The sequence below is a fragment of the Magallana gigas genome, chromosome 3 (assembly GCF_963853765.1).
Source record: "Magallana gigas chromosome 3, xbMagGiga1.1, whole genome shotgun sequence".
Lineage (NCBI taxonomy): Eukaryota > Metazoa > Mollusca > Bivalvia > Ostreida > Ostreidae > Magallana > Magallana gigas.
In genome coordinates, this window is record NC_088855.1 from 41,481,646 (window position 1) to 41,625,824 (window position 144,179).

General features: G+C 31.8%; 9 protein-coding genes across 16 annotated transcripts; 4 read left to right on the forward strand and 5 right to left on the reverse strand.

Annotated features, from left to right (window-relative positions):
• Positions 1 to 15,239: 15,239 nt before the first annotated feature.
• LOC117680778 (neuronal acetylcholine receptor subunit alpha-7) lies at positions 15,240 to 32,500 on the reverse strand. Its single transcript, XM_034443414.2, has 6 exons — positions 32,341 to 32,500; positions 30,735 to 30,925; positions 30,359 to 30,403; positions 27,905 to 28,026; positions 17,353 to 17,888; positions 15,240 to 16,758 (listed from the first exon to the last, which is right to left on the reverse strand). The coding sequence occupies exons 1-6, from the start codon at positions 32,378 to 32,380 to the stop codon at positions 16,382 to 16,384; spliced, it is 1,311 nt and encodes a 436-aa protein (XP_034299305.2). The 5' UTR covers positions 32,381 to 32,500; the 3' UTR covers positions 15,240 to 16,381.
• Positions 32,501 to 43,518: 11,018 nt separating this feature from the next.
• Positions 43,519 to 92,737, reverse strand: LOC105338123 (uncharacterized). Of its 5 annotated transcripts, XR_004595706.2 has the most exons (16): positions 92,582 to 92,737; positions 90,772 to 90,958; positions 90,502 to 90,659; positions 87,245 to 87,760; positions 86,933 to 87,130; positions 86,652 to 86,825; positions 84,060 to 84,201; positions 83,786 to 83,904; positions 83,561 to 83,695; positions 82,766 to 82,862; positions 81,037 to 81,092; positions 79,401 to 80,813; positions 77,838 to 78,080; positions 77,190 to 77,487; positions 47,747 to 47,865; positions 45,590 to 45,807 (listed from the first exon to the last, which is right to left on the reverse strand). XR_004595706.2 is itself a non-coding variant. In XM_066079817.1 (15 exons), the coding sequence occupies exons 1-14, from the start codon at positions 92,658 to 92,660 to the stop codon at positions 77,192 to 77,194; spliced, it is 3,813 nt and encodes a 1,270-aa protein (XP_065935889.1). In that variant the 5' UTR covers positions 92,661 to 92,737; the 3' UTR covers positions 43,519 to 43,543; positions 77,190 to 77,191. The 5 variants fall into 5 exon arrangements, 4 of the variants coding, with proteins under 4 accessions (XP_065935889.1, XP_065935888.1, XP_034299306.2 ...); XM_066079817.1 differs by lacking the exons at positions 45,590 to 45,807; positions 47,747 to 47,865 and adding an exon at positions 43,519 to 43,543; XM_066079816.1 differs by lacking the exons at positions 45,590 to 45,807; positions 47,747 to 47,865 and adding an exon at positions 75,528 to 77,071.
• Positions 92,738 to 96,151: 3,414 nt separating this feature from the next.
• LOC105348994 (uncharacterized) lies at positions 96,152 to 99,517 on the forward strand. Its single transcript, XM_011458630.4, has 6 exons — positions 96,152 to 96,830; positions 97,151 to 97,287; positions 97,522 to 97,871; positions 98,046 to 98,174; positions 98,558 to 98,750; positions 98,875 to 99,517. The coding sequence occupies exons 1-6, from the start codon at positions 96,417 to 96,419 to the stop codon at positions 99,398 to 99,400; spliced, it is 1,749 nt and encodes a 582-aa protein (XP_011456932.2). The 5' UTR covers positions 96,152 to 96,416; the 3' UTR covers positions 99,401 to 99,517.
• Positions 97,997 to 102,506, reverse strand: LOC105348993 (uncharacterized). The gene is made up of 6 exons (XM_066079814.1): positions 102,113 to 102,506; positions 101,670 to 101,862; positions 101,219 to 101,399; positions 100,483 to 101,108; positions 99,687 to 99,929; positions 97,997 to 98,137 (listed from the first exon to the last, which is right to left on the reverse strand). The coding sequence occupies exons 1-6, from the start codon at positions 102,419 to 102,421 to the stop codon at positions 98,115 to 98,117; spliced, it is 1,575 nt and encodes a 524-aa protein (XP_065935886.1). The 5' UTR covers positions 102,422 to 102,506; the 3' UTR covers positions 97,997 to 98,114.
• A 2,807-nt stretch (positions 102,507 to 105,313) lies between these two features.
• On the reverse strand, positions 105,314 to 120,420 carry LOC105347214 (myosin heavy chain, clone 203). 3 transcript variants are annotated; one of them, XM_066079818.1, is made up of 14 exons: positions 120,279 to 120,420; positions 118,133 to 118,188; positions 117,983 to 118,035; positions 116,037 to 116,621; positions 115,687 to 115,876; positions 115,357 to 115,523; positions 115,095 to 115,196; positions 114,540 to 114,711; positions 112,465 to 112,557; positions 111,216 to 111,304; positions 110,278 to 110,378; positions 108,721 to 109,522; positions 107,705 to 107,809; positions 105,314 to 107,588 (listed from the first exon to the last, which is right to left on the reverse strand). In XM_066079818.1, exons 2-14 carry the CDS (start codon positions 118,143 to 118,145, stop codon positions 107,523 to 107,525), a joined length of 2,538 nt encoding a protein of 845 aa, XP_065935890.1. In that variant the 5' UTR covers positions 118,146 to 118,188; positions 120,279 to 120,420; the 3' UTR covers positions 105,314 to 107,522. The 3 variants fall into 3 exon arrangements, with proteins under 3 accessions (XP_065935890.1, XP_065935891.1, XP_065935892.1); XM_066079819.1 differs by having other exon boundaries at positions 107,675 to 107,809; XM_066079820.1 differs by lacking the exon at positions 120,279 to 120,420 and adding an exon at positions 116,735 to 116,893.
• Positions 120,421 to 120,510: 90 nt separating this feature from the next.
• LOC105338124 (density-regulated protein homolog) lies at positions 120,511 to 127,835 on the forward strand. The gene is made up of 7 exons (XM_011443118.4): positions 120,511 to 120,637; positions 122,574 to 122,664; positions 122,953 to 122,972; positions 123,104 to 123,197; positions 123,474 to 123,635; positions 126,952 to 127,091; positions 127,294 to 127,835. The coding sequence occupies exons 2-7, from the start codon at positions 122,577 to 122,579 to the stop codon at positions 127,336 to 127,338; spliced, it is 549 nt and encodes a 182-aa protein (XP_011441420.1). The 5' UTR covers positions 120,511 to 120,637; positions 122,574 to 122,576; the 3' UTR covers positions 127,339 to 127,835.
• Positions 127,836 to 127,960: 125 nt separating this feature from the next.
• Positions 127,961 to 133,273, forward strand: LOC105338125 (hypothetical protein). The gene is made up of 3 exons (XM_011443119.4): positions 127,961 to 128,888; positions 129,710 to 129,903; positions 130,386 to 133,273. The coding sequence occupies exons 1-3, from the start codon at positions 128,624 to 128,626 to the stop codon at positions 132,213 to 132,215; spliced, it is 2,289 nt and encodes a 762-aa protein (XP_011441421.3). The 5' UTR covers positions 127,961 to 128,623; the 3' UTR covers positions 132,216 to 133,273.
• A 759-nt stretch (positions 133,274 to 134,032) lies between these two features.
• On the forward strand, positions 134,033 to 138,116 carry LOC105338126 (fructose-bisphosphate aldolase). Of its 2 annotated transcripts, none has more exons than XM_011443120.4 (8): positions 134,033 to 134,154; positions 134,540 to 134,658; positions 134,971 to 135,237; positions 135,558 to 135,718; positions 135,953 to 136,036; positions 136,217 to 136,391; positions 136,922 to 137,121; positions 137,489 to 138,116. In XM_011443120.4, the coding sequence occupies exons 2-8, from the start codon at positions 134,547 to 134,549 to the stop codon at positions 137,579 to 137,581; spliced, it is 1,092 nt and encodes a 363-aa protein (XP_011441422.2). In that variant the 5' UTR covers positions 134,033 to 134,154; positions 134,540 to 134,546; the 3' UTR covers positions 137,582 to 138,116. The 2 variants fall into 2 exon arrangements, with proteins under 2 accessions (XP_011441422.2, XP_065935893.1); XM_066079821.1 differs by lacking the exon at positions 134,033 to 134,154 and adding an exon at positions 134,259 to 134,396.
• A 2,833-nt stretch (positions 138,117 to 140,949) lies between these two features.
• On the reverse strand, positions 140,950 to 142,866 carry LOC105338127 (vitamin K epoxide reductase complex subunit 1-like protein 1). Its single transcript, XM_011443122.4, has 3 exons — positions 142,611 to 142,866; positions 142,347 to 142,456; positions 140,950 to 141,649 (listed from the first exon to the last, which is right to left on the reverse strand). The coding sequence occupies exons 1-3, from the start codon at positions 142,784 to 142,786 to the stop codon at positions 141,423 to 141,425; spliced, it is 513 nt and encodes a 170-aa protein (XP_011441424.3). The 5' UTR covers positions 142,787 to 142,866; the 3' UTR covers positions 140,950 to 141,422.
• Between the last annotated feature and the right edge of the window lie 1,313 nt (positions 142,867 to 144,179).

Genomic DNA, 144,179 nt, shown 5'->3' on the forward strand with positions numbered 1-144,179 from the left:
GTCACTGGAATACAATGACCATTAAGGATTATCGTTACAAATTGTCAATTTTAGATGATTTCCATTTTTAATTAAAAATTTCATGTAAATCATAATAAATGGACTCTAAAATAGAACAACGCCTGACCAGACTAACTTATTGCTGACATTAATGTTGAACTTTACATTTAACAGTTAAAACACTTCCAGATATATGCCCTTTTGTGAAAATGTTAAAAGCATTGTTAAGAACAAACTAAATCTTCGAATTAATAGCATAAATATGTTTTACAAAATCTGTTCTTCTACGATTTTCTTTTAATTAGAAGTCACTGCGATCTGATAAACAGTGATGTAGATTAGAATTTACTTGAATCAGTTTCTCGTTTTTCTTAATGCTGAATTAATCATAAAAGCAAAAGATTGTATCACGTCTACATGTATAGTATGACGCCGTTGGAAGTTAATTGAAGTATTTTCATTTCCATTAATTTTTTCACGTACAAATCTGCATATATTCTTTAAAACTCAGCCCTGTTTGCACGTTTGTGCACGCAATAAGCAAACTAAGATCCATAACTCTTTCGGAGACTCCCTTAGGACGTTTTGAATTTTTTTCTGAAACTCGTATAATCTGACATTGAGGGGAAGTGATTTATGTAGAGATTTCTCAAACAACTAAGCGTGCAAATTCGCTTTCGGTTATTGGAAAAGAATATTTCTTATCAAGATCAAAGATCAATTTAAAACAGGCATATTTGCAACTCAATTTATTCGATGAGAATCTATCAAAACACGAGACCCTTCGAAACATCGATGTCAACCACACAAGTAAATTGAAATAGTCAGTGGTACATTTTATATTTTGATTCAAAGTATTTTTTGTGATGATAATTGAACACTTATATTCATGAACTATTTGTGTAATGAGATCTAGAGTACACGTATGTAAGCACGCACACAAATCGGTTGCAGCTAGGTGTGCATGTAATGAAGTATCTTGATTGACCCGGGGGTAAGTTTTTATCCATGAATTTTGAGACCAAATATGTTAAATTAACACCTTAAAGAAGTCCGTTTAAAAGTGAGACGCATCGTGGAACTATGATCATGAAACTGCTTCCGAATCCAACAACTAATAAATATTATAGTCATGAATTGATATTTATATGCATAAATGTGGGTTTTCTTCTTCACATAAGCATTTACATCTTACTTATGTTTATATTTTTAGATAAACATGTTTACATGAGCATCCTGATTTTATATCTTTACTTTGGCAAATATGTTACCTTATATGAGCTTATAGAATAGCAAAAATGTTCAATTCTGTATGAATTTTTTCATGACGTCACACTATTCATAAATTCTCTGTAATTTTAACAATTCTGAACAATTTGCCTTTTTCAAATATAAATGATAAAATCTTCGAATTTCACAGAAATGTTCAAGTGACCAACCAAGTTCATATCCCGGTGAACTTTTTAACTTGCTGTTTATTCCTTAGATGAAGAAAACATAAAACATGTAAATGATTTCTCTCCAATTTTTCGTATAACCACTTTAAAATATGCATTTATCCATAAGAATCTTAAACATATGTGTGTGTTTTATTCATTGTGAACTTCCCGCGTTTAATCACAAGATTCTTTGCGTAATTTATGTTTCAAACAAATGTCTATAACAAGAATAAAGTAAACATGTTAACACGATATAGTATTTAGTTTAGAAACAAAATTTACTTTGCATCAGACGTATTTTTTTTAGTTATACATATGCAGTATATTCAAGAGTTACAGTATGGCATTTATACCCACTCAGTAAATTAAATTGTAAATTTAATATTTATACCCACCCAGTAAGTAAATTAGAATTGTCAATTTTAAATTTTGAATTTACTATGAATGGGTGTAAATACAAAATTAACAACATGTCATACATGTGTATTGTAAGTTTGGTATTTGCACCCATCCATGACCAGTAATTGAATTAAAAATTCACGATATGACAAGAGATAAACAATATTTTGTTTAAAAAAGTTAAGATGCTCCCAAAAGTATAGCTGAACAGTTATCATCATTTTCTCAAGAGAATAGATTAATTTTAACAGCTAACCATATATTAAAATGGATTTTCCTAAAATTTGAAGTTAAAGCTTCAGGAAAAGTTAAATGTTTAAAAGTTAAAGACCTTTCTTTCAAACATTGTCTTTCCTCAAAGGATGATAAAAGACTGCTTTCACTATATAGAACCATTTTAACAAGACCTTGGACTTTCGGTAGGATGAAACTATCTTCTTTTTGCATCAAAACAAGCTTAAAATGATGCTGGTTTCAAGTTAAATATGCACAGATTGCGTAGTCATAGCTCAAAAGCCAGACAAATCTTGTTAATTTCAAAGAGCAGGAACCAGCAACGAAATAGACAGGCTTACGTCACATTGATGCCCAAAGTCCAAGCTCCTGTTACAATTGGTTCTAAATCTGGACCACTGTGACTGACACAAAATTCATAAATGTCTAGTATTTTCTTAGTCTCGTTTCGCCATATCGGCCAGAATAAGCACTCATTTTTAAATGTTAAGTATCTCATTGCCGATGAGAATAAAATCTATTTGAAGTGTTGTAAATACGGACCACCTTGTGTATAATGCAAATTGATAAATGTTTTCAGTGTACGCATCTACTCTTGACTTGTAATTTTTTGTTCTCTAAAATCTTAATGTTTTCAAAGAAGGGGCTAAATCTAATATATTAATTGTTCATTGTTTCGTCATCATAATTACACCGAGAACCATTTTCACAAGAACTTGGACTTTGGGTAGTTTGTCAAACAGCAGTGTGACGTAGGCCTGTCTATTTCATTGATGGTCACTCAGCAATGGTCCTTGAAATCAACAAGATTTGACTGGCTTTATAGCTATGACTACGCAATCGGCTAATATTTCACTTGAAACCAGCGTCACTTTAAACTTGTTTTGATGCAAGAAAAAGATAGTTACATCCTACCGAAAGTCCAAGGTCTTGTTAAAATGGTTCGACAAGTATCAACATCATCAACTTTCTTCAGTCTACCCCGTCTGGATGATATGATACGGACTATAGCTGGTCTGCGACTACCGATTCATACGCCCTTTCGCTTGGCGCGTCACGATCAGATATATCCAGCCACATTGAACTCGCTCAATAATTATACCATACTTGCTAAACCACGGCGAACTGACACGGAATAGGGTTTAAAGCTCGTGGGTCAACGAGTGTAACGAATCGCGCCCTTCTACTGAGAATATACTTACACGGAAATAGTAGATGTGTTGCATCTTGAATTTTTTAACAGCAGAGCTCTATATAAAATAAAGAGATAAGATAAATTAACGAAGTTTTCATATGTTGAAGAAAAAAATTCTTACACATTAGCTGAAAAGCATCGAAATCAATGCTCATATCTTTTATGTTTAATAAACTAAGGAAAAACAACTACATATATAATCCTCTATTAATTTTTTCTATTTTCAAAATATTAGCAGGTCACATTTTGATGAATAAAAATAATCCACGATAGCGTAATTACATGTGCTTCGTTTCGGCGCCAGTGCTAGGGTTTAGGGACATCATAACCATGCATTAAGATTATCTTCCCCTGCTGTGGATCTAGAGAAGAAGATTAATTTTAAGATTTCATTCATTTTCGCTATATAGTGGCCCCGCTCTATGGCTTGAACCCCTGACCAAGGAGCCACGAATCTTACAATAATGTTGGAGGACTTCATAAGCACTATAATCATGGATTCAGGTTTTTTTTCCCAACTACTGTGGAAGTAGAAAAGAAAATTTTCTAAGATTTTTTACATTTACACTATATGACCATATTGGCCCCGCCCTAAGGCCTGAACCTCTGACCCAGGGGCCATAAATTTCATTATTTTGTTAGAATGCTTCATGGACATCATAACCATGCATTTAGTTTTTCTTTGATACATTGTATATATTGGATTAGAGAAGATTTCCTTAGATTTAATTTATTTTCACTTTATGGCCTTATTAGCCCAGTCCTAAAGCTTGATTCTACAAACCAAAGAGCCATGAATTTCACAATTTTTGGTAGAGGCATTGTTACAGCGCACTTTGAAAAAAAACGAACTTTAAAAATTCTTTTCAAAGTGCGTAAATTTTGGGACAAAGTCGACGCAATATCGCTGATATTAACGCACTTTGAAAAAGAAATTGTTCAGGATTTGTTCAAAACAATTGATACTTTTATATACAACAAATGATTGTTCTAACCTGGTTAAGCTCAGTGGGATTTATTTAAAAAAGAACCCAAATGCATTCTCAGCTAACTTGATAAACTGTTTCTCGATTAGAATTTTTTTTCTTTTTTCATAAGCTTCATATGTAGTTTGACAATTTATACATAAAGAAGGCCTCGGGAAATTTGATTTATCCAAATATGACATAAACTGAATCGCTTGGCAATTGATTTTTCCTTTTTTTAGTGTATGCAGCAAATTCACATCTTATCTGGTACAAAGGGCTATGCCAGAAACGTAACTGATTTATATATATTGATAATGGGGATCAATGTAAAACAAATTTCAATGGCTTCAATTGCTTGTGCTTATGATCAAACATGATGTGAAAAAGGATACGTTATGTTTATAAGAAAAATGATATTTTAGATCATCAGAATGAGAAAAAAAATCCTACACCCTAATGCTTATTTCAAAGTCTATAATGATTTCTACTGTCCGACAATGTAACCACTTTTATAATGAGTGATTTATTTGATTAGAATTTGAAAAGAGGGTTAATGTGAAAATACAGATTCTTTAACATACCGTTGGAGAAATTATTGCTGGCCAACTCGGTTTTTTAATATCACTGTACTTAATTTACAACAAAGCGTATTTCTTTTTCCGTTCTTACATGTTTACTCCAAGTTGCTTAATATCATATGTTTTGGAAGAAGAGATGAGGGGTAGGGAACCTTCTTCATGTAATCAATTAAATAAATGATGTAATGGTAATTGAACTGTATCTTTGGTTAATTCCCATCCCACCCTGCTCTCAAAGACGGTAAATTATATAAGATTCACTAAAGTTAACAAATCATCATACTAAAACAAAAATTCAGAGTGCGTAATTTTTTCAAAGTGCTTTGCCACAAGGCATTCCTGTTCACCATAACCTGAATTTTTTGTAATTTTAAGATTTGGACCAAATATCACTAAACATTAAATTCGAACAAGATCAAGGAAGAAGCTGAGACTGTTTTAAATGTTAAGCACGACGCACGAGAACGGACGAAAACGGATCGCTATAGGTCACCCGAGTGACGCAGTTGACCTAAAACACCATGTTAAACATGAGCTAAATTTACGACAACTTATGAACATAATTTTATTTTGATTTTTTTGAGGGGTGTACATGTTGCATGTCAACATATTCATCTCGCATTTCGACATGACTAAGTAGCATCTAGCCTGTTGGAAGTCACATGTGGGCGATATTCAATAATTATTTTTTTTACAGTTTTATCTGACTACAATATTCTTATTTGTTAACATAATTATATAGCATGTTGACATAACTATCTTGAATGTCAACATGTTTATCTTGCATGTCAAATTTTTTGATAGAAAAATAACTTGCACTCACGAGGCAGAATTATACCACCAAAAAAATTAAATAGGGTATCATGGTTTGAATTCAGAATCTACACAGGATCCCTATGTGATTTTGTTGTTGAGATTTTCCCTCTGTATTCTTTTGTTGAACTTTGAATCGTTCAATGACTTCAAATATTGGCCAGGTATTCACAGTTCAACAGCTAAGAACTTACACTATTGTCCTTTCTGATATATTTCATTTTATCAAATAAAATATACAACATGACTACTGTCATGTTGTATATTTTATTTGATAAAATGAAATATATCAGAAAGGACACTATAAAAACAGCTTTGTCATCTGTAACAGCGGTATTTTCTATTTTAAAAAATACCAACCATATTTTGAAGTGTTTTTGCCAAATTTAGTTGAAATTTGCCCATTATGAAATGGTTTTAGAGAAGAATTTAACAATCAAGTTTACAGACGGGCGGTCAGACGGCGAACAACACATGATAGGACAACCCTCACATGATCAAGATTCTGTTCAAACTGTTACCTCGGACCATTAGTAGGGTCCCATGAAAGGTTAATAGTTCAGTGAAAGGAAAATAGGGATTTTGATACCAACGATGCTGTATCAATCTGTTCCATCCATTTTTCTAACTTTATCTTAAACATCTTTTACTAAAAAATTAAATACATGTATATGGTCTTTTATATCTGTATACAGATATAGCACAATGAAAAATATTTCCCTTTTTGAAAATAATAACTAGTAGGTAAAAACCTATATAATAATTTATACTGAATCCACAGAAGTTTGAATCTTTTATACATTAAAGGACAATCTCTATAAATCCCCCCATTTCGTTTGAGATACATGTAATTCCATTTCTGTCACTGTTCGTAATCACCACTCGTTATCCGATTTGTTTTAGATTCAAGAGAGTTTATATCAAATGATCGTACATGTCTCTTCAACAATTATTAAATCTACATGTAGTTCAGATAACAACTTTATACAAAGGTGTTAATTAAACACCAAATTACTCTTTTCAGAACTTTTCCCCAACTTTGTATGATTTTTATATCCAAATCTTTTTTAATAACTTTAGTTTTTTATCAGTGTTTGCAAACTTTATCCAAAAACTTCTTAGACAATTTTGTCTATTTTGGTTGTAAAATATGATTGAGAAACATTCTAAACTGTACTAATTAATTTAAAAAAAAGCTTTTTGAACGAATCAACAAGATCTAAAATGCCATAATTCTTGATTTATTAAATGATATCTCCTGATAGTGGCTACAAGAGGAAACCAAATTCAGCGCTGTAGCAACCTCTGATGACACAGTTTTCACTTATAATGTAAAGTTGCATTAGTGGTCAGAATCCTGACCATTTATGATATAATTTTGACAAACTACCAAGCCGCCAAGTAATGATATAATTTCAACACTATATCATTAAGGGTAAAAATTAACATTCACTAATGATATAAAAGGAAAACGCAAAACAGGTACACCGTCGACCTTTAATGATATGATTTGTATTGCATTGGAGGATGAACTTCAACCATTAATAATACAATTATGTATGAAGTGATACCTCTTTAAATTTTGCATTTTTATTTGCATGTACATCTGTCTATTTCTCTGTGGGAAAATCAGATTTATTGATTTTCTAAGTTCTACTTAATTTTTCCATTTTTTTTTTAATATTTAAAACGGTTTAATCTTTTAGGCGCAGGCTTATAAGAACTTCTAACAAATCTGAATACTCATCTTCTACAAGGACTGAATAAAGTTAATTTGGCATTGTAAAATAAAAATATATGATAAAAATTAATAATGATTGCAAAATTTTCAATGAAGAGAAAAATAAAATTATTTAAAATCAGAGAAACAAACCTTTTTCAATATTGTTCTAGGATATTTTGATAAAGTTTATATAGTGTTTTTTTATATTGGACTTATTTTATTATCTTCCTTTTATTTGAAATTAGCATCTGACAATTTTACCTCAAATTGGGGGGGGGGGGGGGGGGGCGCATGCAAATAATGTAGAATGCTATCAAAACAGTGCTATTTATCATTGATATACCTATTTCATTATTAATTGTTGAAGTCGATGTAATAACCTTTGATGATACAACATCCTCTAAAGATATTAAGTTGCATTAGTGGACAGAATCCTACCGTTTATGATAGGATTTTATCAAAACGGACAACCTAGTCGTCAATTATTGATTCAGTTCAAAATTATATAACTAATGGTTCAGATTTATATCAACTAATGATATGAAGTAAAATTACATTAAGACAAGTGCATTGTTAACTATTAATTATATGATTTTTATTGCATTATTTCATGGACTTTAACCAATATTAATTAAGCAACTTTGCATAAGTAGTACTGTTTTGAACCGGGGAGAAATTTCTAGAGCCATAAATGGAATATACACTATCGATTTTTTTCCAATGGTGAATGTATTATTGTAATAAGTAAATTTGTTTTGTTTTAGATATAAGCAATGATCAGTTCATTTTTTGTATATCAATAATTTCTGTATAGATTTAAAGATAACAAGAATCAAGACTGTTTTTATTAACACATAAGATTTGTAAAGCAATATGCTCATATATCTCACCTCCTGCTAAATAGTAAGAAAATCATTGGCTAACAGCATTCACGTGGAGACAATGTATATTCCATACATAGTCAGTAGAATAATTATATTACCCCCTTCGATCATTATGACGTCATTTTAAAGCACTATGACACTTACTCAAATTGAAACTTGTAATATTATTATAAAAGTTTGATTTCCATTGTTTTATTTACTTGTTATCATTAAAAAAGACAGTGGGTAAGATATAATCGTTACATGGTTTGTAGTAGACCTAATATGGCTTATACATGGTCAGTAAATTCCAACCATATACTTACACTATCAACTTGTATTAGGACTGTAACTTCTAGAGACACCTAAATAAAGAATATAAGTATCTCTCATGAAGACATAGAGCAAAGAAAGCGCTCAATATAACACCGTATATACACGAAACTAATAACTACAAGGAATCTTTCTAAATGACTTTATACATTTCTATTTCCAGGAACCCATTATTACGGCTACTTTTATTACTTTTTTCTAAACACACTCGATTTATCGATATTCTTGATGTGCTTTTTATAATATTTTGTTCAAATGCCGCTTGTCTTTTTCATCAATTCAAAGGAGCAATTACTATAAATGGCTTTCAAAACAACCCTTTATCTCCTAAAGGTTTCACGAGACTGAATATTAAGAATGATAAAACACTGCTCACTCTGTTGGTGGGAATCTATCTAACCCAATTATTAAATGAGTCATCGCAAGGATTGCTGCGGCCTTATGAGTCATTATAATGTCTCCAAACTGCACTTAGTAGTCTTATCTATATATCTATATCATGCCAATCTGATCACTGCGGTAGGGCGCCATCCTTATGCTTCCAATGCTTAGGACCGTTTATCGTGTCGCCTTTCCTCCCCGTAGGGATCTTTTTAGAAGTCTGCTGTTCGTTCCCCCCAGTGTGTTCCGATTCGAATATTATAAAACATTTAGAAATATGTGGTTGGAGCAAATAAACGACCGTTAGATGATAGCATTTAAATGATATACAATGCTACTAATGATTCAAACGCTAAGGTATGCAATGCAAATGGCAAAGTAAACTGAAAGCTGTTAAAGGAACGGTCATCAAAAATCTGATCCAAATCACTGTGGCTACTTTTTTTTAAATATAAAATTAAAACATGTACATGTATTTAGATTTTAAATTGCATATACATGTATGTATTCTTTCTTCGAATTAAATACAGCGTTCAGGTTGACTGTAACAATGATTCTAATACATCTTCAACTCCTGATCCGAGGTTGTTGTTGCTCTGAACTATTATGCTTGTTTCTCAGCTAGACTCGATAACTCTCCTTTATATCAGTTAGAAAGTTTTCAAGGGGAACTATAAGAAAATGAGCTCAGAATTTTTAAAAATTTGATTTTTCACCTTTTCTTTTAAACGATAAATGTATTTATAATACTTGGCGAAATCACAAATGAAAGAATGATTATTAAGGTCAAGATCTAGTAAATGAAAGGTGTCTACAGGTTTATGAAATTTAAGATATAAATTCTTTCATTGATGCTTCAAAACAATAGCTTTGTTTGATAGGGTGTACCGGGACTAAAATTTTTGGAAAACAGAATGAAAAATCATGTTTTAAACTGTCATTTTCAATGAAATATGAAGGAATTTAAGAACAAACTTCGGAGTTTTGTTGATTTTTGACTAATAAAACATACCTAGAATGCATACAGTATCCCCCAAAAGGAATTAAACAAGCGCTTGACCCCCTCTTTAAAATGTTGTCATATTGAATATAGGTATCGGGATTACTTTTTCCATGATTTAACATAGAATGTCAAGAAATTGTTTAATTTTCTACATACCGTAATTCTTTTAAAGCCGTAAAGTACGGGAAAAAGATTTTTCAAACCAATTATGACGTCATAATGGTTCTAGCACAAAAAGATACTCTGGCCCCACCGTCACCAGCTCTCCTCAAGTCAAAACTTAACATCAAGTATGAGTATTGACCTCAGATTTATGCACTGTTCTTTAAAGGATTTGAGTTGAGGAATGAGTTGAGTGATTTGAACATTTTAGTGAAAAGCCTGGAATCATTTACCAGATCTTGACCTTAAGGATGACGTTTACTTAGACTGAAAAAAAATCCACTGATGATAATGAAAAACCAACTATTGTGTGTTATAGACCTTACATGGTAGTGTTATTCTTCACTTTCAAAAAAGTAGGTCAATGACCTACTTTTTGAGCTAATGACCATTGAATATTTTTTGAAAATTCAAGAAAAATCCATAAACATTTTACACTATGACTCAGATTTTTTTAATTGTGAAAATAATACAAATTGCTTAACTCTTTAACAAATGAAATAAAGTTTATGAATGGTAGTGACATTAAATAGATACAAAGCATTAAGTTTTCATTCACAATGTTTATAGATATTCTAGTCCGAATTTCCTCTATCAGTTTTCAGATTACGACCCATTTTTTGATTCAATATAACAAAATACTGAATGATGATAATGCTAAAACATTTATAGTATTAAACTGAGTATATTGACCTTTCTCTGCTGGTATAAAATTTATTTGAGGTCAATGATCAAAATTTCGAGATATGGTGTCTTTTATCATTTTTAAGCATTTTTCAATATTTTTGTAGTGTGTGCCATACGATTATCTAAACGAAAAAGCAAGATAAAACCAACAGAAAATATGCAAAATTATGTTGACCCACAAGTGAAATCTTAACTTTAAATATTATAGTACTACTAAAAATACTTCAGTGGAAATCAAAATCTGAAAAATTTAGTCCGAATTTCCTCTGTTTTTGTCCGAGCCTAATTCCATAATTTAGGAAAAATATCGATTGTTATATCAATAATAATTCATTTCATAAATACTTTTTGTATTTAAAACAAATTTTACTCATGAAATTGAACTTTTTAACAATCCGGATTTGAGAGCTCAAACCCAGAGTAAACAACGTCCTTAAGTTGTTGGCTGTTAAATCATAGATATTAGCAGACTCATCCCAACATGTTTATTTTTTCAATTTTACTGTGTCGAATGATAAATTTCCAATGCTTTGAGAAATCTTAACCAATTGGTGATACAATAAGCTGTTGACTTAGACAGGGTTTCCACTGTATTAGAGTGCGTGCAATAAATGATATATCATGATTATTTTTGAAACATCACTTCATGATAAAAAAAAATTGAAACCAGAATATGTGTATTTTTCACAGTTTTATTCTTACGTCTAACAAATACGAAAAACAGTACAACATATCAAAATCACTCTAACGTAGACGAAAGAATTTGTATAACTTCAATTAAGTAAGAGAATGAGTGGAGACTGACCATTTTCAGATTTAAAGCGTGAAATCTTACTCCTAAAGGATAATAGCAAGCGTTAACGAGCAATAATTAAAAAAAAAAACTTGAAGCCTATCATTTAAGGAGGCCGATTTGGGTTTTTTTGCGGAAAAACTACAATAGCATAACTCTTTATTTTTTAACCATATGTAATTTAAACCAACTCTAGTTTATTTGCGAAGGTTCATGAAAATCGACCGTCTGGTTCTTTTTAGGGACCATCTCAAAATAGAGGTACATTTACTATAGGATTATATAGGAAACTGTCATTTTCCGCACATCAAAGCAGTTTTAAAAAATACTATAATAGTTTTTTTTCTCAAATTGTTATATATGATTAGTAATACCATTTCCTACCTTATATGTAAAAAACACAAAATTCTACCGTTTGGTTTTTAGGGGGGGCCATCTCAAAATATTAAAATGCACCAAATTTTGCTATATATTTGGATCATCACGAATGATGATTGGTATAAATGATTCATTCCAAAAATGAGGAAAATGTCCTCGAGGATAGCATCATTCTGTATATAAAATTTTAAACAGCGTACATTTTTTACTTTTTCTTTTATGTTATTTCTTATAACGTACTCCTACAAAGCTTCATTTTATCATAACGTCATAAATGCGCAATGGCAATGCTCCCCTACCGCACAACGTAAAAATCGTGTTAAAAATAAAAATTTCCTTTAACAATCTAAATATTTTTATCTGTATTTTGTTTATTGTGTCCAATTTTATAAATGATATCGAAAAAAATTCATAAGAAGTATAAATCAACTGTATTATATTAGACTGCGCAAAAACATGCGCAATGCAAACTAAAGTCGGCCTCCTTAAGAACTGATACTAAATTGAGTTGAAACTTAAAAAAAAATCAAATTTTAGGAAACTACATAGAGAATATAGGTAGTTCATAACCTGTCAAAATCACTATCTTATTGCAGAAAAAAAGCTGCAAACGTTTCTAAAAGACGACAATTATTTCGTAGACGACCGTCTGGTGATCTTGAACTTTTGTCCGTCACCACATCGATCCCGTGGGACGGCGGTACGGATAGACCGAGTGATCAATGAGTCTTCTTTTATTTTGCATTAATGTTTTTTCCATTGATTTTCTGATTGCGTTTCTAGACAGCCAAGCTCATTAATGGTTTCTGGGCAGACAGATAAGCAAATAGAAGTGAATGAAAGGCACTCACTTGGTCATCGGCTGCTGATAAATGATGATCTACATCAAGAAGTCTGGCTCGGAGGAATTAGTTGCATTGAGGGCCCACAAAACAAAGAAAAAACAACTTTACATCATCTATGTGACTTCATTGTACATACCATTAAAAACGTTAACAGAAAATATTCTGTTTGAGCTACCTTTCTTATTACTGGGTATACATGGCATACAAAACAGTAACAACAAATATACAATCAGTAGCTCTGCATGAAACTAACATGGAATAAATAATCGATAAAATCATCAATATTGACAATGAATGAAAAAAAATGTACACTATTTACGATCGCTACGAATTATTGAAATAGACATACACGTGAAGCCCTTGCAGGATGAGCAATGATGTCCAAATAAAATAAATTAAATTCAGTGTCGCGCCGAGTCGAATGACATGTATAAAGTGCAACTTTTTTTCCTCCGTTATGTCAGGAAAACAGTTTTCTTTGGACATAATACAAAGCAAAGGGCATTTTAATATCTATTCTAAACAATTTATAGGCTGTTATCAATGTACCACAAATGTGAATGAGATTTAACTTGAACACTTTTTTAATTATTTTGTTGACGATCATATGAAATATCCAAAGTCCATGTGGCGGAAAATTGGTCCCAATTTCTACTCCATCTTAATCAAGAAAAAAAAAATGTTGATCTCAACGGTTCATTCAAAGTGCACAGACGCTTACTATTAGGTGTCTACGGAAAAAGATTGCGGCATTGATTAAAATCGGTTGTTTAGTCCTCCCATGGGACCAACCGTAATAATGTTTTCTATTCCATTTTCTCTCGGACTATTATTGATAGTCGAACCGTCATTAAATATGCATCCGCTGTTCAAGGCCAGTTCAAGGTCAAGTGCGGGTCCTGGAAAGGAGATCACGGTGTCTCAGAGAGAGAGAGAGAGAGAGAGAGAGAGAGAGAGAGAGAGAGAGAGAGAGAGATTCGTTTTGGATGGTTTAAGTGAGAGTTATTTTAGCTTATCAACGCATTGGTTACACATTGAAATACATAATAACAATTAGTCCTAACCCATGAAGATTTTTTTGACTAATGTAACTTAGGGTATGTATCATAGTTTGAAATACTGAATCTGTTTTCGGTTTGTTGTTTGGCGATGTGAAGATTATGAATTCTTTAAAGCGGGTTTAGTTCTTGGAGTTGGTTACATATTCAAATATTTACATTTTTTAAGTATTTTGTATGTGATAACACTATCGATTATGTACTATACAGTCCAATAAATTCAAATGACGTATTGTTGAGGCGCAAGTAGATATTCTAATATTCAATCATACAGCTATATAGATTTAAGTAATCAAGAAATGAGTTTAATAATTTTTCTATTGATCGACGTATCAAAGAAAAAATTGACCGAAAAACTTCATCAATACGGCATTGAGGAAGTTTTCCGGTCAATTTTTCCTTTGATACGTCGATCAATAGAAAAATTATTAAATTCATTTCTTAAATCATAAAGCACTTGGGGCTTTATTGGATTTGATCACGCCCAAACCAAAATTATAAATTCCTAATACTCAAAGAATGTTTCATAATTCCTTTAATAAATACTGGTTTTGAATAGCTAAGAGGTGTGATATTGGTACAGAAATTTTTATGCATTGTAGATCTAACATTATGCAATACATTACACAACACAATATTATGTTTTATTTTAAATCATAAAATTGAATTATACTTTAGTACGCGAAATAATGTAAAGTCGTATAATTTGTTACTCTATCTTTTCTTTGTTATGTTAACAAAGCTCGAGTGATGTTATTGTTTAAAAATTTAAGTTTGAACTTTCAATCAAATCTTACTTTCTTTTTGTTGATAGTATTGGTTTTTTACACAGTGAGTCAGTTCTTGTTTGTCATCAGTCTTTTTTTTTTCAAAGAAACTGCGATTCCTTTACATTATTTTTTGTAAACCAATATAAGACACGAGCTAAGCTTACATAACAATGGGTTCTTACCTTTGTATCTCGCTTGTAATTTGACTTTTAACATTCAAATGTTGGTCAATCATTCAAAATGCACGACTACACTATAATATTCATAAAAAGTAAAAAAATAAATTTTGATCTCAAATCGTGTTTAGGTCACTTTTAATTTTAAACTCTAGATGTGTGTTTGATAATATAATTCAAAAAACAGGAGGACAAATATTTACTTTATTTTTTTTTTTCAATTATTGATTTTGCACAAACTTTTACAATTCGGACTAAGGAATACTTTGATAACTACATGTATAAGCAAAAACCGAGACAATAAAATAAATGGACTACGAATGCTAACTTATCCTTAACAACAAAATTGGAAACATTTCGCTAAATGTTGAACATGGTATGCTTTTATATATGGCTACTTGACCTTTATGTAACATCATAGAATACATTTAACACACCGCATTAACCATTATGATTTTATTTTTCCTGTTCAAACAAGCCATCAACAATAAGTATTAAAACAATGATGTATTACTGAAAAATTGAAACGACATGAAAGCAAAATAAGTTAAGCGATTGCTGAAAATTAACAAAGATTACCACTGTTAAGTTTCAGCTTCATTACAGATTAAAGACAATAAGACATGTACAGTGTATATTAATGGTACCATTTGACTTCTATGGCACCATCGGTAAAATTTACAGTAACAATTTGAAGTAAAATGCATGTAATCAAAAGTCATAAGATTTTGAGTAAGGACATAACTTAAAAGAATCCTTATGAAAAATCTTCAGAGATTTTCCCCAAAAATACTTTTAAAAAAATATTTATTATATGCGATTTTTCAAAACACATTGTGTACATTTTACACACTTTCCTCAAAATGATTTCAAATGATGTTATATTGTGGTTCGAAAAGTTGAATTTAAGTCTTTTTCTTAAATATTTTACATCATAGATTTTTCACTGAAATAAGTTAGTTACGAGAGCGTATGTGTTTTGGCGTATATATTTCCGTTTATACTTGAACATTTATTTGCCTCTTTTAAAAAAGAAAACATTCTATTCAAATACTCACTTTTAGAATGGCGTGATGCTAACTGCAATTATGTTAAATACTTTTTAACAAAACAATGCATACAAAATGTGAATATATCTTATACATAGACTTGTGATGTAGAGGACATTTCAGAATAGTGTTCACAAAGTGTAAATATTTGATAAAAGTCAAGATTTGGCACACATACATCAACATTTTTAAAATGCTTTATGTTTTCCCATCTTGTAGAAAAGTTGACAAAATAGAAACTTCTGAAAACATTTATTTGGTGTCTGCTGATCGACTGCAGAAAAAGTGTCCGATATGAAATTTATTCACAATTTAGGTGAGAACCGTTTGTTGACTTTTCGTTTATTTATTTTCTTTTACAAAAATAAATGATACCGACCCAGAGTTTCATCACACAGTCAAAAGCTGATGGAGATCTCTGTTAATATATATTGCATAAGTTTGCGCTATTTCAATGTTCCTGTTAATAAATGTCACACACATTAAACATTTGTGGGTTTTTTCTATCAAAATTCTCACGGCAATCATCAAGCGTTATTCTTCTGTTACACGCTGGGTAAAAACAACAGCAATGAATATGCATGTTGAAAACGTAATAACAATTGTGAATAAGAGGAAGAACGCCCTGTCTAGGATTTTCGAGAGATCCTGCCAGGTTATATTTTCCTCCTTTGTCTCCTTCTTGCTATCAAATTCTTCAACCAATTCTACAGAAGAATCTGCGACTTTTCTCGCCCGCTGACAACAGTTTTTTCGTTTCCAGCATATCAGTTTCGCAACAAGGGAAACCAAGAAAATCCGTGTGGCATTTGGAATAGGTTCGTCGTCAGTTCCGAAGTTAAAATTCAGCACGAGTATGGTACACAGGACGGAAATGGATGACAATGCCAGAATGAATACGAGATATATAGCTAAAATATTGAAAAGAAACCCGATGATTAACTGAATATAATCATTTCATATTAATTGTTTGTTAATTCTTCATCACATCCCCAAACTGGTACCATCAACTCGATCATAAGGTTTTCGGACTATAAGAAATTATTATAATGGGTCTTTTTTTTTTTATAGAAAGTGTATTAGAATTCCAACCATTATTATGGAATTGATGTGAAGAGAGTGGGCGAATTACGTTAACAAAACTAGTAACTACTTTAAATTGTTGTGCAGACTATTACTTATTTGTACATAGCGGTAATTAATTTGTACTTGCATAACAATATTCAAAACAGGCTGCTTAGCTATTTTTTGACAACCACACAACAACGTCAGCACAAAATAACGAATCTTTATATATTTGACAGAACAATGTCCGCGAGCGGGCTTATGAACGCTTACCTTTGGAAAAAAAACATGCTTCAAATGACCTAGATTTAGAAGGTCTGCAAAGTTTCATACTTTGCGCAGTTTAATTATAGCACAATAAAAAAAAACCTCTACCTGAGTCCCATTATGATAAAATTGTTCACGTTTATTTGATCAAAATATACTTTAAAGATGCTTACATAAATAGCATGGGGTGAAGGAAGTACTTGGTATGCTGTCTGAAATCATGGTCAGGTACACTGCGTAAGCCAGCAGAACGGTGAGAGCAAAGCCAATCTTTTCCCCAGCGTCAGGGTGAAGCTTGAAGACCATTGGAATGAGGAACGCCATTAAGGCCACTGGGAACATCGTATTAAGTGTGTGAAAAAGTAACCGCCTCTGTACTCGGACAGTAAAGGTCAGGCTAGAGAAACTGAAGTCTCCTCGAGTCTTCGCAGCTGAGGCCTCTGACGAAGTGGACAACAGATCCCATTCACCATTAGGACTGTAGAATCCTAACAAGATGGTTGAAGATTTGCTTTGTAAGTCAATTTCGCCCGAGGTGTAGCCCCAGGAGCTGATTTTGATATAACAGGTTTGAGAGTCCACCGGGTAGTAAGTGATGTCTGACTCGCAGCTCACAACATATAACCCCATCGGACTCCACTCAATGACTCCATTGTTCCGGATTCTCATAGGTGTGTTCGAATCGCTCAAGATTTTAACATCGGCAACCCTGGCCAAAAGAATAATTTTATTTACTTTAACATTTCCCTAATGATTTCCACAGTTTCGTAAGTTCAAATATATATATATATATATATATATATATATATATATATATATATATATATATATATATATATATATATATATATATATATATATATATATAATAAAAGAAAAAAAGCAACACTAACTGCCATCTATCAATATATATTGATATATATATATTGATATATATATATATCAGTTATATATATATATCAATATATATATTGATATATATATATATATAGATAGAGATAGATATAGATATAGATCTATCTATCTATCTATCTTCCCACAATGTCTCATGTCTTGAATTATATCTAAACTTATTTGTAGAGTTTTTTATGAGAGAATAAGATAGATCGGATTTGAAAGAATAATTTGAGAAATTTTGACAACATGTTCCTGTATTGTGATGGATACGAAGTCTGTATTTTAAATACAATTACAATACCTTCAACTTTCATGTATAGAATGCATTTTATTCGTACAGTTGTCAATGTCTACCAGCTATTCAATTTTATTACAATGAATAATAAATGGAATATAATTATTCGTTAACCTTACTCATCTGCAAGTGCCCGATTCGTTGTTCTCATCTCATGAGATGAGAATAATGAATCAGACACTCGGCTGACGAATATGACCTTATTTGACTATGATTATCGTTATTATTGAAGAAACTCTCTTCAACATCTGCGTAAAACAATTTACGTAAGATATCAATGGTTGGTTCCGGTGTAACGAAGAACTTTGACCCGGGTTGAAAATTGACCCGGGGGTCATTTTTCCACGTTGAATATTGAGACCAAAGGTGTTGAATAAAGACCCTAATCCGTTGAAAATTGACCCGCATCGTGGAATTTTGATCATGAAACCGGTTCAAAATTCAACATCAAAGAAGCACAAATTAACGAATCAATATTATAACTTGAGTTTATTTAATTAAAAATTATCAGTTTTTATATATTTATTCTTTAGATTTACATGTTTCAACGGGGGAAGGGGGGGGGGGGTTAAAATGAGACTTAAATAATTTATTTTTTGAATTTACATAGTATCCCTTTAATTTTGTACATGTAATAACTATTTTATTCATAATAAACTTATCGCGTATAATTGATGTTTTGTGTGATATCTATATATTTTTAAAGAAATATATGTTTTTTAATAATATTAGTATACATGGTTACACGTTAAAATATTCAATTCAGTAAAACTCTTTTTTTTAATTTGCTTTAGAAGTGTACAATTATAAATAATTTAAAAAAATTACAATATGTCATATTATTTGATTTTGGTTTTACGTTCACCCAGTAAATTGAAACTAAGATATTGTTCATTGTAAATTTTCCGAGTGGGTGTAAATAAAAAAAAATTACAGTATGTCATATTGATATTTTTGTGTTTGCACCAACTCAGTTTGTTAAAACTGTGACTATCTGAATTTTGTATTCACACCCATCCAGCCAATAACAGTTTACAAAATGATGATATGCTAACATGATTGTACTCTTTCATGAACAATACTGTAGTAACTATATCTTGAAGCCGATTTTTGATGTTTTATTTGTTCCATTAGAATAACTTCTTATGTAACTAAATATCATCAAATCGCTAATTTTTCTAGGCATTAACAATTCTGCTTCATGGAATCTGTAGCAAGTTAGCAACCTAATTTTTGTACAGGATGACAATATAATTTTGCTTTAAAGTTTCTAAATTGCTTTGATCACAAAAATTTATCATAAATTTACTAACAGTAATTGTTTTCGTCAATAAATTGGTAAATTGCATTTTTTGAATAGAAATAAGTAGTAGAAGATCATACAGCAGCGTTGGAGTAGATGATTGACCTTCCTATCACAGCCACCTACATTATTAATTTAATTTAAACGTGTTAAATGTGTATATAGTGTGTATATAAGACATGAGGTACTTGAATATTAAATAATTATCTGAATATTTATCATATATGATTGTGTGACATATTGTTGGTAGACATGTTCACTCACAGCTATATTAACAAACATATCACCTTCATTTATACCTGCAGAGATACAAACATTAGAATGAGATTTTCATGATCCAGCCCATTTGAAACGAACAGTAAATAAAAGGGAACTGTATATTAAGTAAATATACAGGTATAATACTTAAATAGGTTTAAACAGTGTACCTTAAGAGAATCAAAAACGCTTTGGAGATCTAATATAAGTATAAACATGGGAAACAATTATATGAAAAATCAGAGCTACCATAAAGTATATAGTTCATATAAAATGGTACACTAATGTCAATAAGTTGTTTAAAAAGTTCGTCTCTTTGTTGAGTGTATCTTGGATATCCAGGGGAAAAATCACATTTCCTTCAGATTCAGACCCACAGTATAAACATCGACTCACATCAGATTAAAAAAATCCTTAAATAAGTTAGCTTTACTAGCTTTATTCCGTAATTGACGTAAAATAATATTTCCTATTGTCTTAACTTAAAGGTTAACTGAAAGCTCTAGGTATATTTTGTTTTTTAAGTTTTGACTTAAAAGAAAGATAAAGTTGATGAAATTTTCTTTTCTGCATGAAGATTATTCCATAATTTACATGTAGACGAAGCAAAGCTATTGTAATAAGTATATAGTGGTAGATAGTAAAAAAAACTAATTTGATCTATGATTATATGCATGTTCAGTAAGATAATATGATTGAATTCAATTTAACAAATTTTGTGGTGCTAAACCATTTATATTCTTGTTGAATATAATTAGTTTATGGTTATCCCTTCGAGATTGCAAGGTTTCCAAATTAAGCTCACTATATAAAATTATTTTAGAAGAATTAACTATTATCCCTGTCACTGTCCTGGTTGCCTCAATTTGTACATGTTTAAGCAATTCGGATTTTTCCTTGATACAGCTGCTCCAAACAATATATCTATCAGTTGTATACTTTTCGCATACCTTTTCATGTATATACCATTAATATAATTAGATCAACAATCCTCCGACTGTGTATTTGGATGCAAACCTACTTTTTTTTAAATTAATAACATTTTTGCTGTAGAGGGTATATGTTTTTAATTTTGAGAAAATATATTACGTCAGTTGCCTGTGTTTCTAATTTACAGGTAAATAATAGAATTGAAAACTCAAAATAATAGAAAAAAATTGCATTTTTAAGAAGAACTATGGCTGTATACGCAAAAAATTGGATGGTGCTTCAATAAAGTTAATCAGACAAGTTTATGAAAAATTATTTTTTAATTGTAGTAAAAAATTAAAAACATGTGTAAATATGTATATGCTGTATATATACGTATAAAAAAAACCCATTATAAATGAAAAAGGATAAAAATATGACAACCATTCATTTATTATTTTGTCAGTGAAATATTCTGACTTCTTCAAATTAAGCATAGGTATCTGACATTATATCCTTTTGTCTTGATATAAATATATATACCCTTTACCCAATAAAGCAGTAAAGAGGTTATATATTTTTAGTTATTAGAAAAATATACAACGTCAGGTGCCTGTCGAATAGCGCTCTGTTGAATTGCCTTAAAATTGACGATAACGGGCAATATGTTTGTTAGATATATTTATCAGAGATTGTGACAAGTTTAAACTTAAAATTCTGTCACATGAGGGAATGAAAAAAGTAGCCATACTCGCCTGCTCCATTCCGAAGCAAACGGTCATCTTCTTAGCTTTATTTACATAGTATTGTAATAATAAATGGATATCATATGTTCAATCTAAAAATTAAATGATTAATTGGACATATTAGCCTAAAAGAAATTAGCCACGTCCGCATATGTATCGGACAGTATGTACATTTTAAAACTGAAACTTTCAAATATGTGCATGATTGTACCTTTAAACCGTGTAGAGTAAGTTCCATTTCAGATCAAAACTCTGAGGTTTGGGTCAATTCTCAACAGGATCAATTTTCAACGGGTCGAGGTCATCAGAGTTTAGAAAAATCTTTCTCATACTGTTGAAAAATGACCCCGGGTATAAATTTCACGATTTTGGTCTCAATTTTCAACGTTGAAAAATGACCCCCCGGGTCAATATTCAACGTTGAAAAATGACCCCCGGGTCAATTTTCAACCCGGGTCAATATTCTTCGTTACACCGGACTTCTTTTACAGACAATGAAGTTGCATTTTCTTTAACAAGACTTTGATTAAGAAGTTATTGGGTGGAGATAACAGTACTACTGCGTATAATTCGAAGAACGAGTTCTTCATGAAATTTTATTTTTAACAGTTAGGTGATAGATCTTTTCTAGCAAGTAAATAGTAACATTTTCACAGTACTAATAATGAATACAATGGTACAAAATTCTACTTTTATTTAGAAATTAAAAAAAGGAAAAGTCAACACCTCTCCTACCCCCACCCCCACCCCCCCCCCCCCCCAAAAAAAAAGAAACACAAAATCAGTTAAAACTTAAAGAAATTGTAATTTAATGTTATAATTAATGCTATTCCTTAAACTCTCATTATACAGGCATTAAAAATCCTTTCTCAATCGTCTGGTTACATTTTTCAAGACAAAACACTGAGTGTATTTTTTAAATACATATACACATCTAGATAAAAAGGTGGAGCAAATTTATCCTTACATATTTTCATTTACCTATTTTTTTTTAATCAACCTGTACATGTATCTATGAAAACAGCTTGCCCGGTTTTTTCATAAAAGAGGGAATGAAAAATTGTCTACATAAATGATAGAATAACTAATGTTTCAGCACAGATCCTTCCGGCCCACCTAAAATAACATAAATTAATAATGTATAAAGTTTAAACCAATATCAGAAAGAAATTTTAACTATTTAAGCGACTTAATATGAATACATATGTATAAAAAGAGTGATAACTCTAAACCAAATTTCTGAGAATAAGCCCAATGGATATTAACCACGAATATGAAGCATTATCTTAGTCATACGTGCGGCAAGTTGTAGGCAACAAATCGTAAAATTTAACAATTCACCTTCAGAATTGAGTGATTGTTCTTTTACCACGTAAAAACCCCTCAATTTTACTTTAAAATTTGAATAGTTGTTAATATCTTTAAACAGATCTCTTCTGTTCATAGAATTGATATAGACAAAAAAAAAATAGGTCAAGCATACGAGAGAGTCTGTTTGAAAACAATATGATTTAATTTTAAATGACGTGGCATTAAAAATTAAATCATTAATTAGCAAATCGCAAAAGGTTTAAAATTTCCTTCTTATCAGCATCTTTAAAAGCAATGCGAAGACAAATTTTGCTGAAAAAACATGAATGACCTTCATGTACATTTAGATACATATTGACGATGACAGGCATAACTTTTACATTTTACACCTGTTTGACATAATATTGTGTCAAAAAAATTAAATCAATATGAATATTTACATTAAACATTGCAACAAATTGTTTCCGTATTCTTTCAAAGTTTTTGGTTGTACAATTTCTATGAAATTCACGATGCATCCTGATAATGCTTACAGTCAACCAATTTCTACAAATGCGCGATGATGCAAAACAAATAACTGGAAAGCAAGACACCAACACAGAAGGTTCTTCGATTATTAATTAAAGCGTTTTGGCATTTCATCGTTCCTTAATATGTCACTATCGCCTTTTTGTTTCGATGGATTAGAGTATCTTTCTTTAAATGTTACCAATATACATAATCTTGTTTCTCTTAACTCTACTCTCCATTTTTGCTATCGCATTAATTTCTAATTTATCATCAAAAAGTAATGTATTAGACAACTTATTTTTAAAAGATCTCCACTTCCGATAATTATTCAGGAAAACAAACTTAAATTCATTGAAGAATTTCAGTTCTACAAAATTTGACCGAGTGAAATTGTATTTTTTCTGTAATGAGAACAAATTTAATTAGACAGACTGCCATTTATAAATTTCATTAAAATTCGAAATGTCAAAAACATTTTCATACAGTATGTAACTCTGGATTTCATTTCAAGATTTTTAATAAGCCCTAGTGAAAGATTAAACTTTTAGTTGAAAAATGCTGGTTATTATCATTTCAAAACGACAAAAATCATAAACTTTATAACGTTTCTTGCATAAATGACTAGTAACATACAAAACCAGATGATGTAACAGCTGGTGTAACATCTTTTGGTCAAAGGTCAAGCGCGATGTGTGTCAAAGATCTAGAGAGAGGAAAATATAGAACAAAAACGGACATACTGATATTAAAATTCACAAGGACAAATCATTACTCAATGAAATGTATATTGATGTATAAAACTTACAAAAAACGAGCATTGTTTGTCATTAGAATAATCTACTTCAAACCTTTTCAGAACAATTACTTGAGGACAAAAGCATTTGTCTGAGAAAGAGGGATGCACCGAGTTCTAGTTAAGACTAAAATTTCAAAAGGGTTTATCAATTTAATTTTAAATTTCTTGTATGTAGGTAATATTTCTTTTAAAATCTTTTTTTTTTTATTTATCATACGTAACAAGTCTTTAGGAGAACTACAAAGTGTTCATACAAAATGTACTTTGGCAGCTGTAATAATAAGAAAATTTTAAACATAAGATATTACTTAGATTATTTGTTTGATATTGCTTAAAACTACATGTAGTAAGATTCTTAGATTATTAAAATGTAAGCATTTAAAATATCATTCTTAACGATCGGGCAAGTTCAACATAATTATTTTATTGAAAATCATTTAAACAAGTAAAATGATTTGTTTTGGTGTTGTATTATTTGATGAAACATGAGATTATGCTTCGTTTTTTTTTTAAATTTTGGAACTTAAACCTAATCCTAAACCCCGATTCACCTACGGATATTAAATATCAGGTATGAGCAACCTTGACTTAGTATTTTTCGACAAATCAAAATATGAAAATGTTGATGCAAACTAAGAGAACATGCAATTGAGTTGGCGTTAAAGTTTACATTTCACTAACACAAAATTTAGTTTAAGAAGATACTTTGCACAAATTAGCAATAAAAAGATGAAATTCATCCCGTTATTTTTTCTGCAATCGATTAAAAATATTTCTTGTTCACAGTGAATTTTGGTTTGTTTTGTTTTGTTTTGTTTTTTGGTTTTTTTTTTTTTTTTTGGGGGGGGGGGGCTGCGCTATCAAATGAATATAATCTACACACTCGTGTTTGGTTAAAGACTTAAAGGGGTTTTTAATATTTGTTTTAATAAAAAAAATTGCATTTCGTACTCCTCTCGCAATTTATATATACTTATTTATTATCCTTATTTGAATGACATTTATATAACATGCTACTTTAAAGATAGATAACTCCTGATGAATCATGCATAAGTAACAAAGTCCGTCTTACAGTGTTAATTTTTTCAAAAATGGTTTTAAAACATTCCAAAGACATTCTGGCTTTCGGTGGTAGAAAAACAGAAATGCCCCCTCCCCAAAAATCCTCTTGATGAAAAAAGGAACTGAAACACAATGGTCAAATAGTATTTGCACTGTAAGCATTAAAAACGAAAGAATTTAAAAACTTAAAAGGTGTAAATCGTACAAATTATTTTTGAAGAGTAAAAAGGGGAATGGTAAGTAGCAAATGCAACCGTACAAGAGACACAAAAGTGGAACGTGCCTCCTACTAATGAAAAAAATATCACATTGACTATTCGTTTTGCATTGAGTGTTTTATTTCATTAAAAGTTTCAAATGAAGAAAAACGTGATAGTTTAAGAAAATTGAAACTAGGTGTATCTCTATATTATCATAATGACATGTTTAAAATTAGTGTCTAATTAATGTTTAAGAACAATCATGTGAAATAATGAGAATTTTGTTCCAAATTAGAAAAACTGTCTTCCTTTATATAGCTTTGTAAATGCCTTTTAAAACCAGTACCCCCCCCCCCCCCCCCAAAAAAAAAATAATTATAATTTGGAGGCAATCCAGATATTTAACAAAGAACAAGATCACGCACCAATAGCTTGTCAATTCTTTTCTGTGTACTCAGTACTAAAAATCAATAGGATATTATGAATGAAATTACTATTTTAAGGATAACTGTTTGCATCAGTGTTGTAAGAAAGAGCAATACTATTATTGTAAAGAGTGTCTTCCTGATTCTTAATTATCTATAGCCGTGAGGTATGGAGTAGAATTTGTTTCATAGATTCACAAGATTTCCGGAAGACGACAGGATGTCTAGCACACTTTTATTTTCTAAACTGGGTTAACCAGTTAAAAATTCTTCGCAATTTTCCCATGCATCAAGTACTGCCTTAGTCTTTATTTATTTGCAGAAATGGGGTCGGTGTCGTGGGCCATGAAAAGGGTTCGAAATTGGAAATACCCCTCGGCTAGTCCTTATTCAACTGTGACAGACATCAGGTAAGGGTATTTGTTTCTAAAACAAAGGTTATATCAGCGATAATTATCGCATTGTATTCTCACATATTAACCTTTGTTTCTACATTAAGATTCACTTTGATGTGATTGATTATCCAAAACGTCATCGTATCTCCTCTGCTTTCTTCCTTATAGAAAATAAAATTCGCAGAAGAGCATAAAACCACGGAACGACATGGTTGGAGTTTGGAAAAGTACAGCGTGTAGCCAGACAATTCGAACTCGAAGTGATATTAAGTAGGCCGGCGGGGCATTGGTATACAGTTTGTGGTGTTAAGAATAAATCCCTTTTATTGCAATAATCTTTAACAAAAAAATAACAAATATTTGTACGGAAAAAGATAACGGAGTTCTTGGCACATTTCTTCAGTTCAAAACAAATTTATGGGCATGGTGAAAACATTTATATCAATCAAAAAAAAAAAAAAAAAAAAAAAAAAACAATAACAACAAATATAATTCGCTTTATAAATGTTTGATTAAAGGAAATGTCCGGCCATCTTCTACAATTGTGGACCAAAAATGTAAACATTTCTTTAAGAGACTTGTTGAAAAAATAGAAAAGCAATAGATAATAGATTTTACATGATGTTTTATATGCAAGTTGCTCACACGATTACAAAACAATGTCTTTTTATAAGTAAGAACCGCCGCTGTTCTACAGTGGTTCTTAGTAAATGAAAAGGCACTTTTCTCCAATTGTTTGCACATTTTGCATATAAAACAACACGTTAAACGTCATGTCTATTGCTCATTCATCTTTCAACAAAAGTTAAGGACCGTTTTGGGCTGATTTTTATTATATGTCTTTAAAAAATTAAAAAAATTATTTGAAAACATATTGACCTCATCAGGCAGGAACTTGCTTGTTAACCTATAAAAAATGTCTTTGTATAAATATAATTAATACTGAGAAACGTACAATTTTCACTGTCCTTAAGGGTAAATTTTTTCCAAAGTTTGAGACAAAAGAAAATTGAACTTAACTGCCAAGAAAAGCATTAAACAAGTTTCAAAGAAGAGACAAAAATAAATATGGCGGAAGAAGCCTGTTCTACCTAAACAGCTAATCTGTTTTACAAAAAACTGATCAAGGTGAGACGCTCGTACATAAATGTGCAAAATATTAAGTCATTTAAACATAAATAGATGTTATGTAAAGAATACTGTCCATTCAGTGAAAAAAAGGACTGATCTAAGCCTGAAGAACCGAGAATATTTCTTTTTCTCTCTTGGACAGGACAGACTGAAGTTAAAACATTACTTCTTTTGCTCTAAGAATGGGCAAGTAAAAAGATCTGTCTCTGTTCATTACTATAGACCTTTTAATGAATAAGTAACTTTTCAATTCATTAAAATTAGAAAAGGAGCATTTCATCTTTTAAAAAGCCAAAAAAGAAAAAAAATGATTGCATAAGAGAAATGTTTAAAAATATATAAAATTAAAAGTGATTTGTTGATTATCTAGAAAGAAAATTCCCTATTTGTTATACTTTTAGAATTGTGGTAAGACACCAACTGAAGTAGGATAGATATCGATGCATTACAATTTAACTTGTTACAGAAAAATGATCGGAATTCTTACGAGTTCTCTACAATTAGAGCTGGTCGCCAGACATAAGACTCCGTGCTGAAGAGGAACTTGACATTACTGTAGTCATTGCCACCCAGGGTAGAGTCCCATTTTAAACGGCTGTCTATCCATCTCTGTAAAAGACATTTACAGAGAATTTACAGAACTTTATTAAAATGAATTTTATATAAAATGGACAGTTCTAATTAACTGTACTAATAATGATGAAATTTTAATCAGGAAACCCATAAGAATAATAATAACTGGTACAGAATGACTAAATGACGATTTCGTAACTATTTGATGAATATTATACTCTGATATTAGAAAACAAGTTGTTAAACATGAGTTTCATTGGTAGTTTGTAGAGTCAACCAAATATTTGATTTCATTTTACTTATGGATACTTATGAAAATTATAAACTCGATGAGCAAGAATGACAAATTGTTCGTCAGCAGCCAATTCAGATATACTTGTCGGATATTTAAGACTTATAGAAGAGTATTCATAAAAGAAGTTCAATAATGTGTATGGTTATTTACAAGAAAATGTCAGTATGCAACTTCAATGCTTAAAGTATCAAGCTTATTTTTATAACTCTGTCTTATCCATAGACTATTCTGCGTCAGAATATAAAACTAGGAATTAACTTACGGTCATTCTGCTACCTTCCTTTTCTCTCATTATATATGTAATGCAAATCAATTTTGTTATTAGAAAAACTACAAGACAATTAATGTCCGTTTAAAACAATATTGTTTACTTCGTTATGTAAAAATGATATAACTTTTGAAAGTCAATGGATCGATCATTTTTATGTTATAAATGATTGAATATGAGAATTAAATCATATATTTTCGCTACATGATCCATAGATCCCAATCTTATACAAAAACAATTGACAAATAAGTTATGAACTTCTCAATTTATGTAGAAACACAATTACTCATCCTAACAATGTATTGAATATTTTTTATAGCTGCCAAGTAGTAGAGAATCAGATTTATAAAAGAATTAAGTGATTTTTACCATATAGTTATTAGAGCCAAACTCTAATACCAGAAACCCTGATCCATTCGAAAAAAATTCACAATTTTAGTAGATTCTTCCTTTGTTATTATTATTATTATTATTATCATGTATTAAATTTGCCTGTCAGGTACCTAAGAGAAAATAATATATATATTTTTTAAAATGCTGCAAATAAAAGAAGTTAATAAACATTAGAACATCATGACTCTCTTGCCTTTAATTTTAAAACGTTGATAGAAGTCTCTTGTTAACATGAACATGCATTTGTTTGTCTGTTGATGCTTGTTAACTACATTAATAAAAGTTTTATCTATAGAAGAACACCTGACCTAGGGGTCAAGAGTGTCATATTCTTGTTCAACGTAATTATACAACAATATTGCCTGCTATTCTGATTATTCAAATGATTACGACCGACAGGCGACACACTGGGGCCCCCCAAAAAACCAAAACAGGTAAAACGGGTACCAATAGGTCACTTATTGAATAAAGTGACTAATCAACTGCTACTCGTATAGTGTATGTTAAAAAAATTCAAAAACTTTTACCATGTATTTCTAATGATATTAAAATATCAAGCAGTATTAAAAAATAAGCATACTTTTAAAAAATTTAGGGGGAGTGTGGTGAATTTGGATAATAAATATTTGAGGTTATGATTATTAATTTCTGACTATTGTTCATCGATGGAATTATTTTGTTCCTAGTAATGTTGACCGTATCCGAGGACAACAACTTTTTCGTTTGACCTAAAAAAATTGTCTGTTGCACAAAGTCGTGTCAACTTAGCCTTAAGCTTCAATAATACGTCTGCACCCATACAATGAGGAAATTCAATGCAAATCATTTCAAATGAAAAAAACGAATATCTATAAATCATTTGTTGTTTTACTTATTAGTATAAGATTTTTTGACCTATTGCATTTCCTTCTGAATTTTATAATTGAAGATATAGCAGCTTTCTGGGAACTTCATAAACAGATTTCGTTGCATTCTGCATCATTAAAATGCCTTGGATGGAAATGACCTTTCAGAATCAGACCCACGCATCACTTGGAAATTCCTTATTTGCACTTTTAGTACAGAAAGGGTGGCAGTACCACATGGTATTAATAGAAATGGTAGCGTGCATTAATATATGTCATGCTCATTATTACAATTGTGCTAAGAATATTTAAAGAAAAATATAGTCCTTTCGTAAAACTGTCAAAAAAGACTATATTGTTCCGAAAGAAAGTGGGCGACTGTGATCATAAGAGAACTTTTGCAATTAAATACTTGATGATTGATGACATTATACCTACCACAATCAAATACATGTACTTGATGATTGATGACATTATACCTACCACAATCAAATACATGTACTTGATGATTGATGACATTATATCTACAACAATCAAATACTTGATGATTGATGACATTATACCCACCAATGTTAAGTATCCCGTTGTAGACATTGTTTGGTCCTTAATATTCTGAAATAAAATTGTCAACTTTTCAAATGTGTTCTGCTTATTGTAATTTTAATATTAAATCCTAGTTAGATCAAGACAGGTTTTAACATTTGTATTTTTTATCAATATAAGATTCCTTTTCATACGTTTTACTATGAAATTGAATAAATGACACACTTTCTCAACAAAGGCAAAAATGAGAACAAATGAAATTGAAGCACAAATTCTAAAACAAACCTTACTTTGAATCTTGAATCTCAAACATTGAATCAGTTACAGAAAAATTATATCTCAATGAAATATTGTTACCAAAGAACAAAGATAACATCTACATAAGTATACATTCGGTTACCAAGTCATTGATCGTCAGCAATGTGAAGGACACATGGACAACAACTTTCTCGGACGGCCGTTGCTGGGTCGAATAGTTTGTGAAAACTATGTTCCTTAGCGTCGTCTCCAGATCCATGCTGTAGGCTGGTGGACCCCCACCCCCGCCAGGTGGCCCGCCAGCGGAATATACCGGAACAATTCTGCTCAAAACTATAAATTACCAAATCAATAAGATACCAGAAAAGGCTCTCAGGGACTGTTATTATAACTATCTTAGTTTTTAACGGAGGCTGTAGGTGATTGGATTTATTAATTTGTTCATCGACTGAGTTTTTCTCCCATGGGAGAAACTTTTTTCATCAGGGTCTGCTGTCAACAAAAGGTTACAATCCAGTCAGATTTATGACTCTGCAGTGATGCTCTGCCTAAAAAGCTACAGCATTACTGAATGAAATAACAAGAATATGTTGAAATTTATTCCCACTTGTGTCCAAGGTAAGGAACACTAAGTGGGTTTGGATACCTTGACCATACTAATTTTAAAACAACCTTGTCCGCAAAACCTTCAAGATATTAAAGATGTAAGTAAGTAAATAGTTCAGACTCGGACTCTGAGAGTGATAATGATGACTGAATATTATGTAAATATGGTTTATTTGCTGTGATAAATAATTGCTATTGTTAATTAATTGTATTAATTTGAGAAATTTTACATAAAAAGTTAGCAATTGGTCTTTATCAATGAAAGTCAGTGATATACCAGCAGTGCTGAGCTGATGGCTCTGCAACTCAGCTGCTCTATATACAGCTGAATCTAATGCTAGGTGACAGATTCTGATAACAAACCAATTAAATTGAGTTTAAAACAAGCAGTGTGTGTCATACAGTGGCTGCATTAAATTCCCCCGAACTTGGGGCTTTAAATAAGATACAATTTTTTTTAAAAGGTTACAAACTAAACCTTTTTTCTCTTTATTACAAACTTTGTTACAGATTTAATAATGGTTGCGTCTACGAATTGGTATTTACTGAATTATATTTATGCACGGCAATCAAGCGTTAGAGAATGTTATGTTTTAAATTCTTTTCATTTAATCCAATTGTATATATTGTATACACCAATTAAAACAATATGTTGAAACCAAGCATAAGCAGGCAGATTTCATTTATTGATTTTTCTTCAATGAAAAACTATGGAATCATTTGAATCCATGATCATTGAATATTCAATGTTTTCGATATGACCCTTCATTATTCAAAATTAAATTCTAAAAAAAAAATCAGTATATCGTTATTCTACACATATTTTTTTCAAAAATTAAAGTTTATATCTGCAAAGTGTTAAATATTTGATTTAATATATAGATTACTGAATACCCTTAACACTGTTTTTTTCCGTATATAAATATATATATATATAATCCAAATGATTTGACAAATCAATCTTATCCTATCTGATTAACAATATTGCATATTGGTTTATTTCTTTATGTAAAAAATACTAATACACTAGACTAAAATCTATTTAAACAAACAAATGTCAATCAAACAATCACCAATTACAATGAATAATACAGTATATACTATGAATAAAGTTTATTTGTACGAGAGAAAGGGTGATTTACCTATGAACATGATCAACAATTCTCTGAATAGATATTCCATTTTGGTCTGGTTTGTATCCCACCAAAAAAGTAAATAATGTTCAATAGCTCACAATAACTATTGATAACGTAAAATAAGTCTAAAATTGAGCATAATTCTTTTTCAAATTTGTCTTTGTTTTATCATTATACGGGTCCTGCGATTCGCATCAGTAATATTCAAACCTTGTAGGAATAGTTTGACTTAATATTATCCAAATACAAAGAAATATCTCGGGCATCATGCCCCGTGTTGTAATTTAAATCTTCAGTATTTAACGGGACAAGATTGGAGCAGACATTTGAACTTGTCAAATCTTGAGGTATTGTTTAAGGTGGATTAATTACATTTTATCTGATCTGTTGTCAACAGACATGCTTTTTGAACAAAAAAGTTTATCTTTTTTCTACTATATATGTATACAACAATACCGGTACCGAGACTCAACAATAGTAAAACAGGGGGTAGGGGGAGGGGGTATCTTATTTGAACACCGTCCTCATTTTTAGCTGATCATAACTGCCCTTTATGAAATTTGAATCCAATCTTTTAGTTGAGAGAACTAATTTTTCGAAGACGTTCGATATACAACGTGTATTGTACGAGATTTCAAAAGCATTTGGTGCAAATAGTGAAATGAACATACATCTGTTCAAAGTTTTACACTGGTTTGAGATACATAATTTCATTAATCTCTGACTCTATTTCAGAAATGCACAGGGAGTATTGTGGCAAGACGGTAACATTATCCGACTTCAAAATTGCTTCACAAGCTGAGATGTTTGTGAAGGAGCAATCTGACGAAGTAGGCGAACGTGCCTTAATCCTGACACAGGGCGTCCTTGGTGATATTTCTTAGGCGCTTTGTAGTTTAAAATCTCGGATAAGATACCTTATCAGACTAATACACTTCCCCCAATCAGTAAAAATCTGTACTTCCGAATGAGCGAGTTTTTTGTGAGCCTTTATATAAGCTCTTATTTCTTCAATATTTTCAACTCATTCAAATACTGGTCCTGTTAAATGACTGTAAGTAAAACTATGTGGAGCTGAAGACTCGTGTTTATACCGTTCGAAAGGTATTGAATATGGCTATTCAAGAGTATTATCATTAACAAAATCGTTCAAAGCGTTATCGCACTGTGCAGTAATACACATTGCATATCGATCAGCACTCGTATTTATCACCTAATAGACATAAATAAAGTTATTTTGTTCGAAAAACAGGAACGATCCAACAATTAATTACTTTTTAAGAACTAGTAATACTACACATTCAACGGTGTGAAAAAATTCTCATATTGGTTTCCATTTTCTAGCTAGTTCAAATTTTGTAAGCAACATGGAGGGAAACGCAAAGCTTTATTGCTAAGTGTACTATGTGACATCTTTTTTTTTTTTTTTTATTTGGGGGGGGGGGGGGGGTTTAAACAATCCTCAGAAAAAAATCTGTAAGTGAGAGCAATCCAGTCATTTACATTTATAAAGATGGTTAAAAGAAGATACATCATACGCTTTCCCTATATCTCACTCTTATTTTTTTCCTGTACGTGAAAAAGGACACATACACATATACACTTGATAAGGCGTTATAAATTCCATATTGGTTCCTTTTATGGCCGATGGATTTTAGTTTGTTCTTTGATAATTGTCATGCTACTGTTGGTTGATAACATTGAGTAAATTCGGTTTGCCGGGGTGTACATCTCCAATTCTTCTACCATAAAGAAGTATGCAACCATAGCCCTTCCAGCTAAACATTAATTGATTTATATCAACTTCCTTAAACACAAAAATTATTCCACTTATTATTTGTAGTTCGACCTTTTAACATATTTTTGCTCTAGGTAGTGCAGGCATCTTTTATTTTTATGTGTTGTAAGCTATCAGCCACTATGTAATAAAAAAAGGATGGAATTTAATTCATTTTTACTAATTTTTAATATTTCAATGAAAAAACTTTGTTGTTCCAAGTCTCTTTAGCATCCATAATTAATAAAGCTCTATTTATTCCATAAATGATTGTTGTTATAAAAATAACATATCTTAATTCAAAGTGAAATAATGGCTCATAAAGGTACTTCCCTGTTTCAGGATGAAAAAAGAAATAAGTAGATATACCATTATAAAAAATTCAAAAGCTTATACAGTTCAAAATACTATTATTTAGCCCCTTACACCGAAAAAGTAATGGGCTTAACATAAATCACGCGACACTCAGAATTCTGCAATAATGCATCTTTTAACTTGATGTATAGATGTATGTTGATAAAGAAATCTAAGGGGTTTTTAGCATAGTGCTTGATTATCGAAGACGGCATGTTGCAGCATTTAAAAAAATATCTAAATATGAGTAATAAAATTATTTGAAATCGTATTATGTTAAGATTTGCTGTCTTATAAATTATTGGTTTGTGTGTTACTTTCTATTTTTATGTTTTGTTGTTTTGTTTTAGACAACGTACTCCTTTAGTAAAATTTTTGTTCTACTAAACTTGTTATTTCTCATAAGGTGTTTCTTATGAAGCAAAAAACACAGAGTAAATCTTTACAGATAACAACAGATTTTTAGGTATGTGTGCTAAATGTTCATATGTTTCTTCGATTCCGAACCAATTTCTTGTTTATGTACAAATGCATCTGATGTTAATTTGTGCCTTCTTCAAACCAACTTCTTGTTTATGTACAAATGCATCTGTTGTTAATTTGTGCCTTCTCTATATTGTTTATTGTTATAAATCGAAGCAAAAACGTCATCATTATTATCAACAGTCATTGAGAAGTCTAAGTCAAGGGTAGATGATGCAAATACCTCTCTGCTGTATACATAGGTTCCTGGAAGGATGTAATAACTCTGCTATAATTATCCATTAACGGGAATGTAGGACATGTCTTGTCCTCAGTTACCTTTGCATACCAATCTACATTGTCCTGAAAATAACACGGTTTGATCTATTTTTGATATAAATACAAGGCTGAACACCTGGTTTCCCTTTAGACAACTGCAGACGTCTATGCATTCCTCACTGAAGGTAAAATATCGCGTTCCCAAGTTCAAAATATTTAATAATGGATAAAACGAGGTAGGAAAAATCCTCCAAAAATGGTATTGTGTATTGTTTGTTCATATTATCCACCAACAAACACTTTTGACAATAAAACGTACATCATTAAGTCATATATTGTGCATGTATGTCGATAAATGAAATTCATATGCATATACATGTACAACGTTTTATTTGTGCATTGACTCATAATTGATTATTGTTAAAATTTCATTGAATTTATCAACGTTAATGCACTTGAAATTGATTATTGTTAAGGGTTGGATTTAGAAACGATGATGCACGTTTGACGTGCCCAGTACATGATCAGCCAGATTACGGTCGTCATTGTTTGTATTCATGTGGTAGCCCCTGCAAATGAATCAGCGTGGTGCAATGGGGAGCAAGTATTCCTTTTAAAGGAATATTGGGCGTGTGATGTTGTCTTAATGTAATGCGAAGCATTACCTGTAATAAACATGATAAATAGGATATAACACACCGTTTCGTTGATTTCCAAATTCGCAAGGAAAGAATAAACTCTCTTGGTAGGCGAAGTAAAACCTGCACTTCACGTCGATATACTTCTGAAGATCGTCAGCAACAAACCTTTTAGATGTCTATTTTGTCAAAGACATAATTTTTGTACATTGATAATTTGAAGAGTTAAATCTCACAAGAATAAAAGTAAACGATACGTCCGCCATTTTTTTCCATAATGTTGCGACAGTAATTTCGAAGCTAAACAAAGACATTTTTAAAGACCATTTATGCAACTTTTGTGGCATATTGCAGCACTGCTATGCACAGGAAAACATTTACTTGCATTCAACATTTTCAAAATCTGACTTGTTTTACAGTCATTATTAAGCCATAATAAATTTTGTTTGCTAAATACATCATTTCCTTGGTCACAAATAAACCTTAATATTGTTTAGCCCAAGCTATAGATTCTGCTTCGATACAATATGCAGTATTCCGTAATATACCGCACAAAACTCCATAAATAAAAGAAACAAGGTATATAAAAAAATGCCTTGTCCCTTATATATTTGATATATAATATTTCTGTGTAATATTGCACAGTTATTTACGAAATTGCCTTAGTCTCTTTTACGTTTGGGGTGAACAAATGTTCTTACTGTTCATATCACTGAGCTACAAGTCTGAAGAGATATCATTAAAAGAACAAAGAGGTATTCTGTAATGTCTTAATGCTAGTTATTCCGTTTCTGTCAATGGCCATTGTTCTTGCTAACGCCAAATGTGATGTCAGTCGTAATAATCACCATCAAAGTCTTTTAATTTCAAATGGCACAGGAAGAAAATGGCTTACTCTTTCCGTCGTTTTTGCCCAAGCCGGATAGTAATAACCTGTAAATGAACCTTCATTCTGATTAGATATGTTCTTGATGTAAGATACAGAGATAAATAACGATAACTGCATCAATGTAGGATGAAAATGCGCCATTCTACTCAATAAGCGTTATAAATACAGAAATATGAAAAACATATAGTAAAGACGATTGAAAATGGAAAAAAAAATTCATTTCAAAAGCACAATGGTGTATGTTCGTCGATAGTAAAGGTTAATCGTATGTTGCATTTTCAACATAGCAAACACTCTCAAAAGTCCGCTGTGCTAACCCAGCCCCTGAATACATAAGGGACATAGATGCCACTTTGCTCACTTAACCAGCAATACCCAAAACTCTAATCAGTTTAAAGAATCGGATACAAAATATATGGAAAATTTTTTTCTCGTTTCAAAAAAATGTTTTTAAATTTTTTTTTCGCCCAACATTTTTATGTTAAAAATTCAGCCCTCTTGTCAATTACTTTAAATTATATCTTCTAGAAAGAGGAAGAGACCCTTCATTTGGATCAACTTTAATCCCCTTTACACAAGAAAGCTTTGTGCCAAGTTTGGCTAAATTGGCCGAATGGTTCTAGAAAAAAAGATGAAAATGTAAAGTTTATGACAACGGCGACAAGAACGACAGACGACGAAAGAAATTTGAGGTGGGCTAATAAACTCTAAAACATCAACATATATCATGGTTATTCCATACAGTTTGTTAATTCATTTCAAATATTTTCATCTATCGTGAAGGTTTTAAAATAATCGATTTATTTCAAGAAATGAGATGAACAAGCAGTTTATGTATCTACAATTTGAAAAGATAAAAATAATAAAAATGAATATCAAAACATGGATCGACATAAATCTATTGCAACCAAAAATACGTCACAAATTTTCCAAGCGCCTGTGTAAAGTGCAACGTTTTTAAAATTGAACTTTGCTTATAACGTGTATTGCAGATAATATTTTTAAAAAAAAGAGAACATTTTATTGCCAATTGCATGTACTTTAAGAATTGTTTGACGTTTTCACAATCAATAAATAACTTCTGAATCTTTAGTATTAACACTCATTTAATAATTCAACACATTGGATGTCGCAATTGTGAAAGAAAAATCCATAATTCAAAAAGGCAACAAATATTCAATTTCAATTTTGAAATGCATAAGAAAAATTGAAAATCAAATTATTGTTTTATACCGCCAGAAGTGGTTAACCTAATAAAGTTAAAAACATAAAGAATCATGTATATGGAATAAGGTAATAAGGTAATCTAGTTCCTTCGAAAAGTTCAAGTTTACCATATTGCTAGGCAAGGTTCAGATGACGTTACACAAAATACACCGGACGTCAGAGTTCCTAGTTTCCTTTTTTCTGACAAAGTGCACGCGATGGAGGATTAATCGTACACTGAGCCGCAAAACTGGTTCTCTTTCTCTCTCTTTAACAAATCAGGTTAATATCCTGTCAATCCTAAAAAAAGAAGCAAGACTGTACAGGACATGAATAACGTTCGTAAATAAATGTAATATTTTTACAAACGTGACAACCCTTCCTCACACATTGATGAATTATTTGGTGAAATCTGCGTAAAAAGTCGCACTTAAAAGAGTATTAAAAACGATATACACACCAAGAGACCTTAAACGCAGCTTAATGCTGTAATGTATGCAAAAGGCGATGGATGTTTTTGTAATATATTTATTATAATGAGCTGTTGTAGAGGTTTCAATACACACCAAGACAAAGGCGTTAAATGGTTATTAGGTTCATGTAAAAAATGATGACTTGTAAGTTTGCTTCTTGTCATGTCATTTGGTTACAGTTTTACTCCAAGCAGCATTTGTAACAATTAAAACAATAGTCATTTGCAGAGGAATCCACTTAATTACTGTGTTAATCGATAGCACAACCTTCGATATATCTCGTAAAAAGTTTTATAGATTTGTTATCTTGTCTGATTTGGTGTGAAAAGGCCAAGGCAACAGCTCTTTTAAAGTAATTCAGTGACAAAAACATCTTTGAAAATTTCGTATTGAGATGCATTTTTTCTTATTAACAATTGACTGTTCTTGTGTTACTTTTTTCTATGAACACTGGAAGATTTTATTGAGAATAGCATCCAAGGTAATTATATTTTATTCATAGCTACTACTGCAAAATTAAACTAACTTACAATTCTATACTGTGGATGATAAGTTTATCACAAAAAGTCATAATAAAACTTATATTTAGGATATATTTGATTCTCCGTCGAAAATTGTCGGCGATTTCTTTTCAAGATATAGTTAATGTTATAGCAAATGGAATAATATATCATATGTTCTGCGCTGATGTGATATTTCCGGCAGTTATTTTGACTAAGATAAGAAGCTAAAAGTGAGAAGAAAGGTTACTTAGAACACGGCAAATTATCAATTTACAGTAATTTAACTTTAAAAAGATAACCCGAAATAACAATCTGAGTTTGAACACTGAGATTCGGTTCGGTTTGATGTTTGGACAGATGCCTTCACCGAATCTCAGAACAGTTGTTTATAATTCACATCTGGAATATTCTGTCTCTTGTCGCGGTGAAATTCGTAATTTTCGCGTAACTCTGTAGGGAACCTTTTTGTTTAAAGAGTTACAGTAAGATTTTAATTTATTAAACATACCAGATAAATAAATCTCTGTTATTGATACTTGCAATTAAATGTAATGATTAATAAGAACAATAGTCGAGTTGCAAAGGTGTGCGAGACATGCGACTGGTGACATACGAGATGGTTGTAAATGTTTTGAGATGGTTGGCGGTTGTTATTGTCGTTTTTCACGAAGAAGTTCGGGGATATCTTTCTAACTTGAATTATTATATAGACTGTACAGAAATTCAGTGAAGACATTATTCCAAATTTCTACCGATATTTTAGTTCATTCTTTTTGCAATGTTGCACGATTACTGTCTCTCTTTGCGTGATTTAAAAAAAAAGGCATAGTAAAAAATAGTTTTGTGCCGGATTTGCGTTTATATTTTAAAAACTCGTGTACCAAATGGTGAATTATATTTAGTAAAATCCAGTTCATTATTTTGCAACCTGCAAACTTATAATTCGTGCGTCACCATATCACTTTATTTAGGTTGTTTTCAATCTATTTGTAAAAAAATATTCGAAATAGTTTAAAGGCAAAACAAGCTGAACGAACAATTTTCACTTAATTTCAAAGCCAAATTTACAGAGTAGTACAAGCTAATAGGGAACTAAGCTTGAATTCTGAATTTGAAGCTTTTGCAACCTGCAGGTCATGAAGAACCTAATAAACAAGAACACATACTGTTGCTGTAATTTTAATGAATTTCTAAACATTGGTATCCATATCATTATATGTAGATTTACCGACACTAATAAGGAAAAATTCAAATCATTAAACAACAGCATTTATTGTTTTTAATCATAAAAGCTTTAGCAGCTAAAATTCCTGTTAACGATATATATTATTCTTATCTATTGATTAAGAATCAATTGAGGAAGGGGAAAATTCCAGTAAAGAAGTCCCAAAAACAAAAAAATTCCAGAATTATATGGCTTTTCGTTGAATTTTCCAAAATCTAATAGGAAAACAAAATTTGAGTACCAGTCGTCTAGTTATAAGCAAGATACAGAATTTATAACTCTCTGTTCTGTAAATAAAGCTCGGGAAATGTATTTGTTTACATTTTAAATATTCTGTTTAGGCCTAGAATGAATGTTAAAAACACTAGCAACTGTTTATTTATGTATCAAAACGAATCAGCAGATAGAAAAATCAGACTTAAGAGAACTTTTATCGGTATATTGAATCAATGTAAAACAAAAAAACAAGGCACGAACCTTGTTTACATTACGAAGAAGTGTGAGCTCCGTATCCTGCTAATAACTTTACGACCGACACTCAAATTTTAATTGATCGTGAGAAATGCATTATTCAAGAATTGGAAACAATTGAAATTGAAAAATAAAATTTGACAAAAATAGTGACCATGCTCCTTTAAGTGGAAGATATGCCTAGATAATTATACCTCGATTATTATTAATTCTTATTTTTTGCCTTTCTTAGTTTTATCAAGGGGGTTCCTTTTCCCGATTGAATTAAAATTCAGAGAGAATACTGAAAGAGTGACCTAATATTATCATATATATTTGTAATTTGTATAGAATTATTAATCAATAAAGATAATATCCAGTAAAATATGAACGGTTTTAGACTCTTCTCTTATTCTTAATCAGTTATATAGTGAACTACGTAGAAGTATTGTTAACAGACATGAAGATAGGGCGTTTTGAAACTTTTTTTTAAAATTATATACGCCATTTTTACAAATGGAAGGACATAACATCTTATTCCAAAGTTCAACTTCAGCAAATGAATAGAGTGTGAAATTCATGAAAATAATGAGAAGCAATCTTTGGATAAATGTTGCCGCCGACTTGTTTATGTTCTATAATTCACATATCCATTGTAGAAGTAATGTTTAATTTAATAGCAATTCTTTGTCGTCACCAAGTGTCTTTTGCAATTCGTGTTGTTTAAACGTGATATTACTATGTAATAAGTTTGCATTGAGATCCATGGCTCTGCATCACACTCTTTAAAGGGACTTGGACACGATTTAAGATCAAAAATTTTATTTTAATTTTTATGTATAAAATGGTTTACTAGTGCATTTTAAATGATGGACCAAAATATTGAATGTTTAAGTCAGGTTACAAGCGAGATACAGAGGTCAGAATTAGTTGTTAAGTAAACAAAGCTCGAGTCTTATAGTTGTTTACAAAAAAATGTAATGTAGAGAATTACCATTTCTTTGACAAAATGACATGTAAAAACAATTTAAACTAATTCAGTATCTTCATTAATACTATTATCAACAAAAGAAAGATACATTTGATTGAATCTTGCATCGATACAACACATATGTAAAAATGACAATATTCGAGCTTTGTTTAAAAAACAAAGAATTATGAACTCCGTATCTTGCTTATAACTTGATATTTGACTTTCAAATTTTGACATAGCATTATAAACTTCTATATTTATAAATATTAACATTGAAAATGGAAAAAGAAAATTTTAAGTCAAATCGTGTCCAAGTCCCTTTAAAATTCAAAAATGAATAATTTATATTTGTCAATAATGCAGTACCTGTAGTTGAAAATGATTAAACTATTTACTTTTATAAAATATATAATCCAGAAATAAAATATTGATGTTTTTTGTTTGATTTTTAAAGGGATAGATACTTTATTAAAGGCCAACATTGTGAATGCATGTCAAAACATTGATTTTTATAACCCCAATAAATGCATGTCAAGCAATCTCGAATAATATGTAGTTTCGATGTATTACTTCAACGCAAACAAATTATGATTATGAGTACATTACTATTTCATATGTAAATCTGTACTATTTGATAAAGTGAATGCCTATTTGTATTTTGAAGGATGCAAAGTCGCAATAAAGATATATTTTCACCTCAAGAAATGTGCATACATATTAAAAACATTCGATTGAAAAAATATCTATAAAAGAAAATTTTCACTTTGTATGGGAAAAGTTTTTATCCTTTGATCACATCTCTATTTCGGAAAGTTCCCGGTATGGATTATCTTTTATGTTCACATTTAAACGTACGTAGTAATCTTAGAATCAACTAAAACATGTCCTAAGTAGCATATTTCTTAAAATAATTTTTCATTTTTATATGACTATCGAATTAATTACATTTGTAGACAAAGTAACACTTGAGTTGACATTTTCGAAATCAATTCTTTTTAAAGAGGCATGATCACAATTTTGGTCAAAGTCTATGTTTTATTTAATGAAAATATGCATCTTATTTAAATATGTATTTTATTTATTAGATAATGTATCTGAAATATGTGTTGATTTGCAGGATAAACCAAGTTCTAAATTTTGTTTTAAATATATTAACTGCTTCCAAGTTGATTCATGGCATCCCACCCCACCCCTTGCACTAAAGTTAATTTACAAATTGAATGCAAGTAAATATGTTGAAATGCTACACAACTATGAAAAATTGCAAATAATTTCATCGACATGTATGATCGATGTTATCATAGAAAAATCTTTACTTTTTTTTTTTTACCGATGATAGCCCTTATGTTTCATCTAATATTTTGTATGTAACATATATGAAGACACGTTATGTTTGTTAACATGTTGACATTTTACCTATTAAAGTCTGTGTGCAACATTTTTTTGAAAGTTATGTCAACACACAAAATTTTTTCGCTGAAATGTAACTAATCTATGTTAAAGCAATATGATATATTTAAATGTTTTTAAAGAAAGAAATATTTGTGATATTTTATCAAGTTACATAAGTTAGAAACAATTTAATTCTAACACATTTAAAAACATCGAGATTCCAATTAATTTTTGCATTTCAGTCCGAGCTGTAAACAATCCGGTCTGAAATATTCATTATCACGTGATGTCGCAAACTTTTTCAGTGTGTGAATGTAAACAAGTTGGGCTCGGCGTGTTAGTACTGGGCTATAGCATTCAAAGACAATAGAAAGAATAACAAAAACATAGAAATTATTTGGAATCATGGGACTCATCAAATAGAGGATATCCACGCTCGTTTTCATTTGATTTTTGATCAGGTTGTAAAAATGGTAGTCTATATGTTTATTTATATTATTAACATTTATCACTTTGTTAGGAAAGAGCTGCCAGGCCTTTTTCCAAATGTTGTTTCTGCCTTCCATTTTATTGCGCACATGCGCAAATCTACAAAACATGAATTGAACATAATTATAAGTAAGAAGTATCCATCTTTTTTTACATGCCATGACTTTAAAAATTAATAAATACCGATGAATAATCTGTCGTATTTGTCAAAATCGTTTCTTAATAACTCATCACAAAGACAAACTTTGGATTTAGTTTTCAGTCAGCACAAATTACGTTGAAAATGGCATTTACTTTTTAGAAATTTCTAAACTTGATAGAAAAATGTGATTTTATAAGAGTCTGAATATCTTGCATGACAACATTGCATTTCCACACAAAAATAATTGCGTATCAACAAAATAAAGAAGTCTTTATAAACTGGTCACATTTTTCTAACACTTTATCATTTTTTTGGTTCATGTAAATATAATAGTGTTTTTTGTTGAACGTTAACTTAACAATGTAATGTTTCAGAAATGCATAAATAAATAAAAATAAAATATTCGGCAATTGTAATGTCTCTTTTAACATTTTTCATCTGACTTTGCACACTTTGGTTATTGTATATTTTGATTTGTTTTGCATCACATCGATTTTATTTATTGTACTGATGTCATTTTTGCGTCCAGGTTGTGAATTATTTATTTTATTTATATTCTCCTCCTCTTTCACAAGATACATACATTTTTAATTACTGGTGTAGTTTTTTTCACACAAGAAAATTAAAACTTTGCGGAAAACTTTACTTTAGAATTCCATACAATTTTTTTTAAAGTACCTTGACCCCTCAACACTTAAATATTCCTAGAAAAGTTAAGGAAACTATTAAATGTCATAATCAATAAGAAAAACAGAAATCGAAGGTACAATCCAAAATCAAAAGTTGCTAAAAAATTAAAGAATGACGTCACAAAGTAATGTTTTCTCGTAAAAATTTGTATGATATTTTCATAAATTCTTTCAACAAGACGTTTCAAGTTAGCCATTGTGTTAAGAAATACACCAAGATCAACCATTAAGATTATTTTTCATTTTAGATTCTTTGGCATCACATCTATAACTTCCGATGTTTGTGGACTGATTTCTGAAGTTGTGTCATACTGTGAAAGATTTTAGTTAGGTTTTTCTCTGTTGTTGAGATCTTTGCTGAACGACATGATTTTTGTACGATACGTCTTTTGTGAACCTTTCAGTTGTTATGAATTACGTATGTAAACTTTTCAGTTGTTACGAATGTGTCCGTAAAAACACAAGGATGTGGTTATCATAATCAGTAATCGTAATTAGGTGTTATCGGTTACAGGTTCCTAAGTAATCATGAGTAATCAGTAATCATCTATATTTCTGAGTAGGAAATTGTAATTTAATCGATTGCTCTTGAAAAAAGGGTCTATAATCAAGATTAATTTTTGATTACTTTTATGTTAACAATAGTAAAATTAAAATGCTTGTGATTTTTTTGCATACTTTAATGTAACAGTCTTGTGCAAAACCGATTGGGTTTTTGTGAAAAAGGCTTCAATTGTTCGGTTTATGAAGGCGTTAAGAAAATGTTTCAAAAGAATGCATAATTATTTTACATTTATTCAATTTTAGATTACTCTTGAAACGAAGTTAATATGTATTGTAAAATTTTATAGGAGTGCAGTATCTTTTTTATGATCAATGAAATAAGAACAAGTGCATGAAGTAATTATAAAAATTGTTTCATATATTAGGGTGCCTAAGCCTTACAACGTTATGACTGACAAAAGAAATAGTAAACAATAGGACCTTTTGTAGGAACAGCTCTAAAACAATAAGTGAATATGGTGGATAGAATGTTGTAATGTAATTTTTTAGTGAAAATGTAAATACATTTATTAGACTTTGAGTTTTGAATAGAGTTAAAAAAAATCAAAATGAGCAATTATATGTCTCAATAAATATAGAACATTCGTATGACGTTGACGGAGTTATTGCTCTTCGTTTGGCAACCGACTTTCTAAAACTCATTTGTAGGAGCTATTTTCCACAGCCAGTCAACTTAAAAATTGAAAAAAATATGACGTTAAAATCAAACCACCCTAAAATAGTTCAGGTTTTCAGCAGAACACAATTGCACCTTTTTCCACATGATTTTATTAAACCAAAGTATAAGAAATACAACATTTAAGTTTAACAAATAACAATGATGCTGTATATGCCAACAATGTCTGTCGTCAATTCGTCATTTCCTGTTTGATTCCGGTTCTTGACATCGATAATCCCAGACCAAATGATCATCAGAGGGAGAAGACATAGAGGCAGTGCTGCATTCTAAATTTGATGGACAATGGCAACTGAAATGCAAAAATAAACTTTCTTAAGTTTATCAGTTATTAGGCTTATTGCAATCATTCTCTTTGCTATTCATTCTTTTTACCAGTTTAATTAACGCTCTTGAATACAAACTAAGGGTTTAGTTATATGACAATTTAATTCATTAAAAACAGAATAAGGGATATTGTCTGATATATTTATAAACATTGTAAAGTATTATATGTATCTTAAGTGATTACATTCTTGAATATATCTACTCACGCCATTGTAAAATAATGACCAATTTATTGCATTTATGAAATGAAACTAAGTAATGTATCAATTTTCGAACTTTGTTTCATTAACAATGTAATATAGTTAATTATCGATCAAATCAATAGCTAAATATCTAAAATGTTTTCATAAAAACATTCCAAAGATTTCAAGAACTAATTTGAATACGCGACGTAGCTTAACCGATTCAGTATTGTATTGATCGATTTGAAAAAAAAAGATATACCTGCGATAATAGGTAATGGTACTATGTATGAAATGTCAAGACTCATCGTTACCTTTCTCAAACTAACCTTAGAACTGAATGAATTCGCTATCAAAAACTCGGGCTTATAGCAAATATCAAGGTCAATATCTAGTAAAAAGTAGAGTGTTTTTGTGCTAGAACCATTATATATGATGTCACGGTTGATTTGTTTCTTTACTCTATGACTTGAAAGAAATCATGTAGAAAACGAAACAACTTCATGGCATCCTATGCTTAATCATAGGAAAATCATATATGTACGATTATCAATATTAGAGTTGACATCATTAAAAGGAGTTCAATAGCTTGTATATGCCGTTTTTATGTGCATTTTAGGAATAATTTATTAGTAAAAAATAGATAAAACTCCGAGATTTGATACTTATTACCTTTATATTTGATAGAAAGATAATAAGTTTAAAATTATTTTTTTACCAAAACATTAAGCCTCGTTACTCTCTTTCGAGTAAACCTATTGTCATGAGTATCATTTATATAACTTCTATCTTGAATTTTTTAAACCTGTATAGACACCTTTCACGTACATTGTACTAGACCTTAACCTTAATCAAGGCGCTTTGACTCAAACATTCACTTAGAGAGTGGCATTTGTATTTTCAGTAAGGGCTATAGTAATGATATAATCTGGCAGTCGAAGAAAGAAATGAAAAAGGTAATGAAGTGTTATCAAAAACGCTTGTCAATGAGAGATAGCGCCAAAATAGTATTTCATTACAAAAACGATTCCAAAAGTCAACAATTTAAGTTTAAACATGTATTTCTTTCTTTTTCTATATTTGTTTTGGTAATCGGTATATTTTTCGTGATGATTGAAAACAATCAGATTTGAGATTACGAGTCCAACTTTTTAAAAGTGATTATATAGTCAAGGTAGAAAGTGTGAGGAAAGTATCAATATAAGCCTTAATATTGCCAATTTTCCCGGACTTGTATTTTATAAATAGTTTCTTTCCCAAAATAGTCACCTAACAGGGTAGCACATAGGGATAGATGGTTCATAACTAATCTGTTAGTCACGAGTTCGAACCCCGATGGGAATTTTAAAATGTTCAACTTTCAAAAAAATTTAAACATATTTTTTGGTATAATTTTAGACCGGTGAAATTATTTTAATTAGAATGTACTTTAATTCACAATAATATCGACAACTGTCCCATACCACCCTTAGTCCAAAGCACAAGCGTTATAAAACAAAACTGACAGTAAAATTATGATGTACAAAGAAACAAAAGAATGAATTCATTATTTTAAGTATAATTCACTCTTTTACAACTCATAACTTTAACTGGTGCTATGATAAAACAATTTGTACACCACAGTGAATTAGTTTTCTTTAGTAACATAAAATAAGCCCCAATGACCATGCTTACAGAATGTCCCTCTAGTCAAGTTATAGCAATAAATTAAATAATACTTACTGATTATGGAAAAACTGACAACCGTATTCTGCATTTGATTCTTGTGCCCACAGACAAACTAGCCATCCACATTCCATATTTCTACTACAGGACACCACATCATTGTTTAAGTTTACAGGCTGCAACAAAAAGTACAGTAATCAATTAAATAGATTATAATGACTGGAAGATATTAAGACACCTTTAAAAATTAAATATGGACGGGTTTCTATGGGCATACTTTATCATGCCAATGAAATGCCGCTATACTCTGTTTAGTATCAGGACTTTAATCAAAGACTTCTTTATACTTGATCTTATGTTCCTTTATTCCATAAAACTTTTCCTCCATTTGCAAGTACGTCGTACACAACATATGTTCTTTAACACACCCCTTCCCTTCCCTAACGTTTATTGATTTATTCTATAATTGATCATTTAAACTTATAATTCATTGCTCGCACCTATTATTCAGCATCTGAAATTAAATATTTGGTTAGAAAAGGAGTGGTATAGTGGGTAAAATCTCATTTTAAAACTAAATAAATGCATTAACTAATAAGAGAACAATCTCATTGGTGCAAGTTAACTTTAACATCATCAAAACCAAAAAGAACGACTAATTGCGAACATTGGCTTCCCTTTAATACACATCTCTGGTTATCGTTATAGCGGAATCTTTAATATTCATATATTTATTTTCATTGAAAAAAAAACCCAGCTAGATATAACGTTTTGATTTACGTTTAGTTTATTTCCCAAAAATAAGTACTTATCATGAGAAAAAAATTGGCGATTGATTAAACACTTACACAACCATATCATTTTTCTAACCCTTATGTTAAACTTGGTCATTTTAACCCTAAGGTAAAAGAAGAAGCGCATAAAAATATGGAATTTCAGGACAAACCAATTTGCTTGTGTGGGCAAAGAATTTGTTAATGATTACGAGACAAATCTTGACAAATAGATTCCGGAGGACGTACTTTTCATAATTGCTTTTATAAACTCCTTTGCATGGTGTGTTCCAGAGTTCATTCTTGACTATATGCTCAATTTTTATTAACCCGTCATCGTTACTGATTAATTTTAAAGCAACGAGAATCACAGCAAATTTTATTTGCCTTCATTTTTTTTATAGATATGTTACCAGTTTAAGTCGAGGGAATGAATTTGAAAATGTTGTCAGACTACTTGATAATTTATTTTGATTACTTCTAATAGTGTAAAACCCAATCATGAAAAAGAAACAAAATCTTTCATGTTACCAAATAACAAACTAGTTTCTACACCAACAAAATGTTAAAATCCATATATACTGAATAATCTTTCGCCCCACGGTTTTGTTATGAAAGTTTAAGACCCTTAAGACCATTTATTTGTTATTTTCTACATTTATGCCCGTAAAGTGTTTATCTAAAGTTTGTGTTTGATTTAGTATAATGGAATTACGATAAACTGATATGTTTATAAGAAGTATAAACTTGGTTTATACCTTTAAAACCAATAAACACGTTTATTTCCCTTATGAGGTTTATAGAAGAGTTTCGATATTTCAGCTGTGTAAATCCATACATTTTGTATCATTCTAGAAACTATATAATTTAATTTTTTTTTAAATGTTGTTACTAAATGAAAATTTAACAACGGTTGAAAATAATTATCTTTAAAATAGAATTCAAACAAAATTTAATTTTTTTTAACAAATACGATCTCGATAACCATAAATTGTAGTTGTTCTGCGTGGTTCTGATATAGATTGCATTTTCCTTTTTTCAACTCTTTATATTTCAACCGGAAGCGGAAATGCAAGCAAAAATCTCTCAAACAACACCATATACCATCTGCTGCAGTATCGAAACGTAAATTATATCAATATTTTTTCGTAATAATATGTAAAAATAACCTATCACAGTCTTACCTCACGAAAAACAGGACCAGTTAATACTTTCCCACAAAAAATGAAAACTACTATTAGCACTGTATATTTCCTCATTGAAGAGCACCAGATGGTTGAGAGGAAGTCTGTCATACTAGTTATAAGAATGGATTCATACAGCGAACTAAAGTATCCCTATTGGAAAAAAGACTTTTATATATGGCGCATTAGGCAGTAGGTGTTTCAATCACTGATCAGATAACGAATGTCATTAACTTCCAGCATCGTAATAACTATGCGAACAAAAAAGCCAATATGATCATCACAATTTAAATGAGTCCTTCATAATTATGTAGGAAAATAACTAGTGTGACTTTCATAGTACGTCAATCAATTCACATATTTCCCCAGATAATAAAAAAGGTGTGTAATCGTTCAGCTATTTATTTTCTCTAGTACTAAGAAGCCTAATTATCTTGTTATTCCCCGGAATAGTTACTGAGGATATGTACGTAAATTATCATTGAACTATACAAAATATTGTTATTAACTTAGTTCTCATATTTTTTGTCTGTGTTTTTTTTTATATGAGAAGTGAGAACTTCCTTTAATGTTCCCCTTTTCATGAATAAGCTAACATTTTGGGACACATGCACTATGACTTAATTATAGACATAAAACATATAAATAAAATGAAAGATTATAGAAATGATTTTGTTGAATTTCCGTCGATCGTGGATTCAATTAAAATGTGTATTTTAATAAGTTTTTCAATAACTTATAAGTTTACAATAGTAATTGCAATAGATGTTTTAATACCCCTGTTATATGAATACAAATGTATGAGATGATCTATTTAATACTTAAACTTATTAAAAAATTAATAATCAATAGTATATTTTCTCCTTGGCTTAAAAATACACACAATAAAGACACTTAGCTTGGGAAACGCAATTTAGACTTAAATATGCCACAGTTTCGGATGTCTTAATCCTAATATGTGAATATTGTCAACAAAAGTTTGAAAAGAGTGCTTTAAATAAACAACTTAAAAAAAATAATCCAGCTACCTTTTTAATGAATGTATCAAAATCTAATTTCAAAACAACACTTAAAAGTTGCATTCTAAAAATCTTTCCAAATTATTGCAGACGAGGTAAAGAACATGAACTAGACCAATTTGTTTTTTATTTTCATTTTAGAAAATATATTATGATAGCTGTTATTGATGAAATATGTTAGAGCATACCATCAAACTCTTGAAACTTTTATGAAGAGATTATAAATATTTGGGCTTTAATGTATTAAAAACATATTTAATTCTTAAAGAGGCATGGTCCCGATTTTGTTCAGATTTCAATTTTTCCTTTTTTTAGTGTTTATAATGCTTTAGAATGCATTTCTAATCATTAACCAAACTTTGAGTGTCAATTGTAGAGTTATAAGCAAGATACAGAGCTCACAATGTCTTGTCATGTAAACAAGGATCGTGCCCGGTTTTTGTTTACATTGGTTCAATATACCGGTAAAGGTTCTTTTTCTACTTTCAAAACATAAACAGAGCTTTGTTAAACAAAAATTGTTATAGAGAGATTTTAATAAACATTTACAAACCACATCATTTGAAAAAGAAGTTTGGCAATACTAAAAATATGTCTTAAATATACAACGGACAATTTAATATTCCTTTGATGTAATATTAAATATCGTCTTTACGATTTGACGTTGATCATTTCTTTTGAAGAAGACTTTCATGTTGTATTTAAATGCAGAAGACTTATATTTTTAAACTAGACCGTTAAAAGGTACCAAAATACATAGTAAACAGATTTTATAAAGATTATAGCAAAATATACCCACCCCCCCCCCCCCCCACCTAAAACACAATGTAATTAATGATTTAACGACTATATCTAATTGCGATTGTAATCACGATTTTTGTTTATACATGAACATCACATATACCCAAGCACAACCCAGACCAAGGTTTGCCTACTTTGACAACCTCACTTTCGCTCTTTAAATTAAAGATATGTCTGTAAAAAAGAACTTATCTTCTTTTTGAGAATCATATCAGTAAACTACCCTTTTCAGAAAAAAATGGCTGGGTTAGTGTATGCATTGTAGACGGCGATTTTTTAAAATAGTCAATTAATTACATTAACAACATTTACAAATTCAAAAAGATAATTTTCACGTAATAATTTTTTAACAGAATGCAATAACAAAATCTCAAGTTTTTAACTTTTTTTAACAAATAGATAAATTTATTAGGAAAAGATTATAAACAGTATAGAAAAAATTGATGAAATTATTAATGAACAACGCGTCAAAGTGGTGGGTAAATCAAAAATTGGTATCAATCGTACGTAAGAAACAATTATTCCTTGAGAAAGCAAGTCATTTTTAAAACTAAATTATGAGAGGACAACAAATTGTCAGACACCCTAGGTGTGTATGAATTTCGTTAATGCCACTGAGATATTTTCCGAGTTTATTGATTAACTTCAAAACAAAAGGTAACACCTTAAGGTTGAATGTATATCTCTTAGGTAGCGGTTGTACTTTGATCGCGTCTGGACAAATCGAAAAAAAGCATGGGGGTAAATCTGAATAAATGATTTATTATTGTCATTTAGGACCACAAATCAGAACGCTAATTGTGGCCATTTGCTTTCCTCCTTGCATTTGATAGTGGGAATCAAGTCTGTCTGAGGGCAATGGTGGGTGTCAGCGAATATTATCAAAAGAGGAAGTAAAGCCAACAAGGAAACCGCACTGTTTCTTCAGGTGTCCACAACACATTGTAAAAGTGAGTTAATGATTACAAATGTGTAAAATCAGAAAAGAAAATGCTGGGAAAAAATACGTTGATCAAGAGGTATAATCTGATTGGTCATATCAGGGTTAAATGACTCCCTCACAATGAACATGAATTCGGGCAGGTTTTTTGTCTTTGTCTTTCTAGTTTGTTTGTTCTTGTAAACTGGATGAAGAATGAAGCATCATAGTTCTATGTCCTTTTCAGTCAAAATATGGCCGACATAAAGGTAATTTTTTGCAGTTAGGCTACAAGTACTAAAATTACTGTGCAAATCGATCCTGTATGTAGGACTTATGTATTGCGATGGATTAGAAAAAAGTATACATAATAAAGCATCTGATATGATTGTGCTATGGTATTTAATACATTAATTTTTATTCAATAAAAATTGTAAACATATTCACAAACTAAAGCTAAATAGATGTTCATATTTATACATGGTTTTTTATTTTGCAGATGAGAGGTAAACCTTTTTACTCTAATGCAAATATCGAGAAATTTTTACATATTGTATTGGTTTAACTGGAAATGTCAAAAGACAAGCTAAAAAGTAAGTAATAATTCCATATAAGTATTTATTTCTAATTATCTTTTACTCAGAAGTGCAAAAATTTTACTATTAATAAATGAAATACTACTAATTGTACATTACTATAAAAGAGCTATTTTCACTTTAAAATAACTAGGTCAATGACTTACTTTTCTTGTTAGTGACCTCTGACTGTTTATTAAAAATTCCTTTAAAACGTCCACCCTAACCAAATTTTTCTTTGTTTTGAAAGGACTTTAAACTATAAAACAAATTTGAGTGTGAGAAACAATGTCATTTCTTCACTAATATTTAATTTTAAAAGAATTGAACATCAAAGTTTAAATTTACTCGATGCCAAATTTCTCCATCGATTTTTTTATAAACTTTACCTGTTTTTATTTTTGACAGAGTATCACTAAAATTTGACAAATAGGAGCACTCGAAACTATTCATTATATAAAATACTTATAGTATTTTGTTGGTATTGAAATCATACATGGTCAATGCTCAACATTTGAGATCTGCTATTTCTGGAAATTAGTGAATGTGTCATTTTTTGTATTTTTTTTTCATTGCGTGCTAGCCAGTTTACTGAGATTTTACAAGATATTATACAACCATATAGTATTAAACTGATGTGACAAAACAGATACAAACTTATTTTTTGCAATTATATCGTTTTAAATAAATTAAGTGATAAAAAGAAAATGAAAAATATTGTCTGAATTTTTCTTTATTCTCAATTTTAATCTACCTTGGTCATAGCATATCTTCCTGAAATACAGAATACAATTATATTGATATTTGTCTATAGCAGGCTATTTCGTGTTAATAAAAAAATTTTTTGACTTTATGCCCCGGGGCCATAAAAGTTAGATGAGCTTACTTCCGACCTCAGTTTTACTTTTACAAAAGGAAAAGATAGTGGAAAAGTGAAACTGAGATCAAAAGTGAACTTTTATGGCGCCAGGGCCAGAAATATGTTATGTAACAACAACATACGAATTGTTTAATATCATATGTTCTCTGTAACGATTTTATTTTACCTACAATGATTAAACTTAAAATGAACGTTCAGAAATACACTGTTCTCAAAATTAAAAAAAAACCTGTACTTTATATTGTTAAATCATTCATTTTATATCTATAATAACAATATATGATTGAGGCGCAAAATTTCATAAAGTTTCTGTCTTGTGATAAAGTGCATAAACGACCCATTTTATCAAAAACGTTTCCATTGATAAAATTATTACATTTTTCCTCAGTCTTTGTATGTAATAGCTCTTTTGATACACATGTCAATTGTAATACGCTAGCTAAAATGATTATGTTATCATGGTACCGCGCTTAATTCTCTATAAATCGACACTCGTTTCTTATTTTTAAGAATTGTTTCATTTTTTCTAATTCTATTGCACATTTAATGTAGCTCACAAAAATAAAATTCGACGAAAGAAATAATACTAAAGGGTTAAAAGTACAAAGGTTGTTGACGAAGGAAATATAGTTAATAATACTGTCTTTTATGGAACGATGCGTGTTTATGCATATTGATTTGCGAATGCAGGAAGTACAGTTCATGATATAGTTCTTTAATTTATTTGCCGACAACAGCCACTGTTCCTCCTTACGTAAATATTTAACTAGCCTCTTTATTTATGTAGCTTATGAAATAGCGAAATAATTGAGTTTTACACTAATGTTGGCTTTAAATCACCATTTCACAAGATATGATAAATGGCCGCCCACACGTGATGTCACTTCGCCACATCCTTCAAGAAACAAGTACAATATCATTTTCATGATAAAGTTATATGCACTTATGTTTGATATATATTAATAAATAACTGTTTTATGTGTATACTGTTTCACAACTTGAAATTCATTTTCTTAATCAATATACCTTATTGACATACTCTATGTCTGATTGAAACGTAATTTAGCAAATAAGAATATGTGCATGCTACAGTTTGACCTAATAAGGTCTTCTCTGTTGTGTAAATATATGGCCTTAACTTTTCAGCTTTAGACCTTCGTCAGACAAAAGCAATTGCAGTACAAATGTCTTTAATATTTAAATAAATAGTTCCATGTTTAACCCAATGCCTATTCGTTCACTGGTTCATGACTGAATTTCTTTAAAATGTCATATCTTCGCAATTGGAAAAGATAAATCCAACCCATATTAAAATCATTATGAGTCCTTGTGAAAAGTGAATGCATTTCCATTTAAAATTATTTCAGCTGTGTCACAAAAATTCTTGTTTAAGGTCAAGATCTAATAAACTAGTTGCATCACTTGATCTCATATGACCTCAATAATCTTTTCCACTGCAGCAATTTTCTTGACATTCAATTAAACTCATATTTGAAGTTGTACATCAAAATGTTTACAATCAAATACCATCTTAAAGAAGAGGTCAAGAACATATCAGAAACAGTATCATTCTGCTTGAGGATAAATCAAAGCAATTGTATAAGGTAAATATGAAGACAGACTAAACCTTATCGGGGTTAAAGTCTGAAACACTGTCCATGCAACTGAAAGTTTGTTGTGTTTCAAAACTTACAATTTTGTCTATAATAGTTCTTTTTCTTCCAATATTTTGGCAAGATTGGATTTATCTAGTAGAGTTTAACAACATTCATTTGGACCTCGCATGAAATCTCGGGAAATTTTATTAACTGAATATAATCTTTATTATAGAAAAAATGCTATAATGATAGTAATAACAGAAAACCAAAATATGTATTATCAATCGACCCATCAAGAGACTTTAACGACTTGATAAAAAGACACTATGTATCATTGTTTCAAAAACGTACCACTACGACCAAAATTGTTCAGTGCCTTTTTTAATCCTTCACGCTTAAATTTATCTGTTAACAGCTTTGAGAATTTATAGGCATTTTTCTCTAAAACTGAGTTTAATAATTGATTAGATTATAGAAAGAAGCATTTATTTACTTGGTCTTCAGACTAGACTTTTCAAAACGATGTATATCGACCGATGCAAATTAGAAATCGTATCAGTTCCTATATTTTTAATTAAAAGCCACATAAAGGTCAAAAGTTAAAGTTAATTTTTTTTGTTAAAATAGTCAAATATGGAAGAGGTAAATATGGAAAACATATTTCACATCTAAATTAGAAAAAATACCAAATATATTCAATGCGCTACAGTCATTATCGTTAAAAAAAAAATAAACAAATGCCGAAAGTTGGTCTAAACAAATTATTCTAAATACAAATATTAAGAAGTGTTTTCCCTTAATACTGATACGAATAATTCTGTCCATTTTGAGAAAATCATATACATGTAAACTCCCAGTACTTACTGCCAAAGAGAGAATTACTTGTTGTTCCTAGAATACACAGATTAATTCTGAATTTACAAAACATGTAGCTTTGTCATTGAAGCTTTTAAAGGCATTATGCCTTGCAATACTCAAAACAAATTGTAACAGAAACAAATATTTATGAATAAAAAGGTTGACAAACATTTTTTTCGGACAAACTAAAATGTATTTAGTTTGTTTATGGTTTTCCTAATAAGATCATTGTTGAGTTCGTTTCTGATATCTTTTTATTTGTTTCATTCATCTAAAAGTGAGCAGCTGTATTGTTATTCACATAATTCATAATAAAATGACGTAAAACTTATGATATTTTTATTTAATAACAAATGTTTGGGTCAGGTTATAATTAAGTTTAGTTTAATCAAGATACCACAATAGATATGCTCAAATTGTCATTAATTAACATCATTTTGCTGACGCAATATTTAAATGCGTATCATAAATACGTCAAAATTCTATTTTAGAATTAAATGTTGATCAATTAATATACATGCACGGTCCTACCTCCATAAAATTGTTTATTGTTTTTTTGTTGCAATTTCCAAGAAATTTTTTAAAAAACAGATCAAGCAAAATACGAGCACCTATGAAAACTTTGATTTTTCTATCCTTTCGTTTGTCGAATTGCAATGAATTTTATAAATATAATTCAAACTAACATTTTTTAATGTATTTTTATCTCATTTTTATGACAAACATTTCTGTAATGATATTTCAGATAAGGATAAACAATCCCGATAGTATACTCTCTTGTTCTCCATGATTGGTTTTTATATTATTTTTCTAATAATGATCTGTGATTACGGTTTGTAATTTTGTAATAGTAATGCTGTAATTAACAAAGCTATTCTTGATACTCTCTGGTGTATTCCTTTAGAAAATAACTGCAAAAATGACGTTAGACGACAGCACGGATCTGTGCACCATAATAAAATTAAGTATGGATAGTCCAATGCAATTCCCTTGCTTACTATTTTGAAGTAAAAATGTAAAAAAGATGAATGATAGATAATGCACTTAAATAATGTGGGCACATATTTACAAAGCTCTTGACGTTACGGAAATCATGATTGTTGTGTTGAGAAAACATGACATGATCAAAGTGATCAACAAGTCGGCAAGTAGTGAATAACACTATGAACTACTAACTGTTTCAATACACAGAAATACGTTTTAACAGACGATGATTTTCTAACGTTAAGTAAGAAACACGTTTTATTATTATCATCAGAAGATAGTTTATTAACGTTACGTAAAATAAGCTATGTAGCTGTTATTTTGAGTCGACTGTGCTGTAAAATTCAAAAAGCTAAATTGAAGGTTTCTTGTTTCCAAGACTGATTTTCGAAATAAATTGGAAATGGCACAGCCCTGTAGGTACTTCAAAAACACTATAAAAATGTATAACATGATTCCAATGAACATATGTTTATATAATTTAAATATTTTTTTCCCAAAATCACTGTAATAATATTGATCAATCTTGTAAATGTTCAAAGGGCTGAAGTGGCGTTTTAAAAATGAGTAATATGATGAAAAATATTTTTACTTATCGTTGTCATTGACATTGTCTCGTCTTTGACGTATATTTTTACATCAACGTCCTCATCTAATCTAAAACCACTAGGCCAATATCAATTAAACTTAACACAAACAAACCTAAGGTGAAGAGTTTCAAGTTTTTTGAATGAAAGATCATATTCCTTTTAAAAGGAAAATACTAATTTAAGAAAAAGAAAGACTATTGTTATGGTAAAATGTTTAGAAAAATGGCCTGAAGTAGCCTGAAATATTTAACTCATTAAAGAAAGCTTAATTTTATCGTAAAATTAAAGTTCTATAAATCACTGTCGGGGGGGGGGGGGGGGGGGGAGAGAGAATTAAGCTATCAATTTATTAATATTAATTAATATTATTTATTTTCATCTACATTGGGAAAGAGTTGACTCTCAAAAAGGAAGGAACAATTTGATTAAGAAAAACAGAAAAAATCCTTCTTATGAAAATAAGAATGCCATGATTTGTCAGAATAACAAGGAAAGTTGTGTGAAAGCAAAGAACATAACTGAAGTTTTACATTTAGTTGCTACATTTAATATCTTTCAATCTGTTACTTTTTTGGTAGGATGTTCAAACCCAACTTTACATAGGAATGTTTAAACAATCTTTAGAAGCAATTGATATACACTAGATGTTTTGTTTAAAATGTATTCAAAATTTTAATTTCATACCATACTCGCCGTTTAGTCATCGCAATTGAAAACACTGAGGGGCAAAATTACATTCTTAAAGAGTGCAACTGAGTATTCTAACGTCAAATAAAACTTTTTTTTAAAAAGTGGTTTAACTAAATACTGAATGGATGCTATGTTTGTTCAACGGATATGAAAGTAATCCGGTCTTAATAATATAACAATATTTAAATATATATTTAAATGTTATGATTACATGGTTCGGAATGTATTGAAAGGAATTAAGAGAGAATATGAATTCAAACTTTTTCATGTACATAGGTTTTTATGATTTGAAGGGGGTATGCTAGATTAAAGTGTTGAAAAATCTATTTTTTTAAATATTATTTTCTATTACATTTTCCAAAGAGAAGCATAAATTAACCATTATTTATCCGAATAGGATACAAATGTAATGTTTGCATGACACTACAGTTATTTATTGTGCATTTTAATCAATGGTAAATAATTGGCATTATCATTGGGTCAAAACACATTATTGCTCAGTCGGGCAATGTCACATACAATCATTTCATGCATATCTTTTACAATTTTATGCTACATGTATGCTATGTATACGATTTATTGATATCCTATGAGATTATAATGCAATGCTGCGAGATTTGTATGCTATGCTATGAAAAATTAAAACGAAAGGCCAAATGATATGGTATGCAATGCCTCGAGATTTGAACAAAATCGCCTCTATATACAGAAGAGTTTCGAGGTAAACTAATAAGAAAACAAAAAATTACCACTAATCTGCAATGTAAACATTTTTAAAAAAAATAATTAAAAACAAGTTGAAAGTACGTTGTATGCTATGCTATGGTATGCTATGACGAATGAAAATCTAATGATATGCTATGATATTCCAATGCTATGATATAAGATATCAATGATTTGTAATGAGTTTTAAATGCTATGCTATGGTATGGTGTATGTTGTAAAATATATGCTTAAACTGATTTTATGTGCTACTCATTTATCGTATTTATTTTATTTTACTTTTTTTTCTTAATGAATTGGTTTATGAATGTCTATTTTTAGTTTTGATGCATGAAATGTGGCGATAACGAACAGTGTTCTAAATCGAAAGAAAAGTTTCTCTTGGTAGAACTTCAGTTTTAAAATTTTCCATAAAGTGCACATTCTTTTGTTATGCGATGCATGATATCATAAGTGTTATAGATTAAATGACATGCATTTAAATTCGCAAATGCTCCGACACATTCTCACATAAACCTGATTATTTCGTTAGATACGCATTGAATGGGTCAAAATAGTTTGTTAAGATACATAATTAAACTTATATCATTTATTAAATGCGAAAAATAGATATTATTGACCTTCTTAAAGCATAATGTTATTTTGAATGCCAAAATTAAGCATGAAATGCTCAAAACTTTGATAATAAAAAAAATGCGTGCGACAGAAATTAACCTTCTGAAAGCAGATCAATTGTAAGTTCTGTTAATTATTTCTTTGTTCTTTTATCTAATTGCAATATATTTTATACTTAATAATGTGAATTTTTAAATTCATTTGAATCTTTACATGAATAAATCTTATCAAGAATATCCAAAGAACGAAAAATCGAGTAGTGGTTATAAAACAGCATATGTGCTTCGTTTTTTCTTAGAAACAAAATTGTATTTAAACCATACAATGGTATTTAAAATTATACAAATATGCTTGCATCTTAATGAACCCTCGCACTACTTGAAAAGGACTAGCTTCAGTTCCACACATTTTTTAAAACAACAGCACCCCCATTAAAATTTAAGAAGTTTAAAATTTAAAAATGCAAAATGAAATAAGTAATTTCCTGAAATTGCATTATAAGCATATTCATACTGATGCTCTAACATTCCTCATGATGCCTTTTCGTTTAATGCGTTGTTCATAAGATAACGGTTGGGTTTTCCCACGAATATAGTAATTCATTAACTTAAACCTATTGTACATATTTTCATATTAAAAAAACCTCAAGAATTCACAGAAATACCATAATTTCCATTAGAAATAGAAGTAATCATGATTAACTTGCTTCTGGTGTGAATGAGGATAAATATTTTTCTTAAACTTTAATTAAAATCCGGAATTTAGTTGTAAATTGAACTTTTAATGGTTGATACACATACCTTTCAGAAGTAACTCATTGAAAAGTAGAAATATTATTCTTTAATGTCTTCAAATTATATAATTAAATTATTATGTCTCATATTTATGTTGGTATGTAAATAAATATATTTCTTAGTTCACACTTCTAAGTTTAAAGATGTTTACCTGTACATTTCTATTATAACAAGTAAACAATGCACAAAGATCTCTTTTGCAATGGAGAAGTCAAGATTTTCACATCGTAAAACTTACTGTATATTTTTGAAAATGTCAACAAACTTAAAAACCGCAATCAGTTCAAAAATTGATAGATTTCATCCTTTTTTACCTATTGCCACTGAAAAAAAAACCTAAGGATTTTTATGAATAAACATTTTCAATCTTATACACATTTATATTTTCCCGTAGTTCCAGTTTTAAATTAAAAAACATAAATCATTTTTAAAATGTGTACTTGAACTGGGTGTCCTAGCATTTTAAAGAGAAATTCCTAACTGAAAAAACCAAATTACCAACATTATTTTAAATACATACTCTAAGTAAACTTCAGACAATTTTCGTGATATAAACAATGTAACGATCGAGAAAAGTTTAAAATCTTAAATTTTAAAATACCTTTTAAGTAAGAATAAAAATTACATTTCTAATATTTAAAAAAAATAAACACCAGAAGCAGAATACAAATCAAAAAAAATAAAAAAGTGTTAAAAGTACCTCTCTGTAAATGTTGCCCAATGACACGTCATGTGCAACAGGTATTCCTGCTGTGTTGATTATGTGCATCGAAAGCACAAGACTAATAAACTTCACTCCGTTCATTTTGATGTGTGGCTTGATAAATGGTTCGTTTAGGATCTTCCACTCGCTCAGTAACATGCCTTAATATCATGTATTAGTCAGTAATTGTCTCTGCCTCGGACGTCGAAATTAAACTTTGTAATTCATCAAGACTTGTGGCAGCTTTTTGGTGGCCGGCCCAGGATGTTTATCCAATCAGTGTTATAAAAAATATGATACTATACTCCACCAAACATATATTAACTGAATTTTAAGCTATCATATTATGTTTATACATTGTTTGAATTAAACTAATAAATTGTATTAATATTCAGGAAGACAATATGTTATTACTTAATATTCAATGAAAGTATTCGGTCAATTGTCAAAATTAGTAAATACAAACAAATAGGTCATATGTTTTTCACAGATGTTTTTCTTCTGAATAGGGGTCTCATTGAAGGCGAAAATAGACGATACGTATAAAAAAAGATAACACGTTTCAAATAATTAAATTACATGAAAATACATGTATGCATAAGTCATAAGATCGAAATATACACACTAATACTATTATCTTATATACAGAAAATATCAGAAGTGAAATTCTAATGAAAAAATATCTTGCTATTTCTATGAGTCCTTTAATAAAGAGCCACCTTCGGACAAAAACTCGTTAAAAAATAGCAAGATATGTTCAATGTTTTCTAATACTTTCGGTGAAATGTCCCTTGATTCAAAATTACATTTTTTAAATACAGTGGTATTTCTTTTACGAGCTCTACCAGAAATATCGAAATCATTTACAAAGTAGTCGCTACTTTAATTACAATACAATTATTTAAAGATATACTAAATACATGGTACTGAAGTTCACACAATAAATATTTAAGTGTTGTTTTGCAAATATGACATATATGTACTGTATTTTTCGCCAAGATGATTTAGCGAAACCCCGCTTCGTTTGTAAATTTAGCTACGCAATTTCTAGAGAAAATGTTTGGTATGTTTGATGAGGAAATAAAAAAGTGGCACAGGATAATCAAAGAAATTCTTAATAAGGAAAAAAGATATTTTGAGTGACAAGACTTTTAATTCACCAAATGCATTTCTTTTAGATATATTGAACAAAGTCAACAATCTAAAATAATTCATATAATATTTCTTTTAAAATTAATATTTAAAAAAATTAAAAAAGGTAAACATTTTGATTTTAGAAGAGGCTAGTATGCAGTTTCTTGATTTTTCAAACGAGTCTTAGTCTGATTTAACAGGTTGAATTCTGCTAAAATTCAATTAAATTTGCAGTAGTATACTATTGCGTTTAAGGGAAATAAAAGCAGGTTCATAAATTTACTATTTTATAACTTAAGTAATTATGATATCGTATGCAACACAGTACGATTGTTTTGGCAATTGAAATTGTTGTTTAAACAGATATTTCATAGATATTTAAATATATATTCTAAACTTTAACTGCATTGTATTCTATAAACACGTAAACAATTTATTCAATTCACACACTTCAATAATCTTCATCTAATTTGTAAAAATGTATGTTATTTAATAATTTGAAATAGCAATACAACAGCTAATAACTGGCTTCATAAATCCAATTCTTAAAACAAAAATTCTAAAGTGTATGATATCAATAAAGGCTAGGGAAAAATATATCCGTTGTGTATCCACTTAATTACAACTATTATAACTTATTCATTGCATTTGAAAAAAACTGGAAAAGGGGTCTGAAATTTATGTTTAAAAAAATAAAAATAATCATTATGTTTAAAGAGGGGAACTACATTTTTTTCTAGCCGATGAAAATATAGAGTAAATAAAAGGGAAATACAAACATTACATTTCATACTTTTTTGGAATGCAAATGAAACCTTCTTTTGTAGGTTTTATCATACTTTTTCTCTTGAAGTAAAATTAAAAGCCTCTTCTTTTACATAATAACTCATTCCGATATTGATCATTATTAAGGTAGCTCGAAGGTTTATTGGTTTAAAAAACAAAAACCTACCCCAATAAATTGTTATCGAGATCCGGTTAATTTCGGATTTGGGGGTTATAGGGTTTTCCGTGTTTTGTGGGTTTTTTATTTTTTTTTTTTTGGGGGGGGGGGGGTGTCTTGATGTTATCGTAATTCAGTACGGCAATGCTTATCAAATTAAGTAAAATAATTTCGATGAAATAAATGAAAAGTTGCATGGTTTAGATAGTTAACGCATTCAAAATCATGCTTCTTATTTTTAAACGAATCAGACAAGTTTAATTTTACCCAACACCACAACAAAAAAACAATTTTGAATCAATTCGTTAAAAAATAATAAATATGTGTTCCTGGTAAACGTGGTCAATTTTTGCAAAAGAACTTTTAAGTTTAAAAAGATTTCACAAAACCTAATATTTCATTGCCACGTTACCCTACTTTACTTATGAAAAAAAGAGGAAAGAGATGTACATGGAATAAATAGACATGTTATTTTTAAATTTAAAATTGATAGCAAACAGATGCAATTTATGTAAAGTTGTAAAGAAAATAAATATGATTGTTTTTCTTTTCAGGGAATGCAATCAACGTAGGAATAATTGCACCACAACTATCGATTTATTCAGTTCTTAACTGTATTTAGAATTAGCAAATGTATAATTATTCTGATTTTTTATTCTTCGTAAAGAATAAAGACCTATTATGTTACGTATTTATTTTTTATCACTTGATGATAAAATATTTGTTTAAACTGGTGCAGATGTTCCATTAACTATCATGTCGAATCCTCTTGGGATGTCAGCAAACCCTCGAGTTACACTAAAGGTCAATATTTAGTAAATAAGTGTCATTTAAATGCTGAACAATTATGACATATGATTGCTTGGCCAAATCTTTACCCCCGTACTTTATATGTTGAAGGAAATTATCAAGAAAATCTTCGCAAGCTATTTGAATATATGGAAGAAAAAAATATCACTGGTATCTTAACTAAATTTAATAATATTTGAAAGAAGAATTTAAAAACTTTTCAGTAAACTTTTTTCAAGAAAATGAAGGCATTATGAATATATTTCCTTGTTACAACTGACTTTAAATTTCATTGATGATGAAAGTTTAAATCACATTTTTAACGCGTTTACCAAAACTTTAAGATCGGATACACCTTATTTAAGTTTAAGTTATAAAGCATCAGTGAAAGAATTCATATCTCAATTTTAAAAAACCTGTAGGCTACTTTTTATTTACATTTACGCCTTACATTAAACATTCATCGACTTTAAAATTTCAAAATATAATAATATTTTTAATCTTAACCCCATCGCTTTCGATTCGCCATCACATTAATTGTAAAATCATCGAAATGGTTTTTGTCATTGATATATTATCATTTATATATTCGCACTGAAAAGGATAATAAATTTTCTTATTTTCTAAATTAATCTTAAGTGATTATTATAAATACATATTAACATCTGCATCTTGCTTTAAGGCATAATTAGTGTACTGAAAATGGCAATGTGGTGTACAATTGTTTACGTCGGAATATCTTATCTATAAAATTCTGGGACGGTTTTGTAAAGTAAATAAAGTAAATAATAAAAATCAAATGTCAATTTTTTTTTAAATATAAGCTACCGTCTTGTTATTTTTAAGATGAAAAAGGAGTAATCAATTACGCAAATATGATAAGGAAGTTATTACAATTTGCTTTCCCTTAATGAAATCTAATTATTAATAGTTAATATTACATGTATTTGAGTTGTAAAGTTCATCAGACATTATTTTGATCGACCTTACTTTTTTGTTAAACTTCTGTTATTCAAAATATGATTTTTTATAGTTAAGATAGTGTTATTAACAGCAGACTACCAACTGAGGAATTAATCAATACCTTTTCTCTTTTTAATTGAACTGAACATATTTTACTGACCAATTATGTCAAAAGGGTGAAACAACAGTTCTAATATCTTAGATTGTTCCCTCCTCTGTTAATTTCTTTGTTCGAAAATTTTTATTTTGGTAATCAATAAATGTCATGTATGCCATAAATAAAACACTTCATTAAACATCAAATTGCGATAATAATTAAAAACATTATTAGAAATATAAAATATATTAACTGAAAATTGATAAAATGGCTTGACTGAAAAAAAATATCCTAGTGTGTCCATGTTTGTGTTGGAACTAGTTGGTATATTTGCATATAATTTGTCAAACTACGAAAGACCAAACTAAAATTTAATGTCATGAAGTTTCAATATGTGCACACAATTAAAAAGCATAAAAATATTTAACTTCTAAAGAAGCAAAACCCATTTTTTTAAACCATCTTATCAGTTTTTTATAATTCGTTTTAGTATAAGTAGTTTCTGAACATTTTCATATTACTGACATATTGCTGAGGTTAGGCGCAATTTTATTTTTCAAAAGTACCATATGTGTGCAAGATGTCTGGATTCATAAGTATTTTCATTATCATTTTTGAAATGTATGTAAGAACTTTCATTCACGATAACAACAAATTATCGTAAACGTCCGTTAGAACGATTTTTAAACTGTATGAACCACCATCTCTTTATCAAATGTGATGAACCAAATATTAATTTTGACATCGACCAACCTCTGGACGGTTGTACTCGATCTTCGGCTATCTATCTAGTAGTAATATTGTTACTTTTAGAAAAAAATTCTTTGTCTTATTTTAAAATTTACATTTCGCTTATAACGTAATTAACCAAAAAAGATAGTTTCTTAATATTTATTGTTCATACCTTTACTGATATTCTCTACACAAAATTTAGAACCATTAATGGTTAAATTTACTTCTACTATATTTCATTTACGTTTCATTAAATTTTGTTGCAAAAAACTAACAAAAACTTGATTTGTTTTTTTTTAACACCGTGTAGACGATGGAAATAAATTCAATAGTTCTTACCTAATAAAGAGGATAAAGAGTAAGAATGTATTATGGTCATCTTATTCCATTATGCCATAATATTCACAGACATACTTATTTGTTAATACAGTTTCTGGTTACATTATAGCAGTTTTATGTCTCTCTTTTGAGTGAGACACACAATTATTAAACCAGCAGTACCTCTTCAGCGATTCAGTCTTGGTTAACCCCAAAAACTGCATGTGCGTTCACATTTTGACACGCAGTCCTCAGTTTATGTACTTTCACAAAGACTTTCAAAATGAATTTACTCAATCTGAAATATTATTTTTCCTGTGCTACGTCCTTTATTGCCAAGATTCATTTAAAGATCAATTAGTTTTATTTTGAAAATTGTTAACATACTTGCTAATTTACATTTCTGAATTCATGCTTCGTGCATAAATATACATGTAACTTCATATATTTTTGACTGTATTTTATACAGAACGAGATGTATTGTTTGAAACCATTAGGTATAGTAAAACAAATCAGCAGATATTGAAAAAAAGCCAAGTAAGTTTAATATACAAAATATACAAGTATTGTCTACAATGTTCCATGTATACCACCTTAATAAATCATCCAGTTTTGAATAAATTAATGTCAATTTTACGTAGCCTTGCAAAATTTAAAACAGAACATTAATTGCCCCGTCCTTCCTTCTCACAACTCTGATATTTTACAGCATCACAATAAAATCATACATTTAAACAAAAAAAAATGAACTCCATGAACATCATTTAGATATATACAGCTAGATATATGCGAAGGTCTGTAATTTCTCCTTTACCTCGAGTAACAGAGAAGAATTTGAAGTTTCAGATATATCAGAAAAGAGTACCAAATTGCCATATTATGTTTAAGCAAATATTTCGAAATGAATATCTAATTTCGTTTTCTTGAATGATCCGATGCCGGATTTCTTAAGATTAATTTTTCAATTATTCAGTCTTTGTTGCATCTATTTAATTTGATATAATAAGAAATGCTTTCAAAATAACAACATGTATAGAGGAAAAATGTTTTCGTACTTTCATAAAATGATGCATACTTAGATTATTTTATCATCAAGAAAAATTCTAACTAGACAGATTTAAGGTTAATCGCAGGTTTAAAATTTTGCGCTTTCTTTACAGCATAATTTTAATAAAATTGTTTCAGTGTCGTAAAACGCAAACGCATAGAAGAAACTTTAAGCCCACCATTTTTCAAAACAATTTTACTCTTTAAAAACGTTCATACCTATACACGTTCTTAAAAAGCAATATCAGTGAAATGCATATATAAAATGATGATCATTTCGCTGCACCTTCAAACTTAACCTTATACGCGTCAGGCTCAACAGTGCCGTCAATTTTAATTATTGACGCAACAATTGACGTAAATGACGTTGCGTATTTTTAAATAAATGTAAAATACATGGTAACTGTTTTGAAATATAAGCTATATTTGGGGGAAGGAAAGAAAATGTGACAGAGGGCGGGGTTCGTGTTCTTACCCTCGCCCAAATATAGCTTTTATTTCAAGACAGTAACCATGTATTTTATATTAATAAAGTCTGTATTAAAGGCCAAGATCAGTCAGCGATTTTAGAATTAAGAAGAAAGCTATTGCTATGAAGCACCAATAAAATAATTTTTTTCATGAATCCCATAAACCTGCAGGCACCTTTCATTAACAAGATCTTGACCTTAAAGTTGTTATCTTCATAAAATCATGTTTAAGATACATGCAACAATTTTACTGGTTTACCGATTATGTATATATCGAATATTTTTGTCTTTCAAAAAATACTTTTGCTTAAAAGCCTCATTGCCGTTTCAGTCGTATATTTTATTGTTTTTGCCCCCCCCCCCCCCCCCATAAAAAGGGAAAAAAAAGAAAGGCGATTGTTTTATTAAAAATGATTACATAATTACAACAAGGGTCTTACCTAGCCTACCATACATGTAAAAAAAAATGTCGCTCTTTATCTTTCAAAAAAAAACTTCATACATTTTTGTGTAAACAGATACACTATCGGGTCAATTTATTTTTTCTTTGGCACATAATTCACTCATATGTTAACCTTTTTTAGGAAAAAAAATAAAGAAAATCGTGAGTTGAAAACTAACTGTTTGTCTTTCTTGAATAAGAAAAATTGGGTCAGTTACTTCAACCGTCTAATTTGTTTTTAAAGATAAATTGAATGTGGAATGTGGAATATTACAGTATGTAAACAGTTTAATACAAATTAAGATTAAGAACTCTAGAGAAGACCATGTTCAGAATAACCTAAACATGAAAAGTTTCATACAATCACTTCTTTAACAACATATAATTTTCTAAATGCTTTTCAGAAACAGTGGATATTAAAGAAAATTCAAAACATATTATAAGAAAACTTATGTCTTTTTAAAAGATTCTAGGTTCTTTTTTCGGTGAAATCGTTTTTTCTGAAACTTGTGGCTCTAGCAATTGTCAGTTACTTTTCCTTAATAGAAAAGTACAAAATCATCATGATTAATTAAAAGTAAGTAGGTCTTGTCAATTAGAATGAATCGGCATGTGGCTAGTGTGGCACGATTAAGACCTTCCTCTTGTCTGTGGTTAATTAATTATTTACATTGTAAATATTTACTGACAGGTGTGTATACCTGAGCATACTGTGACCTAATTTTCGACCTGAAACTAGATCTTACCTGCTAAATTATCTCGAGAGTTGGAAAACTTCATCATAAGGCTTGTGTCTTTATTTCAAAATGGAAATAATTTATGTATATTTTGATACGGTAAACATTATACAAATATTGACTGGGGTTGAGGGCAACATTGATTATATTAGCCCCCGAGGGACGAAATATTGCCCGACGCGAAGCGGAGGGCAATATTTTCGTCCCAAGGGGGCTAATATAATCAATGTTGCCCGAAAACACAGTCAATATTTGTTTTGTTATATGAAGAAACAAACCAAAATTTAAGAAATTAATTGAAAACAGATCGCTGAATTTTCTCAGCTCAACAAAGAATTCACGAATTCATTTTGGTGCAAAGCTCATTTCAAAAATATCCTCAGAATCAAACGGTCACTTGTGATTTTCCGCCGACCGTAAGAATTAACATACAGATGTTCCACCTGATTTTACTTCACAGTAATTTGCAAATCCTAATATCCGTTATGATAGCAAACCGTTGCATTGCGCGTTCGTTATTTTCTTGCCTTGACTGACTGTCTATTATGACGTCACCTTGTTTTGGAGTCGCGAAGAATTATTTACGTCATCGTTTACGAATCAACAAATCAGAGGCGATTATTTGAAATAGAGGGAATGTTCTCTAGATATTATTCCTAGCCGGTCAATATCAAAAAAATATTGACCGGTCAATATTTTTCGGACGAGCTAATATTACAATTTATGACTATTCGTCTATAAAGAGTTATATAGTGAGAATATACTACTGAATATAACAACACATTATATAGATTATATCTACTCAATGACAAATGATTAGCTGCAATTCTATTAGGGCAAGAACCTAGTAAGTTGCTTGAACTTGTGTTCAAACACACTGTATATAATAAATACAATAAAATATGTTCAAACTGTCAAATGTAAAAACAAAAAAGACCCAGGCGTTTACCAAGTTAAAATGTATGTTTCACCATATATTTTTTTTCGCTTACTTAATCAAAAACGCTGAAAGCATGTCAATTATAGCTATAATTGTATTAATCCTTTTAATGAATATTTTGAGACAGTGGATAACTCGGTTTTCAATGTATCAGAAGTCAGTAGTGACATACATTGATATTGGATTCCAGGAAAAAAGAGTAAGAGAAAAATGTTATCTAGCTGCAAAAGAATTATGATAATTTCAAGGAAACTTTAATATAAGAATGTATTGCCGATCTAACGGAAATATTTAAGGTTGAATAATCATTGAGCCATAATGTCGTAGCATTATCAAGATTACTTCGTTACATATCCTCTCTTTTTAAAAGGTCAAAGACAAAAGGTTCCATATTTCCTCCTCATTAACAAAACTGAAACTACAAATTATGATATCATTCCGAATTCTAAAACACTTATTGAATTTCATTTTTATAGTAAATAAATTATTTCATCATATGAACAAATGATGATATTCCGATAATCTTACAGCTGACTGGATTATATCCTTTCTTATTTAAGTATAACTTGAAAATAACCCAATACAAATCAAATCAGTTTTACCTGTACTTTAGAATGTGCCAAATACATTTATCCTGCGATTAACGTCTTTAAGGGAAAAGAAATATTATTTAAATAGATGTATCAAACATCAAAATGCGTGTTAGCATAGATGAGTTATAAGGTATATATCACGTTTTATCTGTAAGATACACCCCCACTTCTCTATATAATGTATGTTTGTGCCTCACTAGGTAAAGCAAATCCCAGTAATATCTTAAAAGCGTGTTGCTGAAACATCCAGACTACTTTCAAGCATATGTCCAAGGCAGAATTCAACAGAAAAATAACATATTGATACTTATTATGCTTAAACATTAACAAAGCTTATTTAAATTGGTTAAGGTAGCTTATTACTGTTGTACTCATGTTTAAAGTTTAGTATTATGCAATGTTTTTATGGTCACTCTCTCCATCGTTCCCAACATGTATTCATTAATTCTCAACCGCACATTTGAAGAATTAACTCAAATGATATAATTGCATTCTACAGTATATCTAAAAAGACATCATTTGATTTGAATATTTTCATGATTTTATTTATTTAATTATTTTTAAATGCATGCAAATAGCTTTTCACAACCTTCGCCAAATGACCAGTATTTTTCTTATTACAAAAATGCAAATTTCAGGATTTTATAATAATTTCCACTCATTCTTATACTACTAATTTGTGTCGTCCGATTCAGGTAATTTTGAAATCGAAAACAAACTAATATAGCACATGCTCTGATTAGAGATAGCGGAAGTTGTCATTTTTGATTTACGATATCACAGTTTTCGTTTTCTATAAAAAATTAAAGACGAAACGCAAAAATAATCAATATATATCAATATTTGATAAAACCTCATTAAAAACTTAATTGAAAGATAGGATTGTAAATTTAAAGGGTACCTGCAGCCAAGCCTATGTGAAACATATGTCAAAGAGTTTAATTACCAAAATTTAATGCAAAAAACCGCATCGAAATCGATGCAAAAATAACGGAGTTACGCCGCTTCAAAGTGGCTATTTTTACCTGCTTTGGGAAATCTAATCAAGAAAAACAGAATTAGGCGATAACGAGGCTTTAGCGGAAGTGACGTCACGAGGTCAACAGGAGGGAAATTTCTTTACAAAGCTATACAAATTAAATTCGATTTTTTCAGCCAAAATGATTAATATAGGTCTGATGTTTTGACGTATCGTTATTTTAAGTATTGTAGATTTAGAAATTTGTATCCGTAATTATTTTATTACAGTCAGATTTATTTTTAAAGGATTTTTTAAATTTGCTATTCTCGTCGCCCTTTTACCGATGAATACGATATCTTAAGGTCAGACGACACGTTCCTCGAGAATCTTTTCTGTATCTCCTCTTAATAAAGAGTTCCAATAAAAAAATATTAATTTTATAATTACTTTAAAAATGATCAAAATTTACTTGGATTTGGTTTTATGGCTAGATAGTCGAGTGGTTAGAACCGTGGTCGCTCACTGCCAGAAGCTTATAGGCTCTAGAGGTCTCGAGTTCAAAGCCCCATCCCGGCGGAAATATAGTTCTAATATAGTGAATATCGATGTGCTGTAGATGAATTTATTTTTATATCAGCAATTCAAGTGTATTTTCAAGAAGATTATATAGGAAATTGCATACTCTTGTATTTTGCAGAAATGCCTGGTAAGGTACCCTAATTTTTTGCAAGAAAGCTTGTCAAAGTAGTAGTAAACCATTAACAAATTCCTGGAAAAAGTTATCTAAAATTGAGGAACGTGTCGTCTGACCTTAAAACCCTTGCATGGGCAGATTTATGTTCATTATTTATTCTTTGATTACATAATATCCTTTCACACACGAGTGATCCGAGACAATGACACAGGTAAACAGGTAAACTAACGAAGCCACTGCTCCAGACACACCTGTATCTAGGGTATGTATACACATGGTACACGAGTCTGGTGAACAAAGAGAGGGTTTCGCACCTCTGGACTGGTAAATTGAATTGTGTATAATTAGCTACTCAATTATTAAACAATAAAAAAGAAAATAATTAGACTGGATGAATCAAGCATTCGTAAGCTAATACATGTATATAGTCCGTCAATCAGTGATTAAAACACTATCAAATAGTAAAACTTATGTTCGAAGTAAATGCCTTTATTGTTACTTATCTAATCACTGAAATAATGACCAAATTTACAATTCAGCAATTTAACCCTTTTTATGAGATCAAGTAATTATTCCGGAAGTAATTACATTAACGTTGGTCTTAATTTCTTATTTAATCAAGTGCAACTTTCTTTCGAGCGCTATGGTCAGCAATTAATTAACGCTTTAACTCCACATTACTTAAATTGTTATACTGACAGCGAATCATTATGAAATCTGAATAAACTTGAACATTTTGACAAAGAATGTAAATAAATGTAAAATGTCGTATTTTTAAAAGAATACGAGACAGACTTAATCATGCAGCCATCTTGGACTTTCGCCTTGATCCGTTTATAATTATCCCGTGTTTGTTTGTTAAAGGGTACCTGCAGTGCCGGTCAATTTTTGATATAATGAAGATCTATGTGTAAAAACATCATCCTGAAAATTATACAGCGATCGCAAAAGTAGTTTTCGAGATATTTGGGGAAAACCCGATTTCACACCTGAACGAGTTTTGAATCAAGCCGATTTGGCGCGAGATGAACTGTGACGTCACGGGGTCAACGTGACTGTATGAGAAACAGGAATATCGTATGAAAACTGTTCGTTTTCTTGCATTGTTTTATCGATATATGAACATTTTTTTCTGTTGTTTTATTTCCTTATCAACCCTGGATGACTAAATGTATTATTATACTTTCATGTTAAATACTGAAATCTGATTGGTTTAGACGCAGTTGATAATCTGTTCTATTACCCTCAGCGTTAGCAACACACTTAGCAACGGGTACCACAACGAATTGATACATGCGCGTAAACTATGCGCATACGGTTCGCCAAAGAATTCACGTCATTTATATATAAAAGTAGAAAAGTTTTCTGTAAAATTAAAACATTCAGTATAATAAAATAAATATTGCCTATTTGGGAGGGTAAGAGTTGAAATTGACACCCCTCGAAAACCATTGTCAACCTCCGCTTCGCGTCGGTTGACAATAGTTTTCTCGGGGTGTCAATTTCAACCCTTACCCTCCTAAACAGGCACTATTTATATACTGTTGTTTGAGTTTAAACCCGTTTTTTATCGAACAAAAATGCCGAATTCGGAAAATTGTTTGCTTCTTGAATTTAGTCAAATGTGTAACACATTTTTCATATAAATGCACAGCATATGTAGCAAAATGGCAATTAATCAAACTTTTGTTTTAAGAAACATATTTTGTCAATATTTTCATTCTTTCGAATGATTTTTCATTGATTGTCATTGTGTGCCTACATCGTATTTGCAAAAATTTTAAAATGTATTATTTTGATCATGTAGATACCGTTAACGTTTTAAGTCGAGTATGGTTCAATTATATCTATAGTATGTCCCAAGATATTTATACAGCACATTTGGACGATTTTTAATAAAATACACATACCTGTGAAAGAAGTGCAATTGAAATAGTTGAAAGGGATATTTTCCAAGATAATTTCATTGACACATTATCATCTTTCACTCGGAAAAATTCACAGGAACGAAAACAGATTCCTTACAGAGATTTATAATGGGGAATGTTTACATCTTTTCTCCATTCGGAATACACTCGGAATGCATCGCGCAATTTTTCAACGTTATCATCCGGGCTTGCTGCAATACAAAATCTCCGTAGACATCACATTTTTTAGCATTGTATTGAAACCTGATAAGCTAACAGGGGCGTTTCGACTAAGAAATCTTGGAAATTTTTCATACTTTTGAATGAACGTTTGAACCCTGAGGTAATTATAAAAATCAAGCAATTAAGCCAAATGTAAATCCAAAATATCTTGGGACAGAGTATAATACTGATAACTGTGTTTTAATCAAAAACATAATATATACTTTCACTTATGAAAAATCAGTTTCGATTTTTTTTAATTTAGTTATCATACAAGGGTTACCCAATTTCTCAATAGGAGAGTATATCAATATGCAAAGGTAATCATGAATTGATATAATAAATTTGGATGAAGTCAAATAGCAAATTTATGTGAGTTTCTCTCGTCTTATCTATTATATAGTATTATTTAACATGTAAAGTTTTGGTTTTTTTGCATGTCTGCAGACATTTACCAGATTGTTAAAGTCTATAAAAAGTCGAGGCAAAGCAAAACTCATCTATGGACACAGACAGACGGTAACATGTTAATTGGATTTTTTAAAATTATATATTTACTTAATTGTGATGCTTTTTATTATCTTTTTTGTGGGGGAGGGGTAATGGATTTTTGTATTTTCTTTATCATCTTTTTTTCATGTTTTTTTTTTTTTAATCAAAATCTCTGTAATACTAATATAATTAAAGAAGGACATGCAATTAACCATAAGTTTTGTTAGCATTGTTTGCGTTTAGGTTTTTCCCTTAATAACTTCCCGCATAAAGTTATATTAGACAGCAATAACACATTGCAGTATATCAAATCAAAAAAAAACGTCATTCTATATCATACATATGCATAACCAAATGAATTTGTATCATTGCCTTTCATATGGAATAAACAACATTTCATTGTCTTTATCTTGTTTTAATTCAATGGCAAATTATATCTTCAGTCATTTGGGGTATTCTCTTTTTACAACTTGGTTCACAACTATGGGCTTCTACAGTCCTAATGCCCCTATCATTCTTAAAAATTGGGAAGTTTTTTTTCCGACCAATAATTTAGTACTCATTTAAAAAACTCAATCATGCCTTGCGCTGTTAAAGTAATTAAAGAAATATATCGTGGAAAAATAAGTACGCAGTTTTTAGACGAATGGAAAAACACAGAAGATCATCTCCAACATTGAAATAAATAAATGTTCCGTTGTGTAATATACCACAACACGGAAGTTTCTCTTATGCAAACTTCCTCTATCCGCTTTCCTGCTAGTCGTGACTTTCAAAGTACACACAACATTTCACTCTGTCACTTCTTTCATAATCAAACAAGATTGTGTTTGTCATGTCACTGTTACAATTGTTAGTTAGTCATTTATGTGAAAAGCTGTTTATATATTAATTTAATTCTGTTTCTTTTCATGTAAATAATTGTGTTTAAAATGTCTACTTAAATTCATGAATGTCTAGATGTAAAAAAACACTTTTGCAGCGTTAGTCAATAAACTTCTTGATCCAAAGGCATTTCAATAAAATGTTCTGTGAGCGGAATAAAACATATTATTAATATGCAAAAATGTGATTTGAAAGATAATGCCAAGGTTTCCTTCGCCCTGAATTAGCCTGTGGCCGTACTTTCAGGACATGTATGGGTCTCTTGATAAACACAAAACATTTTCTTTTTTGTGAAAGAAATATCAGTTAAATCAATGTTTCTCATTTTACAGAATAAATAAATTTCAATTTCACATTAGGAACCATCTCGTTGTCCACTGTCAATTATCAAGGTTTGTGGGAACTGTATATCTAAAAAATTAATACATTTACTATTTCCTGCTTTAAAAGGGCCATAGAAAAACATTCAGATGCCCTGATTTTCTCATAATCATGGCATAGTTGGCAGAGTCAAAATCTTTTCCTGTATAGAACAAGAAACCGCCTCAAAAAACAAATTAGCCCTTTTTAAAGAAATTTAGGCCACTTGTTCCATAACTAGGGATGCAGTAATTTATAACAATCATTCTATCAGTTTGTCGAGATGGTGGATACTTGATTATTGTACATGTAAGTATTATTCATAGAATATAAATTAAACTTATTTTTTATATATTGAATATATTTAGTTACAAAAACCAAGATATGTAAACGTAGGTATATCTGAGAATGCATGTTTATGTATTTTTTCAGAGAAAAAGTTTTATGTGAATATAGAAAGCTTTAAGAGCACATATCAGTCTGATTTTGCCAAGAAGAGTGACCACTTCGTTTATAATAAACTTGTGTATAATATTTTAACATAAATAATTTAATGCATGAATCTATATTAACATATAATTTCGAAGATAGGCGAGCACGCATACTGTGGAATCATTTAATTTCGTGGGGGCCAATTTTCGTGGATGACTTAAATTTTACAGGTTCGTGGGGACATAATTTCGTCTATTCTTATATATCTACAAAAGGGAATATGACTTTATTACCCTAATTTATCAATTCGTGGAAGATGTTATTTCGTGGATGAGAGGTACCCATGAATTCCACGAAAATTGAGCCACCACGAAATCTAATGATTCCACAGTATTATTTATATCATCAAATATAAAGATTTGTGTACATTTTTCCATAAAACTATCTTTGGAAATGTAACATCTCATTCTCATTCTTTCAGCATCTGTATGGATATTTATGTAGAATTTCTGTACTCACTGTACTAAAAAGCAATCAAGGGTTTATATGAAAGCATGAGGACTCACGGAGATAGCTGTTTAATAAAACCTGGATTTTGATTAATTTCAAACTTTGAATGATTGTCTATGTGTTCACCTTTACGTCTTTTCTTCGATTTTGCCTATGCTTTGCTCGGTTTCAGAAACAACTGTTTCATTGTCCGTGTCGCTCGATTCCAAACTTGAACTGTCATCCCCAGGCAATAATTCCTTAGGGGTCACTGGTGAGGCCACCTTACAGTAAGTATCTTCATTTGAGTATGCCAGAGAAAACTCCTTTTCAATCTCACAAGGAATAAAACCCTGAGGTGTGCTGTCAATCAGTGTTTCGTCTGTATTTTTCCCAGGTGACTTCCTTTGATATGAATATATTTCGTCCTTTGTTTCTCTATTTTCTGAAATAAAAATAGGCTTTTTACATCCAAATCAAAAGGATATCAGTTTCCAGAAATAAATTTTACAAATGCTCGTTAATTTTGTAGTTGTTATGGTTATTTACGTACAATATATAGTATCATATTTTGATATAATCATTAGCCAAGAACTAATTGATCTTGTAAATTTAACTTTCACGAAATTCAGAAAATTAAAGCCCATGTATAGTAATGATCATTGTAATAAATTTGATCAAAGAATTCAATTGAAAACAAAGCCAAAAGAATTAAAATACTTTTCTAAACATTCTTCGGAGGAGAAGGGGTAATAGAATAGAATATTTAATAAAAGTATATTTCCGAATATTTACCTGTTGATTTGTTTTCTTTCTTCACACCAGTAACAGTAGGTTCTGTGGAGTTTATCTCTCCATCTTTGTCTTTTCCCATGGCAAGTTTTCTAATAGATTTCTGTAAATACTTTCTGTGGTAAACGATGTCATTATCGCTATCATCATTGTCTGGTACAAATATTGAAGATCTTGCATCCTGCTTGTTGAAAGTCACCTCGTCATCAAAATCATCGTTGTTTGATATATTTCTCAGCTTGGAATCTAGTTAAAAACATACGGTGGTTTTATTTCAAATCAAAAATAAGTTTATGATCAACTGAAAAGACACTATGGAATATCAACTGAGATTTTTTTGCATCGGCTTTTAAATTTTCGAACGATGTGATAATGAATAAATATAGAATGGCTCTCGGAATGCAGTTATTCTAAAATGGAAACTTACCTGGTAATTATTTTCTATTATTAAACTTCCAATCATTTTTATATATTAATTTATGTTGAAATTTTTTTCGATCAAATTATTTCTTTTTGTTTCGTGCTACTTAGTAAAGCATGCACAGGTTAATACTACACAAATATTGACTGGGGTTGAGGGCAACTTTTTTTGATTATGTAAGCCCCCGACGCGAAGTGGAGGGCAATGTATCCGTACCAAGGGGGCTAATATAATCAATGTTGCCCGAAAACTAAGTGAACATCTGTTTTGTTATATGAAGAAACAAACAAAAAAATTAGAAAGGATTTGAAAACAGAACGCCCTAATTTTCTCAGCTAAATCGAATTCAATTTTGCGCACAGTTCATTTCCAAAATATAGACGGCATCAAACGGTCTCTGGTGATATTCCGCCGCCCGAAGGAATTCAGTGACAGATGTTATACCTGATTTTACATCACAGTAATTCGCAAATCCTTATATCCGTTATGATAGCAAACCGTCCCATTGCGCGTCGATTGTTTACTACGCGTCGGGCAATATTTCGTCCCTCGGGGGCTAATATAATCAATGTTGCCCTCAACCCCAGTCAATACTTGTATAATATTGACCGGTCAATATTTTTCGGAAGTGCTGATATTACAATTATTGATTATTCGTCTATATAGAGCTATATAGTGAGAATGTACTACTGAATATAACAAATATACTTATACACCGACTCCAACTCTTCCTCAGGAATTCTTAGTTTAGCTTTATCGAGATTTTTCAAGACTGTTGCTTGACTTGACGCATATAATGTTAAGTTAAGAAACATAATTTTGATATACTCTGTTACTTTTCTTTTTCTATTTTAAGTAGTGTCCTAAAGCTGCAAAGGCACTTAGATTGTTTACCTGAGCGAAACAACCGAATTCTCTTTTCTAGTGGAATTTTTTTTTAGATCTGTTGCTATGTGAATTTATCATAACTTATCAGATTTAAATAATTTTCTACAAAGCATAAAATATATCCGATATTGACTCCTGGCACAACATAAATTGAAGAGATTGTCAAAGGCAATTTTTGCTTAAAAAAAACTTCGTCCATAGCGACTACGAAGGGTACAAAGACATCTTGTAATAATGGAAGCTAAAGTGCTTATTACCATTTGGGCTGTCAACAGCATTGGAGGTACTTTGTCTAGAACTACCAAATCTTTCTGTGGAAGTGAGACCATCAGTTTCTTTCTCAGATTGCTTATCTGAACTGTCGCTTCTTGGTTGACATCTCTGGAAAACAATATCGTCATTATCTTCCAAAACATCTTTTTCTGTGAAACTCCTGCATTTTCTTCTATCCTTATAGACAAGATAGTCTTCAAAGTTTTCATTATGAATCGTTTTCATCATTTGCATGTCTGATAACGAAGCTTTAGTTTTCCAAAGGAGCTGTGGTGGCTGCATGCTTTGAAAGGGAGGTTGTGGTGGGACATTTCGATTCTGTCCAAAATGTTCTTGTTTGGGTAACTCTAAGTTGTTCTTGCCTTGCCTATTAGATGAAATAGAAAACTCTCGATTCTTCTTTGGTCTATCAATTGTGTTGTGAAAAGCATGATTTTTCTTTTCATGTGGAATACTACAAGCATTGTTTCTGGAATAGTCAAAATCTAATACACAATCAAACTGGTCTTCTTTGCTACTGGGTTTTGGTTTAAAACGATGGAAAAGTAACTCTGAATTTGTATGGGATATATCTGGGTCATAGAAATCTTCTTGACTGCTATTTGCAACATTTTTTACTTTTAATTTTAACGACTGGTTTCCGCAAATGTCTGCAGGGTGGCAGTATTTCTCGGTTTCTGCATTAATATTGCTCATATTTCTCTCTTCAAACACTTGCTCATCCGCTAAATCTGTGGGAAGCTCAGCAGTTGGATACCTACGAATAGTATTTTTTGAAGGAGTCAATGATTTGTGAATCAATTTAAACCCTCCCATATCCGAGGATCCCAAATTACTTCCACCAGTCAGAGGAGAACTCATGTTCTCATATTCTACATTATTAGTTTTTACTTCCACAATAGATTTTCCTTCGCCTTTCTTTTGGTTTTCTGTTTTGCGAGTACTCTCTGGGAAGTTGGCATACAGAGGCTTACCGTCTACAGGATAATTTTCATAAACGTTAACTTGCATGGGCGATGTATAGTAGTCAGCATTACTATTAGGACTGGTGTACCACTTTTTAATTTCCTCCGAGGTTGACGGATATAGTTGACCCCTTCGTTTGCTTGGCCCTGAATTAGCGATAGGTTGTCTAGTGTACGAGTATTTAGACTGTTCTGGATTTGCTGGTGACAAGATTTCATCATAATGTCTATCTTCTGGCTGTTTTACTGATTGTCTTTTGTATGAAACGTTCGTTTTTCTGGTCTTTACTGGGGACATCAGTTCTTTAATGTCCTTTGCGGCTATTTCCTGCAGTGAGTCGTCACCGCTCACAACACTCGTGTTTTGTTTGCTTTTCTTTTCAACTTTTGATTTTTTCTTCGATTTTGAATCGCTCTTTGATAGTATTTGGTCTGTAATTTAAAGAAAAAAATTGTAAAGAACAGTCCTGAATAAAGTTAAGATTACCATTTAATTTACATCAAAATTTTAAATAGCTGATTTTAAAAAGTTTAAATAAAACAATTTTTGGGTTATTTACAGGCCATATTCGCAAGTCAAAATCTACTTCGCGATCAAGTAAAAAGGTGATTCAACGGGCAATTTTGTTCTACGTTCAAAGAGATATTAACATACTTTTCTCGGTCCAATTTCGTGGTTTGTCTTCAATGGGTTTGAATTGTTTCTTCTTCCTTTAAAATAATATTCCAGTATTTGAATAAAAACTTATAGTATATTATTTGTCAAGATAAACAGATGGAGCAAACAAACAAATGCGGTTAGTTGAAATTCCTTTTAAAGTACATCTAAATGCATGACTTATTTACGATTGTAAACAATCGTCATTGCAGCATGTCCTCATTTGGCAATGTAATTATTCATCCACATGCTTCAACACATTCTTAAGATTTAAGTTTCATGCTTTTTTATTTGTTAAATGACTTTTTTGCAAAAATATTCTATTTCAAGTGGTGCATAATTATATGTTTAAAAAGGAAAGATAAGCATTAGTCACAACGTAAATTCAAATAATCAACAAAATTTTAAAAAAAAATCAAATTTCGTATGTACATTTAAGGAAGGAGTCTTCTCATTATCAAACACACTTCTTATGATAAGAAATTCATAAAATTTGGACACAGTCAAACGGGTCATATTACCAAATGATTCTATCAGTTTAATAAAATTTGACCTTTATGTTTTCGCATAAAGGTAAGGTCAAGGTCACTACCTTTTTCCTCATCGTAAAGGATGCTAATTTTAAATAAGTGTAGCTCTTTGTAGTTCTGTAGACATTTGTTTAAGATTTGAAGATTCTATTCTTCAATGAGATTATAGAATATCAGAATGTCTATCAGCTTACACTACTAGATTGGAATAAATATTAATACTAAAATTGATATTGCTTAGCCCGCATTTCCTCTAATTTTCTGAAATTTTGAAGAAATTTTGATTATTTTTATATGCTTCCAATAATAAAATTTCTGATTCTTATGTATTATGAAGAATTTTTATAAAAATATAAATTGACAGAAAAGCTAATATATTGACCATTTAATAAGAGAGAAAAACTGATTTTAGTGTTTTTTTTCCCATAAAAATCGATCTATAGAATGGGCGCTTTAAAAAGCTTATAAGTTATAAAGATGTAATTTTATTGGCAAATCATATTTTAAAAACATATTCTGAAACCCAAGTATCAAAACATTTGTTCACATTGGTAAAAAAAATCCAACATTAATGTTATTGATTTTAAAATCCTAAAACAGACACATTAATCTGCAGCAATTCTGAATTGCGAAACGTGATATATTCCTACGCCAATGTGACGCCAAAAATATAGTCCTTGTTAGATTCTTAACTTTTAATACTTTTTCTATGCCAAGTTGTATGATAATAAAAAAGAAAGAAAAATATATTATTTTAATTTTCTTTCATCTTAATTTAATAAATAATTAATCAAATTTACGTTTGACAAGTCGAAAATCAGAAAAGACTCCTTCCTTAATCAATCTTTTTTTTTTTTAAATCAGATTCAACTTTGCGCCCTGAGATAGATTCTGTTTTTGTTCTCCTTTAAAGCATATGTCAATCATTCTGCCATATAGCATGCGGCAAACATTAATTGTAAATTAATTGACAATATCGTGTAATACACCATTGGCATTGTAGTTTCCATCGTTCATGTAATATTTGCTGTTTCCCAAGGAAACCCTACTTAAATTTCTCTTCTGTTCAACAGTGATTAATGAAGGAAATCAAGGAATTAAATGGCTAGATTTTAATATATGTTTAATTTTTTAACATTTCCAAAACCCTTGTATATAAATCTTTTCTTTGATCAAAAATAAAAATAAGATCATACTTGAGGCTTATAGAAGCTATTATTATCATGCACGTCATCATTAGCACTCCAGCACAGATGGGTATCACAATCAGAAATCTTTTCAACTGTTTCAATTCTGCAAAACAAGACAACCAAAATTGGAATTATTTACTCAACATTTGATCAATAACTGTTAAATAACTAAGAAAAAATATTTTTGACGATTAAATTTTGTTCATCTTCATTTTTCAAACAATATTCAGACCATAAGGAATTGTTTATATTATCATGTGTTTGATTAAAGGGGCGTGGTCACGATTTTGGTCAAAAATTATTTTCCGATTTTAATATTTACAATGCTTCAGAGAGGCATTTTTAATAGACAACCAGAATTTGAGTGTCATTAGTTGAGTTATAAACGAGTTACAGAGCTTGACATTCTTCGCTATGTAAATTAAGCGTTTGTTTACATTTTGAACGTTGAAGTAAAAACTTTAGGTTTTAACCTAAAACGAATGTGTTAAACGTTAGGAATTGTTTATTTATGCCTAGAATAGATAAAAAGATAGTCAAATAAGCTGGAAAACATTTTTTACTTTTAAATTGAACCTATGTAAACAAAAACAGGGCACGAGCCTTGTTTACATGACAAGTATTGTGAGCCCTGTGTCTTGCTTGTAACTCTACGAACGACTCTCAAATTTTATTTGATCATTAGAAATGCATTTTTAAAGCATTGTAAATATTAAAAACCAGAAAAATAGAATTTGACCAAAATCGTGAACATGCCCCTTTAAAGACTGATTTTTGGTCAATGAATCAAAAGGGACACACCTTCCTCACAAAAACTTCCACGAAAACCGTAAGGACACGTACACACAAAGGAACTTGGCTTGGATATTATTTCATATTTCTGTTCAATGCACGTGCCGCCATTTTTGCACGGGTCATCTTCGCACGTCATTACCACTGGAAGAAATAAACATATTTATTGGTGGATTTTAAGGCACCGTTATTTAAACTATAAAAGCAAATATAATATAGCATAGAAAAGCATACTTATTTGGGCACTTCCTATGATGTTTCCATCGGAAATTGGAATTATACAATAATATGTCCCTTCGTCTTCCCGATGGGCGTGTTTGATATGTAGTTGGCCATCCTTGGTAACCGATATTCTAAAATAAACAAGACCTAAATTCAGCTTGGGAAAGGGTTAGTACTACTGTTATTCGTCGTTCTACGTGAATTTCGGTTTCAATTTTGTTTAATAACTTTATAAAGGGATTTAAGTGTCACTGATGCAGAATAATTGGACTACATGCTTGCTAACCTTCCAGCGTGCTTGCCCGGTCTGTATCGCTTGCCGTGAGGACTGACCCAGTACAACGACTTGTAGACTATATTGTCATCGGTCTTACATGACAAAGTGGTACTGCTTCCTTGAAACTGCTTGTACTCAGCTTTTTCTGATCCTACAAGAAATAGTTGGATTTACTCGAAAAATAAAGTTACATTTTAAAAAGGATAGTATAATTTCATTAACAAAAATTAATTTCCTTCATGAATCCACACAGCGTGATTCATAAAAGATATTATTCAAGTTTTATAAATACCTGGCTGTTTGTAATAAAATGGAATCGGACATAATCATTTAGTTGAAAATTAGCTAACCACTCATTGAAAGGAATATTAACTTAAGAAAGTATCAGAATACATGTATATACATTTCATGTATCTAACTTTTTAGTGTGTCAGCGAAAGTGCGCAGCATTTTGTTTAGCAATATCATTTCATATACATGTACCAAGTGCATTAGAGTTATTATCTCTAAATCAAGCATATTGCTTATCCTGTATTCTGAAAGATTAATCGGGAACTTTCGTTTAAGTACAGAAAAGGGAAAACCTTGAAAACCGAAGAGTGCAAAAATACACAGCTAAAGACAGTGCAATTAGAGTACGCCCGTAACATGCCATCGACCTCATGAGTATCAGAGAAAACTAACTGAATTCCCTCTCTCCCCAAGCAAAATCTCAGTTTTCTAAAATTGTTGTTAAACGTAAAGTGGCATCGAATTTTAGAAGAAAAAATGTGACCGAACTGTACTATAAATTGTTGATTTTTATTTTAAATTAATTTTATCGGTTGTTCTTTCTTTAAGTTTATTTAATCGAAATAAAGTGAGTACTACATGCATTAAAAACCATTATAGTTCAAATATAGAGTGACGGCGCCTCATTAGTTGAAGGGCCTACAATCAAGAGAGTCCAGTATTCATTCACTTCGTCTAACATATCCAGGCTGGAGGTTTGGTTTTTTGGAGGGTGTAGGGTGGGGTTGAGCTTTATTCAAATCAAAGTACTGAAGTACTGACGGGAGTTGATTTTATCGATTATCATTTATTTTAAAATCAACTTATCTGGCATGGCAATTAGTTTCTTTGAATTACGCACTTTTTTATTATATGAATTAGACTTTTCCGACAAGAATTTCGAGAAACCCCATATGAATCATGTTGTGTAATATTTAAAGATAGATTTCAAACTTTGTATCAGTAATCGAAACAATTCTAAAAATCTTATGGATCCAAGCACTATTGATATCGATCTCTAGTCTCGTTCAACCAGACGCTCGGCTGTCTCCGTTAATTTCAAGCAATCAAGAGAGCCTTTCTGCTTGTCGCAGATTTACGGAGACAGCCGAGCGTTCGGTTGAACGACGCTATATTTAACTCTGGCGTAGGAATACATGAGACTATAAAAATATCTTAGTTGTTCGTATTATATAAAATCTGACTATTTTCAAAGTGTTTATTGATATTATTGATAAGTTTCCTTGAAAAACAATGCTTCAGCATACATTACTTTGAATTTTTCTATTATTTTCAAGAGCTAAGTCTTGTCAGCGGTGATGATTTGTGCTTAGGTCCAAACACTGTTTCACTTTCGGTTTGTCGGAGAGTTGATTAAAATCAACTCCCAAAACTAAATTAAAGAATTCAAAATTTTAAGGCAGGTTGCAATCAGGATTTGATCCTGGCCTGTATTTAGCGATGACTTTTATGTTTTTATTTAGCCCCCCTCCCCCCTCTTTCATTTACTCAGTTCTAAGCTCGATAAGCGCTTCAGATCACCTGTTATCCATCTGCCTATCGGTCCGACCGTTTGTCCATCCGTATATTAACATTTTGATTTATTATCTAGAACCCCTGGTCATATTTCGACCAAACCTGACATTAAACATCCTCTAAGTGAACTATATTGTGTGGCCGCTTATCCAAAAATGGGGTATAATGAGGGGTTCAAAGTTGTTATGTTAATGATATGTTATTTTCCTACGAACGCCTTATGATAGATATTTCCCGGAAAAAGTGTTAATTTACTTAGAAATAAACATGTACAGTTCTGGGGAAGCTTAAAAACCATATCACTACAATATCAGTGATACATAAAATTGCTCTTGCAAGGATCCAAATGTATAGTGTATGTTTATCTTAGGTGCGCGATTAGGCCCGTGGCTGGTGATTTGAGGAATGTAAAAAGTATTACATTAAAAGTTAAAATTTTAAAGATTTATTGGTAGGTTTGCGAGCTTTCCCGACAATTAAAAAACGACATTTGGTACTTTTGTGAAACATTGTTAAACATTGTTAAATTGTTTAAAATTTGATTGAACCCCTTTTCAATAAAACCAACACCATTTATTAAAGGGATGACGTAGCTAAAAATATATTCTCTAATGAACAGAAACGATTTTGTGATCATGTAACGCTGAAATATAACAACGACAGACTGTATACAAATTAATTTTTGACGACATACTGGGATTTTTAATTTTCAGTCTAAAGGTTTGTAATTAGTGCTCATTAGAATTGCTTCCGGCAGAAGTGTCGCCTTCAATCATGACACGAAAGAATACAAACCACACGCAGCTGTGATACAGGAACGAGTAGACTTGCTGCTTCCCTCACATTTGACAATCGTATCGGCGTGGCGGAACTCGTGTTTCGTTGATTTGCATTTCCGGTAGCGTTGTTCTTTTCCAAGACCACACGTAACTGAACACAGGCTCCACTGGCCCCAGGATGCCCACACCCCTAAACAATGACGTAGTATCATTAAAAAATCAATGATTATTAATAACTAAATGTTTAACTATCAAACATAAACGATACATAATAATTTATGCTTGCACACTACCCACCCTTAACGACAGTGGGTCCAGTAGGCTTTGGGGGCTTTGGTTTCGGGGCACAGGGGCATTTCCTGACCTCTGAACTATGACCTTTACATGCTTTGTAAGTATCTTCATTTACAAAACACGTTCTGCTACGAGTGCTGTATTTCTTTCTCTTGCATTCCTTGGAACATGGACTCCAGTTTCCCCACGAAGACCAATAAGCTGGTGAAATAACAATTTTGTTTAAAAGAAAACAAATCGTAATTTAACAGTTGTACATATTCACTTCGAAGGAAATAAATGAAAATGGTTTTAAATGACACAAATCTTTGATACCCTGTGTGAACATCTTTGGGTGTATTCTGTGCCCCGTTGAATTCATATTCTTCAGAAGTGTCCAGATCTTTGAGGTCATGTTATGCAAATGGTAGTCGATCTGTTTTCTGTCGTATTGGGGATTAGCTTGTGCTTGAAGTAAAATGCTCTTGGCCATGGTTTGAACGACTCGGGTGAGTCTAGAGAGATACTCGGAAGTCACGTTTTCCTTCATCAGTAGTGTCTTCAAACTATTTCGAAATGCCTCTCTGTATTTTTCCGTTGACGACTGTGCAAGCATCGAAATTTTAGACACTCCGTTCGGAGTATTGGTCCTACCAATAGGAATCCACCGATTTGACGTTATTGGATTTTTATTCTTTTTGTTGGCAATATACTTATGGAGAAAGATTCGAACTTTTAGTTGAAGTTTTTTCTTTGTGCCTGCATCGTTCTGCGTTATTGAATTTGATGACGTTAAGTATCTCATCACTTTTATTGCGTCAGCGATCTGTATCTTCTGTCTATCAACAAGGTCTAAATGCAAAAAAAAAAACCAATTCAAATCAATAAAATTAATAAGTATTTTGGAAACTGCTCTACTACAAATATTTTCAAGTTTTCTATTTAAGAGAATTTATTACACAATATATTTTAAGCCGTGGTTAAGTTTACATTCAGAAAATGGTCAAGCAATTCGAATACATCTCAAATTCCTATCACAAAATGACATAATTTGTTTGATCAATAAGATTAATAGATTAACAGATTATATATACATTGTGAAACTTTCTAGCGTAGTAGTTTGGACTAAATTAAATTCTGCTCTACAATAATAGATATTTTTATGAAGAGATAACATAAAACCATTTAATCTTGAGATCAATTCTATGTAAGAAGCAATGATTTTTAAAAAGGTCTGGCCACGCATAGTAACTGATTTTCTTTATACTTCACACATAGACATACCTACGAGTAAAATGCTAAAAGACACTAATAGTTGGGTCCTTGAGGTAACCGTTGCCATGGTAACCGAGGCTTAAGGAGGCCGAATTTAGTTTGCATTGCGCATGTTTTTGCGCATTCTAATATAATACAGTTGTTTTATACTTCTTATGAATTTTTTTCGATATCATTTATAAAATTGAACACAATTAACAACAGATAAAAATATTTCGATTTTTAAAGGAAATATTTATTTTCAACACGATTTTTACGTTGTGCGGTAGGGGAGCATTGCCATTGCGCTTTTATGACGTTATGATAAAATGAAGCTTTGTAGGAGTACATTATAAGAAATAACATAAAAGAAAAAGTAAAAATTGTACGCTGTTGAAATTTTATATACAGAATGATGCTATCCTCGAGGATATTTTCCTCATTTTTGGAATGAATCCATTATACCAATCATCATTCGTGATGATCCAAATATATAGCAAAATTTGGTGCATTTTAATATTTTGAGATGGCCCCCACTAAAAACCAGACGGTAGAATTTTGTGCTTTTTACTTATAAGGTAGGAAATGATATTACTTATCATATATAACAATTTGAGAAAAAAAGCTATTGTAGTATTTTTTAAAACTGCTTTGATGTGCGGAAAATGACAGTTTCCCATGTATTCCTATAGTAAATGTACCTCTATTTTGAGATGGCCCCTAAAAAGAACCAGACGGTCGATTTTCATGAACCCTCGCATATAAACTAGAGTTGGTTTAAATTACATATGGTTAAAAAATAAAGAGTTATGCTATTGTAGTTTTTCCGCAAAAAAACCCCAAATCGGCCTCCTTAAGATGGAAAAATAGCAAAACTTACCTACTTTAAAGTCATATTAGAAGGTTTTGCCCACTAATTTAAACTATCAAAGACATTAAACACTCTGTTCAATTGTCAATTCTGATTTCATAGAAGAAAACTGATGGAAAAACCAATACTTTTAAAATGTTACCATGGAAACCATTAGAATATTTTGAAATTTGTCGTTTGTGTTTTTTTATAAGCTGAAATGATAAATTATTTATTTTTTATATCCTTATCAATGCCCATGCAATATACATTTTGTTTATGAAAATTGACAACCGTTGCTATAACAACAAGGCCAAGACACAGAAAAACTGAAAAATTGAAGATGATTTTGATATGCTGTAATTCCTTATTTCACAAATTTTTAACAACTTTTTTTTTGTTGGGACTTGTAGAAATATTCCTAAGCTTTTATTGTATACCACAAAAAACTTTGTAATTCAACACAGAAGTGTTGTTGCTAAGGAAACTAAAGTTGCGTAGAAAATCACACCAAAAATCTTACTTTTTGAAAAGTCCATAGCAACGGCAATATTTTTTAACAATTGCCAGATTTTTTCAAGTTGCTTTTCAAGTTCAGGACTTACTTGATATTTTCTAATCCATTCATACAAGTTATCTATACTTTTTATGCGAATAATACCCATTCAAATATGCCTCAAAATAATAGAATATACCTTATTTTTTAACTTGTTACCATAGCAATGGTTCTTAATTTTTATTTATTAATTCTTAATTGCACGACCATAATAGTGTATACCAAAAAGTTAAAGATTTGCATTTTTAAATCAAATTAAATGAAGAAATCATATTTTGAAATTTCTCTTTAGTTACCATGGAAACACCTTAAATATATGTGTTTTTCCATAAATGACATATTCTACCCTAGAGGCCCTAAGTTGTGCACATTACTTTCAATATGTTCTCAAATAAGCATTAAAATGTCGTTTTTACATCTTTGCTCTCTGTTACCAAGGCAACGGGGCCACATAGGAACAAATCAATAGTGTTAGCCTAAATTTTTTACTCATCAAAGTCTATCAAATTGTAAAGTATGAGGAAAATCTGTGACTATGCGTGGCCACCGAATTTTGATTCTTACATAGAATTGATCTTAAAAGACTGGTCACGCAATATAGATTTGAAATGCATGAGGACGTACATGTACGTTATTGGTGCGTTATGAGGCACTGAGGGTTAAGGAGCCTCCGACACCGTAATTTATGTCTTGTATTTTCATGTTATAAAAAACGAATACCGGTCCTATTACTGTAAATATTATTTTTTTTAAATATACATATAATTGTAAAAATGATTTGCAAATATATACTGCACTTACAAAAAAAATCGAAGAGTTAAATACTAGGATTTAGAACTAAGTAATGTGAAAATTCTACTATAAATTGATAATGATTCAACAGTACAGAGGAATCCTAGTATATAAAAAATGGCCTGAATGAGGGTGTGTTACCTATGATAGTGGACAGTGACTTTTTGCTAAAGATAATTGGCACAAAAATGGAACGCCTGGTAGGTTTCTGTTCAGAATTGAAAATAAAAATGCGAGCTTCCAATAAGAATCGCTTGCCGCGGAGATTGGAGTCTTTGACGGAACACTCTTCTTTGTTCCTACATTGGGAAGAAGAGAAACGTTTTAATAAGTTTTATTGATATACTTGTAACACCAAAGCTTTACTTTTCATGCAATTTGTTTATCAGACGAAGGGAAATAAAAAGTCACCGGCAATTCAGGAGAATCCGTCTTCCCCCGCTCCGAACGAACCAGTAGATGCGAAAGAATCTTCTTGCGATACATGTTCTGATGTTGAGGGTAGCTTTGTACTCCCTCTGTGGGTAAACATAGTTGTACTGACAACGAGGCTGGACCACTGTTATAGTAGTACACCCAGTGCTTCTCTTTACTGGACCTTTAAGAAAACTCTTTGGGATTGAAATTGTTAAGTGTTTTTCATGCAAGTATATGTATAGTGTGTTGAAAAATATTCAATTATTTTTTTAATAAAACGCCTTATCTGATTGGTTCAAATTGTCATATAAAAAGGCACATGCGTGTATATTTTTCTCACAGTGAAAAAAAACCAACCAACACCTAATTATATAGTAATATAAGGTAGGAATATATTTTTTTCTTGTGAGAAAAGTATGTAACATCAGGTACCCGTGGTCAATACTGGGCCCTACCATTACCGAAGTCTCGTGTTTTTGAGAACTCATTTGTAAATTTTGGAATTTTAAACACAGCATTGGTACATTTTTTGGAGCTCAACTCTATATCATTTGCAATATATGCAGGCCGGAAAATCTTACTTTGGATTTGTTTATACCATAAAATTTTTTGAAAAGAAGACTGATAGAAATAATATATATTGATATTGTGCACAAGCAACATATCAATCTACTTCCTTTCAAAATTTGTTAAAATGTGGCTTTAGATAATTAATAAAAATGTTAGTTTTCAATAAAATATCGAGTACATTAAAATGAAAAAAAAATCAACATACTTTTGGCACCTGCAAATAACAATATACATAAAGTGTACTGTGCGTGTGTTTGTTTCCAATATTTACATTTTCTAGTTTCTTTGTCTGTTATAACACTTCGAATCGATTTTGTACTATATGATCAAATAAATTCAAATGACGTATTTTTGGGGGCGCCAGTGGGGTTTGCATACATAATATTTTAATTTTTAATCGTACAATTGCTGAAAATTATATAAATATAAATAATAAGGAATCATTCTTTGAATATTATGAGGTAATAATTCGGTCAGGGCGTGATCAAATCTATCATAAAGAACTTTATTGGATTTGACCCCGCCCTTAACAAAATATCACACGACATCATAACACTCAAAGAATGATTTCATATTCCTTATATATCATTGTATGCGCGGATGATGGATCTGTAGATGGGGACCGGGGTTCAACCCCCCCCCCCCCCCCAAAAAAAATATAAACGTACTCCACATATCAAAGTTACCCTTACCAAAGAAATTGTCTTGTAACACCCACTCCCCTGGGAAAAAATTCTGGATCCGCACATGCCACATCAGATTTTGCAAACATTTATGAACATCCCAGGGCTTAAAAGTATATGCATTCATTAGAATGATAAAATCCCAAGATTTTTGTTTTGAAACGTTTAAACGCCACTCACTGTTAAAAAAAAACGTTGGGTGTTACGAGAACTTTCAAATAAAAAAGTGTTATTTTATACCAAAAATCCCTGCAAGAAAGTTTTCGGGTAAAAAGGTACATTCCAAACAGGAAATATTGGATTGGCTTCCCTGACGTTATGTACATGTGTCGAATTCAATTTCTTTTCACTGACATGGATTCTTTATTTTGCAGATCCTAATAAATATCCCAAATAATTTGAAACACATGAAACGAAGAATTACAAAATATATACTCTAGAGTCTAGTACACATTGTGTTGTGTTTATTTATGAACAAACATAAACTAAAATTAAAAAAATCTATAGAATTTGATTGAAAATGATTATCTAGCAATATTCAAACTACTTACATTGATTTGTTTTGCTAGAATAAACTTCTTCAAAGGTAAGGAATATCAGGAACACTTTAACTAATGAGAAAATTTTCATTTTCCAGTCGTATTCTATTCATTAAATCCATAAAAGCAAACAACGACAATATTTGCACAACAAAGGCACGTCATAAATCGGAGTATATGACGTCATAAAGAAGACCTCGGAACTTAGCGCACCGAAATTTTATTTAGGCTTAACGAGGCCGAGTGTAATTTTTTCTGCCCTAGATTTTGGAATGAAAATTTTTGCATGAATTTCTACTGATATTTTTAGATAAAAAAAAAATAATAATAAGACATTTACCACACCGTTTGTTTAAGGGGTCATCTTAAAGTTCGTTAATTTTCAACATAGGACTCATGGGATTTTGCTTGAAATGTATCAATTTTGCACATTTTTACATTTTTTTTAAAACTTCTGCCCTAGGGATTTCTTTTTCTGTTCTACATATTAAAGTTATTGCTTAAAGGCATCAAATGATCAAATAAAAAAAACGTTTACCTCCTGGTTTGTTCCAGGCGTCTTATCAAAGTTGGTTTTGTATGCCCAATTTCCCAGATTTGTCAGATGATGACTATTTTTTTTTTTTGACAAAGGCGAAAATGGTGATCTTTATAGTATTATTAAAACATTCAGACATATTTAAGTAATAATTAATATATAACATCACATATTAAGGGTCATAAATATAAAATATGTGGTTACTATCTTGAAATATATATGAATTAAGCTACATTTAGGCGGGTTAAGAAAACGTGACAGTGGGCTATACTCTGTCCCGAGTTTTTGCTTCCACCACTTTTTGCTTGATATTTCAATAATAGTAAATACCTTTGTGCTCAAACTACGTTCATCCACTATAGTTTGTCCCAAGTTATTGCTTCCATCAATTTTTGATGATTTTTAATGAAAATACACAAACCTGTGAAAGAAATACAATTGAAATCGATGAAAGCAAATATATTCAAGATATCTTCATTGAACCATTATCCCCTTTCACTCATAAAATTTCACAGGAACGAAAACAATTTTCTTACGGAGATTTATAATGGGGATTGTTTACATCTTTTCTCCATTCGGAATACACTCGGACTACATCGCGCAATTTTTTAACGTTATCATCCGGGCTTTTTAATGGCTGATGCAATGCAAAATCTCCGTAGACTTTTAATTTTTGGATGTGTATTGAAACCTGAAGCGGTAGAGGGGGCGTTTCAAAACATATAATCTGGACATTTTTCATATTAGTGGATGAACGTAGTTTGAGCACAAAGGTATTTACTATTATTGAAATATCAAGCAAAAACTGGTGGAAGCAAAAACTCGGGACAGAGTTATAGCAATTCAGTTCATGGCAAGAGGAATTTTTATAATTCCCAACCCGATTTCCAATCTTTTCCTCATTTCCTAACGTCTCCCTTTAGAAAAGAATCTGTTTCTTCATTTGATAAAAGCTCCGTGGTTTCACAGAAGATGAAAAAAAAAATCATTGACGCTGCAGACAAAGATTACAGAAGACAAAATTTGACCTGAAATACTTAATTGAGCCATTGATTCGCGTTAGCTGAATAAAAGAAACAAAACGAAAAGACCCCCCCCCCCTCCCCTAAAAAAAGATAAAAGGAATTTTTAAAAATGCATAAAAAATTAAAATTAGATAAATAAATAGAATGGTAGGTACTTTGCGGGTATACTGACTGTCAGAAAATTTACACTGAAATACAGCAAGATTTATACAGTGGCTTCTAAATGTCATAGAGTTAAGTTTTGTAATATATGTTTGTCAGCTTGGTCATTGTTGTTTCTCAAACGCAAGTTAATGTTGACTAACACCGGTGGCGCAATTTCAATGAAATAGATAGTAATTGCACATTTTTTTAAATATAAGTTTCACAACCATGCTCATTAGGCAAATAATTTTTTGTCAACAAATTGTGAATTATTTCATAAAAAAATTGTTAAACAGGACGAATACTAATTTCACACTTGACATATATATCTGAGGTGCCCTTTAAGCAACAAGCTATATACTTTCACTTTGATGTACACCAGCTTGTACAGATCAAGTTGGGGGTGGGAGGGCGTACCCGAACAATTTAGAATTAACTATTGATACAGATATTTTACAAAAATATAAACCTTTCACCCCATATCCCCTTTACTGGAAACAGTAGCCTCCTTCGAACCCCTACAATGCCTACATAGAAAGGCCTGTCGTCTGGTTTGCGTTTCCTTAAGGAATAAATTTAGATTTTTTTCCTTCAGCTTATAACAGTGAAATGTAGTAGGACGATGTTGATTAAAACAAGCGCCATTCTTCTGTTTTGTCTGGTTTTTGTTCAGTGTCTCATGATATGTGTCCTCAGGTAAAACCATCTGCTGAAGTTACTGAGTTCTGTGGAACTCCCTATCGGAATCTCGCGTATATACATATGGTGACACGTCTTTATAGTTTTTGATTAAAGAATTCCAGAATTACTGAACATGTATATAAATATTTACAGACTCTTGACCAGAGCAAAAGTGATTTTTATGACATAAACATCACTGGTATCTATTTAAAAAAATGTTTCGATTTTTCACAGAGTAACACAAACAAAAACGATCAATTCGTTTAAAATTTCAACAAGATTTGCCCTTTTCCTACTAGCCATATAGAGTCTCGAAGATTCAATTTAGACATCCATCATCCACCCGTCCGTCTGTCTGTCCGTCTGTATTAAACACATTCTCGACTTGTTCTCTAGAACCACTTGGTCAATTTTAACTAAGACTGGCACAAAGCATCCTTATAAGTGAAGGAAAATTCAAATTGTAAAAATACTATTTTTTGTAAACTATTCCAAACATGCATCTACAATGTGTGCATTATGAGGAAAACATCATGATAATGTTTAAGTTGTGCGTGTGTATATTTATGTAATTTAAGGAATGAATTCAGTATTTATTAGTTTTATACGATATAAAATGGGTTGGGAGTTGGGACAGTTTACGCTTAGTAAACCACGAGATTCGGTGCGTGCGTTTTGCTGTTGAAAGAATAATCATTTATCTGCTAAAAATCACAAACTTTGTTTGCTGAAGTACACCTTTGTCGTTGCATTAGACTCACCCATGTATAAAAGCATTCAGCTTTCCTTGCACCGAATATCCGATAACAACCGAACAGGCGATAACGCCGTGAGCAGTGTGATATCTGATGCCGTGGTTTTCTATTATACTTAATTAAGAGTTGCTAGAATTTACCATTATTATCTTTTGTGTCCGCTTCAACTGTTTTTCTAAGCATTTAATCTATATAGTGTCTTGCTATTTGTTACATCAATGAGTAAAAATAACTACTCTTGCCGGATTTCGGTTTCGACACAAAATATTTGCATTTCCAAGTGTCACGTACAACGAATCAAATTTGAAAACGTATAATATTGGATTTGATGACGCCCCGACCAAAATTATTTCTTCAAAATGCTCAAAGAATGATTCCTTATTTCTTAAATTTATATGAAATGCATGTAACAATGCTTCAATTTTTGAAAGTACAATAGACCCTTTTAATAATATATGCAGACATGCGCAGAAGAACTTCCGAGTGGATAAAGCACGAGTTGTTCTGTGAAGCGTCAAAGTTTTATATTTTTGCAAAATATGCTTTAAAAAAAAATCGAAAATATGAAAGTTTTACCCAACTTAACCAATAATAAAAATAAACTGAATAAAATCATTTTATGATACACTGGTTTTTTTTTAACTTCCTTTACGAGTGACAAGCATTTCCTGTTTACCGTAACCTTGTTTACATTAGCAACAAGTATGGCGACCCGCGAAAACTTGAAGAAAACAAACATAAGTGTATTACGTAACATAGCATCTGATCTGGGTATAAATTCAAAGAAAAAGAAGAAAGATGATTTAATATGCGACATATTATCCAGTCAAGCACCAGAAGTATCATTAACTCCTGTTGTTCAGTCGATATCTGCCGCTGATGGTGCTGGAGCCGGAGCTGTAGTGCAGTTCAAGGAAAACATGCCCCCTTTTAATGCTGTTCATTATGAACCGATATCACACAATACTCAACTTCCGAAGGTATCGTTCACTTCCGTCTATGAATTCATGATCACAAGAAGAAGACAGGGGGATCAAAGTATCCAAAATTTCAAGGGCCTCGATAAGTCCGTGAAACATTTTGACGCTGGCGATGTCCAGGATATATGTTTAGCCCAAGTAAGTTTATATTTTCATACATCAAAAACAATCTCCCAAGCCCCAAAACTTCCATAAACTATATATATACACGTATTCACCACACTGATTTGGCAAGCAACAAAAATATTTTTTTTAATATCAGACCAAGGTGGTAAAGAATTGCTAATATATATTTTACATATAAATATATATAGTGATTACAAGCAAGTTTTAAAATGCCATCAAAACATAATCCTGTCGTCCGTCATTTTCTCTCCCCCCCCCCCCCCCCCAAAAAAAAATAATTATTTTATTTTTTACACTGACAGTATTATCTAATTATTCTTAACAAATTTCAGATTGATGGTTCAACAGTGTACATAAGAGCATACTGTTTAGCCTCCATGAAAAAACAGCGTTATCAAATTTTTTTGTGCATTACTCATGCTGAAGGCAAAAACAGAGTGGACTTCGCCTATTGCCAATGCCCCATAGGGTAACTTTTTTTGTTTAGTTTATCTCTTAAAAATAGCTAGCATTGTGAAACTTGATACATACTTCATACATACTTGAGGATTTACTATTTTTGTGAAGTGAATTTTGTTCTCTGCATACTGTTTAAAAACATAGTTATTGTTGTTGAATAGCATTTTTTATTTTAATAGCTATATAGCTCATCAAAATTGCTTGTCTCTGGCACTTCACTTTAAGCCTGTTTTACTTTCTACAGATTAGCTCAAGCATGCAGTCATATTGGCGGTCTCCTTTTTTCTATATCCAATGTGCAATCCTCAGCAAAAGCTTTGGTGCAAACGGACCAGAGCTGCACATCGTCACTTTGCCAGTGGAATGTTCCACGAACAATGAACCAGAAGCCAATGCCTATTAGCACCCTGAACCTGTCAAGGCCGAAGGTAGTGGCAAGCAGTGAAACCGATGTCAATGTAGCTATGTTGTCATCACCATCACATGGTTCAGCAATGGCAAGGTTCGACCCAAGACATTCTGAGGACAGACACCACAGCCTCACATGGTCACTGGATCAACTAAGGAAGCTTAAAGCTAGTTTTCCCCTTACAGGTTTATTTGAAAACTTGCTTACATTTAAAAGCAATTTCTCTTTTAAAGAAAACAAATTCATTTGTAAGTGCAATGTCTCTCTGAAATGAAACAGATTCTTTAAATTTATTGTTAACTTGTGAATTCCAATCAATATATGCACAAATTTAATTGCTGCCTTTAATTGCTGTCTAGGAATGGCTCATCTCTGGAACATCCCAGACACTGGTGTCCCAAGTGTAGTGGAGAATGAAGTGGAGGTGACTACAGCTGTACACCCACTACATCTGAAAATGGAAATGATGGTGTTTTCAGATGGGAACTGTAAGTTGAAAGTGTGTTCAATCATATATAACAAAGACCTAAACATAGATTAATTGCATGACCAAATAAAAAAGATAAAGCACACAAGTGTACAAATGTGACATATATTTTGAGTTTATGAAAATCAATAATACATGTACAAGCATTGCACAGTATATTTTTCTCATTTAAACTACGGAATCTGTATAATACAACAAAAAATATTTCTTGTTGCTTGTATTAAAAAATACTTTTAATACAACCCTGTCTTTTCTCCCTTCCAACAATTGTAAGCTATAAACAATACAATAATATAAACAATCTATATTTCAAAAAATGCATTTAATGCAAACAAGCATGTATTCTTAAAAAGCTCGATAAGAACATTTTTTGTAATTTGTCAGTGCCACCACCTATGATAGACCAGGAGTTAGTGAGCTATATAGAGAAACACACAAGAGCACAGAGACTTAGTGACCTCTGGAAAAAGCTTCATCTCGGAAGGATTACTAGTTCCATATTTGGTGATGTTCTTCAATCAGGAGACAAACCAACATCCCTTATCCAACAGATTTTATATGGATCGAATCTAGACAAGTAATTAAATTTTCCTCACTGTCCAAGTAGCACAATACAACAGAATACTGACACTGTTTATTTTAAAAATAGAACAAAAAACTTAGTGAATGTTGATATTAGAAACTAATTTCTATGATTTTAGGTACTCGAAGCTACCTCTGGCAGTCCAGTGGGGAGTTGACCACGAGATGGATGCTAAGGAAGACTACCTACAGATCAGAAGAGCTATTCAAATGGAAACTGATGTACAAGAGTCTGGTCTTACTTTATGTTCAACCCATTCTTTTCTAGGGGCTTCCAGTGATGGAAGAGTGGTTGATAATGAAAGCACTGGGCTGCTAGAAATTAAATGTCCCTACTCCATCTCAGGACAAAATGTAACATTGTTGGGAATATCAGACATTATGTCAATGAACTCAAAACAGTTTTGTCTCGAAGTTGGTGAATTGGGTCCTACATTGAAAAAATCGCATAAGTACTATGCACAGGTTCAAGGTGAGATGGCCATCATCGGACTCCCCTGGGTGGACTTTGTAGTATGGACAGCGGCAAAGTCAGACAACATTTTCATTGAAAGGATTTACTTCAATGAACAATATGTTACAAATATGCTACCAAAATTAGTAGAATTTTACATGAGGCATATTTATCCACTACTAGTATTGTGAAAAAAACTGTTGCTCATATGTATGATGTGGCCCGTAAGCTTCTTGTTTATCCAATGTTTTAGGATCAGTGCCTGACTATTAACGACATTTTTGAAAATAAAAGTGTCTGAAAATTGTTATCTATTTATTTTTCTATAGAAAACTACTTCATTTATTTGTGGAATTAACCTTACTTTTTTTTAAACAGCAAAAGGATAGCTCTGATTCAGTTTTTGTGTAATCTGGAATAATTCTAGGAATAATCATGCAAAAGTAATTAATTTCCCATTTAAATAATTTATCTTACCCGAAGAATTATTTGATTCATCTGTCAAAAGTTTCTTTCCATCAACAAGTGGATAATCCAAGTTGGTCAGCCAACAACAGACTTGAAAAATCTTTGTGATGAAGTGGACCATAGTAAGAGGAATCGTTCCTTCCAAGATGTGATAATTCTTCACTCGCCCAATGCTCCTCTCAACATGAATACGAAGTTGGGCAATCTCTTGGGTCTTAAAAACTTCATCAGTGGAAAACTGGCCCGAAGTGCCTAAAGAATGTTAAATTAAAAAAACAGCTTAATTCAACAATTGTTATTTGCAATGTTAATTGTTTTGATCTGTAAACATTTTACTGTTGGACATTTATATAAACTAATCTCATATTTTGCTGTTTAAAGCCCCTCCAATCTAATGGATCTATTACACTTCTCAACCATTTAATCAACTAAGTAAAGCTTCTACTGCCCACTGATTAAGGTACCTTACTACACCTAGACATATACTTTTCAAGACACTACGTCACAAGATGGGAATTTAAATGTTTTGTTAAACTATTTGCATCAATCAGTTTGGTTGAATAGCATCATAGCTCAGTGGTTAAGTATTGGGCTTGTGAATCGCAGATCATGAGTTCGAATCCACCTGGGGCATTTGTTCACATTGACTGAATTAAATTTTTATCCAAAATTGCACATTTTTTCACCTATTTGACACATATATCTCTTATCCATCATGCTATCTATCATAATCAAGTAATTTTCTACGGATTTGAGAAACTATTAGGTTAAGTGAGCCACCTTAAAGTTTTTTATCTTAATATACCTCTAAATGGTGGAATGTTTAAGAAACATTGTCTTTTTTCAAGTAAGTCAGCTATTGTGAAACCTTTGTCGGCCATTACGCTGTCATTTGGCTCAAGTAATTCTAAAAGGCCACATTCCTCTGTTAACTGACGGTCTGAAGTTTTTCCAGGCCATGCATCTGACACAAAAGTAATGACCCCAGAAGGACTGATGCCAACCAGAAATTTAACAGTGGTGTGATGTTTGTAGCTAGAAAAGGTCAGGCTTTGGTTAATCAGGCTACTTGATGATTGTATGAAAAGTTCTGTACAGTCTATGATCACTCTGGTTGATGGATATTTGGCTTTAAAGGATTCTGGCATGGTTCTCATGATAATATCTTTGCTAGGAAATGGGTTTAAAAATTTAAGCTCTGCATGAATTAAACTTATCCAGGTAGAAAAATACATAGAGAATGAGGCACTGCTGATCTGAAATCTCTCTGATATGTCTTGCACGTACAGTCCAACTTTCAGACGCATGAGGACAGCAAAGAGTTGGTCGATCGGGCGTAAACATGATGGAGACATCCTAAGCCGGTCTGAACTCGATGTCTGCCCTTCCCCCCTCCAATATGTCATCCTAGAGCACTTGCTGGAAAGGTAGCTGTAATCAATGGAAATATTTTAGAAGTGAAATCAAATTGATTTAATTTTGCACAGTACTTTTAGATACTAAATCAAAGATAAAAAATTTGAAAAAAGGTAAACAATTACTTGTACAGCCACAGGAAGATGGCAAAAGAGGGTAGGCCTGTATAAAAGCGTGTCATGGCGTCATCATCTCTAATGCGTTCAGCACCCCATTTATGTTTCCGCAGCTCCTCCTGAAGTCTTCTAACTTCTTTTTTGAGATGTCTGTTTTCAATAAGAAGGGGGTCTTCTTCACACTGCACACCTATAAAAAAATTATTATCAGTAACAACCATTGTAAATCTATCATTTTTTTACTGTATATAAATTAAGATTTTTCTATCATGGTCATTTAAAATCTCTATCTATATTTGTAATTCATAAATCGTTTTGCAAATCAATTAATCTATAAATCTATTTAATATAATGATATCATTTGAAAATTTGCCAAGTGTGATGTAATAGTCAGCAAAAAGGAAATCCATTTTTTCAATAATTTTATTGTATTTTTCATGAAATCTTATTCATGATTTACCTGAATCACAAGTCATTATGGGGACATCAACATCATCTGTTATTTCATGATAAGCACAAGGTACTGCTGCAGCTATATCTTGATCATGGTCCCCCGAATCATCAATCTTGCAGTAGGAGCCATGGACAAGCACAGAAAATTCCAAATGGGCTTTCTCTCTCTCCATATTAACCTTCTCTGAGCAAAGTCTTTCCTGGTATAAAAAATTTATAGTGCAAAATATCAATATATTACACATAAAAGTCATCCAGATATGTTCATAATTTAATAACTTTATGTATTCTATTACATTTGCAGAATATTTACGATATCGTCATTATTACAGGCATATATTCTATCCTGATCAGTATTTAATACCGTTACATTGCAATGCTGCCACTACAGGCCTATTTATATAAATATGGGGGATTATATGTTCATAAACATCATTAATTCATTGATACCCTGATCGTTTCTCGGTCAAGTCGTCTCTGTTCTCTATCAAAATCATCTTCTGTCCGCTTCTTTTTGTAGGAAAATAAAGTCGGGGCATAGTTTTCGTCGCCCGGGTCGTCTCCGTGCCATCCCTCAACAAAATGATCAGAGCAGATCCAAGAGTGTTCATTTGGCGTCCACTTATCTCTGTTCACGGCATTAGTCCATGCTCTTCTTTTCCTTTTGTCTTTAGGGAAACGAAAGAAACTGACCCCCTTTGCCCGTGCTTCGCTGTTACACACGTTCCGACACTTGTAGACACAGCAACACTTAACCATTTCCGTATATGCGTAAAGCGTATATGAATCTCTAATGACGCTATCCACTCGGAAGCGTTTGTGCGCATGTGCGAGTAACTGTCCCGCAGTTACGTTAAAAGACCTTATTTAGGCATAAATGCAAAAGTCACTGTTACTCAGGTGAGCGGTGTCGCCCATGAGCCTTTTGTATAGTGCATTTTTTAATGCTATACAGGTCTTTTAAAAAGCTTAAATGTAGATATTGAGATCAACATATGAACTTGTACGTATAAAAATTCTAATTTTTATTGCACACTTTTGAATTAACGAGGCCGAGTACAGAACGAGTACGCACGCTTTCGCGCAGCGTTTCATTTGTATTGTGACGTCATCTTTTTGCTTGGTTGACGCCATGGCGGTTTCAACTATAGATATTCAGCGAAATTTGTTGAAAATTGCTCGTTTGATGCGTTAAATTGATATTATATAGTGGAATAAACATAAATGTCTCGAAGTATAAGCTATATTTGGGCTGAATCCGGGTGGTTTTGCTCCGATCACTTGTTCGCGCTGAGTGGTTTCGCTCCGAATACATGTTCGCCCCGAGTGGATTCGCCCGGATTGTATTAATAAACACCACAATACACACTGCTTGTTGCTTTTGTTTTTAAATACGTAATTTAAATTATTTTTATCTATACATAAGTGGTAAATTCAATGTTTTAGAAGGTAATAAATACAGGTAATCCTTGATCGTTAATAATATCTATATAATATATTGAAAAGGGGCGAAACCACTCGGCGCGAAACCACTCGGCGCGAACAAGTGAGCGGAGCGAAACCACCCGTTACCTTTGGGCTCGGGTCGAAAACGTGAAAATGGTTCCGGGTGCCTAAAGTCTGTCCCAAGTTATTTCTTCCATTGGATTTTGATGATTTTAAATAAAATTACACATACCTGTGAAAGAAATACAGTTGAAATCGTTAAAAGGGAATATATTCAAGATATCTTCATTGAACAATTATCCCTTTCCACTCAGAAAAATTCACAGGAACGAAAACAGATTCATTACGGAAAATTATAATGGGGAATGTTTACATCTTTTCTCCATTCGGAATACACTCAGAATACATCGCGCAATTTTTTAACGTTAACGGTTTACGACTTTGTACTTATATAATATAATGGTTGATAAAGTTCACTAAAACCAGAGAGAGAGAGAGAGAGAGAGAGAGAGAGAGAGAGAGAGAGAGAGAGAGAGAGAGAGAGAGAGAGAGAGAGAGAGAGAAAGAGATGCAATAATCATATTATGGAGAATTTAATACGTGAACGCTGGGTTGACAGAGTGCAACAAGTGGGAGAGCATCATTTAATTAGTTTAAAGTAGAAACATTCTGAAGAAATTCAGCTATTTATATAATTGTCAATGAAAGTAAAATTAATTTTCAGAAATTAGAAAAATGTCACACTATACAGTTAAATATTGTTGCTAGTTTAATGTAGTGGGTTCCTTTTGTAACACTCTTTGTTTATTTTCATTGCTTTATTTCATTTTTTTTTTTTTTTTCATCTCTTCTTCGTTTCTTTTTCCTTTTCCGTAAATTAAGGCGCATCGCGAACCCAACTACAAGAGCCTAAAGGCCATAGTGAAATTTTTGGTTTAACCGGTTTGGTTTAATACCGGAATATAAATCAACTTACCTCTATAACTTTCTTGATATAATTTTCCTACTTTTCAATTCGTAATTAATATATCAATGATCAGTAAACCTTGTTAATGACCCAAGCTAAATTGAAAAACACTAACACCGCCTCCCTTTCTGATATAATGTAAAAAATAGAGATTTAAAATTGTAATTCGTTTAGAAATGCTTGGGGGGGGGGGGGGATATGATGAGGAACTACTTTTGGTATTTTTATTTTCATCCCCAAAAATCAAAGTAAAATAAATAGAACGATAAGACATGTTGATGATTACAATAATATAAAACAAGGAAATTGTTAATATGGAGGCTAATATCGAACTTTGTCAATGATCGTCCTTTCAGAAAAAAATGACACAATGACAATATATATAACAATTTACTTTCAATACTTAACTAACTTGGCCCCTATATAATTTGCAGATAAAATCATAATCAGAAAGAAGAATATTTCCTTGAAAAAACACGTCATTTAAATTTTGTACTTTTTACAGTATGGTTCTGAAATCTACTGATATAGAATTAAATAAATTGATTTTTACAGCACTGAAATTAAAAAAAAAAAGAAAACATGTATCCATAAAAAAATTATAGTTTACTTTACAGAGTATATAAAGTTTCACCAAAGAGTTTCACCAATTACATCTTTAAAAAAATGAAAGGCAGACCCCCTGTAGAGCCCCATAATTAGAGAAAGAGGAAAAAGAATTAACAAGAAAAAGTAGGAGTTAATCTGCCACGATTTCAAAAAATGGACAGTTTAAATAGGTTTTCCCCAAAAGCAACATCATTTTTTTTCCTCCTAGACAAACCACATATTTTGTATTTGGACTAGCCCTGACCTGTATTGTACTTTATACTTGCATTAGACTACACAAATCTCTTACATTAAAAATGTTCCAACGAAGTCAAGGACCTCACAGACAAGACAAAGCTTGTAAAATAAACCTTGGGCAGTTATACACATTAAAAAAAAAAGCACCTTTTCCATATAATGGGAAACATTTACCTACAAATATCAGGAAAAAGATTGACCTAAATAAAAAATGACCATGAAATGTATATTAATGATGTCATCTTTGATACTGTATGGTTTTTATTATCTGATTAAGTATGTTGATTGGAAATTTCACAAGCAGCAGCTCAATAACTTTTTAGAGCTATTTTTTGTGGGTTGCGCCATAAATGCAACTGTCATAAACAAAGTACCGGTATTTAACGGTAAAAATCTGTTTCAATATTTATTCAAGATAGATACAGAGTATGCGATAACAAAATGTACAATTTTTATTCACTCTCTTAAAATAAACAAAACCATACCAAAACACTGACCTCTCATCCAATTCAACAAATATTTCTCTTTACAATATTACATTTCTTTAGAAAAGGTAAAGCAAAAGACATACAACTGTACAATCAGAACAATTTGTTTAATGGCAAGGATAAATTGTGCACTCATTTCTACATTGTGTAGGTACTCATTAAAAAGTGTCTGTCTGACTAATCTAACAGTTTCGTCTACTATCTAGTGTAATAGTAGCAATGTGGGTCATTTACATTAAGCGATTTGCTAATTGCTCAGCATGCATAACAATGAAATTCTATATGCTATAGGAGGACATACATTGACAAGTAAAAGTGTATTAATATACCTGGGCATGTAATCACAATTTGATTGTCATTTCAACATTATAAATTTTAATATCTTGATCAGTAAATTTTATTGCCGAATAAAAATTTAAAATGATTGAATAGATGTGTTTCCTAGATAGAGGATGTGGCTTAAATTTATGGTAAATAACTGATAGATTTATAGGGGTTTTATTATTTTCAAAAATCTATCAAAAGTTTACAAAATTCATTTTTTTTTTCTTCTTTTTTCGGTGAATTTATCTTCATTATAAGTTTTACACAGATATATAATTTTACTGCGTACTTATAATTCAGTGACCTGACAGACACCATTAGATCAAAGAAAATCCTTAAAACAAATGCGTGTTCCTGAAATAAGTATAATAAGGTGACAATAGAACACACATCGAGAATTATTTTTCAAAAATACTTTCAAATAGACAATCAAGATTGCATGCATCTTTATACCGTTAATAGTAAAAAAAAAAAAAAAAAAAAAAAACACCTGTAAAATAATACATTTTTGACAAATATTGTTTTTGAAAAATGCATAAATTTAATATTGTTGTTTCTTAAATCTACCCTAGCTATAATTTCATCAACAACAAAAACTACTTAAATGATATAGCATTTGGTGTCTTTTTTACTCTATCTGGTCAATTACATATGGAACCAGGTAACACAATAGTCTTCAATTACTTTAATCATAGGTCACTGTATGAAATGGCAAAATCAATGCTCTCATTTTTTTTATTTGCCTTTGAATTCCTGTCAAAAGTTGTATATATAAATGTTTGTTTTTTTATTTGACCCTTTGCTAGCCAAGAGTGTTTCGGCCTACCTGCTCCCAATTTATTGAAAACTTTTACATGTATTAAGCCTTTGGCTTCATTTTATAAGGACAGGAACAATATTTTGACTGTTTTTCGGTTAACTATGGTAAGATTTTGTAAATTTTGCAACAAATTGATTTCACAAAGCCATCATTGTCTGGATTTTATACCTGTTAAATGTTCCAAAGAGGTCTAGAGAAATAGACTGATGAGGAAAAGCAGGGGAATTCATGCTTCCCATAATTTCAAAAAAGCAACAATATTAACAAATGAATTCAGAAGATAACAAAAGGAACAATTCTGGTAAGTGTAACATACCGGTACAGGCTGTGCGCACTATATTACAGTGTCACCCAACCACAAGTTGTATAACACAAATAAAACCAAGAATTACTTAACAAATAATGCAGTATTTAGAGAAAGGTTTATGGAAATACATATTCAAAAGATTTGTGCTTTGGTAATATCTATTAAAATTCTAATGTAAATAAAATAATCATGTTCTTCAACAAAAAACTATATGCATCTATGTAATGAAAATACAGATTTTTACCGCTTCTTGTTCAAAAAAGGGTATCTGCATGTTTGAATATCTTTTCTGTCTTGATCTTGATGAACTATATCAATCAATAATGCAATGCTGACATAACTAATAAGTACAGGTATACGGCCTTTGGGGTAAACACTGTATTACTTATCTATGTGAAAGGTGCATCTATTGTGGGAGAAAAAAGACAAATGTTTCATTAAAATGATGTTTCCACTTTTAATGGCTCCAAAACCACAAGGTTTTTAAAAAATAATGATGTTAACATGTGCATGTACTCTTACGTTTAAAAAGTTGTATGTTATCTTGTTAAAGTAGGAAATTGTCTAATTTGTATTACTGTGAGCAAAATGAGATTAAATACACTGTCAACTTCTGCAGGTTGCAGTAGATGAAAGCTTTGTGCGTTGTTTTGGAACCAGGTCTAATCTTCTTTGGTGTTAACATTCCGGATCTGTAGATCAACCTTTCCTTCCCCATTATCTAAAACCTTAAAAAAGATTATGGGCTTACAAAATTACGACATTTTAATCCAATTTCAGAGATTTTTTTTTTTTTTAAATGCTTTCCACCCACCTGATGTACAAAGAAAGCACTGTATCATACCTGCATTAACTCATCTGGAGCACTTTTTTGATTACTTAAATTATCTGCCATTTTTCTGGATTCAACTAACAACATGTGTAACTTTGTTTCTGATGAAGTCTCAGTCTGAAAAAAAGAAATAAAGTGAGAGTTTAGATAGGCTTTGTAATTCTTAGACAAGACAACATCGTTGTCACAGATAAAAAAAAAGTTCACCTAAGATTTCTCTTGGTGCTTCAATGTTTTTTTAAATTCACTTTTATTATCATTGTATTTACAGGAAATTTTTTAAGCCATATATGTATATAAGTTTACCATGCGTATTTAGGGTTTTTTTTTTTCTTTTTCCTTTCTCCACCCGTTCATACATGTATACACACTCACAATGTTCAATGTTTTGATTTACATAATTCTGTTGGGTTTTAAATTTTTTTTTAATTTATTTTTTTTATTTTTTTTTTTAATGGGTGGGGGGGGGGGGTGTCTTTTATTAACAAAAATTGCTAAAAATCAATTGTACTGATGTTGAAGTGTTCAGAAGGGATAAATTCCTTGAAGCAGACTCATAAAAATGCCAAGACATGACAGCTTAATAAAGATCTGATGAAAAGACCCTCTGAATCCATATACATTTGAAACAAAAATTCATTCTTTCTAGTAATTTTAAGGGGTTTTTTCTATGTACTTTAATCATTGTTTCCTTGAAGAGATACATACAATTATAGTCTAGGTCAAAAGTGCATACACAGATCACTTGAGTACACACTTGAGTTGTCTCTGACAACTGGCATGATAAAGCAATGCTCCCTAATTTCAAAGTGCAAACATTTCTACTCTGCAACACTCTCAACCAGTTGACAGCATTTTAAAGTCCACATCACACAAAAAGGTCAATAAGACAAAAGTTGACACTACATCAACCGATAAAATAGGCATACGCTATAATATATATGTTTCATCTAGAGGAAAGTGAATATGTAGCAGCCATATCATAAACATAACAGTGATTCTTACTTAACATAAAAATTTTGGCTTACCTCCCTAGAAGCTCTGTCCCAGTTTGAGGGTTTATTTCTTCCATCTTCATCATCCAGAAATACAGACAGTTGGTCATCAAAGGTCACTCTATTGTCATCAACGGTCAATGATAAAGCACCACTTCTTTGTTGTAGGTCATAGTCATTAGCTTTCTCAAACTGATAGTCAACAGTCCGCCGGCTAGGAGAAGTGCTGCAAGTTTTTTGTGAACTTTCAATACTGTAGTGTTTAAAATTGCTTTCGCATGCACCCTGATGAGTTTGTCTGCTCATTGGTTTAGGGCTCAATGAACGTGAGCGCTGAGCATGAAGAACTGGCGATATTGAGCGATTAAGCTGGTCAGTGTCCAGTGAACTCACTACAGAGGATTTCTCCATTGTTCTCTTAGAAAAGACATTTTGCTGATCTGAAACTGTATTTTTCCACTTGACAGGAGACAGGGGCTTAGAATATCTATCCATCTCATCGGGTTTGATATCCCAGGAGAAGTCAATCAGATTTGGTCCTTCATCCTCTTCTGGCCAGTCTCCATAGCTGCAACCCTGAGACTTCTTAATGCTGTCAATCCATTCAGAACTTTTATTCACAAAACTGACCCCATCTCCTGTTGTTCTCTCCCTAATACTGTTTAAGTAATGATCTGTCTTATTCTCTGTTGTTTCACTTTTAACAGGCAAATGAAACAAATTCTTGGAATGAGACGCCCCCTTAGAACTCTCTACCACTTCAACATCTTTTTCTGGAGAATATTTGAAGTCTGAAGAAAGCTTACTACAATTACTGCAGTTTTTTGTTGAGTTGCTGTAAAGAAGAAAAAGTTTAAAAGGTTTAAATTAAACATAAAAATCATTATAAACTTTTCGAGTACTTTTACCAACAATGTCCACTTAAAACAATATTTTGTTTTACCTATTTCAACACCCTTGATTATGTAAACCTTTGCTTATTACTAGACATATAACTCTAATAACCTCTTTAAATTACAAATTGTAATAGTAATACTGTGTTCATCCAAGGTATAGTAAATAGATGATATCATTTTCTAATACTTTTTAAAATCTACCAGTATTTATTTTTTTTGTTTTAAACATGCTCTAAAAATTGAAATTTAGTGCATCTGTAGGTATATCTAAGGTTTTGTGATCATCTTATTATAATTTTATATACAACAAATAAACAATAGATCTTTTTTTAATAAACCAGACCAGTTAATTAGATATTCCAAAGGCAAAAACAGAGTATCTAAGTATGGAATAAATCATTTAAAAGAAACCCTACTTTAAAAACTTTTAAATCTCAATGCATTTCATTTTCAAACTTCAAACAAAGTTGCACTTTACATCAATAATTCTTATTGTTTTAAAAAAAAAATCACCCAGAAACAAAATTCTACCGGTAATAGAAGAAACTTGATGCAAGATTGATGTTTTTGCATGCAATTTGATGTAATGCATTCAAATCATCTTGAAATCAAGAAATTCAGAAACACAAAAATACAGAATCTTAATGCTTGTAATGACTGCACCGCTAGGTCCGATTTCCCTGCTGAACCCTACCTAATTTCCTCAAGGCTGCTCTGCTGTTTGTGGATGGTCTCCCTTGTACTGTCCAAGTTTAGTTGTAACAACCCAACCTGTCTTTGTTGTCTCTCATACAGCTGAAATCAAACTCACACAATGATAACTCAAGAACAATAACTTGCTCTGTTTGGTTGGACGTAGCTATCTATTTCTTGCGTCAAAACAAGTTAAATATGATGCAGTTTCAAGTTTAATATGCACCGATTGTATAGTCTTAGCCCAAAAGCCATACAAATCTTGTTGATTTCAAAGAGCCATGGCTGAGTGGCCAGCAATGAAATAGACAGGCCTATGTCCCATCGCTGTTTGACATAAAATGGTTCTAAAAGATTGTTTGATGGGCCGGCTGTACCCATTTGACTTCTGACAAGTTTATGCTATAACCCTGTTTAAGATTTGTAGAAGTTTTGTAGTTATGTATGGAATTCATTACTTCAGTAGAATATTTAGTTTTATAGTTTATTGCTAAATTAAAATGATTTATTTTCAGCAGTTCATAAATAAATTGTTTTGGAATTTTCTGTTTATAAGAATTATTCCTGATGAATAAATTCATTCTTCTATCTTTCTCTTCTTTTTATCATAACAGAAACTAACAACCATTATGACTGACATGTGGTTGGTAAAGGATGAAAGGTAGTGAATTATTTGCCTTCCTTTTTTTAGAAGTTATACAACAAAATTGGTTAACTAATGTACGTAAACATCTCTCAGATAAAAGCTTCAACTTTTATTTTGGGATCTGATTCAACAAAGACAACACAAAAAATATAAGGATACATCAGAAACATTAATGAAAAAAGAAATATGCTTAAAATTCACAAGAAAAATTAAATAACTGCATGAATAAGAATTAGACATATAAAAAGTTTATGTCACATAACATATAAAATATTCTTTAAACTCTGACTTACTTCCCTTAGTTGTCTAAGCTGATGATCTGTTCTGGATTGCTTTCCTCTCAGAGATTCAATCAAATTGTCCTTGCATTTCTCTCTTTGGCCTATTGAATAATTTAAAAAATTAATTACAGACCTCTCCATTATTCATTTTCAATGAAACAGATTTTACTCTCAGTTTCAAAGCAGGTTATAATAATTTCATGATTAGATGATCAAGAAATTATTCCCAGGGATAATTGTTTGCCAGGGGTGGTCCCAGGCATATTTTTTACTATGTAAATTGAATAAGTTTTAATTCTGAATATACATGATTATATAAATATGTATGATAATATGTACTCTCACCTTTGAACAAATTTCAGTTGAAAAAGTATACGTGTATTATACATGTGTAAAATTGTCCCTGATCTTTTGCTCCATTTTTACAAACAAGGCTTGAGTGTGAATCTTTAACTTCCAAGATTAAATTCCTTATGCTAATTCACAGCATTATGGATACAAACAAAACCATTCATTACAACCTTGGTATATGGTTTTTCGGGGGAGTTTTTGTTGGGGTTTTTTTTTTGCCAAATTCACAATCTAAAAATTCTGATCTGAACTTTTGGTGAAGAAAAATAAATTCAAGTTAAAAAAAATGGATTCTTTGAGATATAAATGTATTGACTTTCCTATATTTAAAGACAGAACAATATATATACTGGTATATTAAGATAGTCAATGGAATTAAATTACTTTTCTAATCTCCCCTTGAGACTGCATATTCCTGTATCCAGTGAACATGATTTATTTACTGTTCACAGAAATCAATTTTGAAATTTAAAAACATGACTTCTTTACACTTACTGAGATATATTTTTTCCATTTTTAAAGGGTTTGACAGAGTCATTTGCCCCTAGATGCAAAGCATTTAAATAGTGAATCTATATGTTACTCATTTCATTGAAGAGAAAAACATTAAAACATTTCTTTATACATGTAAAATGTTTCGCATACAATATATCACTTGTAAACTTGGATTCTTTCTTTTTATACTTAAAATATGATTAAAACAAGTTGGATGATTTTTTTCAAATCATTATTTAACTGAATGTGTACCAAAACAAATATTCTGATGAAAGGATGAAAGTATAAAATATCATCTGTCTCAAGGCTTTTTCAACAGTTACATTTTCCTTAGATTCTAAAATAAAGAAATATGGGTGTAAAAATCACGGTTCTTTAATTGGAGAATGCAAAATGATTGACAGTTTGGACTTACTGAACTCTTCCTGCACTAGGCTTAGCTGTTGGCGAATGTTTGTTGCAGACGCCACATGCTCCTGAAGGTCAAGTTCTTTCTTCTCCAACAAACCTGCAAAGAGATTAAAAAGCAGTTTTAATCATTTTAGTACTAGCTGTTTTAATGACAGCTAGGGTGTTTCTAACATACACACCTTTAAAATAACTAAATTTATGTTTATACACAACAAGATTCAGGAAACTTGATGACTTAAACTGTCTGTTTCTTGCAAGAAAAAAAGGCTTAAAAGCAATATTAACTGCCAAAGGTTCAGGAAATATTATTTGTCTAGTCCTCTTGTAATTATAGTTTTCGAATCAGACATCATTTAATTGTTGTACCGGCTAGTACAATCCCACATTCATATTTTGTCTTTTTTTTATTTTAATTACCCTAGCTCTAACATTAAATCAATATCAAGTTATCAGTGCACTTACATGTACAGTGTTTCATTTCTCAAAATTTTAAGTTTTATACATGCATATTCTAGTACTAAAATATCAGAATACTGGATACAAGGAAATATTTGCTTCTGTTTTATTTTAACCCCTTTTGCCCTTGTTGTAATTCAGATTACCGATCTTTCTTTAAAGGGGCATGGTCACGATTTTGGTCAAATTTTATTATTCTGTATTTATTATTTACAATGATTTACTTAGGAATGCATTTTGATGATCAAATGAAATTTGAGAGTCAGTTGTAGAGATATAAGCAAGATACAGGACTCACAATTCTCGGTCATGTAAACAAGTGGGTTTTTTTTTACATAGGTTCAATATACCAGTTAAAAATCTTTTTCAAGCAGATTTGTCTTTCTTCTTATTCATTTTAAGCATAAATAAACAGTTCCTAACATTTAACACATTCACTTTAGTTCTTAAACCGGAATTTTACCTTCAACATTCAAAATGTAAACAAAAGCAATGTTTACTACATAGCAAAGAATTGCAAGCTCTGTAACTCGCTTATAACTCAACGAATGGCACTCTCATTTCGCTTGACCATTATAAATGCCTTACTGAAACATTGTAAAAATTAAAATAAAAAAAAATTCTTGGCCAATTGAAAGAAAGAAGAAAATTTTTAAAGACATTTCTCCATATATTTCTATGTGAAAATTATACCTCCCTTTGTGGCCCCACTCTACCCCCAAGGATCATGATTTGAACAAATATGAATTGAAACTACTTAATGCTTCCACACACGTTACAGCTTTTCTGGGCATTTCTTATTTGAGAAGAAGATTTTTTTAAAAATACCAACAAATTTTCAATAATTTTAAATTATCTCCCTATTTAAATGGGACCAGACACTTCATTAAACAAACTTGAAAGCCCTTCTCCCAAGTATGCTTTGTGCCAAATTTTAATTGGCTTAGGTAAGCTAAACACCAAAGCAATTTATACACATACTATGTAAATATCTTTCAGCACCATTAGGAATTAACAACAGCTGGAAACTATATACTGTAGCAAAGGAGAATAATGTGGAATCTTTTAAATTCATGCATATGGGAGCCAATTTTAGTGGAGTGCCAGATTTTCACAAGTTAGCTGGGACATTATTTCATGGATTCACTCCCAGGAATAATAAATAAGGGGAACATTTCACACTGCTTATTTGTTAAGGATGTAAATTTGTGGGTTGGGGTACTAGGTAAAATTGAGCTACCAGAAACATTAATGAATCCACAGTATAGTAATATTTTTCAATGTAAAATGTTTGCTTGTATTTTCTACGGATATCTGGAAATGACAGATACAAATGAAGAGTTTATAGAAACTTTAGGAGTTTATAGAAACTTAAGGAGAGGTAACTCTTTTTTGGTCAACAAACCAAACCCCAAATTAAATCGTATCACAATTACCTAACAGTATGTATTTCTACAGTTATCTATTCAAATATAAATACAAATACATGTACCTAGTATTTAATATATTCCTTATTATGTTTATAAAATTTTTGTGATGAAAAGATTGTAGAATTGCCAAGATTTGTGACATTTTGACTACACTCAGAAGATTTGATAGAGTTCACAGTCCCGTAATGCTTACCTTTAGTTTTTTCAAGTTCTTCTTTGACCTGGTGATGTCTCTCTTTCCAGAGTGTGGACTGTTTTGTTGCGTCTGTTTCTCTATCTATACACTGCTTGTTTCGTAGATCTAACTGTTTCAGACGCTCTCCTAGCTCTCTCATCTGGGTTGTAGCAGAAACCATATCTTTTTCCTAAAAGATTTATATAAAAGTCTTATACAACATTGTTAACTCATTAAAAAATACAGATTAACAATATCTGGATAACAAGTCATTAAAAAAAAATCACAGATTAAAAGTAGCTTTTATCTCATAGAAATTACTTCATTATTTTCTAAGAGCTTCATGATCATAAATTTTTACTAATGAAACTCCTTTACAATCTGTATTCTCAACCAAAAGGTACATGTACTAGCGAAAGTAAAAAAACCATCAACATTGAAGTTGACTTGCAATATCATTTTAAATGTGTGAACATTAAAAACTGTTGTCTTTGGAAATAATTTTCAAATGAACATATTCTTACAAAAATTTTAATTAGCATCATAAACATGCATTGTTTTAAAGAAGAGTACCTTCAGCCTGAGTGCAGTGCACAGTTCTTGCTCACGTCCCTCTAATTTTCCAATGGTAGAAGACATTTCTTGAATTTTCTCCGCTTGACTCTTGTATTTTTCCTGGTGTAAGTATGTGATATGCATAAGTAAATCAGCCCCTCAGAGTTTTTTGGATTTATCAAAACTATAGCAATACATGTAGATCTTTTGGCTTTTTTTAACATAATACCAGTTTTTATCTATAAATCTGGTTAATTTATTTTTGCCCTAGCTCTTTCACCTCTAATTCCTTAATATGGATGCTCCTGTAGTCATTTTCCTGACACAGCTTTGTTAGTTGTTCCTGTGTTGTTTCTAATGTCGTGTTTTGACATGTACTCTCATTGCGTAGGGTTTTCAGTTTTGTTATTGCCATTCGCAGCTGTTTTGTACGGTGATGTGTTTCATCTCAAATTTGAAATTTAAAAAAAAAATCATTTTAAATTTCAGAAATTATATTATTTTTCTGTTCTAACAACACATGCCAGAACACACAAAAACTGATGTTTGACAATATTTACACAAAAAAAGCCTTTCATTGCTGCAACAATTTTTTAAAAACTTTTCTCACCTTCTGCCTTTGCCAGCTTCTGCTCCAGTACAAGGATCCTGTGTCTATCTTGTTCCCAGGCCACGAGCTGCTGCTGATGTGCCAGCATCATTTCATTCAGTTCCCTGTCCCTGTCCTGTAACTCACTAACTAACAGCTGTATTTCATTTCTCTGCTTGTAGACTGTGCTATTGTGATTCTCTCCAGATCTCTAATGATGAAAACAAGTTTATAATGGTTGTATTTGTCACTTTTTGAATTAGAATTTTTTTTCCCCTTAGTATCAATTCTTAATGATTTTCCTGGTTTTAGAAGTAAATTTTGAAAACCCAATATGAATATCAACTACAGTGTTCAAGCCAAAAACTCACTGTAAAGGATTTGCTATGTGAACTGTCTTTCCTTTGATTGGAGGTTGAAAGTAGGTGCTGTTTTGTTTCCAATGTGCTAGAGGTTTCCTTTGTTATTGAGGAATATGGGTATCCATCAGAATTTGCTACACCCTTCAGTGAATATCTTGCTCTTGCTTCTACTTCACTAGTTCCACTGCTTCTAGGTACAGAGGAGTTGTGTCCCTTTTGTCCACCTCTCTCCTCATGTCGTAGCTGATCCACTCTTCTAGGGGATCCTGTTGGGGAAGTGTCTCGATACAAATTTTTACCATAAGATGAACCAGCATTTTCTCCCATGGTGCCGAGTGCTGGTTGTGGAACTGTCTGAGAAACTCTTTCAGAATATGGTACACTGTTTATATCCCTGACTGTTGAGGGCATTGCTTGGGCTTTCTTAAGAGCTCTGGACTCACTTGACAGTTCAGCTCTATGACCCAAATAATGTGGTTCTAGACCCTGAGGGAAGTTGTTCTTAGGAGCACAGGGGCCTCTCCCATTCTCAGCCTCTACGGCTAGTCTGCTGCTTTGTGCTCTCTTGCGTGTGGAAAATGGTGGAATGGATGACTACATAAAGTAAACAGATAATGAGAGTTGACATTAAAAAGATGCTTGAGTTTCTCATAGACAACTTCTATGTAGTTTTCATATAATGAGAGTGATATGATAATAAAACATACCAGTACATGTTAATTGATATATTCTCATGGAATAGTACAAGTTTCCTTGGACAAATCTTAGAACCATTTTAACAAGAGCTTGGACTTTGGGTAGTTGTGTCAAACAGCAATGTGACGTAGGGCTGTCTATTTCATTGCTGGCCACTGAGCCATGGCTCTCTGAAATCAACAAGATTTGTCTGGCTTTTGAGCGAAGACTACGCAATCGTTGTATATTTCACTTGACACCAGCGACATTTTTAACTTGTTTTGATGCAAGAAACAGACAGTTACATCCTACTGAAAGTCCAAGGCCTTGTTAAAATGGTTCTAACACATCTTACAGATTGACATGTTCTTACTACTTCAATCAATATGTAAAAAGTTTGATGTACAAGTAGTTTCAGTTTATTCCTAAATCCCACTATCAACAAATTCATTACAATAAAATCATACAAACATATTTATAAGGAAATTTCAAATTTCTTTATTCTAAGTTACATTAAACGAAATGAGAATTATAAGTTATCTACAGAATGTCCGTTGCCTATCTTTTCAATTAGTAAAATTTTTCAAAGAAAATTGAAATGTAGACATACGTGGAAGCTACATGTAACATAAATTACCAGATAACTTTACAGTTCTAAGATGAAATTATCAACATTGAATTCCAGAGAGAGTTTTCTCTCTTGTCAAAGGGCCATTGTACCTTCAGGTATTCAATGTATAATGAAGGGATATTTAACAATCTTGAACCATTTTAAACATGTTAAATATGTATTGCTAAAAAACAATGAAAGTGAAATGAACCAAGTTAATATGACTGACAACATATAAGGAGCCGGTCATTTTGCACCTTAAATTTTTTTTAAAGAGTTATCTCCCCTTGATGAAAAAAAGAAAAATTTGATTTCGTCAAAATATCTGCGGTAAATGATTCATTTTATTTCATATTTTAATAAAGAGAAAGTTTATGCATGTGTAAACCAAGAGCATTTCACAAAATTTAAGTTACTTTATAAATAGCTTAATAAAACACATGTTGCCCATACACTTCAATGCAAAATTCAAGGTATCAAGTATTTAGTTGGACCATAATCAAAATTTTGAAAATTCCTTTGGTGGAGTATTTTTATTTGATATCACCTTTACAATGATATCATGATTAAGAATATCGGACCATTCATTTATTAGGTACAAAATGTGGTCGTTATACATCGAATTCCTTAAGAAACAATTTTCCATTATATTCATTCAAAACTGATTTACCTTGATAGGAGTGCTATGTACTGGGATGTCCTCATTTGGTATGGATAAAAATTCTGCTTGAACAAAAAGACATGGTTTATTTTTTTAAATAAAGAATTAGAGAGAGAGAGACAGACAGACAGACAGAGAATAAATTGACTATAATTATACCTGAATCATTCATCCTCTCATGTCACCTTTTACATTATCCGTTGTTCATGTTAGCTCTGAAAGTAGAATATACATGTATTAAGAAACAAATTATATTTCCGATGACATATTGTTGAAATGTAACTTCCTAGAACTAAATTAAAATCTAAATAATATAAGAAGATTAAGATGGAACAAATCAGCAAATCAAATTTTTGGTGAAAATCATCTTTTAAGCCATGTGTTAATATGTTTTACGGTGCTACCGTTCTGGCGAGCGCAGCAAGAATTACACATACCGTCAACCTAGTGTTATTTAGGTATCAACGAACGTCAAAAATTTTTTGAGCCGGGGCAAATGTACTAATTTTAATGGTCATGATAAATACAGCGCAACCCCCTACCCCTCTCCCGAGAGAGAGAGAGAGAGAGAGAGAGAGAGAGAGAGAGAGAGAGAGAGAGAGAGAGTCCGGTTCCTGCGTGTTTGTAGGTGTGTAATTTCCCACTTTTAAATTTAATGGTTTGACTATATGCAATATCTACATAAATTTTTTAACTGTTTATTTTTTCTCTTTATTCCTTTTTATTTTGTTCAAAATATCCTATTGTTTATTTCCTCCCTTCTGATATACTCATATACTTACCTGCCTACTTTACATGCATACACAATTAGCTTAAAAATGAATTGATATGACAGTAAAGTATGGTTTTGCTAGTATATACTTAAATAATCTCTATATTTAAAAAAAAAAACAAAAACAAAAATCGTATGTCAATAAGACAGGTATCGCAGTCTATACTGAAATAGCTAGTACACGCATAACAGATGTTTGATCCACCTCTAAATTTATCGCGGGAAATATAGCGCGAGTGCACTGTGACGTCATCCATAACTTTGTTCGTCTTTGTTTACGTATCTCGACTCAATACGAAGGTATGGAAGCAACTAACAAATCTCTTGAGTCTCGCCAAAGCATATGCGGTACTCAAAACGTGTCTTCAAACCTTAAGACACCGTAAATTACGAGTTAAAAGTCAGCCATTTTTGGCACAGCACCACGGGTGAAAACATTAGAGAGCATTATGGGACGTAGACAAAAAATTTTGTTTGATGAACTGTAGGTTTAGCTCGTTCTTTTTCCCGCGCACACTGGTTCTTAGAGCTCGCTTCGCTCGCCGGCGCTGCGCGCCGGCGAGCTGCGCTCGCTATTAGTCCACTCCCTAAATTTCAGGGATTACTGGTATATCATATATAACCAAGAAGAAATTGCTTGCAAGGATAAAGAGAAATTAATTGCAAGAAAATATTAACTGATTTTATTATCTTGTTTGTATCTTTTCTGGGGGGGGGGTTCTGAATACGACAAAGAGCACACGGTGGGTGTGACCAGTCAGCAGAGGATGCTCACTCCTCCTAGGCACCTGAGGTCCGTGTTGCTCTGCTTTGAATTTGTATTTCGTTTCATGGATTTTTGAGATGGTTCACAGTTTGTTATTGTCATTTTTTCATGTACATGTATAATGTTTGTAATATGTTTTATCATTTTCATGTGATCTGAAAATTAAAACATTTAAAAGTTCTTAAGGTGGTATGGGGCACTTCCATGTTGTGATGCATTGTTTATCGAAATAGACAATAAAACCAATTATAATTATATAAGTAGTTTCTTTCCCAATATTGTCACCTAACAGCTTAGCGCAGTGGGTTAGTGGGCTTACTACGAATCTGTAAGTCATGTGTTCGAATCCCACTGGGGGTTTTACAATTTTAACCTCTCCAAATATTTTTGAAAGCTATTTTTTGGTTGAATATTGTAAAATTTGAAAATTCTAAACCGGTGAATGTATTTCAATTATAATGTACTTTAATTCACCTAATCCCATATACCACCTTAATATTTTGGCTCATATTTAAAATGATTTTAAAAAAAGCGCTGTGGTGTGATTTCTGATCAAACGGCAAATGTACAATTCGACAATTGTGATAAAATTGTATATGCTAGTTTTGGGTTTATTTTAATTAAGACTCAATTTTCAAACAATCCTGTAGTTCATTGTAAAAATAAGATGCGCGGACATGTGTATACAAGTTTAAATATTCATCAGGCCTAGACATAAAATTAAAAATTTAAATGGTATATCAAATGATATATGCATTTGTCCTTACATTACTTCAGAGAATCTGCAACTGTGCATCCCTTGGGGTATCTTTTTAAGATAAAAATGCAAAATCGTAGCATCGGCTTCTGTAACAACGGTTTCACGCTTTGTTTACAAATCCCCACTTCCGGTAATGGTTAAGTAATACCAATAAAGTTCCGTTTTATAAACTCACATACTACTTGAATAAAAGACAACTCTTACTATATCTATCAATGTTAAGTACCAACAATAGAAAATATTAACTCATATGTAAATAAAATAATGTGTAATTAAGAAAAATTGCGTGTCATCCATGTAAGACTTAGCCATCAAAATTGTTCGGAACTTTTCGGCAAATATCCATTGGGAATATAAAAATCCAACGTGAGTTAAAAAAAACATATGTTATTAATTTATTTATTATATAATACAAATTGTTTAGTATGCAATAAGAAAAGGAAAGATTTTCTTATTGGTACCGCAAAGCCAGTTACATGTGATGTGAATTGCAATTATTCCTTGTTGGTTCGAATTTCCTCGCAGATATAACCAGAAATTAGATAATAGTGTGACTTAACCCCTTTCCATGTAACCAGTAACCTTTTTTTACAATGTTCAATAAGTGTTATACAAACTAATTTGTATTTGGGATAGGTTGTAGGGGTTATCGGTAACATTGGTTACACAATAGGGATATAGTAAGAGTTAAATTTAACTGTTGAAAGGTTTGGGTTTTAGGGTTATATGGTTTAAGAGTTATGGTTAGGTTTAGGGAAACCATTATTACCATAGGGTAAGATCCACTCTCAGTAAGGAACATGACTGTCACCACTGTTACCCCATGTCACTAATATAGCATTGAATCATGATTTTTTTAAGTATACACTCTCATAACTACAGCGGTGTGTGCATACAAATTGAGTAACGTGCGTTAGCGTGTTATGAAAATTTGTATGCACACACCGCTGCAGTTATGAGAGTGTATACTTAAAAAAATCATGATTTAATGCTTATATTTACATTTTTTAACTTCTTGCTTTGGCTGCAAATGTGATTCATACCTTAAAATTCCTATCTTATCCTAAGGGTAAGGTAATATTAATGGAAGAGCCACAGTAACAGCCACAAGCGTGAACTTTGATTTTCGCTTGTGACGTTGCAGTTTACAGCGTTCAACGTTTGTGACATCATAATAAAACTCGTCAATTTGACCTTTGACTACTTGTTGCATTTAGAGGCATTTGAAGATCACAGAATTTAATGGAAAAACACAGTAGAATGTAAATATAAGAATATACAGTCAAACTTCATTAATATCTCCAACTAGATTGGACTGTTTAAAAACTTCGAGGTATCAGAGTATTCGAGATATTAAGGGTAAAATACATAAAAGATAAGTTGTTGAGAGTTACAAATCATTTCGACATATGATTATCCATTGTATTCGAATTATCAGTGTTCCAGATATCGAAGTTTAACTGTACTTGTAACCATTGTAGCCAAATAAAAAATAAGACTCCCTGCCACACCTGAAAAATTTTGTCTCATCTCTGTTACCCATTGTCACCAAGAGAATTTAGCAATAACCATTGTAACTATTGTTACCAAATATTAACAGACTCATTGCGTAAAAGGTATATGTCAATGTCATAACTGTTATTCTTTTTCATCAAGAGAATATAGCCGTAAACATTGTAACCAAATGAAATGAGACCCCTGCTAAACAGAGAAAGGGCTGTCCTTTATCACCAAGAAAATATAACTGTAATTGATGTAACTGGATGAAGTAAAACCATCCAGTTGGATAGAAAAAAGTTAATTATTTGATGAATTCTACTTTATATATTCTATCATCTGATATTGTCTTGATGTGCAAATGTGTATTAGGTAATTTTAATGTGATATAATCACATAACATATTTTTTTAATCAATTTGATAGACAATTAGGCATGCAATTAAGTATCATTTTATGTGATTTTTCTACATTGATAAGTGTATACATATTTTGGTAAAAAGGTTTTACCAGTATATAGGAATCCCATAGGGCGTAAGTTATTATTACTGGTCCAAATCATAAGGCCTTGCGATGATGTTCCTAAGTTGTGTTTGGACTAGGTCACGTAGGTGTATGGTGTCTGACACTTCTTTACAGTTAGAAAAAATAGAAACTTACTGGTACATTGGTTCAGTGTTCAGTTTGGCCAATACAGTAGGATGTGAGTAGTTTTAGTCTAACATTTATTAAATCAATGGGTTGCCTGCAACAAATTGAGGAATTCTGGGTTAAAGTGAAATATATTTTTGCTTTTTATATTACAGAGAATGGCAGAAGTTCAAGAAAGAAACTTTTTTGAAATAGAAGGACCAAAACCAGATGTAAATTATCCGATAAAAGTCAGATATTGTGGAGGTACAAATTTTACAATACAATGAATTTTACCTATCAAATTAACTATCGAAGGGATGCATTTCTTTTATTTTGTCACTGTGCATAGTGCATACTTGTGTTATATTTACATGTGGCTTGATTTATGATATACATGTATAAATATAAAACAGCAAAGATCTATATACTTAGTCTAGTAGATTTGATAGTGTGGTAAGCATGTTAATTAAGCCTTGATTTGTGAATCTTTGTAATATATTTTAAAATATACCTTTGTTGTAAATGAATTTAATCAATGATTTTTTTTTTCAGAATGTACTATGCCTTTGGAGGTATGTTGATTATTCAAGAGAATTTTTCCTCTTCTCTTTTGTTAAAGAAAAAAAACCAAAATATTTATTTTAGTAAATTGTGTTGCATTTTAATCCTGGAATTATATGATAGTCTTTGTGTTTTCTTTTAGTATTGTGAATACTACCCAAATTATGAAAAGTGCAAGCAGTGGTTAGAGAAAAATTTACCTGATGAATTCAGCAAATTGATGTGTGACAAACCAGGTAGAAATGATTTGTAATGCTAACATAGAACTTTGTTAGGACTAAGGACAGAGTTCAGTCTTCATAAATAGGGGCCAAAGTAAAAATTTTCATTGTACAGTGCAATGTTAATTCCTTCATTTTAAGAGCCTGTAAAGAAAAAAATGAATATGAATTTTTAGATGTATGTGGCAATGGTACATCTCTTTACTATTTTGTTTTTGGAATGGTGTGTTGTCGTTAGCCAATTTATGTTTGCAAAGAAAGATAACTTGCCTTTATTTTTGGTTACTGCAGAGGATGAGGGAGATGGGGACACTGATAAGAAAAGACAGAAAAGAGGAGGAAAAGGACAGATAAAAACAAAGAAGAAGTCAGAGCCTAAAGGCATTAGACTGGGAACGGCAAAGAGGGGCAAAAAGAAGCATATAACAGTGGTCATAGGGCTAGGAACGTATGGTTAGTAGCTTGGTATCAGCTGTAGAATCCTGTCTGTATGGAAAGCTGCAGTTTTTACAGGATCTTTTCGTGGCACTTGATAAAAAGTATATTTTATTGTATGACACCTAATATATATGAAAATCCTTTTTTTAAACATCATATGGTTCATACAGTTATCTCTTGGTTTAAGGTGTAAATGATGTTTTTTTAAATACTGATGGTGCAAAAATGTTCTTCAATGTAGATAGAATTTTGGTTTTTTTGTAATCAAAGATTGTTTCATTTAAGATTTAGTGTCCTTCTTTCCAAATTCATTAAGATTTAGTGTCTTTCTTTCCAAAATAACTTCAACTTAATTTAAAACCATATAAAATGCTGTTGTGATTAAAATAGATTGATGAATTTTATAAAAAAAATTAATTGAAAACAAATTACCAACTTATTTTACTGTATTCCGTGTATATTTAGATTTACATCATATTTTCTAGTTTGACATGCATATTAAAACTGTCTTTTATGACATTTTTAGCTCACCTGAACCGAAGGTTCAAGTGAGCTTTTCTGATCACCCGTTGTCCGTCGTCCGTCCGTCCGTCCGTCCGTCCGTCTGTCTGTCTGTCCGTCCGTCTGTAAACTTTTCACATTTTCAACTTCTTCTCAAAAACCACTGGGCCAAATTTAACCAAATTTGGTACAAAGCATCCTTATGGAAAGGGGATTATAAATTGTTAAAATAAAGGGCACAGCCCTTTTCAAAAGGGAGATAATTGCGAAACAGTGAGTATAGGGTGCATGTCTTTAAAAATCTTCTTCTCAAGAACCACTGCACCAGAAATGCCAATATTTACACAAAAGCTTGTATATATAGTGAAGATTCTAAATTGTAAAAATCGTGACCCTCGGACCAAAACTGGGGCCCCAGGCGGGGTTCAAAGTTTAACATAGAAATACATAGGAAAATGTTTAAAAAATCTTCTTCTCAAGAACCACTGCACCAGAAATGCCAATATTTACACAAAAGCTTGTATATATAGTGAAGATTCTAAATTGTAAAAATCGTGACACTCGGACCAAAACTGGGGCCCCAGGCGGGGTTCAAAGTCTAACATATATAGAAATACATAGGAAAATGTTTAAAAAATCTTCTTCTCAAGAACCACTGCACCAGAAATGCCAATATTTACACAAAAGCTTGTATACATAGTGAAGATTCTAAATTGTAAAAATCGTGACCCTCGGACCAAAACTGGGGCCCCAGGCGGGGTTCAAAGTTTAACATAGAAATACATAGGAAAATGTTTAAAAATTTTCTTTTCAAGAACCACTGCACCAGGAATGCCAATATTTACACAAAAGCTTGCATACAAAGTGAAGATTCTAAATTGTAAAAATCGTGACACTCGGACCAAAACTGGGGCCCCAGGCGGGGTTCAAAGTTTAACATAGAAATACATAGGAAAATGTTTAAAAAATCTTCTTCTCAAGAACCACTGCACCAGAAATGCCAATATTTACACAAAAGCTTGTATATATAGTGAAGATTCTAAATTGTAAAAATTGTGACCCTTGGACCAAAACTGGGGCCCCAGGCGGGGTTCAAAGTTTAACATAGAAATACATAGGAAAATGTTTAAAAAATTTTCTTCTCAAGAACCACTGCACCAGAAATGCCAATACATACAAAAAAGCTTGTATATATAGTGAAGATTCTAAATTGTAAAAATCGTGACCCTCGGACCAAAACTGGGGCCCCAGGCGGGGTTCAAAGTTTAACATAGAAATACATAGGAAAATGTTTAAAAAATCTTCTTCTCAAGAACCACTGCACCAGAAATGCCAATATTTACACAAAAGCTTGTATGTATAATGAAGATTCTAAATTGTAAAAATCGTGACCCTCGGACCAAAACTGGGGCCCCAGGCGGGGATCAAAATTTAACATAGAACTACATATGAAAAATGTTTAAAAATTTTCTTCTCAAGAACCACTTCACCAAAAATGCCAATACATACACAAAAGGTTGTATATATAGTGAAGATTGTAAAAATCGTGACCCCCGAACAAAAGTGGGGCCCCAGGAGGGGTTTAGATTTTAACATATATAGGAAAATGTTTTAAAATCTTCTCAAGAACCATCGTGCAACTGTTTGGGATATTACTATGCATACATGTACATCCTTAAATAATGTAGATTCAAAAAATTGTAACTCCCGGACAATTGATGGGCACCAAGAGGGGTTCAAAATTTAAACATTTTAAAAAACAAAGGAAAAGTTTAAAAATTTTCTTCTCAAGAACTACAATGTTTTAGTTAGTGGAATATCTATGCATGCATCCTTCGCTTATGTAGATTCCTAATTCGTAAAATCGTGACCCCCGGACCAATAATGGGGCCCCAAGATGGGGTCAAAGTTTATTATAGAAATATAAAGGTAACAGGTTAAAAAATCTTCTTCTCGAGAACTACAATGCTTCAATTTGTGAGATTACTATCATGCATACAACCTTGGATAATGAAGGTTCGACAGTTTTAAAATAGTGACCCCTGGACTAATACTAGGGACCCAAGATGGGTTTAAAGTTAAATGTAGAAGTACCGGTATATATGGAAAATGTTTAAAAATCTTCTTTTCGAGAACTACAATGCATCAATTTGTCAGATAACTACGTAAGCACCCTCAAATAGTGTAGATTCGAAATTATAAAAGCCGTGACCTCAATCTAATACTTGGGCCCCAAGAGGTGTTCAAAGTTTAGCATAGAAATATAGAGGGAAAATGTTGAAAAATCTTTTTCTAGGGAACTATAATGCTTCAGCGTGTGAGATAACTATGCAAGCATCCTTAAATAATGTAGATTCCAAATAATTAAAACTTTAGCACTGGACTAATGCTGTGGCCCCAAAAGGGGTTCAAAGTTTAACATAGAAAGATATATTGAAAATGTTTTTAAAAAGTTCTTCTCGAGAACTATAATGCTACAGTTTGTGAGATTACTATGCAAGGATCCTCAAATTGTGTAAACTCTAATGTAGTGGAACCAAGAGTTATCTTTCTTAATGTTCTGTACAGTCTGAGAGTTATTCCTCTTGAAGTGGAACTCTTCTACGTTCAGTTTTTCAGGTTGTGTATGTGCGGTCCCACCGCAGTGCTACACATTTTCATTCCTATGTTACTATTTATGTTGTTCAAGCCAACCATAAACCTCGGACCATTACTGGGTCCCCAGAAAGGGGTTCAATGTTTAAAATAGAAAAAGCATATGCTACGAAATGTAATGTTACAAGGAACTGCTGTTCAGGTGAGCGATGTGGCCCATGGGCCTCTTGTTTAGATATTGATCTGAAGGAAGCCAGCAAAGTGTTCTCCTCCAAATTCTCCTGTGGATCGTCAGTGACTGGAGATGATGAGATCGTGATTCAGGGGGATGTGTCAGACGATTTGTTCGATTTCTTACCAGAAAAGTGGCCTCAGGTAATTAAAAACAGCACAAAAATTGATATCATCAGGATTAAAAAATTTTTAAAAAGATTTCAAGATATGAAGTTTCTGAATCATATATAATTATACAATTTTTGATTTGATGGGTTTTAAATCAATTTCTCCAAAATCTGGATTTTCGTGTGTTTTTTTTTAAATGTAAAATGAAAAATTTATGGTTTTTGCTTCTTTTTAGATTGATGAGGATGATATAGATGATGTGGGAGAGATGAAGAAATAGGAATCCTTAAACAGATATATTGTTAATGCTCTGTCTGGTATTTGTAATTTATTAAAGAAGGATATAATCCTGCATGTTGTGAAAGTGCATAATCCTGAACATTTGATGGGAAGCAAACAATCCTCAAAAAGTGAATTGCAGCAGCAAAATCTTGTGTCATCCCATTTGACATTACCTAAGAATTTTGTTTGGGGTGGGGGGGGGGGGTGGATTTCGTTTAAAGTTTCTGTTTATGTGTGTGGATGGGAAAGACATTCCTTTCATATTCCTCTTTTAAAATTTCATGTCTATATGGGAAAGTAGGTCAGTGTATCAACCATTTTTGTAATGTATGTAACTAAATGGCTTGATTTCTATTGTACAGGATACACTCAGATATTTATGGATACTTTTTTTTAGGTTTTTTGTCAGAGATCTATTGTTATGTTTGTGATAGAAATGAAAATACCATGAAATAAAGGGACGCACGGTAACCAGATACTGGTGTATAAACTTTTGTTAAAAACTTTTGTTTGATGTGTCATCTTACGTTTAGATGGATTGAGTATCGTTGAGGAATGCTACACTATATAGAAATAAAAATTGCTAACGTGCAGTATACGTTGCACTTAGTACTATTGTAGTGGTAAAATTTTAATTCTTGTCCTGCGATGTCATTGGCCGAGATTTGCGTTCTGACTCTTAACGTGCTAAATGATCAATCGTCTTTCCACTTGTATTGCAGTCAATTTTACTAAGGCCGGTGTTTATTTTAAGCATTTAACCCTAGCCGAATTTAAAAAAGAAAAAAAAACCTACAGTAAAATATTGTATGCTTTAACAAGTTACAATCGATGTTTGAAGACTGAGTGGTAAAAGGCTTGGTTTCTTCGAAGAATTGGTCTTACACCTTACCAAGAATATTCCGGGTGTTATTTAATACCCTGTAATTTTCTTGGAAGAATGGGACCAGTGTTTTCTATCATATTATGATAAAGAGAAATGCGATCGTTTTACCCCACTATTTAATCAGGGTTTGGATCAATTAACCCGATACCCGCCGAGTTGTTCGAGCGAGACTATTGTTGTGGAAGGGGCCAAAGAGAAAAGGTTATTATGATGTCCTGATATTGTGTTTAATGAGTGAAAAGAAACGTGTTAGAAGTTGGACCACAAAAACCTCTTCTTAAACGTTACGTACTCGACGCTACTGTGAACATTGAATTTACTCGAGTAAGGAATCTACAAATACTGAAAGCGATTGCACATATTTGGATATAAATCAACAGCGCAAAAAAGGCCAACCATGAAGAATAGGAAACAGATGGTTTATAAATTAGCAGAAGTACAGAAAGGAAAGGGTGGTACCGGACCGGTTGACAGCGGCGGGGGGTCAGGAGCCGCCCGTACCCTCGGGGTGTCGACGTGCGACTGCGGCTTGGATAAATTTTTGCCGAGATGGACACACTGGGCGGTGCTCTTGTTAACAGCGTGTATTAGGATCTATTACATTGGTCAGCCACAGAGCATGTGGATCCTGCACCCTGATGAAATATTTCAGACCGTAGAAGGTAAGGGTAGGGGTGCTGGAGTAGAAGACAATTTTACAATCAATGCACCTTTATGAAATATGCCAGGCGGTGGAAAGAAACGATAGGGGTGTAGGTAATTCCTTGTGCACTTTTTCGTGGACACGAATTTATAGAATACATGAACGTCCCTAGCTGTGGTATTCATACAACAAGGGGTCCTATCTTTCCAGTTCGCCAAGCACAAAGAAAACAAAAGTAATGTTTGTGTTGGTCAAAGTTATGGTATTTAATTCTCATTTACTTGGTTAATTCAACCGAAACATTGTACACACATTGTACGGCTGTAATTGGTCATATCGAACATTTTGGTATTAGATCGATATCCTAGTTCGTTCCTAGGCATAGAATTCAAAATCTTTACAAATGAATTGATTTTTCCAGCACTGCTATTAAAGATTTATTAAGTCGATATTTTTTTCATTGTTCTGTTGTGTTTTGCAAAACTCTTCATGATGAAATACCAAAGATAGTTTTTTCTGCAGAGTTATTTGATGTTTATAGATGAAAACTGTATATTGTTTTACCATGGGAGGTGTCATGCAGGCTTTTTAATCGATAACCGTCTTCTATGAATAAATATACATAGTATATATGTTTAATTCTTTGAACATTTTCCTTTGTCTTGTATAGGTTTTAAGAAAAAAATCAAGTAAAAGCTACATGTAGCTGACCTGAAGGGAAAAATCAAATAGTAAATTTCGATCGTAATTTCCATCGTAGTTCGTAGACTGTTTTTATGACAAAATCTCAGAAACTGTATATTAACAAGCGTCATTGTATGTGTCACTTTGATATTATAGTTGCATTTTCGGAGTATCATGGCTATGGCTTCCGTTTCTATGACTACCTGCCCCCGCCGACCAACGCGACCCCCGTTGAAGAGCAGGAACTGTTGTCGGGGATGTTCAGCCTGCGCTCCTTCCTGCTGCCCAGGTTTTATATGCTCATGTTTTCAGCAGCCGACTTCCTGTCTCTCCAGTTACTGCCACTGACGGTATGATGAACATCACTTACAAAACAGACTATAAAGACCTGGCTCCACCGTCACCAAAATTTTCAAATCCCTCAACTCGTTCCTCAACTCAAATCCTTTAAAGAAAAGTACATGAATTTGAGGTCAAACCTCAGATTTGAGGCTGAGTATTGACTTGAGGAAAGTTGGTGACGGCGGGGCCTGCTGTTTTATTACTGATAAACTTTGTGACGTCCATCGATATAACTATTTTATAACCAAGACGAGAAACATCTTGTTTTTGAAAACACTTAAGTAATTTTCATACTGATCAATGAACTTTGAGGAATTGCACGTATCACTCAGGTATAGAACTTAATTTTTCAAAAATTGTATTGGGGTTTGTCTTTACTTTTTTTTATTTACATATATGATGATGATATTATATTAATTAATCTGATACACTAGTAGTATAAACAAAGGCAAAATAGCAATTAAAGGGGTTTTTTTAAAACCTTTTTCAGATTGCAAGAGCAGGTCATGTGATTGTGACGTCATTTCTACCCATATCTGTGTATTTCTTAACAAGGAGACTGTATCCATGTGAGTTGACAAGTCAATTGGCTGCCATATTCACTGCATGTTCACTTCCTTTATCAGTGCTTGGAACGCATGCGCTGGACATTAGTCTTTTGAGCCCATTCGTAGTCGCCTCTGTGACACCTTTAGTCGGATTCTTTCTGGACACCCGGTACAACCCAACAGCTGCTATGTTGAAATCTTACGTTCAAAACGGAAAAGATAGTGGTACCAAGAGTGATCAATCTAGTAACCCTACCGATGAAAAGGTCACAGACACCGAGGTCCCTAAAGAGGCTCCAGTGTCTAAAATATCAGTACTATTCAAGACTCTGTCGTATTTTATGAGTGGGTTCGTACTCGGCATTGCTTGTTATATTCGTGTGGATACGGTGCTTTTCGTTGGTACCCTTTTGGTAACCTTTCCATTAATTTTTACCCACTTCAATCAATTACTGAATACAATTTTGATGACGGTTGTGGCTAGTTGTGGATTTGTCGCAGCCGTTTTGGTGGGTGGGTACGAAGATCAGTACTGGTACGGCAGCATTTTCATATCTCCTCGCCAGTGGTTAAATTTCAATATGAAGAACAACTTACCAACTGTTTTATTCGACAACCAAAAACCGTTAAAATTCCTTTTAGAAATTTTCTTTTCAGACATTTTCACCTCCCTATTCACCGTTTTAACTTTAATTGGATTGTGTGTTGGATTTTTCAGACAATCGCAGAAAAGAACCGCGACTCTTGAGAATATCATTACAGTAGTCCTTGTATTTCTAACCGTTATCCAGTTTGCTTCTCAGTTTCTCATGAGGCAACTTGAGACCAGACATCTACACAACGTCATTGTTCTAGTCCTTATCATATCCGCCTGTTCTTTTCATCATATTCTAGCTGTGTTAAGACGCAGCATTCTCAAGGAGGAGCAGCTGAAAGTGTTGTTAGTGCTAATCCTCGGTCTGTATGCGCTGAACTCCTACAGCATTTTCCCTTCGCCGTCCTCTTCGCCCAGTAACCCTTGGGCCTATCCCAGAATGAAAGAGTCCAGAGACGTGAACCTGTGTCTGGATTTCGTCAGCCGTCAGTGCGGCGTGAGTGGTGTGTTTGTGGACAGTAGTCTGTACCTCACCCACGGGTACACCATTCTGAACCACAACGTCCCGCTACTGATCCTTATACACAACGAGTACCACGAGTATAAAACTAGGATCACGCTCCTCATTCAACATCACGAGAAGCACATCACGGAACACATCCGTATGATGAACCGCTTCACAGACTTCATCTACAAAGATAATGAATTCTATTTAAAGAAAGTTTTACTTGGAAGGACAGAATACAACTATGTCATATGTGATAAAATTAGGGCCCCGACATTCATAGAATTGGGATTTCATCATGTATACTCAACTCAAGGATTTGTGGTTTTAAGTCGTAATTTGGACGAAAAAGAAGCAAAAAAGAGTGTTTCTTTGTCCCGGTCCTTGGTATCGGGGGAGAATGCGACACTTCTGGAGTACGAAGGCAGCTGGCTGTACACCGCCGGGGTGTTTAACGTTGCCGCTGAGAGGTTGGAAAAATGCATAGAGACAAACGACGCTCGCTGGCGGCCATATCAACTGCTTGGAATGTCGTATGTCAAGATGAGGAAGTGGGAATTGGCACGTGACGTGGAGAAAAGATGTCTACAGAGACACGGGGAAAAGACCTGCAAACAAAAACAAGCTAGACTAGTCCTGGACGAAGATCGAGGCCATATTGGAGGTGTTTGATATGTTGTTATCGGCGGCCATGAAAAACATGACTACTAGTATATAGCAGGGACCACATTCATGGGGGTGTAATATTTAACAATTCAGTGCCAGTCAAAATCAAGAACAATTTTTTATACAAAAATACAGAAATGTTGTTTATGTATTTCAGTAATACTGGAACAATCTATGAAATTTTTATGCAATAAATCTTGTTTAGAAAAGTTTGAATTATTTATAACCAACCCCTTGTGGGTACCAGAATTGGACCGCAATATGGGATCCACAGATTTTATGTTTATATATTTAAAAAAGAAAACATTCTAATGTAAAACGTCAATACAACAGTTTTTGAAATCGATACTGCAATCTAATTAAAATTAGACATCTAAGATACGCTATACATTAGACTTGTACCTAACCTGTCTACAATACGCTGTACAAGATTTTGTGTAGTGTATCATAGAGGAGCGGTTTTAGAAGTCATAATTAGATTGATCGATATTGGATTAATCTATTGCAGTAAAAGTCGCCTATATAGGGAATCTGGATACCGATGTAAGAAAATTTTGGCATAAAGGAACTTTATCATGTTTATTTCTTTTCCTCATTAGTTATATTTTAACGAAGTCTATGAATATAAATGATTTTGCTTCCTCCTGACTAAGGACTTCCTAATAAGCAAAGTTTACTTTATTATGTATTTTTGGAGTTTTTTAACATTACCTGTGATGTAATGTTTATAAATCTAGTATTAATTTCATAGGAAATATATCTGTATAATAAGATACTTGTACGACCATTGCTGGTAAATAATCAGTATGAAAGGGTTACAGAAATACACTTGTACATTTATGAGTTCTTTTATACTTTTTTGATTTTGCAAATTGAAACAGTTTGTATTTTAGCCATAATGATTGTTGTCCATGGGTGATGTGGCCCTGATCCTGTTGTTGTTTCTTTTTTTTATAAATAAATTAATTTGAATTATTTAGGTGTCTATGTTGTTTAATCATGCTTAACAAATTTTCTGTATGTTTGTTGCATGTGCATATCATGTTCTAAATTTGTATATTAAAAGTTTACAACAAGACATATTAGATGTACAAAAATGAAAAATGAATTGGATTTTTTTAATATTAGTATTTGGGTGATCTTCTGGGAGAGAATAAAACATTAAAATACTAGTAGCTTATCATGTGTAGTTCAACGTTTACATAGTCCACGATCTCTAGGTCTTGTCTCACCCTTTAAGTTTTACATGAAAATTTGAATGTAATTATGTAATGATTAGAAGCATAAGTTTAAAAAGTTAGATTAATCAATATCCTTAACTTTTAATCTGCCAGTGGTTTCTTTGTACACGCAAGAATCGTGCAGAAGGAAAACGGAAAATAAATTCTTTATGGCTTGTATACGTCCCTTTCTTAATTATGAGTATTCTTTCAATTTCCAACATTGGCAATTCCTTATGCACATTAATTATTCTTTGATATATTTTCAAGTCCTTTCTATATTATATCTAATAAACAACGTTCGGAGATTCTCCTTTACTTGTCCTGATCAGTTGAGATTCAAGATCGACATAGATCTAAAAGACGCAGGCACGTAACATCGCAACATTGCACAATCATGCTGAGACAGTCACTCGAAGTTGTCTGTAAAGGTCTTTACTCGCATTGATAATAAAGCTTGAAGAATAAACATTAAAAAGTTTTAATTATTTTGATGTAAGTAAAGCAAAAATATCCTACACAAAAATTCTAGTGTGGTAAAAGAAACATCCGGATATTGTGTTCGTTCTTGTTTTGAATATTACTTATTAAACAGAGGACTTCCGAAAAATTAAGATAGGGAAACATCAAAGAAGTAACGAATGTGTATTCGATTGTGACGTCACTCGGTCAGCTTGCAGCACATCATACGATCCAAATTTGTGAGCATAAAACAGCAATAAAAGGTATGTTTTTTACAGCATTATCGCAGCAATTTACCTTCCGATAGGATTTTATGAAGGCTGAAATTTTAAAGTTTGCAGATAAAGGGGGAATACGAGGATTCCGATAGGAGTACACCGGTTGTCCTTGACATTTTCACGACTCCACTTGATGAATTCTTTCGGTAGTACGTGCCAAGGTTGTTTCAAGGAACTCTTGTTTGATAATTTGCATACTTCTGAACGTAAAAACTTAGAATTGCGAGGTATATGTCAAAGATAGGCAGTTTTTCGTTTATTGTGCAATCATGCTGATTTGATCTGACAATCAAGGAAGATGATGACTGTGTCTTAATCATTTTTCATTGATTTCCTGTTTATGTTCATGCATCTTCTTCTTCTTTTCCAGAGTAAACATGCCTGTTTTCCCACAGTATTTAACTCCTAAACAGGAGGAAGAGTTGAGAAACATTGCCAATGCCATTGTTGCACCAGGCAAAGGAATTCTTGCTGCTGATGAATCCACAGGTTTTTATTATACTGTACTGGTATAAGACCAATTCTTGCCAAGGACCATTTCTCACAAGTGCATTATTACAACATTTTATCAATACCTTGAATTATATACGAAAAATGATGTAACAATTCATTGGTGATAAATGGTCCTTGGTGAGAATTTGTCATACGCCAGTAAAGGTCTAAAGTTACAAATTGAAATAATAGAGGGTGATTTTTTAATCACTAGAAGCTATGCGTTAGCACTTGAACAATATTTACAAGTTTTCATTGTATAAACATAACTTTACTGTAAATTTGAATGATTATTATATATTTGTACAGGTTCCATTGGGAAAAGATTTGCCCCCATAAATGTAGAAAATTCTGAAGAGAATAGAAGGCGCTACAGAGATTTGCTGTTTTCAACTGACAAAAGCCTTTCAGAGAACATCAGTGGGGTCATCATGTTCCATGAAACATTTTATCAAAAAACCAAGGATGGAACACCATTCACAAAAGTTCTACAAGATAAGGGCATCATTCCAGGAATAAAGGTGGATAAAGGAGTGGTTCCTCTGGCTGGTACAGAAGATGAGTGCACTACTCAAGGTATGTGAGTGCAGACTGCAGAGAATAAGTAAAATCATGATTCATGCATACACTTAAATTCTTGTTTTAAAACATCTGTTGGCAGCTCACAACTTCACAGGAGTGTTCCATGAATGGGAATTTTGAGTCTATTAACCACTGCATTCTTTTACCTTTTAGTAATGTTAATTGAATGGGTATCTTAGGTCTTACATCCAATCAAAATTGCTACAGATTAATACATTTGTATAGAATGGTATTAGGGTTTTTCTTGCAAAAGTTAGTTGGATGTTTGCCATTAATTGTCAAACTTACTGTACTAATTGTGTGGTTCTTCAAAGGTTTGGATGGATTGTCAGAAAGATGTGCACAATACAAAAAAGATGGTGCTCAGTTTGCTAAGTGGAGATGTGTTCTGAAAATCCAGCAATACACACCTTCCTACCAAGCTATGTTAGAGAATGCCAATGTCCTAGCCAGATATGCCAGTATCTGTCAACAGGTGAGATTTTAATGTGTTGCATGTATATAGGTAATTGTATCCTCTGAATGAATGCCAAGAGCTGAGAGTTGAATTTCAGATTTGGGTAATATTTAGGCCATTGAACTCAAACTATTAACTTTATACCCTGGTACATACAAGTTGTTTGTTCAATGTTAAATGCATGTATTCATTCATTGGATGAAATATTTTTAATTTGGTTTCGTTTAAGAATGCCTTTGATTTCTATTTCAGAATGGTCTTGTACCAATTGTGGAACCAGAGGTCTTGCCTGATGGAGAACATGATTTAGAAACTGCACAGAAAGTCACAGAACAGGTATGAATAGAAAATTGGATAGAATTGTCAAGTTCATGGCAGCAAAGATTGGAGCAAGAACTGCAAAAAACAGTCTCTGACATATAATGCAAAATTTGTCATATTGCATCATTGTTGGCATGTAATCAAAACTGATTCATCTGTGATATGTAAGCTAATTTCCTCATCTGTTAATAACAGGTACTTGCATTCACATATAAAGCCCTGGCGGATCACCATGTTTACCTGGAGGGAACTTTACTCAAGCCCAACATGGTTACAGCTGGTATGAGCTGCACCAAAAAATTCTCCAAGGAGGACAATGCAAGGGCCACCATCCTTGCCCTGAGTAGAACAGTCCCTCCCGCTGTCCCAGGTAACCTTCATTTGTAAATTTTGTTTAATCTGCTTTGTATGACTCTTTTTAAAAAATATTGTCTATATTTGAATAGTGTTACAGTGAAAGAATTTTGTTGAGAGAGAGGATTATCGGTAATGATTTACATGTAATTTAAAATAAAATCTTTATCACAATAAATGTATTACCGGTATAAATTCAGTAGTCATATGTCTCATGTGGAAGTCATTTTGCGATCAAGTCCAAATCATTTGCTTAAATTTAAGGTCAAAAAGAACAAATTTGTTTAATTTTATAGGTCTAGGTCTAGGTCTGTTTTCACTCAAGGCTGATGAACATTTCTGTTGCACATTTTTATGATTTATGTACTGAATTCAGTAAATTCAGTTAAAATACTGTATCAGATACCGGTATCATATTTTCAAGAGGAAAAAAACAATAATTTTTTCTTCTTTCTTACAACAAGACTTTACTTGTACTAATATATGTATTAAAGTATTTCAATTTAACTCTGAAAAGTGTATTTTACATGATCTGTTTTTTATTAGGTGTCACCTTCTTGTCTGGGGGTCAGTCTGAGGAGGATGCCACACAGAACCTGAACCTGATTAATGCCATCAAGGGCCCCAAGCCTTGGGCTCTCACTTTCTCATTCGGGCGAGCCCTGCAGGCCTCAGTCCTGAAGGTGTGGGAAGGCAAGGATGAAAATGTGGCTAAAGCCCAGACAGAGCTTATTACAAGGGCAAAGGTTGGCTTGTTAAAAAATTCTAGTCATAATAAAAAATTGATTTCAATTTATGTTGATATTTTTATGGAGTAAATTTTTATTTAATTCATGTAGGGACTATTTTTGTAGAAGTATTAAAGAATATTCACAAATTATGCCTTATTTGTAGTAAATTACCATTAGGCTTTCTCATTTTTGAAATATTCAGAAGGAGATCAATTTTACAAAACAAAATATGCAAATATTTTTAATGTTTCATGGTATTGACAGTAAAAAAAACCCTGTTAAAAATCAGGAAATCTTAATTGCTAAAGATATTGATGCTACAACATGTAATTCAGTTGTTTCAAAGATACTCTTGCTTTATATGATTATTGTCCATCTGTAGGCTAATGGACTGGCTGCTGTTGGAAAGTACCAGGGTGGTTTGGATAGTGCTGCAGGAGGACAGTCTTTGTTCGTGGCCCAACACGCCTACTAAATACTCGTGTGTTTTATGACTCTTGTTGTAAAAGACACAGTCAATGCTTAGGAAATTGTTAGATCTGATACTGTTTTTCCTTTTTACATGTTGTGGATTTACAGAGTTTTATTTATTGTTAAGTGATTTTTACTGACACAAATGCTACATGTATATGTAAATCTGTTTTCTTTTCAACAAGCTTTTATATCTTTAATCGCGTAACATTTACGTAGCGTAAATTAGTTTCAAAGCAAAGCTTCTATTTAACATGTGAAAGGTTAGTCATTTTTTTTTAATATAAAGAATTGTCATCATTTTAGCAAGATTGCAATCATTTTCTTTTCTGCTTTATTTTTGAAAAGCAAATGTAAACTCTATTTTAAATTGTATCTGCTGAATATACCTCATTTTATGGATCAAAGCAGTTGAATTATCAATAATTTAATCAAAGTAATAAAGAACGGTACATACAGTGTACATTCATTTTGGAATGTTCAATATGTTGTTTTTTTTATTGATATCTGCATAATACAATAAAAAAATAACAATTTTTTTTCTTTTTCCTTCATTGATTGTTTATTTCATAAATTAAAACATTTTCTTTCTTCACAATTACCACATACGAGAATTTAAATCGTACATGGAACCTTAAAGCAAGATCACAACAAATGTTACAGTTTGCAGATCCTCCCTGTCTGCAGATATGTAGATCCCAGGAGGTCGTCCATTCAAATTTCTTTCTAGACCTGGAGCTATAAATCCTCCAACTCTTTTGAAAGTACATGTGTTTAACAGGTGATTACATCTGTAATTTTCTGGAAATTGTTTGATGGTTAATACAAGCCAAGAAAAACCTCCAGAAAAATTATTAGGGCATCATAGCAAGAAACAGGTTTTCTGTACATTTTTTCTACACAAACCCATCTGACAATTTTATTTGGGTGAGATCAAAGTCTTTTATCTGATGAAAACTAAGTTTCCATCCAAGATATGGTAAGCCAATTCATTGGAAATGAACTTGCAGTACAGGATTTAATTTTTAACCGGGTTTTCCAACGGAAAAATGCGGGTTATTGAAATGGTGAAAATGGTGGGCGGGCGGCTGCCAAAAAGGTACCCTTATTGTACGGATAACTCCTCCTCCTGTTTTCAAGATAGGAAGTTGTTGTTTTGCAGATCAATTGAACATATAAAAGAGATGTGCATATTGCTAGGATTTTGATTTCTGATTATTTATATAAAAAATACCAGCTTTTGAACTTGGTCATTTTTTGGCAAAATATTGCATATGCGGTACTCCATTTCTCTGGATACAGTAGGTAGTGTTTATCATTTCAAGGTTGACATGGATTATGGATACAGTTCACATAAAAGAAAACCTGGTTTGCTGTCACATTGACAGCTTTCCACTAGTTGTTATACTATTGTAAATACCACTTTGAAATTGACATCAATTTTTGAAGGTAGAGGGGAGGGGGTCTTGACAAAAATAATTGACTTTATTATACCCTCCGGCTTATGAATATTCTATATAATTCTTACTAACAGAAAATCCAAAAAAAAATGAATATTGATTCAACCAGTCTAACAAAGAGGTATAGTGCACCTGGTATACGTTTTGCCTAAAATACACCCTTTTTCAAACATCAGTCATTTTTTAAAATATGTATTTCACAACATTCAGTTCAACTATATTTTAAGAAACGCACATTAAACAATTACCATGTTACAAGTGTCTTAAATGTCTTCCACAACATCATTAAAATCTTCAAGTTTTGTAAGGGATAAATAGGAAAACAGTTAGTTTGTAATAAATAGTTGGATATTTGACTGTTTGAACCACTTTAAACCAAAGAAATCCGTCTAAAATTATGCTCTGCAGGTATTGTAGTCATGTTTACGTTGAATTAATTTTGGTTTAACTTGGTCTTCGTTCTAAAAAATAGACAAATATTTGAATGAGTGACCCTTTGAATACTATCTTGTATATGCATGGGCACATACATGTATATTAATTAAAAAGACATCTTATGAAATTGTGTGGCCAAGTGGTAACACGTAGGTCTTTTTTGGTTTTACTGTCGCTGGATCGATTCCACCAAGTACCACCCTGCAAGTAAATTTTTTTTTCTTTTCACTTAAAGCATGATAAGAATAGAGAGTTTTAAAAATTACATGAATTTAATCCTCTGATAGCTTTTTTTTTAATCAAAAACTCTTGTTTATTTTGAGTAAAAGCACGCCCAATATAAATAGACCTTTTCACCAACACTATACATGTACTCTATTTACACTAACATTCATTGTTATCACGGTTCAGAATATCAGTTGTTTTTATACACAGAGTTCTACATGAAAATATTCATTTCTTGATGCAGGTTTCCTAAATTTTGACTAATCAGTAGTTACAGAGTGATCGAGATATCAATTTAAGATCAGTACCTGGGTTTCGAAAATGATATTGTGACAGGTATCTGTATTTACTTTTAGCTAGTGCAGGTACTTTCCGCTCAAACACGGATGTACATGTATGTGAAATAATGGGAAAAGGCGCCATACGTTTTTGATGTTGACCAGTCTGCTGGTGGATGGTTGCTATTTGAATCATACTTGCATCTGCACTGAAGAGTATAACAAATCAGTTGTTGACTTGGCAACATCTTATTTGTTGGACCTTCAAGCAGAAATGTTGTCCTCAGCCTTATCCATTGGGCAACATTTGTGTTTTCAAGCATATCAAATTGAATCATTTTAACAAGGCCTTGGACTTTCAGTAGAATGTCACTATCTAATTCTTGCATCAAATCAAATTAAAAATGACAATGGTTTCAAGCAAAATATATACCGATTGCGTAGTTTTAGCTCAAAGCCAGAAATAAAATATTGTTAATTTCAAAGAGGCATGCCTTTGTGACCAGCAATGAAATTGACTGGTCTATGTCACAATGCTGTTTGACACAACTACTTAAAGTCCAAGCTCTTGTTAAAATGGTTCTAAGATGTTGCCTTCATACCTATTAAATAACATTAAACTTTTGATCTAACCAATAATAGACCCACAAAGTAAAATTTAAAAAGAGAAACAAAAAACTGCTTTCATATGAATTTTATTTGAATACTGAGATGAGGACAATTTTGAGAAGTGAGAAATATGTGGACAAGCAATATGGTTGACAGCTTCTGAGCAAATATTAATATTATAATACCACAGTATGGATATACATGTACAATTTAACACACTAACATTTGTGTTTTAAGTAGCTGACATCATATAGAATACTGAACATCAAATCATTGAAATATAATTTATGTACATGTAATCATATCAATATACCAGTTCTATGTCTCTGACAACAGAAACCAAATTCAATGATCGTTTATACAATACATGTATGTAAATGTTAGAACATCTACTACAACTAGGACATTGCAAATTCTTTCAATTTGTCATACATTGGTATCTGTTAGTCTTAGACTAAAATATGTATAACAGTATCTGTTTAAAACAAATAAATCTACAATAACATAAATGATGTCAGTACTATGGAATTACAAAATTCAGTTAATTCACATATTATGCTATTTTTTCCATGATTTTTGCATCCACTACTTTGAGAATACAATGCAAAATTAAAATTAAACACTCTTGTCTACCTTATAATGAAAAACATGAAGCATTAGCTTGCCTTTATACCACTCATTCAACCATTGATTCATTTTTAATGGGACTTGAAATTTCTTGACTCACATGCATGAACAACAGCATCGAACAACATACATCTGTAATTGCTTCTTTGTCATACCCATGCATGTATTTGTGACTTTTGTCATGCAATGATTACAGAAACTATCACTTTCATCACTTCTGCTTTTTCCTTTCTTTTTTCTGTTTAATCTCTTGCACTGATTTGTTCTTGTAATACACTGCTACCAAAAGGACAGCATTTGTAATATACGTTGACAGGCAAACAATACAGATGTCTTTCAGAATAAAATATAATATATATCCTAAATATACAGATGCCACATTGGAGAAGGCACTGAGGTAAAGCTGTGTGGAAGCTAGTCCTGGCGAGGAGGAGAAGGCTGAAAATACAAAGACCAAAAGCTTGTATTCAGATGAAATCAAAGTTACCATTTGTGTGTATTTTAATTTTTAAAAGATATGAGTTTATGACAGACATATGATACACTGGGCTATTATAAAATGACAGGTAATATTGTTTTCAACTTCTGGGGAGCTCAGTGGAAAAGCAATTAACAATTAAGTGATGCACTAATATATGTATAGCATTGGATTGGGCACCTTGAACAAACAAATGAATTTCAAGATTCACAGGATTATCATAAGCACTAATACTGCATCTACCGGTAAATTAAATTTCTGTGTCTAAACCTAAAACTAGGTATACAGCGTCTGGGTTTCCAGTTCTGGACCAAACAAATATTGCTTTGAACATTCTTCCTTAATTTGTGATTAAGGAGGATTAGAAAATTTGATACTAAACCCCTTCACAATAACTGTGGTACTGCTCTCTTGCAGAGCAAATTGGAGTTTTATTATAGGTAGGAACGTGACATTAGTCTGTTTAAATAAAACCTTGAGGTTACGTCATATTTTACAATTTTGCCCTGTAAAAGAGCGGTACCACAGATACCATAAAAGGGTCTATGGAGAAACATTTTACTACTTTAAACAAATAAATATAATCACCGCCAAGACATGTGCTAACATTTAACTCCTTTCTGAATAATACAGGTATGTCCAGACACACATACTTACTTAAGGCGATTTGAAGAGCATAAAACACAATTCCAAATATACTGTTGGGCAAGTTCAGTGGGTGGTCATCTCCAATTACAAGTCCAATTAATCCAAATCCCTTACCCCATCTAAATTAAATAAAAAAGAGTGCAGACTTTCGTTCAGTATACGTCTGTGTTTTATTTGTTTTTCAATTCAGAAATCTGCACAGGAATTCAATTATTTACGTTTGCTTTTCTTTTTGATTCGTGTAATCTCATGCTCCGTACATAGTGCTCTTACCTTGATTTAAAGACCTTTGAACAACTGATCGTTGCACTTATGTCACAGCTGGCTCTGTAGTTTTTGTCGTTTTCCGCATGTATCTCGACATGCAGTGCATAAACAGACAACAATGTTCCTATAGCACAACACAAGAGAATGACAGTTTTCGATATCTTACCAGAACCACCGCGCATATTTTACAATTGTAGCCTCACAGTTCACGACGATAATTTCGCGTCTTTGCCGACGTATCATTCAAAGTGAAAACGGAAGTTGGTAAAAAGCCCGATGCGTTCCAAAAGACTTTAAACGGGAAATTAAGTAATACCACAAATTATTCGTTTAGGGGGGGGGGCTATTTGCCTTTTGCGTACGTGAGATTTAAAATTTATGAGAAAAAATGTAAATAAATCTATGAACACTCAGGTGCTAAAGGTGTGTCAGTTGTATTCAGAGACATAAATAACAATAACATGCTATTTATGTCTCTGGTTGTATTACATTTTGACAATCAACATTTTTTCACAGAATTGTTAAGAAGGCACCCGGCTTAATTATTGCTCGAATTTAAAAAGATCTAAACAATTGGCAAAATAATTTTCAAACCTTCTTTTACTGAAATTTCATTTCTGCTAACAAAAAATTACATCATGCATTAAGTCTTGTTCTCAATGAAATGTAGGGACGATACTTGGTAAAATAATTGATTGACATACTCTCTCTCTCTCTCTCTCTCTCTCTCTCTCTCTCTCTCTCTCTCTCTCTCTCTCTCTCTCTCTCTCTCTCTCTCTCTCTCTCTCTCTCTCTCTCTCTCTCTCGGATCAGACTCGCCCTTTTTCGTAACCGATAAAAATTATTTGCGGTGAGGGAATGCCGAGTAGTTACGATTGCGATTACGGAAATGGCCGAGTAGTTATACGATTCTCTCTCTCTCTTTCTCTCTCTCTCTCTCTCTCTCTGAGCTTTTTTTTTTCACTCATTGTCCAACGTCCGTGCATCCGTCTGTCCGTCCGTACCGTATACTGATCCCAGAGGGTAGGGTGTGGTTACAATGATAGGTCGAATTTTCACATAGGAATACTAGAGAAATATCTTTATAAAAATCTTCTCAAAAATCAATTGTTTAGACTGTGGCATCTGGACAATTCTTTGCATCATAAGAGGTTCAAGTTTAATTTAGGTTGATATTTTTAAAAGATCTTCTTGAGAACTACATTACTCAATACGTGATATGACTATGAATTCACCTTGTTATGAAAGGGGCTCAATGTTTAACAAAGCAATACCTGAAGAGAAAATGAAAAAAAAAGAAAATATTTTTAAAAAGGAGTTGTCCATATATTTTTATGAAAATCCATAGAGCTGATTTTATCGTGGTTATTGTTGCTGAGGTGAGCGATGTGGCCCATGGGCCTCTTTGTATCAATACATGTAATTGCAATTACTAGTACACTTACATTTTAGTCACGACGTCAAAAAAATGTTGATATCTTGTCTTGTGCAGATGTACATGTATATATAATAAGTCGTGTAAACGATAAAATTTGTCCTGCAAACGAGGAATATGTTAAGCGAACGAGACTGATA

Coding starts and splice junctions, on each gene's coding strand:
- LOC117680778 (XM_034443414.2), bottom strand. CDS start 32,380: ATGGAATATCTATTCAGAGAATTGTTGATCATGTTCATAG. Junction 30,926..32,340: donor ATTGTTGATCATGTTCATAG/GTAAATCACCCT, acceptor GGTAATTTATAG/TTTTGAGCAGAATTGTTCCG. Junction 17,889..27,904: donor GCTCTAATTGTAGAGAACTC/GTAAGAATTCCG, acceptor TCTTTTGGCCAG/GGTTGCCGATGTTAAAATCT.
- LOC105338123 (XM_066079817.1), bottom strand. CDS start 92,660: ATGAAAATTTTCTCATTAGTTAAAGTGTTCCTGATATTCCTTACCTTT. Junction 87,131..87,244: donor CCCAAAGATGTTCACACAGG/GTATCAAAGATT, acceptor TTATTTCACCAG/CTTATTGGTCTTCGTGGGGA. Junction 82,863..83,560: donor TGGAAGTTTTTGTGAGGAAG/GTGTGTCCCTTT, acceptor CTTGTTTTGCAG/AATTGAAACAGTTGAAAAGA.
- LOC105348994 (XM_011458630.4), top strand. CDS start 96,417: ATGGCGACCCGCGAAAACTTGAAGAAAACAAACATAAGTGTATTACGT. Junction 96,831..97,150: donor AGGATATATGTTTAGCCCAA/GTAAGTTTATAT, acceptor AACAAATTTCAG/ATTGATGGTTCAACAGTGTA. Junction 97,288..97,521: donor TATTGCCAATGCCCCATAGG/GTAACTTTTTTT, acceptor TACTTTCTACAG/ATTAGCTCAAGCATGCAGTC.
- LOC105348993 (XM_066079814.1), bottom strand. CDS start 102,421: ATGGTTAAGTGTTGCTGTGTCTACAAGTGTCGGAACGTGTGTAACAGC. Junction 101,863..102,112: donor TTGACCGAGAAACGATCAGG/GTATCAATGAAT, acceptor TTTTTATACCAG/GAAAGACTTTGCTCAGAGAA. Junction 99,930..100,482: donor AAACATTCCACCATTTAGAG/GTATATTAAGAT, acceptor AACATTCTTTAG/GCACTTCGGGCCAGTTTTCC.
- LOC105347214 (XM_066079818.1), bottom strand. Junction 115,197..115,356: donor TCCATATTAAGGAATTAGAG/GTGAAAGAGCTA, acceptor TACTTACACCAG/GAAAAATACAAGAGTCAAGC. Junction 114,712..115,094: donor GCACTGCACTCAGGCTGAAG/GTACTCTTCTTT, acceptor TAAATCTTTTAG/GAAAAAGATATGGTTTCTGC.
- LOC105338124 (XM_011443118.4), top strand. CDS start 122,577: ATGGCAGAAGTTCAAGAAAGAAACTTTTTTGAAATAGAAGGACCAAAA. Junction 122,665..122,952: donor AAAAGTCAGATATTGTGGAG/GTACAAATTTTA, acceptor TTTTTTTTTCAG/AATGTACTATGCCTTTGGAG. Junction 122,973..123,103: donor AATGTACTATGCCTTTGGAG/GTATGTTGATTA, acceptor GTTTTCTTTTAG/TATTGTGAATACTACCCAAA.
- LOC105338125 (XM_011443119.4), top strand. CDS start 128,624: ATGAAGAATAGGAAACAGATGGTTTATAAATTAGCAGAAGTACAGAAA. Junction 128,889..129,709: donor AATATTTCAGACCGTAGAAG/GTAAGGGTAGGG, acceptor TTGATATTATAG/TTGCATTTTCGGAGTATCAT. Junction 129,904..130,385: donor TCCAGTTACTGCCACTGACG/GTATGATGAACA, acceptor AACCTTTTTCAG/ATTGCAAGAGCAGGTCATGT.
- LOC105338126 (XM_011443120.4), top strand. CDS start 134,547: ATGCCTGTTTTCCCACAGTATTTAACTCCTAAACAGGAGGAAGAGTTG. Junction 135,238..135,557: donor AGATGAGTGCACTACTCAAG/GTATGTGAGTGC, acceptor GGTTCTTCAAAG/GTTTGGATGGATTGTCAGAA. Junction 137,122..137,488: donor AGCTTATTACAAGGGCAAAG/GTTGGCTTGTTA, acceptor GTCCATCTGTAG/GCTAATGGACTGGCTGCTGT.
- LOC105338127 (XM_011443122.4), bottom strand. CDS start 142,786: ATGCGCGGTGGTTCTGGTAAGATATCGAAAACTGTCATTCTCTTGTGT. Junction 142,457..142,610: donor TCAAAGGTCTTTAAATCAAG/GTAAGAGCACTA, acceptor TATTTAATTTAG/ATGGGGTAAGGGATTTGGAT. Junction 141,650..142,346: donor TGCTCTTCAAATCGCCTTAA/GTAAGTATGTGT, acceptor TTGTATTTTCAG/CCTTCTCCTCCTCGCCAGGA.